We start from the raw sequence: 121,896 nt of genomic DNA on the forward strand, positions 1-121,896 counted from the left end.
CATTTCCATAATCAAGTCGACAGGTGTGGAGAGGGGTGAAAAAGCACGGTCCAATGAAGAGAAGAGGAAAGGTGGAAAGAGCTGTTGGGAGCAGAATTGATGGGAGTATGGGGGGCTACTCTAGTGAAGAATCTGAGGCTTTTGGGCATGAGGCTCTGATTGGAGCTGACAGTCCCACCTGCCACTATACTCTATCCATCAGCAATAACCATGCTGACCCATACTGGTCATATTTTAAAAGCCTGATCCAGCACTCGCTCTCTTCTGCATATGTATGTGCCACAGGCCAGGACCTGCGCTAATGCTCACATTAGCAGTCACATGCTAGTGCTTTTGAGCAGCCCCTTCATGCCCCCGGTTCACTAATTGAGGCCCTGTTTCCATTTCCTACAATGACCAATAATCAGGGGCAAGAGATTGGAAATGGGTGTATAAAGGTCAATGCAAAGAGCTTACCTTAAAATGGATTTTTTAAAGTTTGATTTTTGAATAATAAATGTCTTATTGTACATACTGATCTATGGAAGTCCTAAGAGGCCATGCATTCAAATATTTTTTCTAATAACAATAATTATAATAATGATAATAAATTTTCTCGCTATAACCAAAGATGTTTTCTCGTAATCTCGACAAGTTGTTTGCTAATTACCACAACCAAATTTATTGTGATCTCGACATAATAAAACATTGTTTCTTCAGGATTGGTACTTAATTTTTCTCTGTATTCGGCGTGTTCTAGAGTGAATAATCATGAATAATCACATTTGCTTTTACTTTGATCAGGGACTCGTTGAAAATAAAATAGCTCTGTGTCTCTCAGATACTGACACATATTGTAAGTGTCCGACACTTGAGAAGGAGACGCTTACAAGGTCCACCTTTTCCCACGAAACAATTGCGTCATGAGAAAACTGTTTTTTATGTTGAGATCTCAAGAAAACAGCTACTTGTTATGGCGAGTAAATTCAATCATGATCTTTGGAAAACAATTTGTTATATCAAGATCACAGGTAAATGAAATTGTGATCATGAAAATGCAAAAAAAGAAAAAATATTATAATGCATGGTCTCTTAGGACTTCCGTACTGCGCACTATACAGATTTTGATACACAGTTTTGTCTATGCTTCATCAAACTTCAATTTTGTGGGACTAATTGTTTCAAATGTTTTTGAGTATTAAAAATTTCCCTTCCCTTTCATTCATTTACAAAGACATGCTTTCCATTAATAGTTTTTGGAAGCGCTGGTGATTTGGAATTGGCCTGCACTCCATTAAACCCCTTTCGAAAGATTTCTCAAGAGCCGCATATTCGGCTTACTGGATGTTTTTGGATTTTCCTCCATTGCTCTACTGCAGCCGGTCATAAATTATATGAGTCTACGAGAAACTGGTCAATGACTTCATATTGATTCCTTTTGAGTCTGGCTCCTCTCGAGGTTTCCTTCCTTACAGTATGTCATCTCAGAGAGGTTTAACTCATCACTGCCATAGGGATCGAGGTCTTTCTGTAAATCTACTCTGGGTATGTGTGTTGTCGCATAAAAAATTAATTGAAACGAATATGAGGCGAAGGAATTTTTGAAACAGACAACAGTGCTTTTCATTTGTGCGCCGATCTATACGCTTAGCGGTCGAGGTATTAATCGGCAATGTGGTGCACTACAGGATCCTCGTCTTTGCATTTTGGTAATGCCGAGTGTCTTTGGGGAAAAAATTACACAATTTACCTCAATTACTCCAGTTTGCACAGTACCACCAAATTACATTATACCAAGCAGCACTGAGACAGAAAAGATCCCACCAAAGTGGCTATTTGTTAAAGCGCTGCCTCATTTCATGGCCCCTGGTGCGTGTCATGGCAGGGGTTCGATGGCAGAATGACCCTCTCTGCAGGACATTTTGAATGCATCTCGAAGCATCCTGATCCCACCATGTTCCTGAGGAAACTCAAAGGAACCTTTCCCAGAGGGACACATTAACAAACCCATCTAGTTAAATTGAGCTCCCGCATTATCTAATGTGCTCACCAACTCCTGAGGTAGGAAACAGCACATCCATAATTGATCACATGTACTGAGCGAGCAGCCTTATTCTGCGCAAGCTAAGCTAAACAGAAGAACTTGGCTTGAACTTTTTTTTTTCCGCGTTCCGAGTTTTTCACAAAAGACATGATTTTTACGGATCAATTACCGAGTTACAGTAGGTAGACGACTGGGTAGTGTTGCAGAAGAAGGAACATCAGTCTGCTTCATCTCCACCGTAGTTAGAGTGCATTTGCATTTTACACAGGCCACTGGAGATTTCATGAAGCACAATATTCGCTAGTGGCTACGCTAGCACCCTCATCGTTAGCTGTACTGAGCAGAAGTCTAGCGCTCTTACAGGTTAGGTTGGAAAAAAGATCTACATGTGGAACAGTTATCCAACACTGCTCGTTACGTTGAAAATCTCTTAGATAAAACATGATGGTGGTAGCACTGTTGTGAGGGTGCTTTACATTAGCAAGGGGTGGGAAAAGCCGAGGTCTGAGGGGAAAATGGGTGGAACCAAATACATCTCAATTCTATACGGAAACCTGTTCCAGTTTGAAGGTTTCGAAGATTCTAAAAAGTGGCTTTGAAAATTATCAGGACTATTGTTGGATATTTCATTTATGGCATTTGAAAGTACAAACAACTTACAACTTAGGGTTAAGGGCCTTGTGGAGCTGACATTTAAACTTACAACATTCTGATGTGAAGTCCAGCGTTTTTAACCACTGAGCTACCAGTTCCTTAGCATTTCAAATTGGGAAATAATCTGGAAAAAATTCTTGGTCAGTGGATAATTAAAAAAAAATTTATAGTAGAAATGTCATATTATTATTATTATAAAATATTATAAATAATTCAGGTGTAACTTATTAATGGTAAATACAAGTGGAATAATTTTAAAAAAGACAAGTCTGTAAGCAAAAGTAAGTACATTTGCACAGAAATTTTAAGTCGACTAAGAATCATTTCCTCCGCACACATTTTCCATGACACTCCATTGTTAGGAGTCATGAACCCTATGAAAGTTCAAAAACCTGAGTTATCCAGCAATCAGTCTACCCTAGCTGTCCAGAGCCTTAGTCTATAATTTACTGTACTGTATACACAACTACAAACAAAAGTCTGGTGTCGTGAGTCCTTCACTGAGCTCCAGATGCAGATTCTTGCCTGTGCCAGGTCTTATTGATTACTTCGTATATAGCCTTGTCTTGGCTGATCTCAGCTAAGTGGGAAATTAAAGCTAACTGTCACATTTTTGTGAAGAAAAACTCATCAATATTTCAATAGCTCCCCAGTTGTTCCCCGTATCGCTGGCAGCAGCCGCATTCCTTCCTCCTCCACTCGTCCCTTCTCATTACCGGCTGCTTTGAAAGTGACTCCAGTGTGTTGATCACGTACATAAACATCTACATAAAGTGGAACACTGTCTGCTTCTTCTTTTCAGACGGTAAAACAAGACGAACATCCAGGAAGCCCAGTTGTAGCTCTGGAACATTTTAGGATCATCGATAATGTAAACAAATCCCTCAAAAGGGCCTCATTTTGTTTTCGGTTTTATTTATCTCTTAGTAATTCGTCTCTAATGGCTTTTAGAACATTTAATTGGGCATGTTAATCAATGGCTAGGGTTCGATAGCACCTTGGCAGCAAAAAAGTGGAAAAAGAGATCAAATGATTTTTTTTTATTCAGGACAGAGTTTCTAAAAACATTTACTTACCCAAGTCCATCTTTAAATATACATTTAAATATACCAAACCTTAGTGCATTTATATACCTGATAAAGTCTGTACTTTCTTTTATCTTCCACATAATGATTAAATAAAAAATAAAAAACAGTAAATTGCAAGGCAATCTATGTTTATACCTCAAGAATTTACAAAGCAGAACTTTGCTATTCCCTGCACCCTAAAATCCGATGTACACCCTGGTTTTCCATACGGCACTCCACAAAACCTCCTGGCACTGAGCAGAAAGCTTAGATTTTTCACCACAATACACTAATGACCTGATAATGAGCTCTCTGTTCAGACAGAGGAGCTCTTTATTGACTGATCAATGCTGTGGAAAAGGCTCACGGTTTTTACGATCACTTTAAAAAAAAAAAACAAAAAAAAAAAACAGGGATTTGGAATAAATCTACAGGCAGATACATTTTTTTATTATTCCTTCAACCCAAACAGTAGGTTCATACTGATTTCCCTAATTGTTAAGTGCATTATTATTATTATTATTATTATTATTATTATTATTATTATTGTTGTTGTTGTTGTTGTTGATGTTGATGTTGTTTTTAGGGTTTATAGTTTAGTAATAATGGCAGGTTGTGAACGTTAAAAAAAACGCATCTCAACGATAAAGTTTAAGCTCAATGTTTACATCAGATTTCCCCAAAAGAAATCGCAGCAATTCTGAAGATGGAAACATCTTGATGAAAGAGGTCAGAGGAACATAGGCTCATTTGAGCTGACTGGAAGGCTCATATAACCTCCACTGGTTATATTGGTGGTTATATTATTCATATAATCACCACACTTTACAACCACGTAAAAACCACGGAAAAGTATCTCGGGATATTCAGCATTTCAAACGTAGATGGGCTACAACACCAGGGGACCATATTGGGGTCCAGGTTTTGGTCAGATGTCACTTTTGTCAGCTAATGTGAGCCTGATCAAAATAAAGCAGGTTCAATAAATATTTTATATTAATACACAATCACTTCTGGCTTTTTTGGAATTGCTGCCGTTTGACAAATTCCCAAACAAACATGAATTTAGGAACATACATAAAACATTTCAGCTGGTCAGTAATATAGTGTCTTTGCAGTGCACAAAGATCCTTGAAATGCAAACAAAACAGCTAATATTAATACGCCGTAGTGTTAAAATGTTATGATTTTGGCTTTAAAAGTAGTTCTTCTTTAGGACATTCATAATCCTGGGGAAGGACCGCCCAAACACAAGGTAAGCCCCAAAGGATTGAGGTTAAATATGTTCATGGAAGAGTGCTGGTGGCTTTGGAATTCTGCCTAATGGAGAAATCAAGATGCATCAGACTGAGGTAAAGAAGCAGCAGGCGAAGAGAGTGGCAGGACGGTGGGGGCAGCGGCCCAGCTGAATGGCCTCATAAAATAATAATCAGCTAATCATCACCAGAATGAGTCGCTTTCTTACAAAGCACGGTGATGGTCAGCAGACGTCTGCGAAGAGGGTGTGGAAGCAGAGCCGCCGTTTGCACTTCACTGCCCTCTGCACCGGGACACACACTGGCACAGGGCAGGAAGCTCTCTGGGTTAAAGGCAACTCAAAGCGAGAAAGCTTTTTCTGCCAGCAGGGAGGAACAACAGCCCAAAAGGATGAGGGCTCACCTGAAATATTAATGAAGCTGAACGTTTTTGCAGGAAGGTAATTGTTGTCTTTTTTTCATCATGGATGCCATCACCAAGACAAGGTCCCCATTGCACTAGCTCAACATTAGAGGGTCCCCACTAATGGTCCAGAAAAGAGACATGTCAGACTCAAGGCAGAGAGACAAATAAAGATGAGCACTTTGGGCTGCTTTTTTTTAGCTTTAAAAAAAAAGAAAATGCATGGCATGGACAGATAAAATCAGGGGCCCCTAAGACTAGGATTTTGTGTGTAACTATAAAGAAAAATATAAAAAAAAAAACAAATACACTAAACATTATAAACCAATCAGGCATAACATTATGACCACCTGCCTAACATTGTGTTGAACCACTTTTACTGCCCAAACAGTTCTGACCCATCGAGCATCAACAGCATGAACTTCTTCAGCAGTTTGAGCTACAGGAACTTGTCTGTTGGATCAGACCACACGGACCAGCCTTCGCTCCTCACGTGCACCCTGTCACCGGTTCACCACTGTTCCTTCCTTGGAGCACTTTCGATAGACACTGACCACTGCAGACCAGGAACATCCACAAGAGCTGGAGATGCTCTGACCCAGACGTCTAGACGTAACAATTTGTCAAACTCTCCCAAATCCTTACCCTCGCCCATTTTTCCTGCTTCTAACATACAAAATGTTCACTTGAAGTCTAATAGATATATCCACTCAGTTACAGGTGGTATGATGAAGAGATAAGTGTTATAATGTCATAATAATATGCCTGATCGGTGTATTACATAGAAACATTCAGCATTTGGGGCAACTATTCATAGATCTCTGTAGAACCCTACAACAGAGGTTTTTTCCCAGAGAGGGTCCAAATAAAATCACTAATGGTACTCGAAGAACATTTACCTCCAAAGACACTTTCAGAAAACCCAAGTTGGTCATTTGAGGTCATTGTTTGGTACTTGATTACTCAGATTTGACAGATATATTAACTTGCATTGTATTATTGTATGTGTTTTGGGGGGGTTTGTACTATTTAGGAGCTCAATAGTATGGTGTTATGGTGGTGCAGAAGATATAATTTACATTTAATTCATTCAGTTGATAATTTAAACCAAATCAACTCAGGATACAATTGAGGCCCTGATCAAGGAACCAATAGTGTCAGCTGGTGGTGCTGGGATTTGAACTCATGATTTTTATCAAGGGCAATAGCTACACTATTTTGACAAAAGTTTGGTCCTTACACCTGTTATGTGCTTTTTGAGCATTGCATTCCACATTTAGTCCCAATTTGCTCTTTTAATTAACTCCACTCTTCTGGGAAGATGTTCCACTAGATTTTGAAGGGGGCTTGTGGACATTTGTTTTTATCAGACACAAGGGTGTTAATAAAGTCAGGTACTGTTCACAGGGGCATTGCCATTCTGTAACAGGTTTGGGTTTCATAGTTCAAGTAATGCATTTTATTATACTGCATCCAAAGACGTCCTGTACAATTGTGTGGCTCCAGCTTTGTCTTAACAGTTTGTAGGAGAACCAAACATGGCTGGAAAGGCCATATATAAAAAAGTGCCAATACTTTTGTCCATATAGTGTATAACTACTTCTGAAACATCACAGTTCTAGGATGTTTGCTCTTGAGTTCAGGTTACTGTCTGTCTTCTATATAGTGCATTGTCTGAAAAGGTTTCCGCCAGGTTGTACGGTTTTCTTCACCTCCCGAATACATGACAGAACATGACTTGGTTGGCCTTACGTGAAGTCCCCTCAGGATAGACTCCTGCAATCATGATCAAGATGGACAAATGATATATGATTAGAATGAATGGTAGGAAAAATTTGTTCAACTTCCAACCCTCCAACATCCAACCCTCCAAAGTTCCTTCTGGGCTCTAACAAGGAGAAGGAAGAATACTTTAACCAAAAAGAACTTCCTGACTGCCACTTTGTTCCAGGGGCATGAAATCCACAACAACCTGCAAAGGGCAGAAATCAATGTTTAGCACTCAGCACAGGAGATTCTCCCTCAGCCACATCTCCATTCTTCTCATCTCACTTGAGTCAAAGTTCTAGTCGAGCAGCCAGTGCAAGAGCAAAGGGCAAGCTGAGCAGTTCTGGCAGAGTGAAAGCAGAGATAAGGAGGGAAGAAGGGAAGGAGTGATGGGTGGAGAGAGGCAAAAGGACAAGGCCCGCTACACTCAGCTACAGGAAAGCTGCGATCAATAATTCACATCATCTGTCACCACACGCTTCACTGAACCACTCAACAAATAGCTCAGACAAATTAAAGTAAAAACACACGCAAGAGGCAGGCAGCCCACCCCACTCGCCCCACTCGCCGCCTCAAACCCATAGCGCTGAAAGACAATACACAACCCGCGGCTACTCCAGAAAACGTCCCCACGCAAGGAATACGTGGAGAATGTGTGCAGAAGCAAGACACCAAGGCAAGAACACTTATTCCTAATGAATCAATAAGCACTTGTAGGGTTGAATAATGCTTCGTTAATGTTCTTATTTAGGTGAAGTAAATAAAAGGGTTTTTACATCAACTTTGGATTATGCAAACTGCTTGGTTTACGCAGCAACTTTCGATCCAGCCGCAAGTGAAAGTTTTTAATTAATTAGTTAGTAAAGAATTATAATTTCTGCTGTTTATAAACCGTTTAGGGAAGGAGTCTCCAGTATTTTATTTGCATTTAACAATGGACTATCAAAAAGCAGCTTTATACAAACCAACAGATTCAGAATACACGTTTGAATTAAAAAAATGTATCCCTATAATGTCCGGACTAAAGCTCGGTTTTTGTTATTATTACTATCAATAACAACGTAGGGTCCCTGGTCTAGTGGTTAGGAAGCGACGCTCTAACCACTGCGGCCCGGGTTCGATCCCCGGTCAGGGAACCAACCCCAGCCACTCTTAATGCCGGTCCCAAGCCTGGATAGGTCCCAAGCCTGGATAAATGGGATAGGTCCCAAGCCTGGATAAATGGGGAGGTTTGCGTTAGGAAGGGCATCCAGCATAAAAACATGTGCCAAATCAAACATGCGGATGATCCGCTGTGGCGCCCCCTAATGGGAGAAGCTGAAAGAAAGTTTTACTATCAATAAAAATGTAAAGAGATACTACTGTTTATAGCTGCTACGACGTAAGCGACAAACTCGTCACTTCGATGTTTTACATAGCATCTACAATTTGGCGCAGGAAAATAGGATGTTTTTAAACTAGGAGTTGGGACATCTGTGATTGTTTCGAACCCTTTTGCCGTTAGTTAGAATAAAGCAGTGAAAGAATTATAAAAGAATGGTAATAGTGTGAGTGCTGCGTAAAGGGATTTTCGGTGTTGTTACCAGGTAGGATGTCATGATCATGTCCCGTCTGCTCATGCAATTACAACAAGGGTTGTGTCATTTCGAAAAGAAATGGCTTGACACAAACAAAGCGATGTTGTGGAACAGAGCGGCAAGAGCTCCTCACGTTGGCAGCTCGAACAGCCTCCGTATGTGGTTTGTTCAATTCCACCTGGGGACTTTTTTTTTTAAGGCTGAACCTGTTCCCTTGAAATTAGCAGCCGAGACACAATCATGACGTCCTAACTGGAAATGACGCAAAAGAAATTCCCGTTGTGCAGCACTCACACTATTAACATTCGTATAATAGGTTTTACAGCGAGCACTCATTGCGCAACACTCCACCGCTCCATTCAAACTAACGGCAAGGGGTTTGAAAAGAGCTTTCACTGAATCCAAACAATCGCCAACATCCCATGTTTCAAGGGTTCCAAAATGTTTCCCTTTCCCTGCGCTACCCTAAATAGCTGACCACATCATGTCTGATCCTGCATGGCTAGCTTGCTAAGCAATCAGGACATTTTTTCTGCTAACCACCCTGGATTTTGATTTGCTTTTTCTTAACAAATGTGTAATGATGGAATGGAAGGCACATAAGGAACAAAAAGAAGTTTTATCATTACATCATTTGTACGTATAATCATGTGTGAATTGGTAACTTCAACAAAAGGTGTCTCAAAAAACAGAAAAAAAAGAAAAATCATGCCATTAAATGCCACTGCTGTATTTTAAAGGTCAAGAGGTAAATGTAAGACATAAAAAGAATGCCTTTTTTTTTTTTTAGAAAAAAAGCAATATAATTTGATAACATTTTCACAACTTAGTTACAATATAAAAAATGATAATAATAAAAAGCAATACAGCATGTTGCATGTCATTTTCGTTCTCAACCCTCCTCCATGACCCACAGCTGACCTTCAAATATCATCGGTGGCCTCGTGCTACAATGCGGATTGGATTCCGTCGGCGATATTAGGCTCATGCAGATGTGAGAGGGCATCTTTAATTTCACACCCTGCTGAGTGCTTGCCATATTTTTCGCTGATGGAAACCAACACAAAGGTCTGTCAATCAACATGCCTTCTGATGCTCGATGGAAATTGGTAATGAGGGGATACGAGGCTCACACACCCATTCGGATCTTTTCATCGTCCAACATCATTTCAATAGTGGCATCAACCCAACTTTCTGACGCAACAAGCTAAACCCTGTGACTAGGACTAATTTTAGACTGGGTTTAATTTTAGCCTGGAATTAATTTTGCATAAACCCAACTACTGTATCTGAGTTGATTCCATCAAGCTAAACCCTGTGCCTGGGACTTTTTTATTCTGGGATTAATTTTTGCATCAACCCAACTATCTGATGCAACAAGCTCAACCCTTTGACTGGGACTAATTTTAGACTGGGATTCATTTTAGCCTGGAATTAATTTAGCTTCAATTCAACTACGGTATCTGAGTTGATTCCAACAAGCTAAACCCTGTGCCTGGGACATTTTTAGCCTGGGATTAATTTTTGCATCAACCCAACTATCTGATGCAACAAGCTAAACCCTTTGACTGGGACTAATTTTAGACTGGGATTCATTTTAGCCTGGAATTAATTTAGCTTCAACCCAACTACAGTATCTGAGTTGATGCTAACAAGCTAAACCCTTTGAGTGAGACTTTTTTTAGCCTGGGATTTATTTTTGCATTACTCAAACTATCTGATGCAGCAAGCTAAACTCTGTGATTGGGACTAATTTTTGCCTGGGATAAATTTTAGACTGGAATTAATTTCAGCCTGGGATTCATTTTTGCATCAACCCAACTATGTCACAACAAGCTAAACCTTGCAAATGGGATTATTTTTTAGACTGGGATTAATTTTAAGATACTTTACAAAAGGATTTTCTAGTTTCTAATACTTTATATAGGTCCCAGTTTAAACAGACCGTTAGATCACAACAATAAATCAAAGGAATGTTTTTTTTTAAGGGTTTAGCATTCGGAACCACATGCTCTGCGTAGCCTCCTGCTAAAAATCAATCAGTGTAAATGTTACTTACTTACTTATTGCTTATTTTTGAGGTCAGTGAAACTACTATAATACTGAACAGATCTATTCTAGCTCTAGTTCAAAGCGAGTGTGCATTTGTTAGCATGGGCTCTTTTAACACAATATCTTTTTTAGATAATGATGATACTGTGTCTTTGATATGTGTCTTTTTTATGCTCATGAAAAAGTGTATATTTTAAGTGTTAGCCTTTATGCTGTTCATCTGTTTGCTAGCTTGTTTGTTTATTAGCTTGGCAAATTAATTGGTTTGTCTCAAGACAAAGTCAGTTGGGAAATTTCTAACATAATAATGGATAATAACTTTTAAAGAACACAATCGATCTAAAACTCACAATAAGGCAAAATCTGCATTTAGCCTTTTTGACTGTGTCATGCCTACATTTGCATTATCTACAGATATTGAACATCTCTCAATTGATGTTTTTCCAGTCTCAAACCAGGCCCGCCTTAGACCTGTGAAGATTTTGAGAACTTGAACCTCTTCAAGACCACAATCTCCTCTGAGCTTTACAGAAACTGAACATTTCATTCAACAACTGAGAGGCTCAAGGCTGGTGGCAAAATCCCACTGTTAAAAAGATAACGTCTAAGCCACACTAGCCCCTGAGCAACACCTCAGAGACTCATTAATATTTGAAGTAGCACTTAATGGACAAAACAGAGTGAGGACCACAACCAAGCCACCTGAAAGGACACAAAAAAGCTTTGGAAGAAAATTTTCTAGGGGTCATTCCAGCTACACGGACTACAACCTTACTGTCAGAGCAGCTGTTATCTGTTCCAGTCCTTATCCTTCAGTTCCAATTCTTGCTTGCTGAATTTTTTTTTTTTAAGCAGTAGGAATGTAATTTCTTACTGCAGGCAAAAAAGTTATCTGATTATTGGTCAATCCATCAAATATATCTTAGTGTAACCTCTGGTCATTGTTTGAGTAATGGAATGTTCACAAAAGGATATGAGTTAGAAGTGAGTGAAATGTTCTCTCTGTGGTAGTTTGAGCAACTCAACTATTTAAGAGAAAATCAACTGTATCTCCAAATTAAAAAGTACTAGCTGAGCTGGTCTGGATACCTTAAAAGGTTGGTTCCAACTAAAGCTGTTTTAGGTACAGGACTGAGAACCCTGGATAGATGTAGGACCTGCAGGAGAAGTGATATCGCACTGTTGGCCTAAGGAAATCTATCTAAGGTTCCACTGAGAGCAGCTGCAGTCTGTGGCCTTCACCAAACTTAATTAATTTCAAACAACCAGCATCGTGGATCAGTGGGTACCATCAATGTTTTTGAAATTTTTTTATGTTTATGAAGAATTGCTTTTTAGGGTGAATATATGAGCAAATGTGTTTGCACGGTCCATCATCCTGGTGTTCGTCATAGGGCATGGGGAAACTGTAGCTTAATGGATAAGATGTTGGACTTGTCATTGGAAGGTTATGGGTTTAAATTTCAGCACCACCAATAATACCACTGCTGGACTTTTGAGCAAGGCCCTTAACCAGGGGTGTCAAACTCAAATCTGGCGCATTTACCGCTAATACTACAAATCCCAGAATGCTTTGTTAGTGTGTGGGCGTGTCAGTCGAGGCCACTGAAAAACTCTGCGTACTCAGCGCTGAATTTACCCGGTGATTTACCGACTTTGAAACTCAGAAATGCAGATTTGAACTGCTCAGTAATACGTTTGTAGTTGACGTGGAAAGCGAACCAACCAACCTCCAAATGGAGCAACTCCAGTGTAGAGATAGTTTCCATGTTTCTTCCCTGACACACTGCTCCAACTTCGTGCCCAAGCTGCTCAAACGCTCTCTATGTTCACCAGCACATATCTGTGTGTAACTGTTCTCTTTAATGAAGATGAACAAAACACCACTCAGGAGTCTCACTGATGAACACCTTCACTCAATCCTGAGGATCTCCTCAGCTCAGAGCCTAAACCCAGACATGATGCACTTGCATCTAAAAAGAGATGTAGGAATCTGTCTTTAACAGTAAAAATGAATGTTGTCTTTATGCACTTTTTCTACTCTAAGGCATGAATGATTGCTTTTTTTAATTGAAGGAAATTATTATTATTTTTGGTTGTTTTGTTGCCCTGTGAAAAAAGGTTTACATTAAAAAGGAATTAGAAAGTCTAGAGAGAGAGAGAGAGAGAGAGAGAGAGAGAGACATAATAAGAAACGAATACCACTGATGTGTGTTTTATTTCAAATTAAATTTCTTATATGTTTATAATATTAAACTTTGGTTGTTCCAGATTCAATGTTTATGCAAAACTAAAAGGTTAAACATTACAGATCTACGAGTGCAGTCAATTTTTCAATAAATATTGAGTTTGGCACGCGACTTCGTCCCAGATTTTTATATTGGCCCACTGTGAATTTGGCTTTGACACCCCTGCCCTTAACCATTAATTGCTCAGCTGTATAGCTGAGATAAATATAAGTCATTTTGGATAAGGGCGTAAATATACGAGGTGGTATAAAAAAGTTTCAAGAATAGCACTGTTTACAAGAAAGTACTTTATTTCTCTATGTTTACACACTATCACCTTTAAAATAGTCCCCATGCACAGCAATACAGCGCCCCCTGTGTTGTCCTGAAATTCTTCTTTTCGAAGTGTGTCGAGCATTTATTCAATGCCTTATTCAATGCCACCTTAGTGATCAAAACAAAAGAAAAATTAGGGAAACTGGAAGATACTGGCAGAAATGAGAGTCGGAAAGTCACTCTCCTGCTTCTCCACACTTTATCACGATGGGCTCAGTTAACAAAATCAATACGGGTGTGCGTGTGAAACCAGGCTTGTTGCAGGTGAGGCTTCTTTCCCTTGCGTAAAGACACACAGACATCAATTATTGAAGTGCCCAGTGCTCCATCAGGTCAGAGGTTAGACACCAGCACTCAATGGCACTTAATATGCTCCTGTATAGAAGATCCTTGGGAAAACTAGACACAAAGAAAAAGAGTCATGACCCAAATCCCAATTATACAACTTTGCTGACTTATAGCTCAGTAGAAACTGGCAAGCAACAGAAGTCTTAAACAAAAAGGATCAAATAATACCAAACAACATTTTTGTAATACGATTTGAATATTTGGCAGGTACAATTATCCACAGCAACTATATCATACCGACATTTATTTAAAACAACTGAGTAGTTAAGGGGTTAAGGGCCTTGTTCTGGGGCCCAGCAGTGGAAGCTTGGCAGTGATGGAATTTGAACTCATGAGCAGTTTGGTCATGTGCAAGGGAGTATCTGTAGAAGAATGCTCAGGATGGATGCACCAGGCAGGAGGAAAAGAGGAAGGCCACGGAGGAAGTTCACGTACGTGGTGAGGGAAGACATGCAGATGGTTGATTTGAACAAGCCAGATGCAGAGGACAGTGATATATTGACAGATGATCCAATATGGAGACCCCTAACAGGAGAAGCCAAAAGAAGAAGAAGAAGATGAAGAAGACCATTTCACATTTATTGGGGGTATGTGTTTTTGGTCATCTGCCAATTCCCATTCACTATTTAGGTCTCAAATCTGCATTGTTCTTTACCCTGTTACCACCTGGTGCTTATGAAAATAACAAGACTGCTGTCTCTAAAATGTTGATCTTTTGCCATATCATTATGCTTTGGGCAAGAAGGCAAAAAATAGGATCATTCTGTCCATGTCCAGTTAGTGATTTTGGGGAACAAACTGCAGATTGGTTCCTGGAATTGCTATATTGCCAGTATGCAGCTTTACAGAAATCAATAAATTACAGATATAAATGTTTAAATTAGTCTCAAAGTTTATTCCTAATGAGCAAACTAGTGGCGACAGTGGCAAGGAAAACACCCTAAGATGGCATGACGAAGAAACTATGAGTTGACTCAAATAGAACCAGTCCTCATCTGGGTCTCAGGCATAACATTATGACCACCTGCCCAATATTGTGTTGGTCCCCCTTTTGCTGCCAAAAAAGTTCTGACCCATCAAGCATTAACAGCATTAACTTTTTCAGCAATTTGAACAACAGGAGCTCGTCTGTTAGATCTTAGACTTGGCCACCCATTCCTTGTGTTCCTTTGGTGGACCACTTTTGATAGACACTGATCATATAATGGCAGAATGTTATGCCTGGTCAGTTTATGACAGTTTATAAGTGTGGATGTGTGGAATTGTCCAATCAGCTACAGCCACAAGATGAGATTTAGCTCTGATGTTAGGATGTCTCTGAGTGCAGCTGGTGTTGCAGTTCATGTCAAATGTGTTTAATAAGGTTGAGGTCAGGGCTCTGAGCAGGACATACGAGTTCTTCTACTTCTACTCTAATTTAGAACACCTAGTGTTTAGTTTCAGTAAAGAAAAATTGCATAAAAAGTCTAAATAATTGTGTGCTTGAAATTTTGTGGTAACAGTTTGGGGATGAATGACATATAGGTTTGATCATCAGGTGTCCACATATCTCTGAAGGGTTTTCTGCAGTTTCCTACCAAGTCATTATGACTTGGTGCTTTCTAGCAGAAAGGATAAGTGAAGGGTAGACTTCCTTTTGCTTCTCGTTGCATTAATATTGGTTACAGGTCAGGGGTTATGCTGACAAAACAAACACATATCACACCCATGATTTGCTTACACTCATGACTCTCCTTCAACAATCACATTGGATTATTCATTATAAAGAAAGCCTGTTGTGAACCTGCTTTCCTCTACTAATGTTCCCCAACTGAAGAAATGCCGTTTCTGAGGGTGATGCACTGAAGGGAAACAAAGACATCCAGCTGTTTCTTAGGGCTTCCGTCTATGAGGCTTGGTTTAAGAGGACAAATTTAAGTCCCACTCCCCTCCTCCTTCTCCCATACCAATTCGTCTAACAGAGCTCTCTCCAGCCCAGCCGGGTCCCAAGCTCTGGGTCCATTAAAGGGACGGCTGATGCGTGTAGCGTTAAAGGGAAAGGCAGCCCAGTTGCAGGCCCCATGTCTGGGCCAGGACTGCTTCATGAAATATTGAATGCTCATGTCCCTTAGAGAAGCTGCCTCCCTCATTCTTGGTGCAGGGAGGCTGATTAATATTTTAAACTGCAATCTCCTGCTTGACAAACTCTCCCACATGATTGGGTAAGAGCTCCTCGCTTCCCTTCGCTCCACTCATCTACCCCACCATCACCCACTCCTGTATATTTTTTTTCTCCCCTATTTTAACCAAATTTCATTTATGGGGAAATTAATTACGCCCGGTGATTTTTGGATACCTTCAACCTCTCTGTTCCGAGGTCCTCCATGGGGGCCCCTGGTGCTCCCACTGAATGAAGTAGCATCCATTTTTTATGAAGAGCAGGTTATCCTATTTAGTCAGATTAAAACAGACGATGAAAGAATGGTAGCAAAGAAACAAGCCAGGCAGAAATTGCAGCCTCCCGGGTTGCTATTTTTTCTGCTCTCGTTCTTTTTTTGTTTCTGCGTTCTCAGAGACCCAGAAAACTCCAATATTCCCTAAAACGCACATTTTGCCCTCCGCAGAAGCGGTGATCTAGACTGGCATTCCCTTGCCGTCCTTTTGTTCCCTCGCTCAATATTTCATAAGAGTCCAATGACATTTATACACATGAAACAGACGAAACGATTTAATTACACTTCCACGATTCCATTAGTCATTCGCACAGGAGACAAGTGCAGTATTTACATCTTATTGACTAACATCCAGAATGTCTGTAATGTTCAAATAGGAAATTGTTAATAGAATTAAATCACCATTAACTGCTGTGTGCAGTATATAGACGTAGGATATAGACCCTGTGAGTGGATTAAATCAAATGCAATATTAACACTGATACACTTCTCTTTAAGGCTCAAAAACATTAAGCTAAGTTTTTAAATTTTGGAGAAACACTTTGCAGCGAACTCTAATCATACAACTCTGTGCTAGATCAGTAATTATAACCTCAATATAGTAATTCCTTCAAAGTCTATGAACGTTATAAGGCAGAACTCCAGTTATATTGACATGTAGTGTACTGTACAAGCTTTAAAACTAACAAACACCCAGCCCATGTACACAAAACTCTGTTTCTTGCCATGCATTTCACCCCCAGGACTTTAGTGGTGTCCTACCTGAATCAATCAACCTATTCATTAGGAATCTCATACAGTGAGAATGAATGCCATTAAGCAAGAAACCCAATGAACAGAATTCAACAAGTCTCCTTTCACTGTAGCCACAGCTGCACCACCTGCATATCATCTCTAGCCGAAGCATCGATATTCACCTCATCCCATCACCCCGGGGTTTTCAGGGCATTTTTGGGTTTTTTTTTTTCTCCAGTTTTCCTGGGGATTTGAAATGATGGCAAATTGTGTGTTTCTGTGAATATTCTACAGGAAAGTACACACAAAAGTAAAAACGGTTCATGAAAAAGTTTGACAATTGTTTAAAACTGTTTCGACCAACCTTTCCTCACAAGGTTCAGATTTTCTTGTAAAGACCATCTTGTAAATGTCCTTGTAAGTATCTGTGACCAAATCAGTTTCTTCTCCTCTGGTGAGAAATAAAAAAAAAAACAGCTATTAAATCCATATATTTGAGCATGTGCAGTTTGCTACAGATGCGGTTTGCGAGCCCTGACTAGTGCTGTCTCAGAACATCCAATCAAAGGATGTGAAAATAGCGATGGTCGCAATCAGATTGATTTAAGCAACAGCTTCAAGCAACATGGATTTGAATCTATTTCTTTTCGTACATCCTGTTCCACATTTAGTTCCAGTTGTTATACTTTTCTTGTCCACCCTTCTTGGTAGATGTTCCTCTAGATTTTTGAGTGTTTTTGAGAGATTTGTGCAATTGGATAACATAGGGTGAGGAGGCTTGGGGTTCAGATCAGAAATCTGAAAAAGGGGTCTGCCAAATACCTTTAATAAGATTATAGAATGAAATGTATTAAAGAAAAATATTTTATCCTTTGGACAAAACCAGTCCTGACATTATCATGAGTCAAAGATCTACGTAGAGTTCAAATGGCGACACGTCTCAGTTCTAGCAAGCCAGAACAGTAGGTAACTTCCTGTTGCAGGAAGTGTGACGAGGCGACAAAAAACTATTCGATATTTTCACACACATTTTAACACAGATGATGTTCCGCAGGGCCTCTGGAACACAAAGCCACGGCTCTGTGGAAAGCTGCAAGCTCTACATTACGGCGTACGATACAAGGCGAAGAGCAAACGCACACACACACACACACACACACACACACACACACGAAACGACGATCACGTGTTCCAAGCAGTTGAGTGCATCTAATAACATCCATGCTTTAAAGGACAAGGCCACAGGGAGAGTCAGTGAGCACAAATCGATGAGAAAGCTGTGTCTCTGTCAGGGAGGCGAGGTGCTTTGCTAAAGCAGCAGAAGAAACACTCACGAGCACTCAGGCAGAAAGACAGCAAGGTTCCCGCTGATCCTCTCAGCATGCTCTTCTGTTCTCCCACAACTGTGTTTCGCTCACCAAACACACACACACACACACACACACACACAGAGCATACACTTGATCTGGGATGGAAAACGAACCTTGGATTCAAACTTTAAAAACAAACACATACAAAACAAAACTAGCATCAGACTAGCATCTTTTCTCAACTGGAAAAATTACTTTTATATGATGGGATCAGACAGGCTTAAATCTGCTCTCAAAACTTCTTTTTTTCACGATAGCTTTCATGTAATTTATTTTATTTTTGTGATGTTTATTAATTTATTAACTTATTAATTTCATTATTTTATTATTATTAATATTATTATTATTATTATTTAATTTCTTCTATTGTGCTTAGTAAACACTTTGAGATCTTTGAGAACTTTCAAAGATGCTATATAAAATAGAGTATTATTATTATTATTATTATTATTATTATTATTTGTATTATTTGTATTATATTTTTAAGTCTAAAATATTTTTTTACTTCAAGCTAAATAAAAAATAAATGCTGAAAAGAAAATTTTTTCGCTGGAGTGAAATTAGCGTCTCAAATGTTTTTTTATTTTTTATTTTACCTTACAGTGTAAATGTAAATCGTCTTCACTTCATGACATTTTATTTAAAAATATATATTTTCCCCCCAAAATTTCCTTTCACTTAAAAAATTAATTATTTATGAATATTTCAAATCTTTTAGGATTCATATTTATTTTATACATTTTTTTTTATTCTAACCAAGCAGTCATTAAAAATGTCTTGCATGTCTCAGTGTTTGGGGGAATGTACAATGTACAGCCAAATGTTTTCGGACACCTAACCATAAGATTCGTATGTGCTTTTTTGATCATCTGGTTCCACATTTAATCCCTGTTTGCTCTGTTTAATAACCTCCACTCTTCTGGGAAGATGTTCCACTAGATTGTGTTTTATTTATCCAGAAGCATGTTATTAAAGTCAGGTAGTGATGTAGGTGAGAATGTAAGGAGGTCTGGGGTGCAGACAGGGTTGGAGCACAATAGCAGGAGATCTTTCACTTCAGCCCATGGAAAGCAGATGTTCATTGAGTTTTTGCACAGGATTGTCATGCTGGATCAGGTTTGGTACTTATAGTTAAGTTAAAATTTTATGCTACATCTAAAAGCATCCTACTTACTGTAGTTGTGTACCTCTAGTTTGGGGAAGAACTACATATGGCTAAAAAAGTCAAGTGTCCGAATACTTTTGACCATATAATGTATTTAAAATTGGATCCACTCATACAGCTATCAACATCAACAACAACAATATACCGAAAGTCATTCAAATGATTTATAGTAATATTTAAAAATGCATTGAGATTAGTGACGCTTTCATTTTTCAAATGTACATAAAAAAAAAACTTTGCTTATAGATAATTAAATGTATATTTTTTACAAAATAAATTGCATAATATAAACCAATAACCATGCCAACGTTTATGGTTTTATGGTTTATAGTCCGTATGTTAATTATAGCTTCATCGAAAATGATACAGATGTCGGGATTCCCTGCTATCGTGCTTTTTTTACGGTTTAATTATAAGTGATGCATTTGCATGTCACACACGTACGTGCTGTACGATCCTGCGAAACGAAGCGATTAATTAAGACTACACACGCCGGATTTGTTTGATTTGAGTCTTTCATTTGCTGTGTAATGTGTGCTAATTAGGCGTACGCTAATGAGAATCAAATGCGCTAATTATTTTTCAGCGTCACGACACAGGAGTACAAAGATACAGGTCTTTGCAAGCGCTAGATCATCATTGAAGGAAGGACAAATGTATTGAGATGCCAGAATTTCCATCCATACTGGATGTGGTTCTTCTGCAAACTGTAGATGTTGGAGACACACAATTGTATCGGATGTCTTTGGATGTTGTGGCATTAGGATTTCCTTTCCCTGTTACTTCCCTATTGCTAACACGCTCAGCCTTTATCTTCCGTCCCGTTATCACAGTCTAAATCATGTTCCTGTCCCCAGGGCTGTTTGCTCTGAAACACAGCGTCAAACAAAGCACCAAGCAATTCCCACTGAGGATTCTCGGGTGTTTGTGGCATCGGCTTCGTGCCGCACGCAATCAAGCCGTCCCTTTGCTAGCTGTTCTGTTCGGAGAAGAGCGTAGCCAGAGACGCAATTATCTCCATCAAAAGGACTTGGGAAGTGTTTAGATTAATGTAATTAGCAAGGAGATAAAGCTCTCCTTCCTCAAAGCCTCTACCCTCAACCCTACCCCTGCCCCCCAAGGTGCAGCTTCGGAGGGAAGCATTAGTGATTTTTAATGATAAAAAAAAAAAATACAATAAAATGTATAAGTGCTATAAAAAAAAAAGGATTTTTGTTGGATGGGTTCAAAAATAGATGAAAACGCCCGTTTTAAACGATAAAAGTAACAGTTTAATGTTATAGTCCATATGCGAAGGGGATCATCAAGGTTCAGTTTAGCGGCTTATTTCATTAAGGGCTCGGCTCACAAAGCCTCCCAGAAGCAGAAGATGGAAATTGACTCCAAACTAGTGTGTGTGTCTCTGGTGTTAGCATAGAAAGGGTTTAATACAACTCCAAAAATTCTCATATTCGAGCTAAGAGAATCAGAAAACTATATTTGCAGCACTAATGAGGAAGCATTAATAAGCACAGGAAGGCAGTAACAATTAACATACAAAGACTTGAAGACAAAAACATGACTGGCAATGATGACAAGAAAGCTCTTATGCTAGCAATTGAAGACACACACACACACACACACACACACACACACGGTTGGCTTGGGAATGTGTGTAGCACGTGCCATGCCGGAGTGGTAGATGGCAGGGGGGTCTGGGGAGTGGGGGTTTCTAAAGCCAGTGCATTCCACACCAGTCGACCGGCGGTGAGGGGGCCGAAGGCTTCATTAGAGGGAGCTGGAGACTGACCCCAACTGGGGTTCTAGGTGGAAAGGAGGGGTTAGGGTGTGGGGGCGTGGGGGTGTGGGGGTATGGGGTGGCCAAAAGTAGAGTAAGCTGCAGAGGAAAGATTCTCCCCCGGCCTCCCCCTCTACCCGACCTCCCAGATCTCTGGATGGAGGAGCAGAAAAAAAATCAACAGTGCTCCCCTTTGAAGCCGTCTTCTCCTCTGTTTCTCTTTCTCCACGCTCCCTTTTCTCGTGGACCTCATGAATCATGCATGAAACACATGCCCTCCAATACACACACCCCCTTCATATTTTACTTTCTTTCTCTCATTCTCTCTTTTTTCTCTCTCGACAGCCTGCCTTTCAGACAGGGCATGAAATAGGCAACAAAGGATGAGCACCCATTTGTGTCATGGCTTCTAAAGGCAGCCTATTATCAGGCGTGTTTGACAAATTACTTAACATTGCTGCTCTGCTGCTGCTGATTTCACACACACTCACACAGGAGTCACACACTCCACAATGGTATTGTTAATTAATTACTAAGACACTAATGACTGATCAATGCTGAGTACCACTCAGGACAAGTTTATTCATGGCACTAGAAGCTTTGGCATCAGTATTGTTTTAAATAAGATTCATCCAAATCACAAAATGCCAGGAATTCTTCGATTTTCCTGCTCAACAATGCAAGGTAGATCGGTTTTTAATCCGAAATAAGAAATAAGTGCACGGCTCCACCCAAACTCACACTGATAACGCTTTAGTGAAAATAATCCCTTTGTCAGCGATTTGATGGAACGAAGCGAGAAAATCCGCAAGAATCATTAAAGGCGTGCTGGAAATCAAGTCGACGTTGGTAACATGGCGTGGCAACAAAATGAAAATTAGAACTCCCGAACAACAGAAACGAGAAAGTTAGCTGGCTGGAAAACTTCTACAGGTGAAGAAAAGTTGATGCGTCCCCTGATAGCATGAGGTAGATCAAAGCAAAGATCCAAATTAAAAACTTATAAAGCCATACAAAGAAAACATGTCGGTGGTATAAGGGAGAAGCTGAGAGAGAAGCCAATTTAGTTCAAGCTGTGTGGTGATGTTGTGGCTCTGAGACACAGCAAAGCAAAAAAAAATCTTCTTACACGTTTGGTTTTGTTGAATTAATACACTTTTACATTCGCCAGGCTGCTCATCAGGGAAAAACACACATCATTCACTTTAATTCATCAATTCTGTAAAGCTGCTTTGAGACAATGTCTATTGTGAAAAAAGCGCTATAGAAAAAAAACTTGAACTTGAACTCTTGATAATGGAGCCTGCTAAATGCTGTAAATGTCAATGTTTATCCAATAGAACAAAGATCGTAACTAGGAACATACAACTTGCAAAAAAGACATTGGAAAGGAAAAAAACAACATAGATTGACAACAGAAGAAATCCCAAGAGTGCGATTAGTAGGTTGTGCATTTCACCCCCAGGCCTTCAGTGGTGTCCAACCCGAATCATTCCACCTCTTAAAATCCTCATTATGACGCCACGTCCATATAAACCATCAGTATTATAGAGAAGCGCAGTAGATCAGAGCGTTGCATCACACACAGGAATTTCATACAGTCAAAGTGAATGTATTTACTAAAACAAAGAAACACAATGAACACAATTGAACACGTCTCCTTTCACTGGAGCCACAACTGCACCACCCGCATACATCATCTCCAGCAGAAGCATCGATTTTCACCTCATAAAATGACTTTGGGTTTTTGTGCATTTTTTCCGCACTTTACGGTTTTCCTGCCGATTTAAACTGAAGGCAAATTGTGTATTTTTGTGCAAATTCTACAGGAAACAAACGCAAACGTATAAATAGTCCACGAAAAAGCTTAACAAGTGTTTTGAACCGTTTCTGTCGACCTTTTAATCACGACGTCCAGCTTTTCTTGAAAGGTCCATCTTGTAAATGTCTTTATAAGTGCGAACAAATCAGTTTCTTCTCCTCGATCAGACAATAAGAATAAAGAAAACAGCTATTCAATCCACACTAATATATTTGCGCTTATATATTTACCTTTGACACCAGGAACACATGATTTGATGGCGGATGTGCTGCTCCTGGCAGCCGAAATCAAGAGAATACACTATTGGTAATTGAATACATATTCATATACAAAAAATATATTAAAACGTAAGTCAGTGATTCTGATGACCCACCACTGATGGATGTTCCTGCTGCTTTTAGCTCATCAGGCAACTCTTTTCAAGTGAACACTTCATTATTTTATTTGAAGAAGATTTATAAAAGAAGGTAATAACAGTAATCAGTAAGAACAGTAGGAAGGTAAATACAGTGATCATCATCACTGCACCCCGCAACATTGTATATCTGCTACAAATGGACATTCGGTGCAACCCAGATGAGGATGGGTTCCCTCTTGAGTCTGGTGCCTTCCTTATGCCATCTCGGTGAGTTTTTCCTTGCCACAGTCGCCACCGGCTAGCTCATCAAACTTACTTATAAAGAACATATTCACTTTTAATCACCACATTATCTGTGTCAAGCTGCTTTGAGACAATATTTATTGTTAAAGGCGCTAAACAAATAAAAATGAATTGAATTGAATTAATAAAGAATTAAAGGTTCACGTGAAAGAGTTTGCAGGATAAACCGAAAGCAGCAGGAACAACAATCAGACAGAAAACAATCAGCGCTAAATTGCATCACACGCATCTTTCTTTTTTTTTTAGCCCAATCAATTTCACACCTGAGCATTTAGTCAAATCGAACTTTTGATGGACAAAACAAACATCAAACTCTCTGGAAATAAATGATCTAAAGCCACGTCCACACTAATACATTTTTGTTTGAAAACACACGTTTCTCTCCATTTTTTACTCCCACCCACACTGAGACGCCAATTTCAATCAACGAAAACATAGCTTTTTAAAGAAGGTGGATATGTTTGAAAACGATGACACGTTTTTAGTCGTTGCCGCAACAAGAGCTGGAAAGTAAATAAATGGGAGGCGGAAACGATGCAGGTTGAAGTTCAAGTTTTGCTCACGCGCCGTAGAGGGCCGTAAGCGTTTTCAGACTTTTAAGTGTGGATGAGCAAGTTCCCTGGTGGTCTAGTGTTTAGGATGCGGTGCTCTCACCGCTGCGGCCCGGGTTCGATCCCCGGTCAGGGAACCAACCCCAGCCATTAGGGTTGCACAAGCTGTATTCTCGTTATTATTGAAAACAGAAAGTCCAGACAATGTGGAGCATCATGATCAAAGGTATTACATACTATTAAACAACAAAATATTAAATATTCAAGATTGACCTGTTCTTAGATGTAGCGTGGGTAAGTTATCAGTGGTAAAACACATTTTCATTCGTGTGGTCTACAAGAAAGTACAGCATAAATTAAAAAAGAATCAGATCACATCCCCGAAGGTTTTTCCTCCCGAGCAGCTAAGACGAGTCACCATCTGTTTCTCAAACTTCTTTAGGAGACACACTTGTCTGGGCTCCGCGTTGGCCTTCTATAAAAGAACACAGCATACTAAAAGAATGAAAGAATCCCAGCGCTCTGCATGGGAGGCCAAAAAAAGGAAAAAAAAAAAAGAGTCTCCGCCTACAATAACGACGAGTCCAAGCATGTACAGTTTGATCCACCTTCCAAGACATGGGCAGGACTTAAGAATCCAACGCGATGACCAGCTTGTTAGCGGCTAATTATAAACTCAGCTATGGCTGTCGGTTCCACCTCTGGGGATCCAACCCAAGATCTTCTGCTATGTGAGTGATGAACACCATCTGTCTCAAACCTGCTCTTCAGAGATGTGTGTGTGTGTCCTGCTTTAGGTCTCAGGGTGTATTGACAGGCTGTCCAGTGTGATCTTTTCAACTCCAGCCAGCTCAAGGAAGCAGCCCACTTGGCACGTTGTTTACAAGAGGCGGCAAAACCGTCGCTGGCCAAGGGGAAATTTTAAAACCTTATAAAAACGATTCTTGATTGATGTGCTCTTATTTCACACTTCTGATCAGTGATTACCCAGAATGAATAATTTAAGGCAGTGAAAAGTTAATAACATTGAGAATATGAGAGATGGTGAAGGTATGAAGGTATGAAGTGGGTGAGAAAGGTGAATCCAGTGATGGACAGAGAGGAAGAGATAAAGGGAAGAAAGGAACAAAAGAAGGAATGAAGAAAGTTGAATGAATAAGGGGAGGAATAGAGGTGTGGCAGCATGGACCAAGGGAATCAGAGCCCTAATTGGTACTTAAACACTTGCGGCATGCTGAACTGTTGCTATCATAAGAAATTGATGAATTAACAGAGAGAGAGAGAGAGAGAGAGAGAGAGAGAGAGAGAGAGAGTGTGGGAGAAGCTTCTAAATCTTTTAAGAGGATAACTTACTTGGGCAAAACAGCTGTTTATGCATTATTTGTGCCGTGAGCCATTTACCACCATTTAGGAAGGAAGCAAGGCCTGAGTCTGAGGAGACACCCACAGGGAGCTGGTGCCTGGGAGGACAGAGTGAGAGGATAATTTACAGAAAAAAAAAGATGAAAAATTCATCCATTGGTAGTTTCTTTAAAGACTTAAAGACCAGACCTGTCAGTTTGTGGCTTGCAGCTTATTGACAAACAGGAGACGTGGGAAAAAGAAGAGAAGAAGGCTGCCCAGGAAGGAGCTACATGATTTATGGGCAGGATAGCACGCCCTCTTCATAAACTTGTTAGCACACAATATTAGTTTGATTGCTGCACATGTTGTCTCTTTTGGGGAAAAAGGCCTATAGAATTCTTGAACCATTAAACGTTAAAAGAATCCTTGAGGAACTCGATTTTCCTTATAAGAGCGTAGCATGAGGAATGCTGTACTAAATGTTTGCTGACCCTGTTACATTCTGAATAAAATATACTTTGTGTCAAACCGGGACATTTGAGTCTATAAAAAAAAGGAGGGAAACATTTATTTTTCGACATACTTCGACCCCCTTAGCTAGAGCCACTTACAACTGAGCAATTGAGTGTTAAGGGCCTTGCTCAAGGGCCCAGCAGTGGCAGTGTGGTGGTGCTGGGATTTGAACTTGACCTTCTCATCTGGAGTTCAATGCCTTGACCACTGAGCTACCATTTCTCTCCACCACACAATTTGGTGACCTGCAAATTCCCAAATTCCTGCCAGCAAACTCACCCTGACTCTTCAACAGCTGACATTTACATTTATGGCATTCGTCAGAATGACTTACACTTAGTTAATGTATACACTGAGAGGTTGAGGTTTAAGTGTCTTGATCAGGGGCCTTGCAATAGTAGCTTGGTGGTGTTAGGATTTGATCTCATGACGTTCCTCTGAAAACAAAAGCATTTTCTAAATAGGCTTTATATAGTAGCATAATAGAGTCCAAAGTGCTTTCTGCCCTCTTACGCATACTCGAGCAGAGATCCATGACTGGCTTGTAGATGGTTTAGACTTTAGTGGGAATATAACTCAACAGTTAATGGTCTGTGTTTCTGATAAGAACATTGGGAGGATATATCTTAGCACTGCCAAAAATGGGCCCTTGAGCTAGGCCCTTAATCCTATCTTCTCTAAGGGCCCTGTATCATATCTGACCACAAATTCCGAAGTTTGTTGATAGCCTTAACAAATAAATGTCTTTGTTGTGTGTGTCGATAACGTATGATTTCTTAATGTATTATGATCAACACCACCCCAGCATGACCAAGCTGCCACTGCTGGGCCCTTGAGCAAGGCCCTTAACATTCAGTATTACAGAGAAACCTCTAAATCACTCTGGATAAGGGAGTCTGCTAAATGCCATAAATGTAAATGTAATAATCAACACCCATTTTACACTTGAAAATGGTTTCCAGAGTTCCCCTGTCTACCAGAACAGGTTCTGAACTCTACCTGTACCTGTGATGGTCTAAAAGATGTGTGGAGGATAGAGAAGAGGTACAAATGCATTTCTGTGCAAAAGCGAACAGTGTCACCTGCTTCTCTTCATGTAGCTGCAGTCTACATGCTTTTCTTCCAGAGTGCCTCAGGGCGACAGACAGCTCCATTTCAGCAGCTGCTGATGCTAATCTGGCTTGAAAGATGAAAGTTTGCCCTCTGTTTGTTCTCTAACATCGCGTTTTGTCTGTCAAATGCCTGCGGGTGACCCAACCATGGGTGATCCAAGTACACTCAGGAGTCGTACACTCGTCTTCTTGCAAGCATAAAACTGACATATCAATCCTGATGAGGCAACATTTGCATTGCTCATAGGTTTATTATCATGCATGTGTAGGGGTTGAAAAAGTGTCCATGACTAAAAGTAAAGGTATCTAAATGTTGCTCAGGAAAAACTGAAATTCTGATCTCATTGTACTGTACATGTTCCTTGCCTTATACTTCAATCTTTTCCTTGAATCTATAAATGTCCAGATGTTTCACTTTATTTTCAATAAAAAACCTCCCTCAGTTTTACACACTCTTTCGCCAAACATTTAGTACTTGGCTGTGCCACTTGTAGAATTCACCATAGATGTTCTTCACTAGTTGGAGATCTTGTGATCCAGTTCATCCCAGAGCAGTGCTTTGGGTGCAGTGACTGGGCAAACCATTCCATGATACATGACACTCCAGACGACTCCAGACTGTACAGAACCCGGACGTATGCTTCGGCACACTGACTTGTGTGGTGAAGTCGATTCGAATGAGTCCCAGTCCAGACAGAATAGCATTGTGTATGTTAAAGTATGGAATAGTAGCCATGTTGGTTCAAAATTCCTTTCACAAAAATGTCTTATTTGGGCTCATTTGTCTACAGAACCTTCTTGCAAGTTCAAGTTCAAGTATTTATATAGCGCTTTAATATAGTATAATGTAATATAGAATGTATATAATATATAATATAATAAAAATATTTATATAAAAATAAATATATTTATCCCTGATGAGCAGTCTGGGGCGACTGTCTAAAGGATAAACTCCCTTAGATGTTATGAGGAAGAAACCTTGAGAGGAACCAGACTCAAAAGGTGAAGCCATCCTCGTTTAGGTAAAATAAAAAATGTGGTTATGAATCATAAAACAATACAAAACAGCAGAGAGAGAAAACTAGCATGAGTGTGTGATTATGAGTAATGTCCTTTATAGAGTCTTATACAGTCCAGATACATTCTTTCACTCATTCGCTGATGAATTCATAAAAACAAACAGAAAAGTGTATTAAAAAAATATAAAAGACTCCACATTTTTGACCATTTGCACTTCTGTTTAGATGCTAACTGCGATTCATTGGATTTGTATTTGTACAGTGACAATAAAAAATTTAATCTAAATAATGTTTTTTAAATATTTTTACCCAATTCGTTTATCATTCTGGATTCTGCATGACTAGCGAGTTTTGCTAAACAATCAATCGTAAAGAAAATGTGATGCTAACTCTGAGAAATTTCAAAATTATCTTGCTGGTTAGCAAATGTTTAATTATAATTGTTTTTGAAATTAAATACTAAGACTCATTATCTACCAAAAACAGAGTACAGCTCATTTTCAAAAGTTGTGGGAATGGGGATAAAGTACTTCACTATGGATGGTCCGAAATCCTGCTGTGAGAGGAGGAGGGTGGGTGTTGGGCTAGCAACCTGACCCTGTAACAGCAACGGAAACGGCAAGTAAGCCATCAGGCCGTTAAAAAAAAAACTTAAAAGCAAGAACAGCTATATTGCAAACTTGGACTTATTCAGGGAAAAATGATCATTGCACTGCCTCACTTTATATCCCCTGCACAAATTTTCTAGTTAATGTCTTTATCATTATTTATTATTTTATTTTCTGAATAAAAAACTAAATCATATTTTTATAGCACTAGTACATCAAGATCAATTCCATGATACTAAGCACTAAAGATGATTGATTCTAGATTAGATTGGGCTCATTAATTACACTGTAGTCTAATCTAATTTTAATGAATTGATAATTCAGTTTGGTGGAATCTGACAGTTCACTGCAAATACACTATAAATATTTCTCCTACTTTTCCCACTGGTCTGTCTGTCATGAAAAACCGCGAAACCAACGTGCCCAAGGGGTCTCATCACCCGAAACATCATCATTCAGGTCTCTGCTCTGCCCGGTAGCCCGAGCCATGATTAGCTGACAATTTATTCCCTGCCTGCAATTGAAAGGCAGGGTGCCCAAATGGTAATGTGTTTAAAATGTCATTCGAGAGGTAAGGATCTCATCAACCTTTGGTCACCCGGCCGCTTTGAATATTCTTATTGGCATCATGCATTAGTGATAAGCTTTTGAAAAGTAAGTCAAATTTAACCTTCACCGTACCTCGCCCACATCATGAATATTAACCAGGCCTATTATGTGTACATGATCTGAAAGAATTTAACCTCACAGCACCAGGATCCAGGCCCAGATTCTCTCCGGCTCTGGGAAAGGAGAAAAGAGGAGGCTGTTTATTGCATGGAAATGGTGTTTGCTCAGGTAAAGACAGTACGCCTGGCTAGATTAATGGGTTATCTCTGAACAGTTCCCCAGAGATGGATAAAGGATTTATAACAATCAGGATGGAAGTGTTTGCTCAGGCATGGAGATGAAAACATACAATTTAAGCAAAAAGCAAATTATGGACAGAAATTTGTGAAAGACCCACATGAATATTTATGCGTGCAATGTTTCCGTTTAATGATCTTAAGGCATTATCGTTGAAGAAAAATTTCAACCATTTAAATACAGGTTTGTACAGAGTCTGATTCATTCTAATGTATATCACAATAATGGCACTGACCAGGACTGACGAAGATTGAGACCAAGGGTCTAATTATAGCGAAAACAAATTGAGAATTGAAAGAACTGAATTCTTTACAAGGACATGACTTTCCTTCTTATTGGCTTCTCACATCAATCAGTCAGCTGTTTTCTAGAAGAAGAAATTCAACAATGGACATTGTCTCAAAATAGCTTTACAGATTTAAATCGGGTAAAAAGTTTTATAAAAGAGTGTATAAGTTGAGTGCCTATAAGTTGTTGCTTCTAATTGTAAAATTGTCCCTAATGAGCGAGCCAGTGGTGACTCTGGTGAGGAAAAAGTTCATGAGATGGCATGAGGAAGAAATCTTGAGAGAAACCAGACTCAAAAGGGAACCCATTCTCATCTGGATGGCACTGTTTCCCTCTCTCATGTCTTTATTCACTTTTCAAAGAAATGTATCTGGGAAAAAAAATGTTTCTATCAAAACCGTGTTTCATTTACTCAATTGCTGCTGTTACCAAAATATTTCGGTACAGGGCTTTTAGTTCGGTTCACATGTGTACCGAATGCAATCCGTTTTACATGCGGAACATAGTTAAATTCTGCGTTCCATCAGGAACGTATTAAGTGGCGGACCACAAGTTTGTTTAGTCTCTGCCTCGCACTTTGAGCGCATTGTTTTAATCATTATTATTAAACTTGTAAACATGCACAACAATGCCAAGGGTATAAAAATAGACTAGAGTTAGCACAGCATCACTGTGGCTAGTCAGTACCGGAAATACGATTTGTTTTGCTCGATATTTTGTGAAAGTATTAAAGATTCTTTAATGTTTAATGTCCAGCTTTAAGAATTTCTCAAAAGAAAGAAACACCACAAACATTATTTAACTGTCAAATCTGAGACCATACTGTGTTTAGTGAGACCAGTGCAACGAAATCGAGACAATCAATCATGAACATGAAGAATGAGATGTCTCAAAGAGTGAGACGACTCGGGTGAAATGTGAAATTGGGAGGGCATCCAGGGTAAAACATGCCAAATCAAATAAAATCAATTTCATTCCGGATCGGTTGATCCGTGTTACCAATGACCACCACAGGTATTGTTAGCCAACTGGGTACTGGTGGAAATTGGACAACTGTTGGCCGAAGGAGGAAAAGAAGAGGAGGAAGATGTCGAAACTGGAGGTTTAGGTTGGTACATTAAATGTTGGTACTATGACTGGTAAAGGGGGTGAGGGAGCTGATATGATGGCGAGAAGAAAGTTAGATATGTCTCTGTGGACTATGATGTTTGCGGATGATATTGTGATTTGTGGTGAGAGTAGGGAGCAGGTTGAGAAGAGCCTGGAGAGGTGGAGGTACACGCTGGAGAGAAGGGGAATGAAAGTCAGTAGGATTAAGACAGGGTACATGTGTGTAAATGAGAGGAAGGGCAGTGAAGGGATGCGGTTGCAGCGAGAGGAGGTGGAGAAGTTCAGGTACCTGGGGTCAACAGTGCAAAGAACTGTAAAGTGTAGAAAAGAGTGCAGGCAGGGTGGAGTGGGTGGAGAAGAGTGATAGCAGGAGTGATTTGTGATAGAAGAGTAACTGTGAAAGTAAAAGGGGAAAGTTTATAGGACTGTGGTGAGACTTGAGATGTTGTATGGATTAGAGACAGTGGCATTGAGTAAAAGACAGGAGGTGGAGCTGGAAGTAGCAGAGCTGAAGATGCTGAGATGTTCATTGGGAGTGATGTTTATTAGATGGACAGCGCATGTAGGAAGTTTTAGAGACAAGGTGAGGAGGCGTGAGATTGAGATGGTTTGGACATGTGCAGAGGAGGGACATGGGGTAGATCGGTAGAAGAATGCTGAGGATCGAGCCACCAGGAAGGAGAAAAAGAGGATGACCAAGGAGGAGGTTTATGGATGTGGTGAGGGAAGACATGCAGTTAATTTTGATGAATGATATTCAATGAACCAAGTCACTAAAATGATCAATCTTCCCATCACTAGTCAGCACAGCAATTGTCACAAGCCTGGACTCTGGTTGTGTGCCCCAAAGTCCTCAGCCCCACCCCCCAATCCTCAGCCCCACCCCCAAATTCAACAAATCACCCAAGCAATGATTTTATGTGCAAATGGACCACAATTCCCCAGAGCCTGCTCCATGTCCTCTTATTTGCTAACATTGAACAGCTTTGGACTGTCGTCATGAAAGCCACACTGATCTCATCCTTACGCTCTAAAAAGGCCCTGGCTTTATTGCATTTTGTTTATTGATTTATTTCTTTACAACGTAAGCCTAGGAACGTGGCCTCATTAGCAGCATGTAAAGCCGTAATCTGCCGGCAACCTTTACTCCAAAATGTAGCAGCTTTCCTGATTTCTTTTTAAGCCGAAAACGAAATCGAATCTGGACTCGATAATGAGCTAATGTTGCACGTTTCATAAATGTCTGAAACGTTATTGTACATGCCAGAACACACGAGCGCAATTTCTTTCCAAGGTACGATGCAAGATGTATGATGTGTGCCGACGCCTCTCAGAGCTCCACCAGCTCAAATCTGAATTGAGATCATCTATCAGTCCATCCGCCTGTCAATTGGCTTTCCTCTCGACGCCCCTGTTTTTTCCTCTGGTGTTTTATTTAGCTGCGCTTCATCTGACAAGGGAATTTCTTCCTCTCTTTCCCTCCCCTCTTCAGCGCACACTTCGAGCTGCCGATATCGATTTGGTCGAGGGGGTGCACTCACAATTCAGCAAGTGGGGCCTTGTTTCAGGCTTGCATCAGGCTTGCAAGATTGATCCTCTCTCTCTCTCTCTCTCTCTCTCTCTCTCTCTCTCTCTCTCTCTCTCTCTCTCTCTCTATATATATATATATATATATATATATATATATATATATATATATATATTTCCTCTCTTTCTTTCTCTCTGTTTCTCTCTCCTGCCCTTTTCTTACTCTTCAAAGGAACTTTATTGGACGAAACAAAAAGAAAAAGGATAACTTGCGAAAGAGGTGAGCAAAAAGAAAAAGAAAACAAGGAGGAGCGTCACAAGGCCCGGCATTCTGCCTTTTTGCCGCCGGGTCGAACCGAGAAATACAGGCTTGGAATATCGGATTAGGAATCAAAGAATTCCACGTGCCTGCTGGGTTTAGAGCAGCAGGAGATTCGAGAGTTTGGCACTTTGATGGTGCGAGTCAAGTCAATGGACCTCAGTGAGGGTCGCTGCAGCCGATCCTCCGACTGCACGTCTGCTGTTAGGAACACAGATCCATGCAAATGAGCTCAATTTGCTGGCAAATCCAATGCATTTCCTGCCTAAAATCCAGTTCGTTATCAACAAACGATCCACAGGAAGACATGTAGTACGAGTTTAACGCTTGAAGTTCCGAGACTTGGGGATGTGCACCGGCACACGAGGGCGTATTTGTAAAGTTAAAACCCGGCCATTAATAAAAGCGTGCAAACAAAGCACTAATTAACACATAAACACACTCCCATGAGCTCGTCTTCATTAGTACACCAGCATATGCATTGTGATCTCACCGTAAACAACGACTGCTCCAACAGCTGCTCTATCAACTGCCAAAACACTGTTAGGTCACAGACGTGGTGTCAGATTGAGATCTTGTTTTAATCGAGTATTGAAAATAAAAATATAAAAAAATTCAAGCCGTGCTTCTCTTCTGCATATATCTTAATTGAGGTTAATTAGACCATAAACAATAAAATTGTTGTAATCATTTCATCTTGTGTGTGTGTGTGTGTGTGTGTGTATGTGTGTGATTTAAGTAATTTGATGTTCCAGTGTGGGAGATTGTTGGCTTTAATACAAATCATGTTTGAATCGTTACTTTAAGACCTTAAGCCCTCCCTTGGCGTCTGGAGGATTCGGATAATGAGGCCTGCTGGGATTTCAATCATTTCTATATATCGGGTTGAAAAAAAAATTAAAAGAAGAAAAAGAAACAGAGGAAAAGAAGGAAAGAAATCAGCTCATCTCCTCGACTAATTTCTCAAGATTAATAATAAACAGAAACTCCTCTTCTTTAAAAGAAAAAACTCCCAGATTTCTGTGTTTCTTTAAATTTATCAGCCTTGAACTCCCCCCAGAACCTCGACGCTGGAACTCCCCAAACAATTTCTCACAAGCCTCCTCCTTCATCAGGAAATAAATAAATCCCTCAGATATCCCCTTTTAGACACCTCTTTATTACATTTTCCCCCCAAAGTCTGCTCTTTCTCCAAGGTTTTTGCATGTTGCCTGTAAACAGTCAATAAAAGCATTTTGGATCCCAGGCTGAGGCAAATTTGGGAGTGTTCAGGAAAGAGAAAAAAAAGAAAAGAAAACATCATGCACCTTGTTGTTGTGGGATAATCAAGTTCTGGGCAAGATGTAGAAAACAATAGTTGGAAAAATGTAAAGCATTTTGTGAATTTTTTTTTTCTCTCACTCTTTCTCTCTTTCTCATCCCAGCTCCAGCGTTCATTATTTAATGATTACATTCTAACTCAACATTTGCAGTAACTCATTTGCAGTTTTAAATTTTTTATTTTTTTACATTTACAGTATGTGCTACAAACGAAGGTAATAAGAAAAAAAAGTATATAAAAAAGTAAGACAAAGTATATAAAATCACTCATACTGTATGTACTTTAAGCATTACAGATAGATAGCAGATAGATAGATAGATAGATAGATAGATAGATAGATAGATAGATAGATAGATAGATAGATAGATAGATAGATAGATAGATAGATAGATAGATAGATAGATAGATAGATAGATAGATAGATAGATAGATAGATAGATAGATAGATAGATAGATAGATAGATGTTTCTCTTGTTTTAAATGCTAAATTTAACTGAATTTATATTTAAATTTTTTTCCATCCATATCTGGTTCTTCTCTCAACTGTAAGCACAGAGTTGGATGCACACAATTGAATCAGACGTCTTTAGATTTGGTTTGAACTTTTCCCTTCACTTGAATTACGAGACCCAAACCCCTGGGCACAAATCCAGCTCCATGAATATCTGCCCGTAAAGATCCAACTCTATGGAACACCTTTGGGATGGATGTGAACGCTGAGTGCACCCCAGACCTCCTCACCTTCTCATTTACATCAGAACCTGACTTTACTAACAATCTAAGCTGAATGAACACAAATGTCCACAAAATCTATTGAAACATCAGTGGAGTGGAGATTTTTGTACCCCACATGTGGAATGGGATAGGACAATATTTTTATTAGGCCGTCAAACGATTCAAATATTTAATTGCGATTAATCACACGGATTGCCATGAGTTATCTCATGATGATCCCAATTGAACTGCGCATATTTATTGGTTTTAAATGTACCTTAAATAAGTACTAAGTTTTTAATACACTAATCAACATGGGTATGGACAAATATTAATGCAAATGTATGTTTATTATTAGTAAATCTCAATGTAGGGCATGAAGACAAAATATTCTTGTAAATTCTAAGTAATTATGGTGTTTTAAATGCCAAAAATTATCAGGACAGCAAACGGAATTTTTGCTATGTTTCCACACGGACGGATTTAATTGCCGGATGTGTGCATCGTGGCGGATTTTGCTGCTCGATTTTTGACGCTTGGCGCATCAGTAAAACAAATGTTTAGTGATAGATAAAAAAAAAAAATGTGCGGTGGAGTAAATTTTTTACAAATATCCGAGTAAAGAAAGGACGTCGTGAATAAACGTGTGTCGCGTTGAAAGTTTTAATTTCACTTCTTTTATATTTGTTTATTTATATTTTTTTATAAAAAAAAGGGACAAACAGAAATGCGCGCTGCATTAATCACGTTAATCAAATTTGGGCCGTTAAAATGAATTTGCAATAACGTACAATAACGGCATATTTTTCCATAAAGTACAATGTTGGCTTTGATTTGATTGTAGGTTCCCGCTGAAGATGCATTTCTCAGATATCAGAACGCATCATGCTGAGTTTGACTTCAGCTTCTCACCGATCTAATTGGACGATAATCATCTGATTCTGTCTGAAGTGTGATTTAGAAAAGAACCCCGTCCTACTGAAACACAACACTGAAGCACAGGATACGTGTCATGAAACCTGATACACACTTGCTTACTGTTTATTAATTTGTCACACACACACACACACACACACACACACACACACACACACACACACATAGAATAGGAATATTACAACATATCCTTCACCCTTGAGGATGTTGTACACTCTATGAGTGACAGTTGGTGTCCCAGAGTGCACTTTATTGATCATTCTGAGTCTCAGATCGCACAGAGGGTCAGTGTAGCTCTGATATCCTGTCCTTTAGGGTAAAGACTTTCAGCACATTACATACAGACAGCCAGCATTTTACACACTCTTAATATATATATATATATATATATATATATATATATATATATATATATATATATATATATATATATATATATATATATATATATACACACACACACACCAATCAGGAATAACATTATGACCACCTGCCTAATATTGTGTTGGTCCCTTTTTGCTGCCAAAACATTTCTGACCCATCGATCATTAACAGAATGAACTTCTTCAGCAGTTTGAGCTACAGGAGCTCGTCTGTTGGATCGGACCACACGGACCAGCCTTCACTCCCCACCTGCATCAATGATCCACAACCCTGTCGCCAGTTCACCACTGTTTTTCTTCCTTTGACCTTCCTTTGATACAGATAGATATACTGTAGATACAGTGTGAAAACTGGATTGTGATTGGCTGAAAGTTCAGGTGTGAGTTGAACACACAGGTAGTTAGCGGTCAGTTGAATTATCGTTGTAAATGAATGTGCTGCTTATAAACACCTGTAATCATAGTAACATCCAGTTCCATCCAGAGTGGCAGCTATTTTAGACATTTCCTAATGACCTTAGTGAGCTCCATGGAGGGGTTTTGCATGTGGTGGGACTTCAGTGATGAATCTTTTAGCCACAAGATACACATTTTGAGAACTGGAGAAGAAAAGAAATTGTTCAAATGAGAAATATAACATCTTCAGTGATCACTTTTTAAGTGGATTCAGAGGCAATTGCAAAATCATCCAGGTGGGAGGATTCACTGCATATGAATTGGAGATGCATCGCAGGGCACCGAGAAAAGACACAAAGTTTAAACTGGAGAAAACCAGAGAACCCAGAGGAAACCCAGGGGATCTGGGTAAATGATTAAAACTCAATGGCAATGCCACCATTCTGTGGTCATTAAAAGCGACATAAAATATATAAAAAGGAACAAAACATCAAGTCGGAAAACAAAACAAAATAACATTTAAAGTCAATTAAACACCACTCTGTAAATCATAGAACAATAATCACCCTGTTCATCGCAAATCCCTAAAACACACACCGATTCCACAAACCGCTTTACTGATACATTTTCTGAATAAAGGGCAACACTGCCATCTGTAGGCCGCGGTGCAGAATGTCAACGGAAACGCATCGAGCGCTCGTCTTACTCAGCCTTCAGAAAAGTGGAGCAGCGTTGAATAATTGATTTCTCTGGCCTTTAGTGAATGAACGGAATGTCTTTGCGTCTTTGCACTTAAGCCTGATGTAGACTATTGTTCTCCAAGATGTTAGAACACATATGGACGACTACACAGTGTCCTCAACTGTCAAAAACTCTAATCTTATCCAATCAAATCAACCAGATTCATTCATTTAACAATTCTGTCTTAAGATAACTGTTTGTCTGAATTCTAGATTAGGAAACCTGACTACTGAAAGTGAAAATATCCCCCAGAGACTGGGGTCACTGTAACTCCATCAACACGATAGGTAGATTCCTCTACTTGCTAGCAAAAACTATAGCAGTTTGATCACAGGTTTAAAAAAACATCAAAAATAACATCCAATTTTGAGGCATGAGTGTAAAGCAATTTGGGAAAGACGTCTAGACATCTTACATAAAGCTGGTTTAGCTAGTACGTCAGATTTTTATATGAAGTGCAAGAGATCAGCTGTAAACACTTGGAGCAATATGAGCTTTTAAGATATTTAAAACACAAACTATTTTGAGTGATCATTTACGTTCAGTAACACTGTACAGCACACGGGTGAAGCACAAACACCCGAGGATATCAGGTTTTGTTTGTGTTATCGGCATACTTACGTGTCAGGTGGTGCCCAGTCTTTACACCCCATTGGGGAACATCATTGCCGTAACCCCATCATAGCCTCATTGACAAAGAAAGTGCATCATCTTCAACAGTAAACACCATTGGTGGAACAACACTGTGGTAACATCATTGGGGGAGCACTATGGGGGAACACCACTGGGGTAAAATCATTGAGGGAACACCATTGGCAAAGTGCTTTATCTTCAACAGTAAACACCATTGGGGGAACATTTTTGGGGTAACACCACTGGGATAACATTTTGATTAAATTTTTATCTATAAACATGAATTTTGTTTTATATGATTAGTTAAAGATACCTATTGGGATTTAAAACCTTTTAGACTATTTTACTTATACAATTTTTAATTATGGTGACCAGCAAAATGCTGAAACTGAATTTGACTTTCATATTTATTTCCTGTTTCAAACGTGTCAGTGTGTCAAAATCTTGTTTTTGAGTCAATAACGTCAATCTTTAACGTGGTGCCATTACCAGACTTATTAATTATCAAAGGTGCCATATGTACACATCGTTAACAAATTTACATGTGATATTAATCACAAAAACATCAATAAATGATACAAGTTTTTTTTTTTTTTTGAGTAAATGAAATTTTCTAGCAGGATTGAAACCTGTTGCTCCAATGATCCGTGTCAGTAATTGACAAAGAAATACTATACCTAATATTTAAAATGGCCACTTCACTCATGTACTCTTTTATTTATTAATTTTTTTAAATATAAGTTTTATGCTAGGAATAATCAAATTTAAAACAGGAAATAATAGAATATAATTACTTATTTTATAAACAAAAAAAAACAAATAATTGTTGTGCTAATTTGCATATTTGATAGTCTTTTTTTTTTTTTCAAGTGCAAAAATGGTTGGGGGTATAATAGCTGGTCACCGGGGCAGTCCCCTCAAAGGTACCCCATTGTACCCTTCACTATAGGTAAATTTTTAGATTGGGGAAGGTTCTAGACTTATTCCAGAAAGGGAAAGGAATCCTGAACCAACATGGCTCCCATTTAATACTTCAACACCATAACATTCCGTCTGGACTGCGGCTCATTGGAATCGACTTTACTGTCCAACAAGACGATGAGTCGATGCGTACGTCTGAGTTCTGTGGGTGTTATTTAGAGAGCAAACAGACGTCTGGAGTGATATCTATCATGATCTGCCCAGTCACCACACCTAAATCCCACTGAACTGCTCTGGGATAAAGTGGATCTCAAGAAAGAATCTCCAATTAGTAAATAGTATCTTTAGCGGGTTTTACAAAAATGCACAACAAAGGATTTCAGCTGAACGTTTGAAGAAACGAAGCGTCCGGATGCTGAGTGTGTAAATCTGTTCTTCATGCTAAGGGAGGATTTTTCAGTGAACATAAAGTGGAACATCTGGACATTTCTAGATTTGTTTGGGCAAAGTCAATGTTTAAACCATTCCAGTAAGTTTGTTGCCTAGAAACGAAAAGAACATGCATGTGTCTTCAAAAGCAATAAAAGACAATGTAGGGAAGGGAAGTACAGAACTGTTCTAGTTTCTCAGGGTAAAAGGCATTTAACCACATGATGGAGACAAAGCCTAGTGTGGAGCAGCAGCGGTTTGTCACGTCACCCTGATCAGGTGCAAGAAGGGAAAATGACAAAGCAACTTCATCTCTCATAAAGATGGAAAATATAACAGCCATTTGTATTATGCACTTTGCCCTCTGCAAATGCAGTTTGTTTATTTCTAATTCAATTTAATTTTTTCATATATTTATTATATTTAATATTTTATATATCTATATCCTTAAATGTATTAAAATAGTAAAAAATCTGAATCAGTAAGAGCTTTATTGCAAAGTATGTTTGCAAGGAATTTGTTTCGGTAACAGAAGCTTTCAGGTGCACATTTTTCAAAAGTAAGCTAGATATAAATAAATACAAAATAAAAGAAATAAATGAAAAAGAATAAAAAGTTATTGCACATTTTTTAAAGAAAAATAATTAAAGAGTATAGAAAGTGTAGACGTGTAGAAAAGTACAGATTTAGATTAGTTAAAAGTATCACACATATTTATATTAAACAATAAGAAGAGAATTTATGTGTTCCTGAGGTAAACTGCCTGGGGGAGGAACGTTTCTTGTGCCTGCTGTCCTGGCGCTTCGTGCACTGTAGCAACGGCCAGACGGCAAAAGTGCAAAAAGCATATGGCTTGGATCCAGAGTGATTTTGTGAGCTTTTTTCTCACTCTAGATGTGTGCAATTCTTGAAGAGTCGGCAAAGGAGCACCAATAATCCTTCTGAACCATTCTATGTAGTCTAATTTTGTAGCTGAGCCCAAACCAGACAGTTATTGAAGTGCACAGAACAGACGATGATGGCTGAGTAGATCTGTTTGAGCAGCTCCTGTGGCAGGTTGAACTTCCTCAGCTGGTTTCTCCAAAATCCACAATCATCTCCACTGTTTTGAGCGTGTTAAGCTCCAGGTTGTTATGACTGCACCAGACTGCCAGCTGCTGAACCTCGCTTCTGTATGCAGACTCTGTCGTTGATGAGGCAGATGACTGTAGTGTAGTTTCAAATTTTACAGCACTATATACAGTACATACCCTGTGCACAAAGCCAGCTCCATGAAGATCATTGTTTTCCATGGGTTGGACTAAAAGATCTCCTGCTATAGAGCTCTAAACCTTTTAAACACCTTTGGGGTGAATGCTGACTGCACCCCAGGCCTCCTCACTTCACATACATCGGTCCCTGACTTTACTAACACCGTTATAGCTGAATGAGCACAAATCTCCACAAGCAAACTCCAACATCTAGTGGAGCATCTTCCCGAAGAGTATATATATATATATATAAATGAACTGTTTCTGCATTTCCAAATAATCCTTCTTCAACATACTGATGATTACACTATTGCTTTCTCTAGAATCGAGAGGAACAATGCAGAGGAAATGCTTCAGGAGATGCACCATCGTCATCATCATCATCATCATGCCCAGACTTTCCTGAACGCAAGCTGCTCTAATGAAATAAATAAATGAAACTGCAACCTAATACTGACTATCCTGTTGCAGAGGAAATGTGTCTGGGAAAAAAAGCAATGCTGTTAGATAATGCTTGGGCTCGGTGCACAGGCTCAGGTCCAACAACATACAGTACGGAACGGTGATGGACTCTCTTTTAGAGCATCATGATTACAATAAATGTACAAAAGTGTGTGGACACCTGGCTATAAGATATGTATCGGTTTTTTAGCCCCTATTTGCTGTTATAATAAGCTTCACTTTTCTGGGAAGACGTTCCACTAGATAATGTTAGGATTCTGTGGAAATTCATTCAGCCACGGTATTATAAGTAAAATCAGGTACTGATGTAGGTGAGATAAGGAGGCCTGAGGTGCATTTAGCATGAACAGTTTATGCCAAAGGTTTTGAAAAGTGTTTAAAGCTCTATATTAGGAGATCTTCCACTCCGAACTCATGTAAAGCATGAACGTTGTGCACTTTGTCATGCTGGAGAGGGTTTGGGCACCCAATTTTGTGCTAAAAGTTTGTGGAAGAGCCACATATGGTTGGAAAAGTCAGGTGTCCCAATACTTTTGTCCATATTTTGTATCCTATATATATATATATATATATATATATATATATATATATATATATATATATATATATATATATATATATATATATATGTGTTTTCAAAAATATGGTATGAAAAATGCTGGAGGGAATGTGGAAGATTCTTGTAACCGCTCCAGACTTTGTAACTGGGATTCAGCTGAACTTTGGCCTTGGCCTTCATATCTTTAAAAAAACATTCCCACCGAGCCCTTTCTCCTCAGCATTGCTGCATCGCTGGGGAAATTCTCGGCGCTGCTCGCTCTCTGAGAAACGCGAGGATGTTGATCGGAGATGGGATGACTGTATAACCTTTTCCTTCCTCCGAGCTCCACGGTTCCCCTAACAGGTGACCCGGAGCCTCTTGATGACCAGCTGTCATGGCCCGTTTCTGTTAGGGGAGTGTGGGAAAGTCGGCGAGGACTCTGTCGAGTCCCCCAGCCCTCCTCTCAGCCTGCTTCCTGACCAACGCTAAATATACCGGCCTCTTTTGTTCCTTGCCGGACCCAAAAATACGCTGGCTCTGACATCAAACGTGTTCTTTCCGACTTCCTCCCAGTGGCTTTTTCTGCCACTGACGCTCTTCCCGCTTGGCTGCGGCCGCCGCTTTCCTGGACGACGTGGAGCATCAGGAAGCAAGGGACTTCACGGATTTGGCGCCGTGATGCAAAACATGAGCCGGAGATATAAGCTGCGAGTTCAGAGAACAGTCAATGTGCACATAAACCCGGCCATTATTTTACAACAGGCATAGAGCAGGTCTTGTATTATTGCTCTGTATTATTTTTGTCAGATTGGTTTCTATGTAAATGAAATGGTAGATAACCTTAAGAATATCAAACCCTAGCAAACAATAATGCATTTAGTATTTAGATCATTCTTACTACTTTCATTACTAACCATTTTTTTATATTCCAGACAATTCTGAAAGATTTCAGGATCATATTAACGTGGTAAACAATGTTCTAAAAAGATTGTGAAGCAAACGTTCATACCACCATCCCATGTTTTCGAGACATGGCACAAGCTTTATTTATCTCACATTATTAGAATTGTTAGTGTATGTCAGTCGGAGTTGAGTATTTGAGATATTGGACCCCTGATTGAAAGGTTGTTGGTTCAAATCCCACCATCCCAAAGATAAGTGCTTTTTCATACTACATATCAGTGAAATTCTTTCTCCACATATCCCAGCTGGGGTCAGGTCAGGTCACAGGTTCAGCCATGTTACAGCACCCCTTTAGTACTGAGGGTTAAGAGCCTTGCTCAGGGGCCCCAAGAGTGGCAGCTTGGCGAAACCAGGGCTTGAACCCCTGACCTTCTGATTATTAACCCAGAGCCTCAACCGCTGAGCTCTTGAGCAAGGTTGTTAACTTTCAGCTGCTTAATTGTAAGTCACATTGGATAAAAAGGTCTGCCAAATGGCATAAATGTAATAAACGTATTTGTTCGCAAACTACCCCAAGTGTAGATACGTGTATACATTCAGAAAAGAAGATAAGATCAGTATAGAACCCAATTGCAAAAGACATAATCCTTGCTTTGGCACACAGTTGTTGCAATCAGTGTCCCAAGACATGGTTTTAATATATATAACTGCCTTTAACTGCACTTCTTTTAGCAGCATTTATACAACTGAGAAGTTGAGGGTTAATGAACTTGCTCAGGGGACCAGCAGTAAGATCTAGGTGGATTTGAATTCACAACCTTCTGAGCAAATGTCTTAACCAATGAGCCACCACTCCCACTGGTATTATTCTGAAAATAGAATCATGTGAACTTCCTTTGGATTGACGCACAATGAATTTCTGTACTGTACATTCATAAGAAGCATTTATTAGGAATGCATGAGGAAATGATGAGAGCTTGAACAGGAATAGAACCAGGAAGCTTCTCTGTACCCTGCAATGCTTAATAAAAGCCCTGGTACATATAAACATATAACGCAAAATTTTCTGGTAATAAAATGTTTTTTGGATTACATTTAATTTTTTTTTTCATGTTTTTTTCTCCCAATTTCATTTAAGCTCCAATTCCCAAACACCTTTACCTGTTTATGCAAACATGTAGATCACCATGTGTTTTATCCTTTTGTCCTTCTCACCTCTAAAACATGAACTGAAACTCTTCTATAAAAAGAAAAGAAGGAATACAAAAACGTAAACAATCACGCTGAATTGTTCATGCGAAGTATCTTTCTATATTAAACACACACCACAGACACTACATCCCCATCCTTGTCACAAATCCAGGATGTTCTGCTGTGTAAGAACATCAACTACTCCAGACACTAAGTGTAGCCTGAACATGACAGCCTTCCTTCCTTTTTTTTGCCATCTGGAAATGACAAGATGTATTCTTTCCTTTCATCCCTTCAATGTGACTCACGCAGTCATCCTCATTCGTGCTGCGAGGCTGGAAGCGACAAGTGGTCTTGATATGACTAATTGTCCAGACTGCGTCTAATAAAACACTTGTGCGTCCGACCGATTTTAGTTTTAATAGTCAGAGAGTTTTAAAATGAAAGTCAAAGCCTGTCAGCATCCTCATCGTATCAATTATACATATGTTGTTCGTTTGTCACCAAACAGTCAGAACTACACTACCGCCTCCAGGTCAGAGAAACTAAAGTGCTAGCGTAATGTACATGTGCATATTTTCATGATTACGTCCCTTTTTTCCTTCTGCTTTACATAAGATTTATATTCTTCAGATTATTCACATATTACAACATTATCAAACATCCTAACAAACTCTCTCTCTCTCTCTCTCTCTCTCTCTCTCTCTCTCTCTCTCTCTCATGCTAATCGTGTAGCTATATTAGCTAGCTAGCAACATCACAGGACAAGTTTATCTCAGTTTTAAGTTACCAAAGTTAGAGCTCTTTATTCCTAAAGCCCTCAATTACAATTTTTTCTTTCACGTTTTCTTGTGTTCAGGATTTAATACAAATATTGCCATCAAATATAAAATTATAGTTAAACTTCACCTTTAACATGATTGGGGCAGGTTTTAAACATAAAAAACAATATTTAAGCTAGTTATTGTAGCTAGTTTTCGGTCCTCTTCATGACTAAGATGCCAGTTGATGTAATTTTCTTTGTTTATCTGTATATTATTAAGCATGAGGATCTCAACTGTATAACAGTGTAAATAACTAAAATAATACAAACTAAAAATAGACCCTCCTGCCTTTAATTAAATTTTTTGTTGAGCGTTTTTAACAACAAACATTGTCCTAAAACAGCAGATAAATAGAAATCGATAGATTACAATATAAAGTCCCTATAAGTTTAGCCCTAATGAGCGCATCAGTTGTGATGTTGGTGAGGGAAAAACTCGCTGAGATGTTATGAGGAAGAAACCTTAAGAGGAACCAGACTCAAAATTCTCAGCCTCAACACTGAATTCATCACATTTCCATCATTGGTGAGGTTATCAGCTGTTCACTGACAGACACTAGAGCCATTATTGCAAACTGTTTATATCAATTAAAATCCAAATTCAAGGTTCCTGAATTGAATTCTCCTCAGGAACCCAATACCAGTATGTTCACAGTATACATTTATATAATCATTTAGCCGGTTGCTATGAAAAATAAAAAGCATCCTGTGTCCTTTCGAAGCTAAAGTAGCTAACCTAAACTAATTCGAATACATTTCTATAGTAAATTAAGACAAAGCGAGATGTTGGTTTTTTTTTTTTTCACAGTCTGCACCCATGTGCAAAGAATATCTTTCTGGCCACAGCTCTAGCATTTCATTTATTCTTTTTTTTTACTGTTTCCTCTTTCGCTTGCTGTAAAATTTCAACCCAAGGAACCCTGGAGATTCTTTTATACCCCCCAACCCCCCCTTCCACCCACCCACAACAGCAATTTCCAAAAGAAATGCAGTTAAAATAAAGCCTCTGCACTGATTTACAACACTCTGTCAAATGTGGCTTTTCGTTTCATTTGCTTTGGTTTTGTTTTTTTGTTTTTCGAGTATACAGTATGAGGCCGTTAGGATATTTAATTGATAGCATCTGTCAGGGATTCGGTGCATATCTGAAGCATTGCTTATTGACTAGAAACTGAACTCTGTTGTACCTTTATGCCCCCCCCTCAACATTTTGCCCTCCCCCATAACCCCCTAATCACAAAACCCTACTTCCTCTCTTTGCCTCAACCAATCCCCCATCCCCCATCCAGCTGGATAGCTATGTCCGGCCAAATGGATGTGTTCAGCAATTTAGCAACGTTCAGAAAAATGCAGGGAATGCAAGTGCGTTTCCTGTTTCCAGCCTTTAACCTCATAGAGTTACACACACACACACACACACACACACACACACACACACACACACACACACACGGCAATTCAGAAAATCTATGAATTCTAGCGATAGATACATTAAACATGTGAAAGCATGATTATAGAACTGTGGTTTGTGTTACATAATGCACCTTATGTAATACTTGTACAGCTTGTATGTTGTATGTAATGTAGCAATATGTCACCTAATGTAGTCTCAGACATTTACAGAACACACTTTGCTCATTTAAATCGCTCCCTATTCTCCGATTACACATCTGGCCTGAATGACACTACCTGCTCCCAAAAAAAAGCCCCCAGAGCAAAATGCGCTCAGGCCAAAATAATGCCGGGTAAACCCTCGGAGGATTCAGAAATCATTCTATCTGTGAGAATCTCTCTGTCTGTAGCCCCGGGGGAGCTGTTAAACAACCCTCTCTCCCACTCTCTTTTTTTAAACAGAGGATATTGGATCACCACAATCGAGAACATCTGCAAGCTGATTTCTTCCTACTCTTGCTTCGTGTGTGTGTGTGTGTGTGTGTGTGTGTGTGAATCATTGGATGCACAAGCTTTGACATAGACATACAGACCAGCTCTAGCTCTCTCGCACACACACACACACACACACACACACACACACACACACACACACACACACACACACACACACACTAATGTCCTTTAATGGTAGTGAAGTGTGGGCCGCTGCTTTGACCGAGGCCAAATAACAGATATTATCCCCATCATAGTTTGGCCTCTTTGCATGGCTGCAGTCATCAGAGAAAAAAAGGGAAAATGCAGCCACTCGATACACAGGCAGCTGGGAGAGAGCCGAGGGCCTCAGTGTTTCCGCTGCTGAAATGACAGGCCTTCATGGATCGGACTCGGCCTGATCTATATTACAGCGCACGCCGTAAATCTGTGCTACCGACTCGACTGATTGACGTAGAGCGAGGAGCACTGGCAAAGCAACATGCTCAAGCTGCTGAGATGGAAGGGGGCGGGGGGGCGAAGTAAGGAAGACATGCGAAGGAGATGGATTATTAAAGTTCTACTTACAACAATCACACACACACACACACACACACACACACACACACACACACACACACACACAGGCTCAACTAGGTGGAATTCCAGAGTGCACAGGGCCATGGGGCCGCCAGCGGAAGTGTGCTAAAGCTCTCCGAGCTGACCCCTGACCCCCCAGATACCATTCCCATCAACTCCTCCTCCAGCTGTCTGCACTCAGCCACCCAACAGGCCTGCAAACAAACCTCCTCCTCCTCCTCCTCCTCACCTCCCTCTCATCCGACTCTCCTGCTATACACGCACCATTTAACCACCTCCCCGTCTTTCAGCGCATACCTCAGCACTAGGTAGTGACTTCTACAGAGTTCTGTAATTCTAGAACTTTAAACACACATACACCCTTTAAAACCTGTTTACTTGCTGTTTATGGTTTGCAAAAATATTTAATTTGTGATAAGAAAAATTATTTCGCCAGAGACTGCTACAGATTACAAGAAAAAAGTATATAAAATAAATATAAATAAAATATTGTATTCGTATATACAGCATGTATTTAAAGTACATAAAAGGTGCTATGGAACTATTGCACATAATATGATATTGCACACAGCACATGTATACACTGATCAGGTATAACATTTTGACATTATAAGATTACAAGCTGTGACATGAAGAACACTGATGATCTTCATCATGGCACCTGTTAGTGTGTGGATTTATTTATTAGGCAGCAGGTGAACATTTTGTCCTCAAAATTGATGTTTGAAGCAGGAAAAATGGGCGAGCGTAAGGATTTGAGTGAGTTTGACAAATTGTGACGTCTAGACGACTGGGTCAGAGCATCTCCAAAACTGCAGCTCTTGTGGGCTGTTCCCGGTCTGCAGTGGTCAGTATCTATCGACAGAGCTCCAAGGAAGGAACAGTGGTGAACCAGAGACGTTCAGGGTCATAGTCGGCTCAAGGCCGCCAGTGGTCTGGTCCAACAGACGAGCTCCTGTAGATCAAATTGCTGAAAAAGTTCATGCTGTTAATCCTCGATGGATCAGAACTGTTCTGGCAGTAAAAGGGAGACCAACACAATAATAGGCAGGTGGTCATAATGTTATGTCTGAGCAGTGGCCATCAAGTCATACCAGACATTCAATGACACCCAGGTGATAATAGGTTCTCTTCTGAGTCCTTTTACAATTTTGTTCTCATATTATCTCAGGGAGATTTTTCCTTGCCCATGTCACCACTGGCTCGCTCATCAAGGTTAGACTTAGAGACTAATTTATGAATGAATATCTGTAATTTATTCATTTCTGTACAGCTTCTTTGGGACAATATTAAGTGTTAATTGTAACAAGACTCTTGCTTAATCAGGTTTATGTGCAATGTGACTCTCAGCACACTGATCTATTAATAGAATTATATTAATGAGTCAAACACTGAGATTGATTTCTATTACAATGATCATGAACCCAAAACCTTCTTTTTAAAGAAAGTGTGTTGTGGTGGGTTCGAGTCTGGAGTTTCTTCATCATTTATTCTTCTCTTAATGTTCTGCTTGATGTTGAACTGATGCTGAATTGTATGTTGGTGATCAGTAGATACACCAAGCGCTGCGTGTTTGACCAGTTACATTTTTATCCTCATAAATAAGAAAGGAAAGACAGTTTTGAGTAAAAAGTACGATATTTAATTTTAAAATGTGTTGAAGTTAAAAGTCTCCGAAAATAGAAATACTTCAATAAAGTACAGACACATGGAAAAGCTACTTAAGTACAGTAACAAATTTAATTTATTTCGGTTCTTTCCACTGCTGCCCATCAGCAAATGTTCTATTTATTCCATAAAAAACACAATGCATAAAAAATAAAGTTACAATTGTGATACTGTTTCTTCATCTTCTGTTTGCTGATTCTGCTCCTGCCTGCCGGATTCGGTATAAATGTGTCCAAACCTGCGTTCCATCACTCGACCCTCCTTCAAAAATCAAACTTCAAAAAGTTAACTTTGACTTCCAAATTGTGCAAAAACCCCACACATTTCAGAGTAATTTAGTGGTAACGGTTTAAGAGAGGGAGGAAATCTGCTATTTTCCCCTACTTCCTCTTCTCCTGCTCGCATTGCCCACATGAGAGGAGCAGGATCCACAGATCCTCGTCGACCTCTCCCCACAGCCAATCCACCCCTCCTTAAAAACATAGTTTGCACGCTTTTAACACACAACCACCACCAGCTTCTAACCACTCACCACAACGCAGATGGGCCTTCTCTCAGAGCTCTGAGGACGAAGGGAAGGGAAGGGGGGGTTTAAAACATGTGCCACAGGGAACTTAACTCCCCAATTCCCTTCTTGTTCTCTCATGTCTCATTAATCCACAGTGAAGTTTTCAAGGTTTTACATTTCTGTTCTATAGGAATGGCTTTGTGCTGCATTTCAGAAATATGATAAATCAATACTCACTTTTTATGGTATACTGGTAATAAAAATGATTTCAATCAGGGAACCAGGGATCTGTTTCTAAGTGGCAGGTTATGCTGGAAATTCAAACCTTTGACTGGGGAAAAAATAATAAAAACAAGGAAAACTTTCTATAACCTGGAATTCCTACTTGTAACTTTACTAATTCGAGACTATAGCTGTTGGTGTCATGTGATCATGGCTGCTCACATGGTTAAGCAGTAAATACAATATGATGTATTCTATAACTCAACAGAAATGACCAGAAATCACAAGTACGAGTCGAGACAAAACACAGAGCATGTAGATGATAAAACTGGCCGTTCTCTTATGGTAAAACAGAAGAGTATTACAATTAATTGAGATTAGCCAATCGTAGGCATCTTAGGGTAATGTATGAAAAAGAGGGCAGATAGCATTTTTTTCTCAGTGGGTTACTCTGAGGTTGTATTAGTAGCATTTACTGTAACTCACTCAAGATACTGGGAAGTGGTGGCTCAGTGGTTAAGGTTCTGGGTTACTAACCACAAGGTTTGGGGTTCAAGCCCTGGTATTGCCCAGCTGCCACTCCTGGGCCCTTGAGCAAGGCCCTTAAACCTTTGTGCTTGAGGGGTGCTGTATTATCTCTGACCCCAGCTTCCAAACATTGCTGGGATATATGAAGAACGCATTTTACTGTTCTGTTGTGTACATGTGACAAGTTAAAACCAATATACATTTTTACCTCCGTCTTTAATAGATGCAGTTCAGGGTTCTCCAGATCCATGGTGTTACGCTTGTGCTCTCAGCATTCAAGTAACCTGTTTATGATTTCATTTCAAAGAAGAAGAGAGGAACGACATGTTTTTCTGACATGGAGTGGAGTAAAGAGTCACATATTACACATTCAAATGCAGTAAAGGAAAAGATGCAGGTAGTTCCCGAGTTATAATGGAGATGTGTTCTGATGACCCCATCGTAAATTGAAATTATTGTAAGTCAAAACATTGCCTAGCCTCTGTGTGAGTCTTAAAGAATGGTGATCAGTATGAGGTAGTATACTGGGTGGTATCAATATTTTTCCAGATTATCTCTGTTTACAAGCAAGTACTATATTTATCTACATTTACACACTATCACATTCAAAATCGTTCCCTTGCACAGCAGTACAGCACTCCCAGTGTTCCTGACACTTCTGGAGTGTGTCCTGAAAGTCTTCTTTTCAAAGTACCTTCTGCGATTCACGTCGGATCTTCGCAATGGTCTCAAAACTGCCACGCTTGAGCTGTGCTCCCTGTGACTGTGCGTGCAGCCTTGCACTACCATCTGTTGGCATGTAACAAAGCTAGTCTCAAATCTTTTTGATACCACCTTGTACTGTTATTTGTTTTAACATTAACATCATATTTTAACATCATTTAGCAAAACAGAGCAATTTACAGTACCATGCTGTATAACCGATACAGTGTAATAAATAGTGTTGGGTTGCGAGTGGAGGGCGTTGCTACTTTTGCCTGCCACACGAAATTTAAAATTTTGTCATAACATTACATTTTGCTCTTCTCTGTTCTGACACTGAGGTGATGGAATGAACTTCCCCTAGATGTCCGTACAGCGGAGTCCCTGGCTATCTTCAAGCGACGATTGAAGACCTACCTCTTCCTGAAACACTTAAATTAGCACTTTCCAAGTTTGCTTTGTAGAATTCAAGAGGTATATTTATATTAAGTTTGTTATCTAACGTACCAGTGTAGATTTATTCATTGCTAGAGACTCAAAGCACTTTTGTATGTCGATCTGGATAAGGGCGTCTGCAAAATGCAGCAAATGTAAATGTAAATATCGCTATTGACCGTCGTAACTTGAGGACCATCTGTACTTGCAAAATATGCAATAACGATGTAAAATACACTTTCACTAACCACTCCTGTTGCTCGCAAAACATACGCTTTCATTGTGAAAAAATAGCAAAGCAGCTTTTTCTTGAATGTTTCAACACTAAACATGATTTTATACACAACCATTTGTGTTCACTCCTGGGTGTTTTTTAAAATCCCTGTTAACAGGGCCTATGGGTCAGCTTCTCCTTCTCCCTCTCCACTTCGGCCCTCTCTGGCGCCTGAATCTCCATCACACCTACTTCTGTCATCAGATTTAGCTCCCTCCCTCTCTACCCCACTCTCTCTCTCTTTCTCTTTCTCTCTAGCCTCAGAGACTCCACTGACCCTCCAGGGAGGTGACATGCCGGACAACCAGCAGCCTTTGCCCTTTAGCCTCTTCTAAAGAGCAATTACAGACCTTCAGCATGGTGAACTGGTGACCATGCTAATCACACCAGCTAGAGGAGAAGCAAGAGAATAAGAACGAACTCGCTCAATGATTCCTGAGATGTCTGTTAAATTTCTAAATCCTTGTATGTTTATTCCTAACGAGCAAGCCAGAGGTAATATTGGTGAGGAAGAAAACTCCCTGAGACATCTGAAGAAGAAACCTTGAGAGGAACCATCCTCATCTGGGTTACTTCCAGATATTTGTTTATTATAGATCCATCAACATTAAGGTTATCAGACACTCGTGTTTATCAGACGCCCTTATCCAGAGCAACTTACAGTTATCTCACTTATACTGCTGAGCAATTGAGGGTTAATGGCCTTCTCTAAGGACCCAGGAGTGGTAGCTTGGTGGTGCTGAAATTTGAGCCCATGACGTTCCGTTCATAAGTCAAACATCTTATCCAATGGGCTTCCTTTTCCCCCACAACTGCAGCAACTTCAAGCCATTGTAGCAAACTGTTAAGTAATATTTGCATTCCAAATCCAACTTCATGAGTTTTACTGTATGTAGAACCATCCTTATCTGCAGTGAGTGGTGTGCAACTGATGAGAACTCCTTAAGGATGGGTCAGGGAGGTCGCAGAGCAGAAAGGGACCAGATCATGGGGATCTCAGAAGCATCTGTAGATCACCAGATAGAGAAAGTGAGAGAGCAAATGAGAGAAATTATGATCATCAGATCAACAGTATTGGTGTTTATGAAGGACCTTGTTAGTCACATTGATTTGCATTTACAGCATTTCGCAGACGCCCTTTTCCAGAGTGACTTACGTTTATTTTATTCATACAACTGAGGTGCTGCTACTGCTATGGGGTCAAGGGCCTTGCTCAGGGGCCAAGGAGTGGCAGCCTGGTGTTGCTGGGATTTGAACACAGATCCTTCGGATCCTAAGTCCAATGCCTTAAAAAATAAGATACCACATACCGGATTTGTTGACTTTTTCTGCAGCACGAAGATCCTTCTGGGCGGAGGACTGAACCCTTTGTGGTTTCTTGTTTGCATGACAAGTCGAGTGTCTTTCTTTTATCCGCTAAAGTTTGAGACTTTCAAGGAAATGATTTCTGTTTATGCTGCTTTAATGTCATGAATAACAGGAGCTAGCTTGTTTACAGACATTCCTAAGACATTGAATGCAACTATATACGGATAAAATGTACTTCCTTGTTTGTTATTTCCTACACACACACACACACACACACACACACACACACACACACACACACACACACACACACACAAATCCAACACTAACCATTAAGTCTTTGAAGTCTTTCCTTTGGGTTTTACTGATAATAATACAAATGACTTCAAATAAAAATCCAAATGTTGTATTTATATCTGAACCAGCACCAGCACCAGCTGTCAATGATTGATGATTGACACGTGCATGACTTTGAGTGACAGCTGCTATTGTAGCCATCACAGTCACTTGGGCTTTGAGACTGACTTCTACCGAGTTCTCTACACTGCCTGCTTCTGCACAACAAGGACCTCATGGGGCAGTTCACTGTCCAGTGGGAGCAAAAAGGTCGAGGTGGTAGAAGATCAACTGACCCTTTTGCTCCTCGCTCGTATTGGCCGGGTTAAAGGTTAAGTAAGCGATTCTGTAGAGTTTAGCTTTGCTAGTAGCGAAACAAAGGCTGATTGGCGAGGCATATTTATCTGGGAAGCTCATTAAGAATAAATCATTTCAAACAAGAAACTATTTAAATACTGCAGTTTCACTTTAAATATTTACAAGTCTACAAGGTACTACAAGCATTTCAAAGTTACTAGAACTTTATGAAAGTTAGTGCACATTTTTTTAAAGCTATGTGTGAAAAAATTTGAAAAAAACTCACATTTATTGAAATCCTGCAGGTTGACTACATGGTTACAACAAGTTACCATGAGCTTAATACAAGTTACTATGCATTAAATACAGGTTAATGCAACATTACTACAAGCTAGTACAGGTTTACAACAAATGAGTACAACGTTGTAACAAATTAGCACAAGTTTAAACCTGCAGGTTTAATACACGGTTACAAAAAAGCTTATTGTGAGCTTATTACAAGTTACTATGCATTTACAAGCTAAAGTAACTTAGTAAGTACAGGTTTATTACAAGTTACAAGTTTACTAGTAAACAACTATACGACAAATTACTACAACGTTATGATTATTTTCTATAACTGTACAAGATTATATTGCAAGTTTATTGCAAATTACTACAACTTGACTGTTTTATGTTTAATGAACAAGTTACTACAATGTTACCACAACATAGTACAAGTTTACATGGTTACAAGTTTCTACACCTTTAACACAAGCATGGTGTTTTAAGTTCAGATTCATAACAAGAAGAAAATGTATTATACAGGTTTACTACAGGGTTACAATAAGTTACCATGAGCTAATAACAAATAAATTACTATGCATTTATGAGTTAGTTACTTAGTGTAACTGTAACACCAGATAGCAACCCAAATCCCAAAATTTTCAATTGCAGAATCATACCTATTTTTAATGCAGTGTTGGCCGGGGGCCTGAACATCACTTCATCCAATACTGAGTTCTGAGAGTTTGTCGTGGATTGGTGAACTTCTGACCATCTTTACTTTCTGAGGACATTTTTTTTAACCAATCAGGTTATGGACCTGTTGCTAGTTAAGCTAATTAACTGCAAACTATTCCTCCTGCTGTTTCTTTTCAGCAACACTTACTTTTTTTGCCTTTTCTTGTCCTGTCACAACTTTTTAGAGATGTGACACAGCCATCAAATTTAAAATAATTCGTTTTTTTTCCTTAAAATGGTATATTTCCTCTTAAAATTGGGTTTATATGTGTATTATAAGTTACTACAAGTTAACTGGTACTGCAATTCTTTGGTACTACAAGTTATTATAACTTCTTGGCAATTTCTTTTGTACAACTGTACAAAAAGTCTGCAACAACTTGCTACAACCCTACAACACCTTTAACAGCTTTATTAATAATGTTGTTTTTACTACTTTACAGATATCATTGTATTCTTTTAAAAATCATGATTAAGTGTATTGTGTTCTAGTTAACATTTACCAAAAAAAAAAAAAAAAGAAAGTAAAATCTATATTTATTCCAATATTGCACAGGTTTATTACAAGCTGTCAATAAAAGTATTACTTATTATGGAAAAGTAACTGCAGTTTTAAAATATTTATACAATTCACTAGAACTGTAAGAGAAGTTAGAAGTTTGTTTATTACAAATTTACTATTACACGTTACTGGAAGTTACTACTCCTTTACATCTACAGATTTTATGTAAATGTTAAATTCATTGTATTTTTGATTGATTTTTAGTTCATTTTCAACTTCACTGTTATAAGTTGAGAACAACAAGAAGAAATTGTATTTAAATTCTGCAGGTTAATTACAAATCCATTACAAGTTATCAAAAGTTACTACAACTTTACGTAAAATACGTCAAGTTTACAAATTACTACAACTTTTAAAGTTTCATATACTTTTAAAGTAAACTAGTTTTATTACTGAACTGACTTACACTTTTTTTTTACACATTTAAAATCTTAGTTAAAATATTTTGTTAATGTAAGTAAACATTTATCAAACCAAAACTACAAGAATTTGAAGTTGGACTGATATAATTTTAAACCTTTGAGTGTACAGTGTTGTAGATTCTACTAGTCTACTGTATGTAGATTGATATTGTGAAGCAAATATACAGTACAGAATAATTTCACTAACGAATGTTAACAGGGCCATGTTGATTTGATGTCACCCCCCATTGACCTTGACTGATCTTTCTAAGTAGGAATTTCAGGTTACAATCTGTAAGTTTTAATCAAAAGCTTAATTCCACTCTGTTATTTGTTCCTCCGATCAACAGACTGTTTGTTAATGTTGATGCAGCAGGCAGATTTAGGAATGAACTTCCTCCTGTAACCACAATCTGAGAGTCTTGAGGATTGTAAGAACAGATAACAGCACACAGGGAGGGATGTAAAAGCTTCTTGTTACGTCTTTACGTGCATTATTTATACACTCATGAGAGAAAGAGAGAGAGAGAGAGAGAGAGAGAGAGAGAGAGAGAGAGAGAGAGAGAGAGAGAGAGAGAAATACAGAAATACAAAGAGAAAATACAAAGAAAAGAAAGAAAGAAAGAAAGAAAGAAAGAAAGAAAGAAAGAAAGAAAGAAAAATACAGAAATACAGAAAGAAAGAGAAAGAGAAATAGAGTAAAAGAAAAAGACAGAGAGCGAGAAATACAAAGAGAAAAATACAGATAGAGAAAGAAAAAAAGAAAGAAGGGAGCACGAGAGAGAGAGAGAGAGAGAGCGAGAGAGAGCGAGAGAGAGAGAGAGCGAGAGAGATTTAGTAAGTATTTTAGTGAAAGTCAAAATTGTTCTTTAATGTGTTGGTGAGCAGACATGATATTTCTGGCACATACATGTGTACACTGTGCATACATGTGAACACACACACACACACACACACACACACACACAAAGACATCTGTATTCACTCTTCTTAGAAGCCATTAGCAAAAGCTGGCCTTGATTACTTATTTATGAGACAAACAGGCCGAAGTGTGGGGAGTGAAGTAACAAGATGTGCACCACACACACACACACACACACACACACACACACACACACACACACACACACACACACATATATATATATATATATCTTACTAACCATGTGACCTTTTACTAAATTTATAATTATTATAATAATAATTAATTATAATAATTTATATTAATGCTTACACCTAATCTTAACCCAAACCTTGCCCTCATATTCAAACAGCAAACTTTTTAGTTGTTTTTTGATGTGTGTGTGTGTGTGTGTGTGTGTGTGTGTGTGTGTGTGTGTGTGTGTGTAAAAATTTCAGATTTTATAATTATAAATATATTTATATCCCACAATTCTATAAAAACTTGTATCCTATTAATAAATTTCAGCTCTCAGATACGCTGATAAAGATTCTGCTCTGCAAAAAATGTATATATACTGTATATATTTGAATATTACACAATAAACCAAATATTTGGTTATTAATCCTATTTTTAGACTTTTTATTTTTTATCATATTACTCAAACTTATATAGATTTAATATTTATACAAGAATAAATATAAAATCTCTCTATTTGTCTTTATATGTGTATTTATATTTATATTTAGGGAGACGCTCCGTTATCCAGGAAGTCTTATGAGCTGCTTTGAAGACTGATGTGCGTTATCTTCCGCTTTGCACCCGAAAGTTACATCCCTGGTTGATGTTTTCAACTAAAATGATTTGCAGCTGAAAGATTTATCCAAACATGGAGATGAGCAGTTAAGAGCATTCCTAAGTGATGACACCAATCAGCTTCAATCTGGAATAAAAGGTAGGATAGGTTGAGCCCATGGGCTTGAACAGAACATCAGCTTGGATGGTTAGAAACTGGCACACAAACTAAACAAAATAAAGGAAGTGATGATACATTAACACCACTGAATCGTGCACCTTATATCTTCTAACCTTTCTCTACTATATGGACAAAATGGTCAGGAGAGCTGATTTTCCACCCATATGTGGTTCTTCCACAAACTTGTATAAATTGTTTATAATTCTTTGGATATAGTAACTTTTCACTTGAACTAGGAGACCTGAACCTGTTCCAGTGCACAAAGCCAGCTTAATGAAGATCTCCTGCTATAGAGCTCTGATTCTGTTGAACACCTTTGGGATGAATTTTTTACTCTGACTGCACCCCAGGCCTCATCACCTCACCTCACCTCACCTCATCTACATCAGTACCTGATTGCACAAACACCTTTGTATCACAAATCTCCACAAAATCTCATGGAATATCTTCCCAGAATAGTGAAGGTTCTTCTGTTACCAAAAGCACAATCTTATGGTCATGTGTCCAAAATCTTTTGTCCATATACGGTGTAGAACATCAATGTTTCAGAAAGAAAATCACACGAAAGTGCATTTGAAAACTCCTTTTATTTATTATCCTCTGCCTTAAGGCCACGCCCACCACGCCACTCTGACCGGAAAAAAAAATAAGAAGAAAAACAAAAAAAAGAAAAAACAATTATTTGAAATCATTACAAAGGCGGTTTCTTTTCATCATTCGCCATAAATAAATATTTATCTTTCCTCAACGATTTGAACATTTGAAATAAATATCTGTGACTCGTCGATAATATGTCGGCAACAAAAGAAAACAAAAACGTGTAAAATGTATATAGATATATTTACTTTATATATATATATATATTTATATAATATATTCATTTATATAGATTTTTCTCTTTCTTTCTCTCTCTTTCTCCTTGAATTCTTTTACAACTTACAGGAAAACCAACTGTACCAAAGCAATGCTTACAAATACAACAAGGGCAACTTTTTAGTGGTTATAACTGAAAGACTGCGGTCAGCACCAGTTCCTGTGAAATGCTTGTACCTTTACACTGCACCTGTCCCTTTAATATCATCCCTGCTTCGAGAAATCATCTCTGAGGACTTAACCGTGGAGGAGAGATTACTTCGTGATTCCGCGCTGGCGAGAGCGTTTTCTGACTTTGATCTTTTAAACCTTGAAAAGCTTCCAAACGTTGCCTGATTAGTGTTAGACATCGGAAAAGATGTAATTGTTTGGCATTTGACGTGCAATTTTGAAATAAGAAAATGAGCTCGGCACCTCAATACTAACACCAGAGTTTAGTACCTCTTATTGTTTTTAATTTCTACAGGGTTACATACACTTTCATAATTGCTCCATATATCCAAGGTAATTTTCACTATACGAAAAAACACTTTTTTAGATGATCGTGTCTGAGTCGTTTCCGATTTGTGCTAAAAACCGCTCAGTTACACAGCATTTCTTATAGAACAGATCAGTGACCGTAATGTAAAACCAATTTTTTTTTTTATCTATGAAAGATCTCTCCTCCACATGATATATCCGCTTTCAAGTGAATTCCAAAGTGTCAGACAGGCCTGTGATTTGAAGAGAATTTTTCCCCCGATGGTGATCAGAAATGATGGTCAGGATAATACCCAGATAAAACCAAATAGAATAAAAATAGAAATACAATAAGAATCCTACGTAGATAGAAAAATAGAGCAAAGGAACTCTAACAACAAGGAGCAGTGTGCATATATGGGGGGGAAATACACACATATACACACACACTCACCCATGCGTACGTACACGCATATACGTGCTCACACACACACACACACACACACACACACACACACACACACACACACACACACACACACACATACTCTCTCTCGAAACAGATTTCTTGATTTAAATTCTCATCTCACTTTTGGATACCAGTGCATCTGTTTCACCTTGTTCACAAGTATGGTGTTCATTCAGGTAAGGCAATCGACTTCCAACCTCATCTCTAAGGAGTCCCCTCTTCCTGTGCGAGGACACAAAAGGCCTTTCGATGCTCTCACTTCCTGTCAATTGGGGTTCGACGTGATTGGCGCGGCCAAAGTGCCGATCCGAAGTGGAGTCCAAAGTGCTTAGGAATGTATGGCCTTGTGTGTATAGCATATTCCCGGCTAGCTTTCTTCACTGTTCAGGATCGAGTATGATCATAGACGACGCAGACGACGTCTCTCAATTGTGTTATGACCTCATAGGGTCCAGCACGTTTTCGCTTTAGAGTACTCTACGTAATGGCGTAACGTGTTATCTAGAAAGCAGCATTCAAAATAATTCAAGTCCATCATTGATTTAGTTTTTGGGAATGTTTGACTGATGATTGATTTGGTTTGGTCCCATAGCACAGCTGAAGATAGCACAGGAGGAGAATTCCCACTACAGGAATAAAAAAAAAAAGCAGCAGATGAGAGGGTGAGGTGGGGTGGGATGGGGTAGGAGTGGTGGTAGAAAGGGGTGGAGGTGGGGGTGGATATGGTGAGGACAAGAGAGAGACAGAGAGAGAGAGAGAGAGAGAGAGAGAGAGAGAGAGCGCTTGGGAGAGAGCTGGCGTCAGGCTGCCCTGCGCTGGAAACCTGACCAGACACTTTGTCTTTCAGAGCAGCTTCTCTAAAAATAAAAAAAGAGGAATGCTTCTGCTGAGAGCAGACCGAGGCCTGAGACTGCGCACGCATGCACGTACACCTACACGTCTTTTTTCACACGTATCCACATGCACACGCACCGATGCATACGTTCGTTTCTCTCGCTCTTGGGCTACACATATGCCCAGTGTCTTTTTTTTTTTCGTGTCTCACGAGCCGTTCCTGAAAGAGCTTTATCTGGTCCCTTTTTTCATTCAGTGTCCAAAACTGAATGTTTTTTTGAGCTCGGCTCTTACGTCCCCCATCAGGTCAGCCATTTTGCATCCAAACTGTCCATGCAGCATGGCTGAAGATGTTTTACTGGCCAAGATGCATTTTTACCCATCACAGCACCAGATTTTTCTTTTTTGTTCTGATAGCTTACTCCCTGTAGAAAGGTTATATATGAACAGCATTAACTGTCTTAGCCAGTAAAGTCAAATAAATAAATAAATAGACAACACTTTATTTGTTAATCAACAAGCTTCCATTCTTGCACGTAATGCAGCTAGGCCTGATGTTCTGGGTGCAGGTCAGTAAGTTTGGCGTTTTTTCAAGGTATCCTTGGGAATGCGAAAGGGGGAATGCCGTGATGGGGTCACGTGAGCAGTGGCGTCTCTGTGTCATACTGGTTTGTCCAGGGTCTTGCGGAAAGGTGCAGGGTTCGAAGCGGAGATCTTGCGGCACACAGTGTTAGTGTTGCTGCAGCGGCATCCTGGCCGCGTGGCACGGTCATAGCCACGCTGGCAAACATTGATGCAAAGCTTGGCAGGAGGATAGCAGCACAAGCAGGGCAGGCAGAGAGACAGGACAGCCATGGTGCTCCAGCGGGAGCAGGCGTGAGCCGGGGCACAGGAGCACGGCCGGTCAGCGCAGTTGTCCTCGTCGTCCGCCGAACAGTGGTAGAAGAGACCCTTCACGCAGCACAGGCAGGTGCCATACTCCACAACGTTCTCGGCTGAACACAGACATCGCTGGCCACAGGTCCAGCAAGAGGGCAAGCTTTGAGGGGCACAACATTTCTGGCACTTGCAGCGACTACAACGTTCGCAGATGAACAGATGCAAGCCTAAATCCTCCCCTTCAGCCAAGCCTTTACTTAATGAGTCTGGTTTCAGGTCACCCTTGGGTTGAGAGCGCACTACTGAAGCCAATCCAGAATGGGAACTTGTTAATCCTGAAAGAAGTCTCTGGTCTGAAGCGGCACTGCCACGGGACATGGAGCTGATAGTACTAGAGCGACTCAGATGAGCCAGGTGGGCGTGTTGGTGTTGACTCTGACTGCGAGGCATCTGAGGATGTCTTTCATCATGTGTATGGAAGACACCCACCTGCAAAGTGGGGTCCAGTACCACAGGTCGTTCCACATAGTCATTGTTGGCCCTTATCGAACGGATCTGATCGATGGACAGCACAGAAGCCTGCTGCAGGTCCAAGCCATCACGGTCCATCCTGAGAGAAGGCACAGAATCCATAATGCCAGCAGTGACACGAGGGAAGAGACTTGGATACAAGGTTCGCACCAATCAAGGCACATCAGATAAACCTGAAAGACAGCATGATACAAGAGTGTTATTAAATCCTAACCATGCAAATTCAATTCAGTGGAACTGGAGAGACATACATGGCCTTACATAGTCTACTACTTAGACAAGATCTATTATTAGTCACAGAGGATGGAGATAAAGCTATTGGCATCACACTGTAATTTAGCATCTGGTGAACACAGCTGTTGACACAAGGGAAGAGAATTTGAGCAGAAAAAATTGACAGCAATACGTTGTGGGAAACTGAGGAACTAGAAGACTTAGTGTCAATGTCCTGAGGCATCCTTTTTCCAGCTGCTCAGAGGAATCCAATATACCCCTCCCTGAAACTTTTCTTTTGTTAAGCCTTATCCTCCATAAACAGGAACAACATGGTTAGTGGAATGTACATGGAAAACATCAGCATCCTGGAATTGAGAAACAGACTGTTTGCATTATTCGATGTCATACCCTAACAGGAACTTGGATTGCATTTGAGTTTTGTGCATTCAAGACTCTAAATAAACTAAACGCACAAATTCGAACAAACCTAGCGAGCTGTCTGCGCTCATCTACCTACTCTGTTCGGATTGCACAACAACCCTGTGAGCATGCATAAAGGAGGTCAGTGTTCACAAAGACGGTTTGAGGATGAATGGAGAAGCATTTGCTCAATGAAGAGATTACACAGAAGAAGAGAGCCGTGTCTAACGTAACCAGGAACTAAAATCCATAGACAGGGCATCAATTAGAGGAAGCAATGTCTGCTCCCAGTCTGCCAAGTATCCGGGGCACAGGCAGCTGAATGCCTAGCAAAATTGGTGGATTCTCTTACAAAAAAAAGATAGCATCCAGCCTCTGCCCCAACCAGCCACCCATAAAGTCAAGATAAGAAGGCACAGGTTGGAAGTACAAAATGCATTTTTAAATTACACAGAGGAGGAAAAAGAAGTCCTGGAGAGTAATTACATCAAATCCAGCAGAGAGCTCCAGTCAGGGCCTATCAGTCCATCTAATTGTTTAGAGGGGCCTGCTGTTCATTTCCATGAGCTCATTATTTGGGGCCTGCTTCCACAAACAACACCGGACTTCCAGCCAACCACACATCTGTGGACAAGCCAGAAAGGAAGTTTTGGGTTTGCTCATCTGTGTCATGTCAGGAACTTTTAAATTGCATATTTGTGAGAGCATTTGCACATGTCCTTTCCATGTGGTTTGTCTTAAATGTGTCAGCACTTGGGAGCATTTATCACTTCAGGCTACACTTAAGTTTACTCGAAACTTTCCACTGACTTTTCTTAAAAACTGAGCTCTGAAAGTCTAAACTCCTGCACAAAAATGTCAAATGGAAGAAATTTAATAATAAATGTAAGATTTTAAAATTTGCAGTCTCAAATGTACAGGTTTTTTGGTGTGCAATGATTGGGGTGTCCTTGTATGAATGCCACAGGAGCAACTTTCTGCCTTGAATTTCCACTCTCTTAGAAAAGATTATTTTGGGGGGAAGTTAATGGTTCTATCTTTTGAGAAAGCGAGCCTTTTCTGTTATCCTTCATGGGTTATTCCCAGAAGCGCCAACCATAATAGGCAACAGATAGAGTTTATTTTTGTGTCCCAGCTTTTTCAGCCCTACCTTTCTCACCCTTTCTGTAAGATTTGTAGATCCTGAAGGAGACTCCAAAAGTAGTGGGATTTACACTCCCCACCCATCTACACATCCCAGACCATGTCTGATTTTCCAGGGTCCCAACGGATCAATACACCACACTCCAGCAGCACAGGAGGCAAGGTGCTGACATCAGGAAGCCCAATAAACTCCCTCCCCAACCCCCGCAAAGAGCACTTTACCACTCTCTGCCATGTCCCAGAGCACTTGTCAGCTCCAGATTACCCAGACCGCATGGCAGGGTGAGGCCAAATGGAGAAGCTTTGCTAATGTCTGAACATTGACTGAAGCAAAGATGAAAATGTGACACAATCCCCAATAAAGTTGAGTTCTGCTGACTTTGGGCATCATTGAGACAAAAAGGCTGGTTTACTGGTGGACACTGAAGCAACCTTTTCCTTCTTAAGAGTGTGCACTGGGCTATTGATCACTGAGCTCAGATTACATCTTCTCAATCTCTGACCACGACCTCTAAAAGAACTTCTATTCAATAAGGTGGCACATCACAGTAAATGGGCTCTGGGTGTACTAGAGATGCACGCTGCTTCAGTTCGTCATGTAAAAACAGGGTTCGTAGGAAGAATGTGGTTTGAGATGATCTCATCGGTCAGCCAGAAGAGCCGAGGTTAGCTATTTTCCAGGTAGTGTTTGAGATCTGTTTCTGCAATCCAGCATTCAGATAGTGCATACCTTTTTGCTTGGGTCGAGATTTTAAGGTATGTCCGATGGATTCGACAATTTGTCTGTTCATGAATTCAGAGGACAGCTCCACACCAAGCAAGCCGAAGGGCCAAATGGATCAAATTTGCATCACCCTTGATGGATGTGGGTATATCTTACCATGCTGAGTGTAGAGGCTCATGCTAACATTAGATTATAAAATCTTAGTCCATTACTTTACTTTTATTGAGCAAAGTGCTCCTTCACTTCACAAGTATGTACTGGGTGTGACCGGCAGATAGTCCGGGAAACATTTATCTGTGTTTGGAAAAAAGCAAACATTCAACACAACACCTGTCCCAGGTCAAGAAATCCAGGTCTGAGAGTGCATAGGGAAAAACAGGAAAGACAGCTGTGTGTAGAGGAATTGAGTGAAAGAAAAAGAGAAACAGAACGATGGCAGAGTGGCCCGTGTTTACTCAGTGCTGCCTGCCATGAGGGGTAACCTGAAGACAGGCCCCTGCGCGGTGGGAGTATCAGTGCTGAGTGAGCTGTGCCTTGTGGCTCTGCCTCAGGGCTCCTTGTGCCCGGTACCTTACACACATCCGTGGCCAGGGTAACCTGATCCTGGGCAGGAAGAGGATGAGGAGCGCATATTATTCATAACAATCACCACACACCACTGACTGGGAGTAACTCAAAACCCCAGAGCAGGGAGGAGACGGGAGGCAAGCGAACAAAAGGGAAAACAGACGTCCTGCAGAAGGTCACAGGACAAGTAAATGTATCTAAAAGCATCCGAGCTACTTTGTTATGGACTCTTAAAGGGTCTTTCATGGTCCCTGGGGTTTCTGCTAGACCTCACAACTTGCTGGCTTCATTTGTTATCTTTCAATTATCTTTTCTTTTCTTTTTTTTGTCGGGAGGGCGGGTGGGGTGGGGTGGGGGGGTGTCTGGTGCTGAATTGGCCAACAATTGTCCAGGACCTGTCAGCCAGCCCCTTCTGGACCCTCTGGGGACACAGCAGGATTGCATGACAACAAACTGTATGAGATTCCGGATGTGCTGAATCTGACCCCCAGGAAGGACTGAAATAGATACCAGCAAGTGGGAGAGAGAGAGAGAGAAAGAAAGCAAGAGAGAGAATGAGAGAGAGAGAGAGAGAGAGAGAGAGAGCGGGAAAGGGTGGGAGAGAGAGAGAGCGCAAGAGGGGGAAAATGAGAAGCAATATAAAGATATTTGTCAGAGGAATGAACGAAAATATCCAAAAACTAAAAATCCCCGGAAGAAAGTCTAGATTTATTTACTATTAAAAAAACTTTGACTTCTTTGCAATCATGATAAAGGTGTTTTTATAGGAACAATAGTATTTGCAGTAATTATGTACATCTGCATATGTATAATAACAATCAGTAGATGATTATGATGTATAGTTTTGAATAACCTCCACTTCTAGTGTAAATTAGTTGTAAGAGCTAGATATATTTTTCAAAACAGGTTCCACAAAAAACATTGAACTCTACAAGAGCTTTTTTCCAGTCCACTAAAATCCACTCCTATAATCTCTGCCAGCCCAAACTGGACGTATTGACAGCTCCGACCTTGAGGACAATCAATGGCACCCCTGCATGCCCCGAGTCCCATGAGCGCATGGGGCATGGGGTGTCTGAGCTGCTGTGTTCATTCAGTAACATGGTGAGTTACGTTCAAATAATATAAAGTGGAATATACATCAGAAACAAAAAGGAGAGGAAGTCTCAGACAGGGCACTCACCTCTAAATGGAGGGAGATCCATCGTACAAGATGAGAAAGTACTTTATATTGTTTAGCTTTTTTGCTTGTTCCTCTATCAGGCCACTTGGTCAGCTTTGGATTATTTTGCATAAGAGTCCTGCACCCATGCAGACGGGCAGGCAGGCTGACGAGCAGACTGGCAGGCTGACGAGCAGACAGGCAGGCAGGCAGGCAGGCAATCCTCTTCTTCCTCGGTCCTCAGTACTTAATCATTCCCCAAGGAGTGCACCGAGAGTCTCGGACAAAAGAAAAACATGCACAAACAACACTCCAAAAAAACCCAAACTAACAAAAAAGGATTTTTCTCCAACAGAAGAGAGCTACAGTATCCCAATTATTTAAAAAAAAGCTGGGGGCAAAGTGAGGAAAGGCAAGGAAAGCCTGGAATGTAACACTTCCACATGCAGCTGGAGAGCAGTGGATCTGCAGTTCATCTGTTCTCAGTACGAGCTGAAAGTGCGAGTGCTGGATCGTCTCACTTGCATGCTCTCTCTCTCTCTCTCTCTCTCTCTCTCTTAGTCTGTGCTTCCTGCTCTTGCACTCATCCATTCACTCTGTGTGCCTCTGTATATCAGTGAGTGAGGGTGACACAAACAGCGAGGGAGGGAGAGAGAATGGGTGGGAAACAGAGAAGGGTGGAGGGGGAGGGGTTGGCGGATATGAATAGTAGATAAAGGCAGGGCTGGTGTGGGGTAGGAGGGGTAAGAGGGGTTGGTGGGGAAGGAGAACTGGTGGTGGTGTGTGTGGAGGGGGGCACTGACTGGAGATAGTTAATGGCTAAGTGGCATCATCAGGCTGAAACTGAATCACCCCCCCCACCCCCAAAAAATAATTGTTCCACATGATTCCCTGAGCTTAGCCCACAGTGAGATGGAAAGAGAAAGAGAGAGAGAGAGAGAGAAAGAGAGAGAGGTTAAAAAAGAGATGGAGATGAAGAGATAAAGGCTGAACATAAAAGTGGCATGTGCATGACTCGACAAAATGTCAGGAGGCAAAGAATGAGAACGTAAGAACACCACGTTGAGATGTTTTTATAGCGTTCATGAATAAGTGCAGCTTTGTATGTATACTATATGGACAAAAGTTTGTGGACACCTGACCATAAGATTGGTATGCGCTTCATTTTGATCGTCCCGTTCCACGTCTGGTCCCTATTTGCTGTTATAATAAGCTCCACCCTTCTGGGAAGATGTTCCACTGATGGAAGTGGGAAAATGAGGAGGCCTGGGGGTGCAGTTAGCATTCAAATTCATCCCCATAGGTTTGAGGTCAGAGCTCTATACACGTTATGAGTTAAATGTGCTCCTGAGGTACGGGTGTGCAATGTTCCTATCCGGTTCTTCACTTCGGATCCACCTGATTCATCCTGACACTTTGTGAGGACAGTTCCACATCAACAGCCTAAAGATCCGTGATGTTACTGAGCAACTCAAGAACTTTGAGGATGAATTTGGACTGTAATTAATATCAGCAGTCTACTACAATAGTTCAGGACCACAGTTTGCATTTAAGTGCCTATCACTAAACACCTGAACACCTGAACAATGCTAGAACTGTAATAAATGGCGCTTTTGAGGATGAGGATGGATTCCCTTTTGAATCTGGTTCCTTTCAAGGTTTCTTTATTATGCCATCTCAGAGAGTTTGTCCTCACTACAGCTGCCACTGACTCACTCATTAGGGACAAACGGAACAAACTTATAAATTCTTTTATAACCACTTTATCTCTGTAAAGCTGCTTGAGACGCATTGTTAACGCTCTACACAAACAAAAATGAGTTGAACTATAGCAGGAGATCTTCCCCACCAACCCATTGTGCATTGTCTGCTGGAAAAGCACGGATTTGTCTCTATTATAAGACACTATTTTGCATGCATCACTTGTGGACAAGCCTTTTCATTAACCCCAATGCTACACCGCAGACAGACGTGGTACTTTTTTTTTGTTGGCGTGATAGAACCATCGGAGCGTTTGTCGGTGTTGTGCTAACACGTCGTAAACAAGGACAATGTGGGCGCATTGAATCGCCTCACAGTGTATTTGGATTGCTGTCGTACTTTTTATGTCCTTTTATTGACATTACAGGAAAGATATTACCTAGGTAACAGGACAAGTGTGTGTGTGTGTGTGTGTGTGTGTGTGTGTGTGTGTAAAATAGTGCAGGAAGAAGGGCACATCCTGGCTTCCTGTCGAGGGGAAATAGCTGAGATGACCAAACAGAGCAAGTAGCCGGAGAGTGAATCAGGTTTCTCCGTCCTGTGCAAACTCAGCCTGAAGTTCTGACTGCATGACACACGAGCTCCACTCCTCCAACACTCCCCATCCGGCTGATGAACGCAGCCAGCAATGCATTTTTTTTTTTTTACAAAAAGGAGATGGAATCCACGCATATTTATGAGTCTCAGAATGACCTGCGTTTAATGTAGCCACCTTTAGATACACGATCAGCAGAGAGCTCCTGGAGCTTATTCTTGTAACATCTACCATGATTAGACATTAATGGCATTGTTGGGCCCTTATGTAAGGCCTTTAACTCCTAACTGCTTGTTTGTAAGTCACTCTGGATAATGATGTCTGCCTTGTTTAAGGGCCCAGCAGGGGCAGCTTGGTGGTGCTGGGATGTGAAGTTCCTCATCCAGAGTTCAATGCCTTTCCCACTGAGCTTGTCCCTTAGGGATAGCTGTAGATGATCATGGGCCACTCCTTCATTCCAGAACCTCAATATTCTTAGAATTGCACATTTTGGCTGCCCTCCATCACTGAAGCTACAGGTTTAAGGCTGAGATTGATAAATAAGTTTGCTTATGGTTATTATTTTGAAGAAATATGAGACGCAGATTGACTTCATATGTGTGCAACTTCATATCGATGCCCCAAGGAAGCAGAATGCAGGCAAAACCGACAACCGGGTTCCTGGTGACTGAAAGCCAGTGGTGGACTGTAAGAAAGTGAATATAATTCATTACTGTTCTAAAGCAGCTTCTTTCTTTCTTTACTGAAGTATTTTTATTTGGGGAGACTGTAACTTTACTACATTTCAAAGTCGAAATTTTTTATTCAACTACATTTTGTAAAATCAGTCGTTCCTTTTAATTTAGAGGATAAAAACGTAACTGCTCGAACACCAATCAGGAACTCGTTTTGATGATGATTTGTGAACTTCGTCCACCACTGCTGAAAGCAATTAAATGAATATCAATAATAAAAGGTTCATTATTGGAAATATTGTTTAGGATTTGAATCATTTTTGCCACGTGTTTCATGTTACTGATTTATTTTTTATTTTTTGTATTTACTGAGGGAATTGTACTGCTTCTGGAGCTTTCATGATTATTTGTATCAGTATGTTCCATAAAATGTTTATTCCTTTATTTGGTACTTGAATGATGCAAATAAATGTGTGTCAAAATGTGAAATACTTCCTCTTGTATAAATCACGTCTTCCAGGTTTTTCTTCTTTTCCCCCCCTTGTTTTCCAGCACTACATCTCTTGGGTATTTATTTACTTATTTGTTATAGGTGGTCTCAGGAATTGTCTGAATGTTTTTTCCATTTCCTGAGCTCAGGATTCTGCTACAGGCCAAAGTAGAGAGTTTAATTCACTATTCTCTAAATAAATAAATAAATAAATAAATAAATAAGTCAGTCAGTCAGTCAGTCAGTCAGTCAGTCAGTCAGTCAGTCAGTCAGTCAGTCAGTCAGTCAGTCAGTCAGTCCGTCCGTCCGTCCGTCCGTCCGTCCGTCCGTCCGTCCGTCCGTCCGTCCGTCCGTCCGTCCGTCCGTCAGTCCGTCCGTCATAATAATCAAAGATTCAAAGGCTGTTCATTGGGTATGTGTGTGAATGTATTGGTGTTACTGCTCTGCATCTCAAGCCCTAGGCATTGTGCCCTTTAACACACACACACACACACACACACACACACACACACACACACACACACACACACACAGAGTTCCCGATCTCAGTGCCAGAGAGGAGGGTGGGAGCCGGACTAAGCCACGGCAGAATCAATGTTAAATGGCCTGGTTAATGACCGGCACACAGCTGACAAAGTCATTCATTTCTGCCGGCGCTGTTCAGCTTGTGCATGAGTGTTTTTTTTTTCGTGGGTAGGATTGACTGCGTTAGCTGAAACACGTCCTATCATGTCCTGAAAATAACTCTCAGATTTGAGCTTGGATAGAGCTTTAAAGGTTTGGAGAAAGTGATGTGTGTTCATGTCAAAGAGAGGAAGACTCTGTACTACCAAGTTCCACAAAACACCCCTTCCGTCCTCCCCCTGCCTCCTTTTTCCTTTCGTCTTGCTCGTCCAGATTCCTAGAAGGAATGGGAGAGAACCGGCCCAAAAATCCCACACACTCACGCTGGCTTCGTCTTCCAAACAAGCAGTCAAGCTCTCCCTCATCCTCTCTCTCTGTACCACTGAGCTACATAAACACCGCCATCTGTATCTGATCAAAATTAACGCTGCACTCCCCACTACCACTTCCACCCCTCCTTCTGCCTTTTTTTTGCCTTTCTCTCTCGCTTTCTTTCTCTCGTTTTGTCCCTCATTCATCCTACAAGGGCTGATCCTGAACACACCACCCATCATCACAAATCATGACAAATCATGCATCATCGGGACCCACGTACAAATACGCAGACATAAAGAACTATTCAGAGAAACACACACACACACACACACACACACACACACACACACACACACACAACAAACAAACAAACAAACAAACCGACCGAACCAAACAGCGTCACGCCTTGCCGTAATTGTTGCTGATACTTTAGGGCTGAAGTATGCGTGTTCCATTAAGTGAATGGGGAAAGCTGATTGGCCGAGCTTGTGGCCCCTCGGAATAGCCAGCCTGGCCGCCAGCCAGCAGCTCATTTCCTGCCGGCCTGAGAGCCTCCAGCCGCTCCCACTGCAAATGCACTTCCTGACTATGTATAAAATTTTTATTAATGGCCAGGAGTGCATCAGCAAGGAAGAGAGAGAGAGAGAGAGAGAGAGAGAGAGAGAGAGAGAGAGAGAGAGAGATGAAGTTAGGGGACAGACAGCATTAAGTACGATCGAGACTCAGAACGAGAGAAAAACCATGGCCTTTTCGAGCGCATTTTTAATCCAGTGCAGACCTTCTCACCCGTCACTTTGCCTTATCGTACAATCAGATAAGGTGAAAATGATGGAAGAGACTCCGAAATGAAGGAGCGCAGGAAGTAGTTCGAGACACCAAGCATTTCCTCAGACATGCAACGCACCGTGGAGCAACTTCACGGCTGGGAAGTGTACGGTGATAAGATTATCCACCTCGACCACTCGATAAAAGACATGCAGCAGCAAAAAACGGGCATGTGGGAAACGTCAGCATGAGTCTCGGGCCCCTGTCAGGCCGCAGATTGACAATCCTTTTAAAAAACAGAGGGAAAGGGTGGGAAACGTGGGGCCACGTATAAAGAAGAACTACTGATTGTATACATTGAGCTCAACTGCCTCAACTGTGCACTCGTGATGTGTGTAGATCCAGGAGGAGTTTCACTGACCCTCAACAGAGGCCCTGGTTTTAAAGGTAAAGGGGTCGACAGGGGCCACCACAAAGAGGCCCCAAGACTCTGAATTCCTTTCTAAGAGATAGAGAATTCCAACTTTACATTCCTTTCCCATTTTTTTCTCACAGCCCAGAAAATCTTCCTTCCTTCATCCCTTACTTCCTTTTCAAGTCCAAACTTCTACCGCGAGACAGAACTGGGCTTTCTGTGCAATACAGGAACGATGTGATCTAATGAGATGAATAAATGCTGATGTGACAGTGGGGTCTGATGTAGGTGATCCAATCAGGCCTCTCTAAGAGGAAGCCATAGGTGTTCTGCCGACTTGATACGCGATTATAAATATTAATTTTTGAAGTGCGTGGGCAGCGGAGAAACATGAACCTGGAGGGAGCACTTCTCTCAGACCACTCGCACTCTCACACCATTCCTGCTTCTCATTTACTTCTGAAGTGCAGTTTAGATCAAACTCTCCAACAAACCTCCGAACAGCTCCAAGACCCCAGAAACAATATAAACTAGATCTCCACCCACTGGACCACTTCTTCAGAGACTTGTCCAAAGTTGAGAATGACCATCAAAACAAAGCTTATTGTTAATGTTTTTCATTATCCTCAATCAAGTCCTGAAGATTCCACAATGAAGAGAAAAACTGCTCATGATCCACTGAAATCTTCTCCCACTCTCAATCAATTTAAGTGAGCTTCATCATAAAGCCAATCATAGGCATCTGTGAGATCGGATACACGTGAAAAAGGGCCGATAGCACCAGTGTGTTACGCCACCCAGTGACACTGCAGAAAGTTGTTTTGCCTGGAAAAGAAAGCAGCAGGAATTTAATCCTTCTTCCTCTCTGGATGGAAGCAGGCTGATGAGGACGGCGAGCTGGTGGGAGGAAACCGCTTAAATTATAGAGATAAAAAAAGTCTGAGCAGATTATTCAGTGAATCGTCCAAATCATCACCTCATTATTACTTTCCTGATACATCCACAGACTTCCTGTACGTTTAAGGGATGAAATATACAATAATATCAATAAAAACAAGTCCAACCTGTAGCCAATAAGAGAGGGGTTTTCTCATGAGCGGTAAATCTCAGTACTTACCGAGCTTATTTAAAGAGAGATCTGCGTCCCTCTGTCTGTCTGTCTGTCTGTCTGTCTGTCTGTCTGTCTGTCTGTCTGTCTGCCTGTCTGCCTGTCTGTCTGTCTGTCTTTTACTCTTTGGACTGTGCCATGAGTAGGATTTCATCGTGGCCAAAATCACACACATTTTGAACGACACAGTTTGTCTTGATTCTCCAGTCAACATGTGACTTGATTCGACTTTAATACTTATAAAGAAATAAAAGAAACATAGCTCATCTCCACAAGAAGGTATAGAGGTTGCTGTTGTTCATTTGAAATCGTCTCCTGGTGCATAGTCTCTGTTTTTATCAGGTTCATAAACAATATTAAATCTTCCAAATGCACTCGACCCCCCCTTTTTTTTTTCTTTTTTTTTGTGCAAATTCCCCAAATGTTTGACACCTCATCATTGTTCATGCCACATTGTTTGTGGTTGATGTAGAACACCACGGTCGTATTGTCTGTGTGTGCTGTTGGCACTTTTAAGGGTTCCTGAAAAACACTGGTTCATTTGTTTCAAGGACATGTGCCGATAACAAGCCTTGTTTTTCTTTCCTTGAAATTTTTTCACATGCCGTCTTCCTCTTTGATAAGGCAGTTCGGTTTTAGAACACAAAACCACAGGATGGACAAAGCAGGAAATTGTATGGGGCCCCTGAGCACTCAGAGAGGCCCTGAAGCCTGATTAATCACGGAGTTCACTGAAATGTCAAAATGCAGCTGAAAATCCGGGAAAACGTCCGATGGATAAATGTACCACAAGATTGCAAAATAAATCCTCAAAAAAAATTTAATAAATAACTGCATCTTAAAAGCATGACTGTAACTTGAGAGCGTTTTATAGAGACTGCGTTAACATTAAAACAACAGTAAATTAAACTCTATGCCGAAATGTTTTGTGACCCTGTTGCAGTTCCCATTTCTGACCACTAGATGCAGTAAATAACTTGTAAAACTAAGTTGAAAAAAGTGACATTCATACAGAGATCGTCAAATGTCTGGAGTCTTTTATGGTGTTTGAGAAACACATGCATGTTCTTTTTGGTTCGGTGCAACAAACTGTAATGTAACAGTATAACGATTTACTTTGACCAAACAAATCCAGACATTATTTTTGTTATCCAGACAGAAATGTAGCTGAAATACTTTGCCATGTGTCTTGTAAAATTTGCCAAAGATATAATTCACTTACAGAGCTCGGACGTGCGTGCGCTTCGGCTCATCGTCTTGTTGTACGGTGAAGTCGGTTCCAATGAGCCGCAGTCCAGATGGTACTGCATGGTGTTGAAGTTTGGAATGGGAGCCATGTTGGTTCACTTTCACTTCCCGGAATAAGTCTCCAACCTTCTCTGCTCCAAAACAACCCCAAACCATTAAGCTTCCACCTCCATGTGTGACTGTGGGGGTAACCGTATGAAGTGCTGCATGTCCTTATCATTAAAAACTACTGTCAGTTGTTTCTATGCGACTATGTGTGTGTGTGTGTGTGTGTGTGTGTGTGTGTGTGTGTGTGTGTGTGTGTGTGTGTGAGAGAGAGAGAGCATTTCTATAATATCGAAATACACAAAATATATTTATATAAACTTTTTAAAAAATTCAGATTTTATGATGATCAATAAGATGGAGGTGGATCCAGAGTCAATCCTCAGAACTATAGGTGTAAATTTAGAATACACACACACACACACACACACACACACACACACACACACACACACACACCGAGGCATTTTAGAGTTGTCAATTCACCTAATACCTGGTGACATGAATAAATATTAGTGGTAAAAGAAGGGGAAAACCTGCCCAAGAGGAGAACAATTCCTGACACACACATATACACACGTACACACACGTGTACACACACACACACACACGGCAAACAGAGATACAGCAAGAGGAGGTTGAGGTTGAGAACTAAAGCAGCTTTATGACTTCCTATGGAGGCCGTATATTCATGAGAAGTAGTGCAGCGCTAGAGTCAAATGACAGAACGATAATGTGAGCGAGCGAGCAAATGAGGGAATTAGGGAATGAGAGAGAGAGAGAGAGAGAGAGAGAGAGAGAGAGAGAGAGAGTGTCTGTAAACCCAATATCCTCTGTGGTCCCAGGGGCAGTGAGTGCATGGCCAGTGCAGGAAGAGAGAGGCTGCATTATCCACATCAAAGCCCTGAATTATCAGCCATAATCAATGCCTTCCCATTACTAAGCCTGCTCGCCTCTCAACTCTACTCATACACTCCTCTCCCACACACACACACACACACACACACACACACACACACACACACACACACACAGGAAGAGAGCGAGCTTGACTAAGCAAACTCGACCTCAGCACGAGGCGAGAGGAACGCACTGATGGGTGGTGCAGCCGTCCAGATTTCACAGCTTTGCTGAACAAACATCTCAAACATACAATCAGAACATTTCGTACGACCCGGACGTCTCCATCTCCGCCCACTCCTGGTCCACTCACTCAGGACAACTTCAAGTCATCTGTCTGATCACCTTTACAATTATTACATGTCTATGAAGATTCACAGCTCAAGATAAAGTACATGGATAGACCTTAATGTGTAAAAAAAAAAAAAAAAAAAAAAAAACTACATGAAAGTGGTGGAACTGGCAGGCGTTCTGTGAATGAAGCAAAATGGTGGCCATCTATAAAGTGCCCTTCCTGTCTATAATGACCTCATTCATGCGGAATAGGAAAGCTGGTGCTGGATTAGCAAAAAGAGGAATTTATCGCCCCCTGGTGGACAAGAGGCGGAACTGTGTAAATTAACCGGGACAGACAGACAGACAGACAGACAGACAGACAGACAGACAGACAGACAGACAGACAGATAGATAGATAGATAGATAGATAGATAGATAGATAGATAGATAGAAATGCAGCCCAGAAATGCTGCATTTGAGGAAGCGATGAATTTCTAGATCTAAAATAATAGCTGTATAATGCAGTTATATGACATGACAGTACACAAATTATTATTATTATTATCAAGTAACATGTTAAAATAAATATAACGATCAAAATTTGTGATGTGTAATTTTTCCATTTAATTAATTTGCATATTTTTTTTTAAACGTGAGTTTTATTTGTTGAAAAATAACCCTGCCCCGCCCCTTTTTCCCTTAGAAGGCAACTCATGACGCGTGTAAACGATTAAAATAAGTGCGACGAAGTTAAAGTTGTTAAAGTTTTTTATTGTTATTGGAATTCACCTTGCAGGCAGCAGAGGGCAGTGTAACAACCCGAAGCAGAATCAAATCATATACAAAAGAAAATTAATTAAAAACAGAGGCAATGGAACAAAGTTTGATGTTACACGTGCAACATTCAGAAAGACGGCGTACAGCAGATGTCGTCAGTAGTATACGAGGTCACGCATCTTCACACACCGCTGCGAGTTAAACTAAAGATGTCCATGTGTTGGTCTCGTATTCTTCAGTGAACTGTGCTAGATCACGTGCGCTATGAAAACAAATGGCAACTTCAACAGAAACATCTGTAAAATCTGATCTGATCTCCTAACATTTCAATCACAACCACCTGGACACAGGAAAACCGTCCAGTTCTGTGGACGGAAACGCAAAACTCAGAAAACACAAGGCAAGATTGAACTTTGAGGCAGGAGAACACATCAGGTTCCTCCTCCTCAAGTCTTCTTCTGGTTCAGGCTTCATCCATGTCATGCATTCTGACGTGTTTCTTTATTTTTTGTTCTGAATTGAATTTAGTGTCGAATCAAACTGTTCTCAGCTGTTTTTTTTCCCCCCTCAAACTGTGAAAATGTCAGAAGATCAGCAGTTTTTGAAATACTGAGACTTCCTAAAACTGGTCTGAGCTGACAGGAAGGCTATGGTACCTCAAATTAGCACTCTTTATGGTGTCTTTAGAACCTGCTGAACGGTCAGATCCATGGACTACAAGAGCAGACGATCACTTCTACTCATACTACTCAATGATGCTCCTCGTTCTGATGTTCCATGTAAACATCACACCACCTGAAGCTCCTGAAGCAACTAAATCTTCATTATCTCCTGCATCATATTGCTGCTGCTGCTACATGATTGGCTGACTGGAGAACCAAAAAGCTGAATAAGCAGATTTTCTTATCAAAGTAGCCATTAGATGTACATTAGATAATTATACACTATATGGACAAATGTTTGCAGACATCTAACCATAAGATCTGTATGTGCTTTTTTTTGAACATCCCATTCCACACTGAGTCCCCACTTACCCTCCACTGTTCTGGGAAGATGTTCAATGATATTTTGGAGTGTGCTTGTGGAGATTCAGCTGACAAGAGCGTTAGTAAAGTCAGGTAGTGATGTAGGAGGCCTGAGGTGCAGTCAGCGTTTAAATTCATCCCAACAGTGTTTAAAGCACTACAGCAGGAGATCTTCCACTCCAACCCATGGAATGCAGATCTTCATGAGCTGGCTTTGTGCTGAAACGGGTTTGGGTCTCAAACAGAGGGGAAATTTCATGCTCCCACATCCACAGACGTCCAGTGAAATTGTGTGCCTCCAACTTTCTTTGTGGAAGAACACCTGTGAAAAGTTGGGTGTCCCAATACTTTTGCCATATTGTGTGTGTGTGTGTGTGTGTGTGTGTGTGTGTGTGTGTGTGTGTGTGTATTTGGTACTTCGAAAATTGCAGCTTTTTAAGCTACATTCTATCATCGCACCATTTAAACGATTATGAAGTGTTATATTGTCAGTACCATTAGAAGTCGTGGGTTTGGACGGTAAAATGCGGATTAGTTAAAAAAGCGTGTTAGCTGCCACGTTCGGTTTGTGTTAAAAGTAACTCTGAGACGTTAGGATTTAAAACAAAACAAAAAAAACAAAACAAATACCAAATAAACCCCAATCATGCTATATTACTGCTCGATACACTAACGTTCTCCTCAACCCAAATCCTCGTCTCTTTTATTTCCAATAATCCATAATTCATTCTTCGCCACATGCAACCGAAACAAACTAAATAAACCTCATCTGCTGATAGAAAGCCTCGAATCCCATCACCGCTTCGCGTTCGTGCCGTACGTGTGCCGCAACCCCATGCTACAAAGTTCTCCAGGATACAGAAAGTGTAAAGTACAAAACATCGTAAACAGAAATGGTAAATGTTGTAAATGCTGAAGGAAAACTACATCCTGGTGCCAGACGTGAGCCACTAGATCATCACAAGGTGCCCTCAGAAGCAGGTGGAGCTGCGGAGGAGATCGCAACTGAGCTGCGGCGTGAATCTCACGTCCGTTTACTCCGAGACTCGAAACCACAGAGGCTCTACACAGGAGTACGAGGAGAAAGATAGACAGAGGGATGGACTGTAGGATAGAGGGATGAACAAAGAAATGGGCAAAGGGATGGGCAGAGAGATATAGAGATAGAGGGATGTATTAAGTAATGGAGGGATGGATAGAGGGATGGGCAGTGAGATGGAGGGGTGAAAGAGGGATGGGCAAAGGGATGGACCGAGAGATGGACAAAAAAAAATAGAGGAATAGACTGAGAGATGATGAATGGATAGACAGAGAGATGGACAGATTGATGGAAATAGAGACGGACAGAGAGATTAAAAGAGGGATGAACAGAGAGGTGGAGAAAGGGATGGACAAAAGAATGACCAGAGGGATGGAGAGGGAGATGGAAAGTAAAATGGATGGTGCGATGACCAGAGGGATGGACAGGGAAATGGAGAGGGGGACAGAGGGGTCAGAAACGAAAGAGCGGTGATCTAGCAGGAACTGGCGGAAATATTCTGGATGGCCATTGAGCTCATCATGTCGGAGAGACACCTGGTCTTTAGGATGTAGTGAATTCCTGTCCAAAAAAAAGGGAAAAAGAAGAGAAAAAAAAAAGCCGCAGTGATTAACACAGTCCTAACTGAACAGGGAGAGAAAGTTCTGGAAGATGTTTTGAGGTTTCCTGCTGTACCTTCTTGCACGACTCCCCCGTCCTCTTAATGACGATGGTCTTGGATTCCCTAAAAGGTGCTGGTGTGTACTGATAGTCATCACTTAGCAGACCCAGGATCGGGTACTGGTTCTGGTACCTACACCAGTGAAGAAAAGCACGTGGTTCAGATACACACGTCAACACATACAAGCAACAACTTCTACTGAAACACAGCCAATCACATTATATTCTATTTGCAGACAAGAAAAAAAAGTGATGATAATAATAATAAAATGTGTTTTTGCAAAACTGAACCAGATCCTGCATCATAAAGAAGATCTTAAGTGGTCTTCAAGTCCAGTAGTCCTTATACATATAATGAAATAATCCCCATATATGAGAGGTGGTGAATCTGGTTGTGGACACCTGACCATATTATTGGTTTGTGCTTATTGTTTTTAACATCTTATTCCATGTTTAAATCCCTTAGTTCCACTCTTCTGGGAAGATGTTTCACCAGATTCCTTCAGCCATGAGGGTGTTAGTGAACAAGTACTGAAAGAGGTGAGCAGGTGAGGAGACCTGGGGTGCACTTCTCGGCCACCGTACATTTAGAGCTCTATAGCAGGAGATCTTCCAATCCAACTGATGTAAAGCAGATCTTCATGGAGCTGTCTTTGTGCACAGGAGCATTGTCATGCTGAAACAGGTTTGGGTCTGCTAGTTCAATTAGTTCAGGAAGGACAAAATTTCATGCTTTTGCATCCAATGACCTCCTGTACTGTGTGCCTTCAACAATTTGTGAGAGAAAAAAAAAAACTTATATTTAATGTTGTAGAACATGTGAGAAACCTCCAAAAGCTAGATACACCAGTGTTTGCATTGTTTATCTTTTTTTTTAAGTTTATTATATTATTTATATATCATTTATATATATTATTTATGGGAGAGAACCAAATACGTCTGGGAAAGTTGGGTGTCCCAATACTTTTGCTTATATCTACAACTGTATTGTACAGTTTGTAGAAGACGTATATTGAATACGTCATTTGAAAAAACGTTGTTGCAGCTGCTTTCAGGTGATCCTGCAACTCGTTACCTGGCTTCCCTTTGACCTTCCCTATCATTAACCAGAGAGGGCGCTGTGGATACTTTTTTTACTCCATCACCGAGTTTTCATTTTGACCCCGATCATATCAGCGTACAGGATGCACCAAACCAAGCGTCCAAGAAGCTCCAAACATTCCAGAGTGTTTGTTGAGATGATATCAGCGATTTCAAGGTTTTCTCTATAAATCCATGCGCGAGTTGTTTCCGTTCACGTCTCATCTCCAGCCCTCGTCTAGTCAGTGTTTTGTCTTCCCACAGTGTCAGGAATGTTCTCTGCTGTTTTACTTCCTGATGTTTCATCATGTCAGTGTGAAGTTTCATTCTGATTCTCTCTAAACTGTATTTTCTGTGTTTCAAAGCAGATGTCTCTTTTTTTAAGAAAGAAGAATCAAAATATGCAACAGGAATGTAATAAGTCTCAGTGTCACACTCTGGATACACACACACACACACACACACACACACACACACACACACACACACACACACACACACACACACACACACACACACACACACACACACACACACACACACACACACCTTTTAGTAACGATGGTCTGAGTGGTGCTGCCGGAGCTGCTGCTGCTCTTCTCCAGCTTCAGCCGTCTGATCTCCTAAAGCAAACAGCACGAGTCAGAGAGTCAACAGAAGAATTCAGGGACAGTAAGAGCTGTCAATCAAACATAATATATAAATATATACATACACACATTCACACACACACTTTAAATTGAATAATTTTTCCAGTGTGTGAGAGCTGCAGGGTTTAAGTCCTGTTTCAACCGATTATTTTTTCTGTATTTTTATTTATCGTTTAAAATTTAAGCAGGTAATTAAATATTTATTAGACGAGGATCAGTCGGACTTCAGTATCAGAACCGGGATTAGAAAATAAAACATGATGGCAAGTGATCACATGGGTGTATGTGGGTGTCCATGTCCTTGTGTGTGCATGTGAAGGTGTGTGTGTGTGTGTGTGTGTGTGTGTGTGTGTGTGTGTGTACATATGGATGCATGCATGGATGTACGTATGTGTGCGAGCGCGTGTTCAAACCTCCTCTTGGCGTTTGATGGTGGTTTCGCGCTGCTCCATTGTGGTCAGGAGCTCTTTGATCCTCAGCTGTAGGCTCTTATCACCAGAGTGTTCTGTAGTGTATTCTGTCTGGATCTTCACCAGCTGAGACTGTCTCACACACACACACACACACACACACACACACACACACACACAGAGTTATACAGTGTGTTTAACAAGCAAGTTCCCTGTAACATAGCCATAAATTGGGAAAATAAAAGATCAAACTCGTCTGCTGTTAATCACCGTTATGTATCAAATGTATGAAAAGTGTCTACTGAAGACTGAGGTGAAGCAAAGAACTGACTACTGACTGCTGCGTTGTGAGTAACACATCATTCTCACCCGCATACTCGACAACTCCTTGTCTTTCTCCTCTCGCAGTTCTTTCAGCAACTGTTCGTAATGTCTGGACAAATCCTGCGTCTTAGTCTGCAGAGTGGAGCTGCTGCACTGGCCTTCGAGCTGAAACACACACACACACACACACACACACACACACACACACACACACACACACATATACATATATACATATAAGCTTCTTGCTGCAGTTTTCACTTGTTTTCACAAAACTACTTTGACACACATCTCCACACTTGCACATAAAAAAACCTCCCAGGGCAGCGTTATGTCCATGAGAACCGAGGAATTCCGGATTTTCCCAAACTAGGAACCCTCTGGCATTAAAGAGTTCACACAGACCCTGCAACCCTGCACTTATATGGGAAATATGATCATTTGCACTGCCCTGATTGTATTTTTATGAAAGTGTCTGATGATTTGTGACCAATATCAGATCGATGGCGTGTCCTGAGAGTCACATAGAATACAGATTAACATGGCAGAGGTAGAGCTGTAACTTCCCGTAGACACAACAGGAAAAGACCGTTGTTTTTTTAATTTATCTGCACACGTTTTTCAAGTATTTGCAGTATCGTGGACATCCTTGACATACAGGAAGTCATTTGGACCAAACTTGGTGGTGTTAAAGATTGAAATAAGAAATCAAAAGGAAGAAAAAAACAATTTACTCTTCAAAAACCATATAAAGTGATGATCTCTGTTCTGTTTCTGGAAGTTTAAAATCATGGCATCGTTCAGAATTTAACTTCGGATATGAGCTCTGTGAAGCTCCTCCCACCTTCTTGCGCAGCAGCTCGTTCTCCTGCTCCAGCGCGCGTTTGCTGCCTTCCAGGTCCTTGATGCGGAAATCCTTGCTGGAGTCCGAGCTGTGGTTGGTCATGAGCTGGGACTCCAGTTTGCGCTGGGACATGGTGCTCTCTTTCAGGGAAATCTGCGTACAACGTGCAAACACATCAAATCATTCGAGGTTCTTCAAACTCCTGTATTCTCTGAGGACATGTTGCATGGCTAAGAGCTTACACTGTTTTAATATTATATTTATAGAGATATTGGGCATTTCTGCCCCTCAGAAGCTCAGAGCTAGCTCCAGTGAAACTCTGGATCTCATCTTCTGCCTCACAAACCTGTAAGAGAACTGAATTTCCGGAACTTCTTGGAAAACCCACAGATTTGTTCATACAAAATCTAAATGAATTTATTTCTGAACACTTTTCTCTATCGTGTTTTAAAAAGTGAAAATGCTTCAAAATCTTTACATTCATGACATGTGCAATTCTCCACATTTGGAATACAGTCACTACAGTATCTCCAAAAACATTTTTGTGATTTTTTTAAAATAATGATAATAATAATTTATGATTTCTGGGTGGTCCTATTTCTCAGCCGTAGCATCACATGACATCAGATGTCGAAACTGGAGCGTTTTTTACCTCCTTACGATTTGGGATACCAGAAACCAGTTCATACCTACTTCTTACCTGTCTATACACTATATGGTCAAAGATTTGTAGACACCTGAGCATGCTTTTTGTTAGTATCCCATTTAGTCCCCGTTTGCTCTCTTATATCAACCTCCACTCTTATGGGAAGATGTTCCACTAGAATTTAGTGTGTTTGTGGAGATTTGTGTGGGATTCTGCCATAAGGGTGTTAGTAAAGGAGGCCTGAGGTACAGCAGGTGTGAAGAATTTATCACACAGGTGTTTACTAAGGGTGAGGGTCAGAGCTCCAATCCAACCCACGTAGAGCATATCTTCATGGAACTGGCATTGTGTATAGGGGCACTGTCATGCTGGAACCGTGTTTGGGTAGTTAAAGTGAAAGACAAAAACATCCAAAGGCGTCCTATACAATTGTGTGCCTCCAACTTGTGCTACCAGTTTGTAAAGGAACAATACATGGCTGTCGGGTGTCCGAATACTTTTGACCACAGAGTGTTCCGTTTGATGTCGTAGAGCTGTCAGTTTCGTTTCTCAAAGTGTATAAGATTAAAAAGAAAAAATCCTGGGTGTCATGAGACTGATAAAAGCATGTCCCTATCTAAACCGTTACTATGGAAACGCGAACATGTTTTTGTTTCAGGAGTGTTAAGGTGGATACTGGAAATTATCACCAGAGATAGCGTACACTCGAAAACCTCAGTACCTGCAGCTGCCGGTTGTTCTCGCGTACAGTTTCCATCAGTCTGTCGTACTGCTGGGCCTGGTCAGCCTTGAAGCTCAGGTCTCTCTCCAGCTGCTCTTTCTCACTCTCCAGACGCTGCACATGCAAGACACGATTAACACTTTAAGAGCAATCATAGCAGAACAGCAAGAATTACTTCTTTTATTTTTTTAATCGGCAGTGATATTTGATGCTATAACTGTCGGCTATCAACAAAAATTCATACTGATAGTTTTTCCGGGTTGAGTTATACAGCAAGACAGCGGCCTCTAGAGGCGAATCACTGATGCCACATGCTTTTTATTTGACTTGTCAGTTATTGATTTTGAATGTAAGTGTTTTTATTTATTTGGAGTGGGTTTTTTTTGTTGTGGTTCGAATGCATTTCTCATTTTCCTCAATATTTATTAATATAATTAATATATTTATATTTATTTCATTTGGCACATTTTGATGATTGAGTAAAGTTTTTTTGTAATAAAGTTACAGAACTATCGGTTGATTAATCGGGTATCGGCCAGTACTATCCAACCTAGCTATCAATAAAATCGGTCGACCTCTACCAGCGACCATGCCAAAGCCCAGTATGTCTCATATTACCTCCTGATCTGATGCTGACCAAGCGTTACACTGCCTACATGTTAGAAGCGAAGTTCATGAAAGGCCCTGTTACATTTATGAAGTTTGGCAGATCCCTCATCCAGGTTTACATTTATACAACTGAGCAGTTGAGAGGTAAGGGCCTTGCTCAAGGGCCCAGCAGTGCCATACTGTTGGTGCTGAGCATTGACCCCACAACGTTCTGGTCTGAATTTCAACATCATACCCACTGTGATACCATGGCTACATAATGTATGCGAACATGTTCTATATGATTCACCATTAATCCTACCTGCTGCCTTCAATATCTCCTGAAACACAACAGCAGTAACTGTAACCGGGCGTTCCCAAACACGTCCATGCCAAGTTCGCTCATTTGTAGCTCACACCCACGTTTATAACGCCTAACCTGCTGGATGTTTCCAAGAAACTTTGTGATCTTTGCCTTTAATTAACCTCTTCAGCCACAAAGCAAGTCCCAACTGCTCACACCTGAGATCACTGATTTTAGGAAATTAGATCTTCCAGGGAGCTTCCTGTGACATGAATCACTCTGGTGTTGTCACAGAGCTGATTCTAGAGGACTGAGTCTAAGGCTGTGGTTAAACCGGTCACGTCCAACATGAATAACGGTTACTAATATAACAGCACACGTTTATTACAGTAGAATGGCTTTTAGCCAACATCTAAATTCCAAACGTGATAACTCCAATCAGCATCTAATCAGAAATGTTCTGTTGTGATTAACAACAATGTCTGACAGGTTCCTCTGACCTGAGGAATGAGGACAAAAAGGTGCTGTTATAGGGGAAATCTAAGGGCGGTTGTAGGGGCAGTTGTTTTGGAGGCTCTTGGAAAACCTGTAGGGGCAGTTGTTGGGGAAGTAATTGTAATACTTGTAGGTGTTGGGGCAGTAGTTGGAAAAATTAGAGGTAAAGTAGATGGAAAACATTTTGGGAAAGTAGTTGGAAAATGTTGGGGACAGTTGTTAGGTAAGTAGTTGGAGAAATCAGAGGGGAAGTAGACGGAAAACGTGGGGCAGTTGTTGCAAAGGTAGTTGGAGAACTTGAGGGTACATCTGGAGGAAATTGGAGGGGTTGTACATGGAAAACATGGTGGGGCAGTTATTAAGAAGGATTTGGAAAACGTTTTGGGGGCAGTTGGGAAAATTGGAGGAGAAGTATTTGGAAAATTTGGTGTAGTTGGGGAAGTAATTAAGTCAGCTTGTAGGGGCAATTACTGGGGCAGTTGTTGTGGAAGTTGTTGGAGACAAACCCTTATGGCAACTAATTTTGTTTAACATCTTAATAGGATCAGAAGGTGCACCTGGACACCTGATGTGATCTTCACATCGAGATTAAATGTGCAGCACATTTCTGTCTGCAAACATAAATATTTATTGTTTTTCGTATAATTCTTTTTTACACCCCCCTCCCCCCAGGAGATGTGCAGTGTGGCACGTTCTTGCCCTGCTGAACATTAAACTTTTTTTTAATGAATGAGATTGGGTGCAGCTGATCTTCACAAACGTGCATGATGGAGAAAGGAGAAACGGTGTGTGTATGTGTTTGTTCTTTGTGTATGTGTGTGTGTGTGTATACAGTAATCTGAGGAGGGCGCTCTCACCCTCAGATCGTCCTGCAGGTGCACCAGATCTTCTCTCAGGCTGCTGAAGGTGCTCAGGAGCATGCGCATGGTCTTGTCAGCTGTCATGCGCGTCTGGAACCAGGGAGAGAAAAGAAAAAAGAAAAATCTCGCGTCACTCTGCAAACAGCAACAAAGACTAAACATGCTGCTATTGTTGTTAGACAGGAATGTAAGGGTGGGGCTGTTGGGAATTGGGTGGGGCAGTGAAGGAGTGTTGATTACTTCATACACACACACACACACACACACACACACACACACACACACACCTGTAGGAGGTAGCGTATCTGCTGCTTCGTCAGTTCAGACACTCCTTTCGGAATGAGGAGTTCGATGTCTTCTTTCTCCTAGCACAATGACACACACACACACACACACACACACACACACACACACACACATGTTTATTTTACAACATTTCCATTCTACAAAAGTGTTTGTCCTACTAAGTATTTCAGTGTTTCTGTATTTATGTCAGTGCAGCGTTGGGTGCTCAAAAGTAAGTGCTGCTTCAGCTGCCACTCCCTACCTTATAATCGAGGTCCAGTAAGTGTTTTCTGTGAAGAGAACATGACAGGACATGAACACAAGCTTTCTAAGCAGTACAAAGACTTAGTCAAGCAGTCAGGTATCATATAATAAACTGATTACAGTTTTTCTCAGTTGCTTTGGAGCGTTTCTCAAAACAATCCTAACATTCGCATATCAGTGCATTTCTCTAAACAATTTGTACAAGCAGCAGCACATAATAGATTTCTTGCAAAAAGCCTGTACTTTTCTGAGAATCCTTATTTCTTCTGGAGAAAGTAAGCATTTGTGGGAACGAAAATCTCGTTACCGTCAGAATAATGAGTCCTTTTGTTATTGTTCACAAACAAAACTGTTTCGTCGTGTTCCTGTGTTGTAGTGTTTCCTGATGTAAACTACGGTTTGGACTCCAATGATTGAAAATGCACAAGTTTAAATTTCTTCTGTATGGCAACTTTAAAATTCAACAGCACAAATGCACACATGACTGTATGTGGGATGTTGATTGTAAGAGACCAGACAGGATTCACACTTTACTGTACCGGTGTACGTTCATTTCCTGTTTGTTTTTTTGCAATTTTAATTCTGTGTTTCGCTCTGACGGCAATTGAAAGTTTACGAGATTCACCTTCGACCTGTTTTAGAGAACCAGTTGATGATTGGTTGATCTGATGCCCCACACGCCTTCATTACTGACATTTAAAAACTTATCTGCACAATTCATCAATTTAAGACACATTTACAAAAAAAAAGAAAGAAGAAGTTGAAAAGAAAGACGGAATTGATCCGAACTGAGAATCGCTGCAAAGCAACTGAGAAAAACTGTAAAGAAAAAATCCCCTCAAAATCATTATGTTTGGTCTACGATACATTCATGACTCACAGCATGCGGGCGAACGGGAAGGGAAGGGTTTGACAAATGATTAATACGTGACTATTTTCCCTTTTTTTCATAGGGAAGGTGTGTTCGCTTGCAGACAGAACAGCAAGTATTTCTGAGATAAGGCTGTTTTATACCCCTCCTTTCCCCAGAACTTTCTGAATGAAATTCTGAAAACTGTTGCTCGCACCGTCCGCGCATCTTCACCACGTGCTCCGAGATGCAGGTGTGGATGTCGCAGTTTTTCCGGTAGACCTCTGCGAGAAGCTCTCCGAAGAAGCGCGTGTCGAGTTTGGCTACCGGTTCGTACTCGAAATCCGTCTTCAATTCACTCGTTAGGTTCGTCTTCACGTCAATATTGATGGCTTCGTGGATGCTGCTGCTGCTGCTCTCCAACATCACCTTCATGAAGACACAAAAACATGCAGAAAACACGTGTCACATTTTTTTATAAATAATACCGGAGATATCTACAGCAGAGGAAGGCGGATAACGTGTACCGTCATGAAACTCCGTGATAATCCCTCTGACAGAAAAATAAATATATGGATGAAATGGGGAAAACTGTAGAGGAACATCATTCATCCAGATAATTCCAACATTTGCCAATTAAATTCAATTAAACCCTATGGACAAAACCATGTAGACATCTGACCAAGAGATTTGTAACTGATTTTGGAGTGTGCCATTCCACATTTAATCTCCATTTGCTCTTATAATAACCTCCACTCTTCTGGGAAGATGTTCCACTAGACTTTATTGAGATTTATGAATATTCATTAAGCTACAAGGGTGTTAGTAAAGTCAGGTACTGATGTTGGTCAGAAGGTGAGGAGGACTGGGATGCCGTTCACATTCATCCCAAAAGGTGTTCAATACGGTTTAGAGCTCTATAGCAGGAGATCTTCCACTCCAACAGATGTAAAGCAGATTTTCATGGAACTGGCATCATCATGCTGGAACAGGTTTAAGATTCATGCTACTGCATCCAAAGATTCTATACAATTGTGTGCATCCAATTTAGTTTGACAAAGTTTGAAGAAGAACCACATATATAACTGTATGGAAAGGTCAGGCATCCCAATACTTTTGTCCAACTCTTTCAGTCGCTCCCCTCCATTAGGTCCAGGACCTCATGCCACAATAACAGTTTCTTCCCCAAAGCATTCAGTCAACTTACGGACAGTCACTTTCACTTTTATATTCTAAACTGCTCTACTGGGTAAGACGGAGGGAAGGCGGCAAGGCTTCCAAGTTCCAGATTCACGCTCCGATCCGCCAACAAACCATTCCATAACAACCACCAGTACAGTGCAGTGTTCGACCTCACCACAGCTTGCACCTGAATAAATACTCAGCGCAGAAGCAGATGGTCGGTTGTTGTCCACACACACCGCTGCCTTTTATCTCAGCGGAACAGTTCTTTTATACGTGTGGGATGATTCCAGGCTCAGGGATGAGTGATATGAGGAAAACATCATACGATACATGACGAATCAGGATTTATGTGTTTGCGAAAAAAAAGTGCCAGTAAAACAGAAAGTAGTTGTGAATTTGAAACTATGGAAACGGGGGCAGGGGTCGAGGAGCCCATTTGTGAATTGGTGGTAATAATCAAATGGTGAAAAAAAATTTACTGAATGCAAATAAATTACAGCTGAAAGTGAAGAAATGAAAGAATGTAAATCCCTGAAAACTATTTTATTTATTGTATACAGCAAACTATATATTAACTATAATAAAAATAAAAATATTATCAGCTGCTTGCTAATAATATCTCAGCATGACCATAAAGAAATAACTAAACCACAAACTGCATTTATTTCCCCAGCATGGCTTCATAGTGGAAGAGTCTGTGTAAATACAACAAAGAAGACCCAGGACTGTTAAGCAGCTAGAATCCTGTATCAGACAACATTCCTCACCCAAAACTCCTGACCAGAACAGCTGGTCTCCAGAGTAACAGTCAGGGCCGAGCTTACAGCCATCCATGTACATGATCTTACGGATGCATACGATTGGCTAGCATTTGATTTGATTGACAAGTAGGGGTGACACCAGACACCGTCCACATACTCAGGCAGCTCGGAGGTATTGCCGGGATTCGATCTAATGATTTTCTGTTGTGCAACTCAGAGCTGGGGGGAATGGGGGGATGGGGGGTGGTAGAGATGTGTCTAATTGTGCAATTCTAATCCCTTTGAATTACTCGACACACTGGTAACTGTTCTAACCGCCACCTTTTTTTTCATTATAAAATAGTTCTGCCCAGAAAACTAAACACTGTGGTTTCTATTGGCATCCAAAACAGAGGTGTGGCAAAGCAGCCAGACCGGATTCCAGGGAGCAGTGAGAGTGAAATGAGAGCGACGTGAGATCCATACAGACGTGAAAGCATCACGAATGGTCAATCTGCAAGAAAAAAAGCGTCTACTCAGGCTAGCGCTGACTCGCTTCACGACTACACCTCGCCTCTGTCATCACAGGATCAGAACAAAGCCGAGATCACGGTTTTGTCCTGGAGAAGCCCAAACATGATACAAGACACAACAAGGATAATGATTTACACACTCTAGCAACCAGTACAAGTCTGAAAAGATTTACAACTTGCTACAAAAGTTTGTGGACACCTGAACATAATGCGGAATGGGATCTTCAAAAAGAAGCGCATACCAGTCTTAAGTCCACATTTGCTCTAATAATAACCTCCATTCTTCTGGGAAGGTGTTCCTCTAGATTTCGTGGGGATTTGTGCCCACTCAGGCACAGATGTAGGGAGAAGGTGAGGAGGCCTGAGGTGCAGTCAGCGTTCACATTCATCCCAAAAGGTGTTCAATAGGTTTTAGAGCTCTGTAGAAGATCTGCCACTCCAACCCATGTGAAGCAGATCTTCATGAAGCTGGAACAGGTTTGGGTGTCAAATTTCGAGTGAAGGGAAAATTTCATGCTACAGCAATCAAAAAACAAGTTGGAGGAACGAACGTCATTAGATGCGATCGCATGAAATTTTCCCTTCACTTGAAAAAACTCAGAGACCCAAACCTGTTCCAGCGTGACAATGCTTCTTTGCACAAATCCAGCTCCATAAAGATATGCTTTCCAGAGGTCTGAGAGGAAGATCTCCTGCCATCGAGCTCCAAAACCAATTGAACTCCTTTGGGATGAGTGTGAACGCTGACTGCACCCCAGGACTCCTCAAACCATCATCTCCATAATCATCTCATCTCAGTGTCTTTGCTAACACATGTCCACAAAATCTAGAGGAACATCTTCCCAGAAGAATGGATCTTATTTAAACAGCAAATAGGCCTCAACGTGGGATGGGATTTTTTTTATTCCTTTTATCTTTTTATTTATAAAGAAGTGCATAGCAATCTTGTGGTGTCCATGGAGCAGATTTTTTGGTGTTTTTTTTGGTGGGAAGAAAAATGCTGAAAGGTGTAAAACACGGCTCTAATAAACACGAGCAGATGTTTGAGCTCTGATGACAGTTTTATGGGTTCAGAGGAACAGGAGTTACACGCACATAAAGAATTCGTGTCATTTCACACAGGTGTGTAAACTCGAAACGCTCGCAATGAAGTCAGAAAAAAAACAGAGCTTTTTTTTTTTTCTATCTCCGTGCCAAACCACGGCTCTTCACCGAATCTCAAGTGGTTCAGGTGGCAGCCAAAAGACCTCGTCTGGAAGTGTAACGTTTCCCACCGTCACAATGTGGCGTTGTGTGCGTCAGGGTGTCGAGACGGACCTCTTCGACGTGGGCGTGTCAGCAGAACATTCCCTGCGTTCTCCAGAGGACAGGGAACGTACTTGACTTCAGGTGCTGGAGATCTGCTCCTGAACACACGTTAACGAATCCAGTGTTTTTTTCTCACATTTGAACACCGTCATTGTTTTTTTTATTCAAGTCCTGACACCAAGAAATATAAAAATAAACAACGGGAGAGGGGGAGTAAAAAGACATAGATCAGAGCCGGTTCTCCAGCCCTCGATCCGATAAATCTGATTCATTACCTGCACTTTGGACACTTTTTGCTCCTCCTATAGCCTTCAGGACATTTCAGAGGTTTATTGCTCGGTTTGAAAAAAAAAGAAATATATGGTTCAAAAGCATGTACTGTATACGTGTGTAAACCAAAACTATTTCCATAGCGAACATACCACACGGGATTACGCTCATTACCTTCACAAAAGCAGAGACACTGAAATGCTCCAGTACTCTGCCAAAACAGGACTAGTCCGTAAGACAGTACAGTTTACTACACTGAAATGTTCCACAAACTCGTGCCCTCATTAGGTTTATTTTCTTGCACAAAATGTTTAAAACATGCCTCATTCAGATTAGATTTAGCATTTAGCATCTAACCAGAAATGCACATTAAATAGGGTATGAAATCCATATATACAGGGATGAGGATGATCCATATACAGAACTTCTTCTATAACATTTGGAAGACGACCTTTTCCTTTTACTTGCTTAGTTTGAATATCCAAAATGATGCATCGTGATGCAAATGCCAACTTTTATCCAATCCACTTTAAAAAAAATTCTAATTAAAAAGTTTCATGCCAACAGGTGGCAGCACAGAGCTGCACGCACAGTCACAGGGAGCGCCGACGGTTATAAGTCAATGTGGGAAAAGACATCATCCTGTGTACAGTTCTGACCGCGTGATTTACCACGTCTGCTATTCCGAGCACACGTGCACCCTGCGACCGAGCCCTCGTCACACGTGAAACGGCACGATCTCATCCCTGTGTGACTTTGACCTCTTTGACTTTGACTTTTAAACGTGATAGTGTGTAAACATAAACACATATTTGCATCTGTAAAAAACTATTTATTTATATCTAATTATCAGTGGATGCGCTCTACCTATTATTTAGAAAGTGACCAGTAATCTCTCAGCGATGCCGCTGCTACATGAATATGACCCGTCACAACACTAGAGACCGAGGCGTGTCCTGAGAGTCACGCAGAATACAGATCAACATGGCAGAGGCAGAGCTGTGACTTCCTGCAGACACAACAGGAGAAGAACATCTGGATTTAGTAAATGTTTATTTTGCACTACAAAGGCGTGCTTGTGAAAAGGACATGCGTCTGATTCGGAAAGCACTGAAGTAAATGAATTATTTGCAGTCTGTCTGAACCAAAGAAATAAAAGTAATCTATCAGTACCATATTGAAATGCATCATGTTGAATCGGATCGCACGGCATTGCAATAGGGGGAAATCGTATCGCATGAGTAGCTGCTTTATGTGTATCTTTAACATATCGTATTGTTGACTATGCTTTTTTATAAAAGATGCACATCCCATTATCTTATTTATACGCTGCACAATCTTAGGGTTAAGGGCCTCACATAGGGGCCCAGCAGGGCAGCATGGCACGGCTGGGATTTGAGCTCAAGACAGTCAGATGTTAGTCAGAAGTTTAACACCTTAACTACTGAGCTACCGGTGTGACCTTTTCTGCTTTTATTCATGAAGTGTTAAAAGAGCAGTTTTGCTTCCACAGTATCAAGTAGAGGATTAGCACTTTTACTCCAGTGCAGGAACAGTAGCTAGAACATGGTGTTACACAGGCGAAGGTAAAAGAGTCACTGTGGTGTGTGAACAATCAGAGGAAAGAATTTACTGGCTTGTCTGATATATTGTGCTGGAGTTTGGGGCAGGCAGAAGTAGGTTGCAGTGTGAGGCCAAGGTTTCGAGGTTACGCGCTGAGAATAAAGTCGTTCCCGTCACCCAGAGTGAACTGAGAGAAAAGCGGAGAATCGCGGCGGCTCGTTTTTCACCCGGAGCCAATGCCAGGCCTCACCATGCCACAGGAGACACGAACACAGAGAATTCTATTCGCAGCTCAAAGAATCCACTCTTACAAAACAAGACTTGAGAGCTCTGAAAAGACTTTTAGAAAAGCAGGCGATCTGCTCACGGCCCAGAGAGAACGCTCAGAGGAGCTTTAATTATTGATTTCATTCTTTCAAACAAATTATCTTTCTTTTAAAGTTGATTTACTGCACCAGAACTCCGGCGAGAATGTAAATGAAATGCCGTGGGTTTGACCGGAGGCTTCGCTGCAGCACTGAGAAAGATCTGGAACGACATTCCTTCGGTTCGAGATGAATTTGTCAACAATGATTTTAATGACAGGCTTCGTTTCCAAATAACATCACGTCATGAGCGTGTTTACTTTTATCACGTTGTAACTCTTAAAATAACACGCGGCCAAGCGTGAACACTCGCGACTCCGCGTGAAATAGCTTTGGGATTAGCTTTTTGTAATTTGTAGTTAAAAATGGAGACGTTCGAAAGCTAATTACGCTCGGACGTGTGAACACGGATCATGATACAAACACGGCCACAAATATTAAAGACTTTTCGATTTTTTTATATGAAAAGAACTTGGCTCATAGATACCATTAGCTATGCTAACATTGTTTTAAGTTGTGAATGTGCGAGAGGTCAAAAATTAACCAGAGATGTTCACTTTATTGAAGGTGCAATATATGCAAAGCCATAACCATCACTATCACATAAACCAACACATGAAACTTAACCTGAACCATCATGTGAACCATTACCCAAACCATAAATTGAACCATCACGTAATCCATTGTGCAACCAAAGCCTGAACCAAAGCCTGGACCATCCATGGCATGGACCATCACCTGAACCATCGCCTAAACCATGACCTGAACCATCGCCTAAACCATGACCTGAACCATCACCTGAACCATGGCCTATACCATCACCTGAACCATGGCCTGTACCATGAGGTGAACTTTCACCTGTACCATAACCTGAACCATGGCCTGAACCATTACCAAAACCCTCACCTGAACATCACTTGGACAATGACCTAAATGGACATGGGTGCACATTCTTTTGACTACAATGACTTTCTAAAACAGTTGCCATTTTTTGCTGCCATTTTTTGCTGCCATTTATTATAAGTCATTTTAGTAGAAATAAAACACCAACACAAACTACACACACGTCTAAAAACCCGTTCAGCAGTAAAAGGCTACACACTGCACATCACCTACACCGCCTCGTCACTGTGTTGTGATCAAAAACACTGAACAAAACTGGCTGCAGGCCAAAAGTGTGCGATTGTGGAATGTCACTAAACCAAACGCTGCCTAATTACACACACACGTGATTTGTGTACTCGATGTACCAGAGGTTTCTTCAGAAGCTTCAGGGGACACGGCGCTTTCAACTTAACGCATATACAGTGTACATAGTGTGCATTAGTGCACCATGTGGAGGAGAACAGTCCGAGGTGAAGCATTAGAGAATTAAAATTGTGTAAGACCTCACACCTGGCTGTGGATTATCACCTTCTACCATGGTCACTTCTCAGCATCGAGGAGTTCAATCAGTCAAAACTGACTAAATAAAGTATTGCCATAAAGTATTGCCAAGATTACATTTATTCAAATTTAGCATTAAAACTATTTATTAGAGACAGAAAAAGTGAATTCCGTGTGTCTCTTCTAATGATGCAGCTGTTGGAGTTAACTCCTGGTGCCGTTTCTCGTTCAGTTTCTCATTCGGTTTCACGATTTCTTCTCAAGCATGTCAAATTTATCTCATCAAAAACCCCGGATTCGCCATATAAGTTCCTCCGTACCTAAAGCTCCTCCACCTGCACTTCCAGCCAATCACAATCCACTATTTTCACCTGCACTTCCAGCCAATCACAATCCACTGTTCCCACCCAAACGCCTTAAAAAACAAATCACAATCCAGTATTCACACCTGCACGCCTTCTATCCAATCACAATGCACTGTAATATCCAGAAAGTCCAGCTGTAAAGGCAGTTTACTTTCCGTTCCTCATTAAACCTCGCATAGTTTGTGTTACTCTTAAAACAATTAGAATTCGCAGGAAACACACGCCTCCTCCTCGGCCGAGCTGCCAAGTGCTCCTGTTTTCTCATGCCAGCAGTGAATCCGGAAACACGGCAATGTTTGACACGACACATCTGGAGTGAATCGGAGAGAGAAACTGATATCAGAGATATTATACAGAGTTACTGAGCTCATAGTGAACCAGCTGGAGCATTACAAAAGCACTGATATAAAGATAGATATATATATATATGAGAGAGAGAGAGAGAGAGAGAGAGAGAGAGAGAGAGAGAGAGAGACACTAAAGCAGACAGACGCCTAGAGACAGAAACAGGTTGTGAGACAGACACCGAAAGACAGTAATGGAATGAGAGAGAAATGAGTGTGTACAACACTATAAATATATCAGGTGTGTTCGGATAAATAAAAAACAGGAAGTCGGTATCAGGGTCTGACTGACTTCCTGTAGTGCGTCACACTTCAATCTGGTCAGATCATCATGCAACTGCAGAAACTCCTCACATTCCTGTTTTCTCCACGGGGATCATTACTCTCAGGATATGAGAGCACGAGGTGGAATCTCTGTGACCTTGTTCATCTCCATACAATGTGGAGAACCTTTCATTATTCCACTTTTCCCAATTATTCCGCTTCCCTGTTAATTCCATTTTTCCCCATCATTCCACTTTCCCATCATATCACTTTCCAGCTCATGTGAGAAAACCTGCTGTAACACAATCCACATTCCCTGTGTGACACCTGACACTCGGGAACTCGGTGTTCATCTTTCATGTTTTGTGCCTCCGTACCGTTTGTGCACAAAAACAAGATTTACAGCCAAAATTCCACAAACAGGGCACGGAGGCTCCACCCTGAGGGCACGGAGGCTCCACCCTGAGGGCACGGAGGCTCCACCCTGAGGCCAAACATGTCCCTAAAACATCAATGTCCAGGGGGGGTTCGCCATCAGCACGCACAAGGTGAGTGTCTGAAAAGCGGCAGGAAAGTAGTTCCGGCTGGAAAATATAATACAGGAGCCATGCTGAAGGGCCCAGCAATGGCTGCTCGGGAGTGCTGGGATTTGAACCCATGACCTTCCGATCAGAAGTCCAACATCTTTTTTGTATACATATGTACACTTCCTCAGACATTAGTGCTTCCATAGTAACAGACGCATGAGACGCGAGTTACGGAGGAAATGGGGCGGAGCTTCATTGACCAGAGAAGGTCATTGAATATCATTGAATATCAGACAGTTATTTGTAGGCAGAAACTCTCTCAATCTGTAAAAACATCTGCAAAACATCTGCCAGCCAACAGTCCGCCCTCTGTATTCTTCACTTGGCTTCAGGAGTTCAGAAGAATAAAATTATTCAAATCAGCTTATATAAAAACAGCTGAAAGCGTTTTGTGCTTCTCGCAGCTTCCCAGTGTTTTGAAGTCGATAACAGATAAACATAAAAACATTTTCAAATAGATCACACGCAACAGGCAAAAGTATTAGGACACCTGAACTTTCCTGCTATATGTGGTTCTTCTCCAGGACGTCTTTAGATGGCGCTATAATAAAATGTCGCATTCACTTGAACTTGGAAACCCAAATCTGTTCCAGCATGGCGATGCCCCTGTGCACAAAGTGAGCTCCTTGAAGATCTGGTTTACATGCTTTGGAGAGGAAGATCTTGCTGCTATAGAGCTCTGATCTCATCCCTACTGAACACCTTTGGGATGAATGTAAACACTGACTGCACTCCAGGTCTCCTCACCTACATCAGTACCTGCTTTTCATAATACACTTGTGGCTGATGAACACTTCAAACTCTAGAGGAACATCTCAGAAGGGTGGAGGGAATTAAAAGAACAAATTGGGACTAAATGGAATGAGATGCTCCAAAAAGCACATACTGTACTTAGGGTTTTCGCAAGGGTTTTTGTGTGTGTGTGTGTGTGTGTGTGTGTGTGAGAATATATAAATGAATGTAGAACACTACAGACTCCAGTGTGAGGAGGAAAACAGCTTCTGAAAAAAAATCCATCCACAACGTTCCCATTATCACGTCTGGAAATCAGCAGGAATAATACGAATATAGTGAAAGTTTCAGGAACTTTGCATTTACTGAAAAAGTAAATTTAATAAATATAAAAAATCTGTTTATTATTATTAATAATGTGCATTAAAAGCAGATGAATCAAATCAGCCAGTAGAGAAGTGTGTCAGCAGCAGCGGCGGTTTTATTGCTGCTGACTTTTTATTACTAGCGCAGGGTGAAGGACGTGGGAACCAACAGATTCATTCCTTCATCTGACACACCTCCATACACTCCACACACACACACACACACACACACACACACACACACACACACACACACACACACACACGCCATACTGCCTCTACACCGCCTCCAGCAACAACACTGTTACACAAACCCATAAACCCTGCAAGCGCAAAATGTACACGTAGACACTTTCATACACACACACACACACACACACTGCACTGAACACTCATGCACATGTGCACACTGCACACACACACACAAACTTATCCACCTATTACACACACTCTCAAATCACACTCTTACACACACTGCAATTATGCACTCACGCAATGAACATCCACACACACACACACACACACACACACACACACACACACACACACAGCACTGAACATACACACACAGACACACACTCCACACACACTGCACTGAACACTCATGCACATGTGCACACTGCACACACACACACACACAAACTTATCCACCTATTACACACACTCTCAAATCACACTCTTACACAAACTGCAATTATGCACTAATGAACATCCACACACACACACACACACACACACACACACACACACACACACACACACACACAATCTGTGCACAAACTCATCCACCTACTGCACAGACACACACACACACACACACACACACTGCACTGAACATACACACACACAGACACACACACTCACACACACACACACACACACACACACACACTAATGTATTGAACATGCACACATACACATTCTACACACACTCACCTACTGAACATGTGCGTACACACACACACACACACACACACACACACTCACACTCACACTCACACACACACAGACACACACACACACACTCACACTCACACACACACACACACTCACACACACACACACACACACACACACACACACACACACACACACACACACACTCAGAGTGACCTGCAGCTGCACAGAGAAATTAAATCTGAGACACGGCACCTACAGACAGCAGGTTGGCGTTTGAACTTTGAAGCTGAAGGTTCTTACCTCTGGAGGCTCAGGGCTCTTGACGGGGCTCGATGGATTACTGAAGACCGAGGAGGACTGGCCGTTGATGCTCTAAACAAGAGAAGAACACACACGGTGTAATAACAGCTTGTAATGCGACACATGATGCCACTGATCTAAACACTGCCTGAGTTTCAGTTGTGCTTTTCTTTATCTCCTAAATTTGCCCACAGTGAGTCCAACACACACTCACACACTCGTCACACACACCACCACATACACTATATATCCAAAAGTTTGTGGACACCTCATCTCATTCCACATTTAGTGCCTATTTACTGTTAGAATAAGCTTCACTGTTCTGGGAAGATGTTCCACTAGATTTTGTGGAGATGGAGATGAGAAGGTGAGAAGGTCTGGGATGCAGTCAGCGTTCACATTCATCCCAAAGGTGTTCAGTACGTTTTGGAGCTCTATATCAGGAGACCTTCCACTCCAACCCATATCTTCAGGAACAGGTTTGGGTCTCCTAGTTCAAGTGGAGGGAATATGTCATGCTGGTAAGAGCTTGGTGAAACATCAGAACATCTGGCTGGAAAAGTCTGGGGTCCCAATACTTTTGGTCACACAGTCTGGAGCTTATCTGCTTATGAAGTAAACCTTTTTTTTTTTGTATATTATGCTCAGATCTTGGTGTAAGTTTGGGTTTGTTGGTACTGACAGGGTTTTGTGAAGCCCTCAGGGAGATCAAGAGCCAACATGCAAACATCCATCAAAACTACAGTCCTGAATTCCTTCTTTTTATTAGCGAGACTCGCAGAATCGACGCTTTTCATGTGAAAAGCTTCAGGGAGAACGTCGAGAATGTGTCGAGCTCCGTAGCAAAAGGTTTTAGCAAAAACATGAGACTTCATGAGCTCCTCGAGCGTGAGAACACCGAACCTGAAATATTGCTATATGACGTTTTCAGCCATATGTAGTTCTTCATCAAACTTTTGGAGGCACACAATTTGTATCTTTGGATGGAGTAGTATGAAATTCTCAAATAGCATGTCCTCAGCCTCCAGGACCTCCAGATAACACATGACGTCATTATAACGTTATTAGGAACAAAATTGTGGATATTTTGTTGCATCATTTACCAAAGGGTTTTGATTTTGTAGACAAAAAAAAAAAAAAAACACCTGCAGGGTGGCACGAGGCAGGTTGAAAAGAAAACACCCTTATAGCCACGCCCACAATAAACCATTAACTCATTAATGTGGTTAACCCATTAGGGCCATGCTGACAAGTTGTGACGTCACTAAGACCTGTCTAACCATTAGAAGTGTTATTTAATTCCCAGAAAGTGACCATCTGGATAAACATCTGGAGCTGTGGATGGATTAATGCAGGTGCTTATTAGGAACACCTCCATCATCAATTATCCCGAGGGGGTTATTTAGGTGTAACCGGTTTAAACCAGCTGATACTTAAAAAAAAAAAAAGAAGAAGAACTCACGATTTGCTGGACGCTGTCGGATTCGTCCAGGCTGATGCGCTGGACGTTTTGGATGTTCTGGACGCTTTGGAGGTTCTGGACGCTCTGGAGGTTCTGGACGCTCTGGAGATTCTGCAGGTAGACCGGGGTTAACATCTGGGGCGCCTGGTTGACCACGACGTAGGATTCGTTGGCGCGCTGCATGGGCATGGGCATGAGGTATCGCACGTTCCCGTGGAGCGCGGTTCCGTCCACGGCGCCGTTGACGTACTGCACGGAGGAGAAGCCGCCCGGCGCGACGCCGACAGCGCGCAGGGTCGCGGTGCCACCGCCGATACCGCTGATACCGCCGAGCTGGCCCGCCGACAGCAGCGTCGCCGAGCCCGGTTCCGAAGAAACGCTCATGGTCCGGTAGGTACAGTGCGCCGACGGAAGCGTCATTTCGTTTGTTTTTTCCTTTTTTGTTTGTTTGCGGTTTAAAATGTCACGAGCGCGTCACGGACTCGAAGCTCGCGAAAATGAAAGCGACCGCCACGACTTCCAGAAGTCCAAAAGCAACTCGGAAGTTCCCTTTCAGGAGCGACGTAGTTACCAAGGGGCGGAGTCACCTGTATGGAACAGAGTTTCTTTTCCCCGCCCACCATCATTAACTCCGCCCAATGTGACACCTGATCGGGGGAGGAGCTCACAGGTGCGAGTCATTTCCTGATCCGAGACCTTTTGAACCATTCAAACCCAAACACACACACACACACACACACACAGTGGCCACATCACCACCGAACACCTGCTCATTCATGCGCTCCTCCAGCCATGTTGAAAACACCTGGTCCTATTTTTCTTCAATACAAATCCTCACCTGTCTATTTTTAGTGATTTCTTATCTTCTGGGCAGACGAACTATATTTCAAAGTGGTCTTCTGTTTATGAAGCCCATCCTAATCATGTCCTGAGACGCTTTTCTGCTCAACATGGTTGTATTGAGTTCCAATGACGTTCCTTAAAACTCGGAACATTCTGACTCTGACACACTGTCCTACACGAGATCTTCTGTAAGATTGGACCAGACCAGAAGCCTGTTCCTACCAGTTCTCCTTTTTGTGGAGAAACTTTGATACCCGATGCAGACCAGAAGACCTGTTGGATTAAAGATGCTCAGACCAAAACTTCTCCACATCACAGCCCTGGGTTTAGTCTGAGTAGATGTTTCATTGCTTGCCCATTTTTCCTGCTTTCAACACCTCAAGTTCAAGAATTGACTGTTTATTCAAATCCTATTCGCTCACTGTAATCATTTATTCACTAATTACTCGTTTATTCAGTTTCTCAAGTTCTCACATTTATTTCTAATTGAATTCAGGTTTTATGTTTTATATTTATTATATATTTACTTTTAACCTTAAACAGCTTCTTCCCCAAAGCAATCCACCTCATGAACATTGAGAGGGAGAGAGAGAGAGAGAGAGAGAGAGACAGCACAAAAGAAAAACAGATCATCAGGATTCAGGTTTTATTGTCAGGTGCACATTTATATCATACAAAGCAAAACCAGCCACAGAACTCGAGCTAAATGTTCACAGCGAAGTCAACAAAACAGAAAAGGGAAGATGATGGCGTGTTCACCGTGAGGAAGCGAACAATGAAATCAGTACGTGCTGGAGATCTCACCAGGACATGTGAGAAGACGTGGTGTTCTAAAGCAGCACGCTCTCCATGCAGGTTGAAATGATGGCTATCGTCCAGGATCCGATTAACATGCTCCCAAAAAAAAAAAAAAGGGGAAAATAATCCCTGAATATAACACACTAATCACAGGCTGAGCGATAAACTATAGTGTCAAAAGTATTGGGACACCCGACATTCCCCAGACATATGCGGTTCTTCCTCAAACGTTTGGAGTCGACACAATTGTATCGGACGTCTTTGGATGCTGTAACACGAAATCTTGTCTTCAACTTGAACTAGTAGACCCAAACGTGCTCCAGCATAGCACAAATCCAACACCATGGACATATGCTCTGCACGGGTTGGAGTGGAAGATCTAGTAGAGCACTCCAACCCTATTGAAAACCTTTGGGATGAATGTGAGTGCTTATTAGTACCTGATTTTACTTTGTACTTTGAGATTTCATTATAGAATGAATGAATCTCGCACGAATCGCCACAAAAATGTAGTGGAACATCTTCCCAGAAGAGTGGAGGTTATTATAAAGTAAATGTGGAATGGGACGTACAAAAACACCATACGACTCTAAGTCAGGTGTCCACTTGAGCAACTTTTGGCCGCATAGTATATCAATACATGGCAACAGAAATAAGTTCAAGTTTGCATCAACATAATCTTTTTTTTTTTTTTACAGATTTATCAAACACACCATGATGCTAGATTAAAAGCAAACTGTTCAGAAAATAAAACATTTTAAAAGAAAAACAAAGAACAAATAAAAAATAAATAAGAAGCTGCCTAGTAAACTAGTGAAAAGATTACTGGCACGCGAGTCTTGGTCTTTTGCCGTTTATGTAAGTGACCAGGTTTTACATCAGGTGACCTTTTCGAGGACAAACTGAACATCATTGAGGGAAACAGAACCAGATAACTGGAGCTGAGATCAAGTTTGTCTCCTGTCGGATTTACACTCGTACGTGGAACGCTGCTCACGCTGCAGTCATCCCATCAGCCAATCACGACGCAGCAGCAAAAATGAATAGAACTCGACTCTCTATTGAGATTAAAGCCAAGAATTCAGTAGAGAACCACCAGACAAAAATGTATACCATTGTGTTGGATTTTTACTGCTGGATTTTACATTTACGGCATTTGGTAGACGCCCTTTTACTGGGCGACATACGTTTATCTCATTTATACAACTGAACAGCTATAGGGTTAAGGGCCTTGCTTTAGGGGCCCAAGAGTGGCAGCTTGGTGTGGCTGGAATTTGAACTTGCCACCTTCGGATCCAATGCGGATCCCATAACATTTCATCCAAGCACAACACTGTAGGCAAAATGGTGCAGAAAACAAAAAACATCCAGTTCTATGAATAAGAGAGAGGACAGAGATGTACTGCTTCAGATGGCTTCAAAATGACATGAAGGTGATCTCCACACTTTATAACTGTGGAAAGCATCTCCAATTGGAGCCATCTAAAGCAGTACAACATTTCTGTCTGTTCTCTGGCTTCTCTCTCATTCTAATGTAACTGGATGTTTTTTGTTTTCTGCACCACTTCGCCTGCAGTGTTGCACTGGAATAAAAATCCAATTAAATAATTTTTTTAATTATTATCATTATTCTAAGCACCGTGCTGCTCTCACATGACTTCCTGATCTATACAACAGCGTAGATGTGCACGTGTAGAGGTGTTCAAATGGCCCGGGGATTTGATTACGACGTTTGCGAACAGGCGTGAGGAGAAATTAGTACCAAAAAGCTCTCATGCAATTCTTTTTTTTTTTTTTTTTAAACAAACAAACGAACGAATATGTGCGTGTTTCTTATGAATGACAGGCAGGCAAAACAAAGCATGAGAAAGATTGTACAGGCATACAAACGCAAAAAAAAAAATAATAATAATAAAAAAATAACAAATAAAACAGCTTATATCCTCAATAATAATAATAATAATAATAATAATAATAATAATAATAATATTGACTGTCTGGGTCAAATTTAAAACATTTCAGATAAAAAAATTTTTTTAAATGAAACTCAAGAAAACAAAAATAAAGCTGTTGATGTAACAGTACCAAAGTGTCACATTTCTTTCTGGTTTAAAAGAAAGAAAAACTGAAAAGAGAAAGAAAGAAGCTGATCTAATACTTACTAATGTACAGCAGCATAATGTACAGTTCATCACACCTACACCAAATATGATACAATTCCATACGTGCTTGTATACAAACAGCTGTACACACACACACACACACACACACACACACACACACACACACACACACACACACACACACAGAGCATAAAGGACAGAAGTGCTTGCGGTTCTGTGTGTGTTCTAGACCTCGTCTTACTGCGGTTCGGGCCGAGGGAGCGCTATTTGGCAACAAACAAGAAAAGAAACAACAACAAAAAACGAGTGCTGGGTCTATTTTTTTTTTTCCTTAAACAAAAAAATTCACGCTCGACATTGAGAGTAAGGTTGAGAGCAGGCTCGGCCGCTGAGCCGCGATCCGAACGCCACGTGAAGGTGCTCCGAGAACGCTCGTCCACATGCTCTGACGTCTACAGCGTCCCTCACAGGCGAGCTGAAGCACGGAACGATGTTCCCGTCAGTTGTGCTGACCGAAAGGATTAGCTGCCAGGATCGATAAAGCAAGGCTTCATGGTTTAAAAAAAACTCAGACGATTTAAAGAAATAACAATAATAATAATGGGACACACACACACACACACACACACACACACACACACACACACACACACACACCTTTAAATATCAGTGAGAACATTACATGGAGCGATTGTGAATAAAAGGATGAAGGCAGAAAGGGATGCTCGCTCACTTCCTGCGCCGCCCGCACACGTACGCGCACACACACACACACACACACACACACACACACACACTTTCAGCCAGTGGAGTGTTGTGCTGTCGGTGGTTCAGTTATAACGGAAACTTCTTCAGCTGCTCGTAGGTGATGAAGAACTGGAGAGTCTCAGTCAAGGATTTGATACAATTCATTATTTACTCCTGTTACAGATTCAATATTCACACACACACACACACACACACACACACACACACACGTGTCAGACACACATACAGACAGAGAAACACACACAGACAGACAGACACATGCATGCACTCAGACAGACACACATACAGATGGAGACACTCAGTGTGCAAACAGACAGACACACACTCAAAGACATGCATACACACTCCCAAAGGCACGTGCACACACAAAGCACGTAAATCACACGACTGAAACCAGTGAGTGCGCTAACTGCTGACTAACGGTGACTACACAATCATGATCTCTGTGCTCCTGTAAAACATTGTAATTATCTCTACACCCTTCTGTCCTGCACATTCTAACCCAATCTCCTCCAAGTTCCAACAAAGCCGGCCATCCTGAGCACACCCACACGCACACGCACACACACGCACACGCACACACACACAAGCTTCTGATTTAACAAACCCAACTTTACATAGTGTTTCTATTTATAAACCACGTCAACTGCTGCTTCCTGCCAAGTTAAAGCGCTAATGCAAATACTGCTGCAGGGGTCATTAAGCAGCAACAACACACACACACACACACACACACACACACACACACACACGTTCAGCACAGAACACCACATTTACTGTATACTGACCTCTAGTGGACAGTCCAGGTAAAAACTAAACCAAATCACAAAATTAATTAATTAATTAATGTTTAATTAATTAATCAATTAATCAATTAATTAAATAAAGAAAATCTCAATAATATAACTGCATGCATCTGTTTAGCCAAAAGTATTGGGACACGCCATGTGTGGTTATTTCTCAAACTGTTCCCACAAATTTGAAAACTCGCAATTGCATATGACGCCTCAGGGTGCGAGAGCATGAAATTGTATTATATTTATAACGAAAAATTGGGTCTTAATATAAAAAGCGATGCTCAAAAAGAAGCACTTAATATAAGTTACGATCAGGTGTCTGTCCTGTCTAAGTAAACTTGTGCCCACACGTTATACTTTTGGATGTAAGTACAGAATTTACTATTAGCAGTTTAAAGGATACAATGATGTTCCAGGGTCCGAGACGCAGCCAGTTGGGCCAGAATCCCTTGTACAGAGCGAAGAATCCTTCGTTCCTCCACGTCTGCATCAGTCCGTCCAGCGTGCCTTTATAGAGCAGGTTCCCAGACAGTACGCGCTGGTTCATCATCCGCGTCCTCACCACATCCACGGGGTTGGAAGCAAGCGCTCCGGCCAGACCACAAGCAAAGCTGGAACTGCAGACATTAAAACCAGGAGGAAATCACCAGCAAAATCAGAACACGCCAAGCTCTGAGCTTTCTGACTGTAGAGGGTGACGGCCAATAGGGGGCGATAAATATATTTGTTTATGTATAAAATACACTGTGCAGATTGTACACAGTCATATAAATCTTTCAATGATAGATAATGTTTATTTTTATATTTAATACAATATTGTTGTCAGCTGAAATTCAAAACCAAAATGTGAACATGGCAAAAATAAAAACTTTTTTCTCTGGAAACCTGACACCTGCTACTGATTTCCTCTTTCTTGAACCACAGTGTTCTCTAAAATGGCCAAAATCTTCCTGCTCAGGAAATAATCTGAGAGAATCATGTGACTGTGATGTAATGATGATGTGATGTGAGAGAGATTGTGAGTATAATGGTGAGGGTGATTATGAAGGTGAGGGTTGATAATAATGAGGATGGTGATGGTGAGGTAATGGTGAGGCTGAAGGTGAGGATAATGGTAAGGGTGAGTATAAAGGTGAGGGTTGATGATGAGGAGGATGGTGATGGTGAGGCTGAAGGCGAGGATTATAGTGAGGGTGAGTATGAAATTGAGGGTTGATGATAATGAGGATGTGATGGTGAGGTAATGGTGAGGCTGCAGGTGAGGATAATGGTGAGTGTGATTATGAAGGTGAGGGTTGATAATGAGGATGGTGAGGTTATGGTCAGGCTGAAGGCGAGGATAATAGTGAGGGTGATTATGAAGGTGAGGGTTGATAATGAGGATGTGATGGTGAGGTAATGGTGAGGCTGAAGGTGAGGATAATGTTGAGTGTGATTATGAAGGTGAGGGTTGATGATAAGGAGGATGGTGAGGTAATGGTGAGGCTGATGGTGAGTATAATGGTGAAGGTAATTATGAAGGTGAGTGTTGATGATAATGAGGATGTGATGGTGAGGTAATGGTGAGGCTGAAGGTGAGGATAATGGTGAGTGTGATTATGAAGGTGAGGTTGATGATAAGGAGGATGGTGAGGCTTAAGGTGAGGATAATGGTGAGTGTGATTATGAAGGTGAGGGTTGATGATAAGGAGGATGGTGAGGTAATGGTGAGGCTGCAGGTGAGGATAATGGTAAGGGTGAGTATAAAGGTGAGGGTTGATAATGAGGATGTGATGGTGAGGCTGATGGTGAGGATAATGGTGAGGTGATTATGAAGGTGAGGGTTGATGAGGATGGTGAGGCTGAAGGCGAGGATAATAGTGAGGGTGATTATGAAGGTGAGGGTTGATAATGAGGATGTGATGGTGAGGTAATGGTGAGGCTGAAGGTGAGGATAATGTTGAGTGTGATTATGAAGGTGAGGGTTGATGATAAGGAGGATGGTGAGGTAATGGTGAGGCTGATGGTGAGTATAATGGTGAAGGTAATTATGAAGGTGAGTGTTGATGATAATGAGGATGTGATGGTGAGGTAATGGTGAGGCTGAAGGTGAGGATAATGGTGAGTGTGATTATGAAGGTGAGGTTGATGATAAGGAGGATGGTGAGGCTTAAGGTGAGGATAATGGTGAGTGTGATTATGAAGGTGAGGGTTGATGATAAGGAGGATGGTGAGGTAATGGTGAGGCTGATGGTGAGGATAATGGTAAGGGTGAGTATAAAGGTGAGGGTTGATAATGAGGATGTGATGGTGAGGCTGATGGTGAGGATAATGGTGAGGTGATTATGAAGGTGAGGGTTGATGAGGATGGTGAGGCTTAAGGTGAGGATAATAGTGAGGGTGATTATGAAGGTGAGGGTTGATAATGAGGATGTGATGGTGAGGTAATGGTGAGGCTGAAGGTGAGGATAATGTTGAGTGTGATTATGAAGGTGAGGGTTGATGATAAGGAGGATGGTGAGGTAATGGTGAGGCTGATGGTGAGTATAATGGTGAAGGTGATTATGAAGGTGAGTGTTGATGATAATGAGGATGTGATGGTGAGGCTGAAGGTGAGTATAATGGTGAGTGTGATTATGAAGGTGAGGGTTGATGATAATGAGGATGTGATGGTGAGGTAATGGTGAGGCTGAAGGTGAGTATAATGGTGAGTGTGATTATGAAGGTGAGGGTTGATGATAATGAGGATGTGATGGTGAGGTAATGGTGAGGGTGATTATGAAGGTGAGGGTTTATTAAGGCGGTTTAAACGCTACTCACATGAAATGAGTCAGAACCGTGTCTCCCATCAGGCCAGAAGTAATCAGGTGTTTCTTGGTGATGTCGTAGACCGGCAGCTCGACACCCACCACAATAGCGGCTCTCTGCGCTGTAGGAATGACGCCCTGAAACACACCAATCAGCAGAGACATCAGGACTTACACTGCTACAACGCCACACACGGCACCGCTCTGAGATCAGGATCTGATCCTGTATTGTCTCCACTTCCTGTTTTCGCTTCCTCACCCTCCAGAGTCCTCGTGTGCCCTCAGTCTGGTAGATGTTGATGAAGTTGGCCATCATGCTGCCCTGCAGCAGACTGCCCTGAGCCTGCATGCGAATCTGCACACGGAGAAAATACAGAGTCAATCTTCTACATAAAATCTCCATAATGTCTAATATTCACAAATGGACATAACCTAGAGCTCATACACTAAAAGCACAAAAGTATTGGGACACCTGACTTTTCCAGACATAGGTGTTCTTCTCCAAACTGCTCTCACAAAGTCAGAGGAACACGATCATATAGGAAGCTGGATGTGAGAGCATGAAATTTTTCCAAACCTGTTCCAGCATGACAATGCCAATAAGCACAAAGCCAGCTCCATGAAGTTCTGCTTTCCTTGGGTTGGAGTGGAAGATCTCCAGCTATAAAGCTACTGAACAAGTTTGGGATGTTTGTAAACGATGATGCACCCCAGGCCTCAACACCTCTCCTTCAACACCTGACTTTACTAAGACACAGTCTTGTGGCTGAATGAATCTCCACAAATCTTTACAAAATTTAGTAGAACATCTTCCCTTTTTAAAATAAACCGATAAGATCTCTCTCCACGTCTTACCTTCAGCACGTCCGTGGGGTTTGCTAAAGACGAGGACAGCACTCCCGAGACAACGCCGCAGAACACGTTGATGACCATCGTCTCATCTGTGAGCAGAAACAAACGCTTCAGATGTACGAATACAACAAACGCTTCAGATGTACGAATACAACAAACGCTTCAGATGTACGAAGAAAAAAAAAAAAAACGTTGTCTGATTGAATACAGGTCGCTCCAATAATATTGGCACCCTTGGTCAAGATTATATCAGTGATGATTATGAGATCATAATAATGTGATCAAGTAGCTGGTCCCTTCACATGGCGTAATTATTGGCGCCCCTGCACTTTGTGCATGCAACTTTTCTTTATATATAATTATCAGTAAATGCGCTATACTTACTTTACATTTAAAAAGTGACCATAATTTGTGAGCGATATTTGATACGTAGATCAATTTCTCGTCGCTAAACTGTTTCTCGAGCGCGTTCTCTCAGCACCGATGCTGCTACGTGAATATGACGCGTCGCAACACTACGGAGACCGAGGCGTGTCCTGAGAGTCCCATAGAATACAGATTAACATGGCAGAGGCAGAGCTGCATCTTTCTGCACACACAACAGGAAAAGAATAAATTGAATCACATTGTGATAAATCGAATTGAAATTGGATAATAGGGGTGAATCGTATCGGTAGCTGCTTCATGTGTATCATTAATGTATCGTAGGCTGTGCATCGAGATGCAAATCGCATCGGCCTCAGTTATGGAGATGCAACCGTACCACTCCACTGCCCTCCCTCTCATTCCTCTGAAAAATAACTCAACATACAGTCATTATTGTCTAAATAACTGCCATCTAAATTGAGTATAACTAAAGTACCGAAGTAACACAATTAAATGGTTTAACAGTAATTTGGGAAGCACTGCCACCTACAGGTGAATTTTTAAACAGCAGCAAATGAAATACCGAATTCAACAAAATTTTAATCGATTACCATTTAAAATAACACATACCAGTATTTTTCTAGTACCGGTATACTACACATCCCTAAATCCATACATTTTATTTTATATATATTCCTGTGTGGACCAGGACGTCACTACCGACCCACTCAGGGCTCCTGATCCCTCAGCTGGAATTCCCCATTGTAAAAAAGAAACAGGAACATGCTCATCAGCCCTGAATCTGATCTTGTTTGCCAAGTTAAGCAGAAGCAGATCTAAAAGGCGCCTGGCTGCAGACGTTCTGAAAGCAGAAAGCTCTTGTTTGTATGGCGTGTTAGTGACGGCGGGCGCACAGGGTCGTGACGTCAGACTTAAAGGGCGAGGATGTGACAGTTATGATGAAGATGTTGAGAAGCAATACGGTTTGAGGTTCAAACTAAATATTGACTCCATGCTAACTTTGTATTTAAATCCATGTGTTAGGAACATCTGCACGGGGGCAGATGTGGTCTAATCAGGGAAAAAAAAGAAAATTATTGTCAGCCATAGTTTTTTTTTTTTTTAGTTTGATCTTCAAAATGCATTATTTCTGCTTAATTATTATTTAATGTATTATAATATTATTATTACCACCACTATTTTTTTCCCCACGTATTTTCAATCCGCACTTTTTTTGTTTAAGGAAAAGAGCACTGTTCTACCACTAGAGGGCAAAAGAGAGCAACAAACTCAAAGACAAGCTCTAGCTACTGTATTTTTATTTTTTTATTTTTTTATCTATGGTATACGCCAATATCCAGAGCGACTTACAATCATGTCATTCATACAACTGAGCAGTTCAGGGTTGAGTCCCCTGTATGATAACCATTAGAAGTGTTATCCTGTTTTGCTGATTGAATGAGCCGCAGAGACGCACGTTTCCGGACTCACCTTCTGGACGGCTCACGAATAACTTCTTCAGCGTGTTGTACGTCCCGATCTTTATCGTCCCATACGAGGCTTGCCGTAGAAGCGCAGGCGAAATCCTTCGACACAGAAAACCCACATTAAATGACTCGACTACATTTCAAAGTCAAATATTTGACTTTTTACTCAACTACATTTTGTGAAATCGGTCGTTCCTTTTTATTAACGAGGATTAAAACGTAACTGGTGAAACACGCAGCGAGTCACCAATCAGGACCGAGCTCACGCTCTGTTTTAAACTCGTTCTGATCGGCGCTTGGTGCATCTACTGATCACCAACATACAGTTCAGCATCAGTTCAACATCAAGCAGAACATTTCGAGAGGAATAAATAATGAAGAAACTCCAGACTCGAACTCGTCCTACCGCAAGTGACATTTTAAAATTCTGTTCCCTTTAACAGAGTGAAATCCGAGAGCAGGGTTCGAATTCAGCACAAAGGCTGCGGGTCATGAGTGGGAGGGGCTTACTTTCTTTCTGCTGTCAATCAAAGAGCCGCTAGCCAATCATGCGCACCGGGTGAGCTCAAATGTCGGCAGAAGGTAATGCGCTTTCCTTCGGCATTTGGATTGAAAATGATTTCATCCTACTCGGGGTCTAAAGATAAAGTCCGTATCCTGGGACTTCATTAATCGCTGCAGCTTGACTGTGAAAGTGAGACGTGAAAGCGATACCTGCTCCGTGTGCTTTAAGGAGCTGAATAAGAGTCTGGACCAGTTGGAACTCAGACACTCGACATCAGCAAATCATTTCAGAAAAAATCCCGACACGCGAGCCGGCTTGTACGACGTCGTCTGGCAACATGGCCGCCGTGTTCCTGTACTGTAAGCACGCTGTTCTTGCCAGATCTGAACACCATGTGGTTTTAGCATCATCTATTTTTAAATAATTGCAGCTTGGGTGATTGATATGATACGTGGCTCGGGGCATAGCAGCGGAGGAACCGGGAACATGATAAATATATTTATAATGAATCACAGCTTGCGCAATGCAGGCGTACGTTTGGTGCTGGATTTTCTCTGAAAAGTTTGTCACAGCCGTCAAACTCGAAATCCCAGAATTCAAAGCAGCTGCAACCACACTGTTTTGCATTCAAGACGAGATACAAGACCATAGAAATGAACTGAAGCGTTCGAGGGCGGATCTGTTGAAACATACAGCAGGACCGAATTACAGGTAACGCAAAAAACCGGTCTCCCCCCCCAGGGCACAATGAAAAAAAAACAACACAATAAACCCCAAACAGGTTCATACGTCTTTCTTCATTTCTATTATCTGAAACAATTTAAAAGCATCTGGAAACTAAAACCTGCTCGAGCCTCATACAAGATCTTGTTCTCACCCAGAATACAAAGCTCGGACTCCTTCTTCTTGCCCGATCCTGAGCAAAGCGTGGAACATGCCTCTGTAGCGGACCTCCATGCACTGAGACTGGCCTTGGACCTGCAGACGCGTTTTGGTCAAATCGATAGGGAAGGTACCTGGAATACAAAATGTCGAGATTTCAGATATAATTATAGGTCACTTACAATGACAGACATTCCTGCAGTGAGGAGTCGTTCATGAACGAGTCGCTCTTTTCGAACGAGTCTTTAATGTGACTCAGAAGAACGAGTCGTCTATAATAGCGTTTCATCTGTCGACTCTTCTAGTCTGAATCGTTCGTCGATTTATCACGTGACGATACGCAATGTCTGAATCTTGACATTATTCTTACAATAATTATGGGAGATCACGTGAGAAAAAAAACTAACAATCAGACCAGAAGATATGAGAGGTGAAGCTTCACATTTTGTTAATCATAATTTGTCCTTAGCTGCATTGAAAATGAAGCTGCTTATTAAAAATCTAAAATTTTCTATTATTTCTGATCAAAGGAAACGAAATTAACTCAAACATTCCTTCACATTCTGATGAACGAGATTCAAAGAACCAATTCACTAAAATAATCCGATTTTTCCATCATTACATTCCAGTACAAGCATTTAGGAATCAGGAACACTGGGATCACAAAGTGGGAGGGGCCTAATCTTTCTCCAGCCAATCATTGAGGTATTTGCACTTGTGTATGTAGAAGAGGGCTGACACTACAAAATGAATAAAGAAGAACCCTTGGAACTATGACGGTTCAAGCAATCAGAAAGACAAGGTGTGAACCGAGTCTTGCGTCATCTCAAAATCACATCAACATCTCCAAGCACTTGGGAGAGCCTGGAAGATCTGACGTTATCGAGGTGACGCTTGTGCATTTCAAAGGACAGAATGTCCTGAGCACACGTGCAATAGAAAACACGCAGAAGCAGAAGCTGGGTTGAAACCTGAGCATCGCTTTTGCATGACATTTGCACACATGAGACATCCAGATGTTCTAAATGGATTTCAAAGCTGATTTGGCACGACGGCATTAATCATGAAGTCATCACAATTATCATCATCATCCTCATCAGAATGGGAGAAAGGAGGCTGGAAATGATCGAGCTCACCGAATTCTGCGACGATCGATGCCATTCCTCCGTACACAAACGGCTTCCAGTTCAGGTTGGCCATTTCCGTGGAGGTTCCTTCAGCTTGGTGGAGGCCCACTAAAAACAAGAAGAAGCCAAAGGAGTTCAGAACAAGCTGCTTAAATGGTACATCGTGAAACATCCTAGCACCGGTGAGAAATCCGTGCAGTGCAGTGTGGTGTGGTGCAGATCCGAGGAAACGTGCACCGGGAAAAAAAAAAACCGCATTACATATTCTTGACAGCGACATGGCAAACCCGCTGCACGCTGATTGGCTGATTAAACTGTCAATCACCAATTGCGGACACCTGATTCGTCGGAATAACCTCGGCTCCCACCCACATCTCTTATATACCATGCTCTGATTGACAGCGCTCAGTTAACGCCGCTTCCTCAAAAAAAAAAATATATATAATAATTATATCACACCGAAATACAAAACTAACCAAAAAAAATCGTAATTACTTTGAATTTTGGGTCACTTTTAAACCAAAACAACCCAACTAGCATGCTAGCAACCATACCGGTGCATGGATGTGACCGCCTAGCTTTGCCACGCTAAACCGCCTCGCGCCATTAAAGTGCATTTTTTGCATAAATTTTTTTTTTTTACCTTATATGAAGTTATAAATAACTCTCGGTTCTTTTACACCGGACTTCCATTGCATATAAAAACGTGAAATAAAAGTAACAGGGGCGGAAAAAAAAAACTTCGCGAGATCAACACTTAGTTTTCATTTTCCAACAAATCAGAAGAGAACCGGAAGTGCGGTTTAGCGGAAGTCCAGCCCACTTTTCTAGAGTGACGTAACATCAAAGTCACCCTGACCCCTTTGATACAGAATCCCAAAACAGGGCCCTGGGGGTCAAAGAGGAAACATGGAGACCAGAGAAGGCAAAAAATACACACATCCTTCACTCATGTAGAAGTTCAGACACTGTTTTAAAAGACTCTGGTAAAAGTTCTGCACTTTTTTACTCAAGTTAAAGTAAAAAAGTTTGGGCTCTGACATGTTCTTTAGTAAAAAGTAGTGATTATTACTACCTGTTTTAGTGTCACGCTGGTAACTGAACCTCACATCATATTAATATATTAATACAAACACATTTCAATTGTTCTCTAATGAATGTATTCAGGCTGAAGATCCACCATATAGAACACAAGCAGAGAGACGATGATGGTGATCAGGAACGTCTCTGTTCTCAGTCATGTTCTCATCACTGACTCCCTCTGTCTCATCCACATTAACCCCAGATTAAAGACCCCATAAACCCCAATTAAAGACGCACAAAATAAACTCGATATGCTAGGGCAAAAAAATGTATTAACACACACACACACACACACACACACACACACACACACACACACACACACATATATATATATATATATATATATATATATATATATATATATATATATATATATATATATATATATTTATTAATAATATATATTAAATATTTAATTGTTTTTGTCATATAATACTACTAATAATAATGTGATTTCCTTTATTATTAGCTAATTTTATTAATTTTATTTAATTAAATGATTCCATTTCTCAGCTCAGTGTAAAATCTGACAGCTATTAAAATAATTAATGATGGAAACTAAGCTCAGATTACTGTGTATGTGTGTAGGTGTGTTCTCCGGTTCTCTGGTTTCCTCCAGTTAAAATATGAACCACTCCCAGTTTGAGGTTAAATGTGTGTGTGTGTGTGTGTGTGTGTGTGTGTGTGTTCATGGTGCTCTGAGTTAGACAAGCATCTCACCCAGTGTGTATCCTGTATCCTGGGATAGACTCCGGATTCTCTGTGACCCTGCCCTGAACAGTGCAATGATTCAAGGACTCCAAAAATGGGAAAAGTACCGAATTTGGGTATAAAAAGCAATGTGTTGCTTCGATATAAATATAGGTATAGTTATAGATCTTCATGCGACACTTATCTGACATCTGTTTTACTCCTGCTTGACATTTCGTACAGTGGATTTCAATACGATTGGAAATTAATTGATTGTACATCATCATTACTTCATATATAACTTTGATTTCTGATAATTGTATTGTGAGTAATCGCAACCCAACAATTCCCCAGTGAGATCAATCAAGATTCTAATTCCGATTATTTTCCACAAATAGATTTCTTTTGTATTATATGAGATCATCATCAGATTGAGAATCAAAAATAGCTTCCAGAACAAATCGTGTTTTTGTATAATACAGAATAGGAAGAAAAAAAACGCATTTCATAGCAAATTTATTCCAATCAGACCATCAGATAGAATGTAAGAACAAAATACTTACACATGCGTTGTGTTTGCTTTTCATTAATTTCTCTTTAAACCTGATTTCACATCAGCCCAATAAATTATTAATATATTTCTTATTCAAAATATGGAAATATCTTCTGTTGTCTATGGGAAATGTCCTTTTCCTTCTTGAAGATTATTCTTAACCATTCTTGAAGTTGTTATGGTTATGAGAAATTTAAGATTTATAAGAGTCTGATTTTATATAATGAACTTTGAGTAATAGTTTGGGCACTGGTGGCTCCAAGGTTAAAGCTCTAGGTTACTAATCAGAAGGTTGGTGGATGTCACGCTCCATAACCGCCAAACTGAGACTTGAGCAAGGCATTTTACCACCTTTTGTCTCCAGGGGGCGCTGTACCATGGCTAACTCTGCAGTATGAGCCTTCATTTATAGAAAAATAAAAAAAAGCTGGGATATATGAAGAAAGAAATCTCTGTAGTGAAGGTGTATGTAAATAATTTCTACTTATAACATTTTTATTTTTTGGAAAATCAGGAGTCTTCATCCTGTTGAGTGGAACGTTGTGGAATAGAAAGGTCTGATAATGTACATCAGTACATCAGATTTGACTTGTGTGTTTGTTTTTTTACAGTAAGTCCATGCAGTAAGTGTTTAGTAAACCCCTCTTTATCAGCATGTGCAAAAAAAGTACACAATGCAAAAAATAAATGCAATCCAACTTGCACAAGGTCTGCAGCCTCACATCAGATAATGCTGGAAAACAGCAGCAACAGATGCCTTTAATCTCACAGCGCTGTACGGAGGAGCCTCAGGATTCGCTGGTAAACCTGCTGGACCACCGTCACCAGACTCCTTGTGCAAAGGAGAGAGAAAATACCAGATATTATTTCACGACCAAGAGAATCTATCTATCTATCTATCTATCTATCTATCTATCTATCTATCTATCTATCTATCTATCTATCTATCTATCTATCTATCTATCTATCTATCTATCTATATGCATATCTATCTATCTATCTATCTATCTATCTATCTATCTATCTATCTATCTATCTATCTATCTATCTATCTATATGCATATCTATCTATCTATCTATCTATCTATCTATCTATCTATCTATCTATCTATCTATCTATATGTATGCATATCTATCTATCTATCTATCTATCTATCTATCTATCTATCTATCTATCTATCTATCTATCTATCTATCTATCTATCTATCTGTATGCATATCTATCTATCTATCTATCTATCTATCTATCTATCTATCTATCTATCTATCTATCTGTATGCATATCTATCTATCTATCTATCTATCTATCTATCTATCTATCTATCTATCTATCTATCTATCTATCTATCTATCTATCTATCTATCTATCTATCTATATCATAGGGCTGTCAATCAATTAAAACATTTTTAAATCCACTAATCCACCAATCAACATGGACAAATATTGACGCTTTAAACCGAACTCAACACAGAGCATAAATATCCTTCTTAATGTTTTTAAATTATGATGTTGTTTTAAATGATGTAAATCATCAGGACCCCAAACCGAACTTTTGCTATGTTTCCACACGGACGGTTTTAATTGCCGGATGTGCGCATCATGGCGTGTTTCAGTGCTCGATTTGAGACTTCAACTTCAGAAAACAAATGTTTAGCGATTAAAAATGATTTTCGGTGGAGTTTTTGAAGGTTTTAATTCCAACTCTTTTATATTTAGTTTATTTATATTTATTTATAAAGATGGTCACAGAAACGCGCGCTGCGTTAATCTCACGTTAATGTAATAAGTGGCGTTGAAATGAATTTGCATCAATGCTTCAATTTTGACAGCCCAAATATATATATATATGTATATATACACACTTGTCTTTGGATGCTGTAGCATGAAATTATTGATTCACATAAACTAGGAGACCCAAACCTGTTCCAGCATGACAATCCCCCAGTACACAAAGAAAGCTCCATGAAGATCTGCTTTTCATGAGTTGGAGTGGAAGATCTACTGCTCAAGAGCTCTTAACTCTAATAAACTCTATTATTTTGGGATGGATTTTTCACACTAATGCACCCCAGGTCTCCTCACCTCACCTACATCAGTACATGACTCTACTCACACTCTTGTGGCCAAATGAATCTCTACAAATCTTCCCCAAAATCCTATGGAACATCTTCCCAGAAGAGTACCAGGTTTGATTTGTCACTTCCTCACAATCACAAATTGATCCCCAAAAATCAAACGGACACAAATAAAATCACGAACTTACCTCGTGCCCTGAGAAAGGCAAATATTCCTGTTCGATTGAAGGCAAAAGATGGAGGCTACACAATACACACAACACAGAATCATGGACAGAAGTCTCCTCTTTAAAGACATGTTCAGCTCAGCAGCCTGGAGAACCTCTTTATAATTAAGCAGTAAATCAAGACGTTTGAGAAGATTCCTGTTTTCAGAGCAGTTATAGATGTTCAGTGTACTGGTGCAGCTCATGGGGGAACACTGTGGCGTGTAAACAACTGTTTGGCAACGAGCAAAGAAGAAATAACTGCTGAGTAAGCGTCATTTTCAATAGCAATGAACAGTCTAGCAGAGATGGATTGTCCTCTGCCACATTGTCTGCTGGTGCAAGCCGAGCTTTATTGTCTACAAAACCCCTGTGGGATTTCACATTTCTGATCTGCACCGATTCCTGACTGGAGATTTTAGTGGGCGTGGCCTCAAACTAAATGAAGTCGATTTATCACACTATCCCTCTACTAATGCTACAGGCTGCTATCTAATGGACCCTGTAATGGAAAAGAGTCAAAAAGAAATCCATGGTTTGAGATCAGATCTACTTTTGATACAGTAAGAAAAGCAAACATCTATAATCAGTGTTGCTATCTAATTCATACATTATATTTCCAAAAGTATTGGGACACCCGACCTTTCCTGCCAGATTTGGTTCTTCTGCAAACTGTTACCACAAAACCGGAGACACACAATTGTACATGACGTCTTTAGACGGCGCTATAATAAAATTTTGCGTTCACTTGAAAACCCAAACCTGTTCCAGCATGGAATGGACAGCAGCAAAAAGTGAGTTCCTTGAAGATCTGCTTTACTGCTTTGGAGAAGAAGATCTTGAATGGCCTGCTTTATAGCTCTGATCTCATCCCTAATGAACACCTTTGGGATGAATGTGAACGCTGACTGCACCCCAGACCTCCTCACCTCACATTGTCTCAAAGCAGCTTTACAGAACTTTAGAATATATGATGGATATGTGCTTCTTTTTGAACATCCCATTCCACCCTTCCATTTACTGTTCTAATAATCTCCACTCTTCTGGTACGATGTTGGTGAGATTCCTTCAGATATAAGGGTGTTAGTAAGACTTTAGGTAGTGATGTAGGTGAGAAGGTGAGGAGGTCTGGGGGTGCAGTCAGCATTCACATCCATCCAAAAAAGTGTTTAATAGGGTTTAGAGCTCTATAGCTGGAGATTTTCCACTCCACCTCATGGAAAGCAGATCTTCATGGAGCTGGTTTTGTGCATGTGAACATTTCACGGTGCGTACAAAACGTCTGACACAACCGTGGTACGTGTTTGGGGAAGAATCACATATGGCTGGAAATTTCAGAATACTTTTGTGTATATAATGTATGTTTAAGAGGAAAATTCATGAGACACCTGACTCTAAAATCATTTAAAAATCAGTGAATTGTATTCATCCTACAGGCCTGGATGCAATGAATAGTTTTGGGCTGATTACATCTTAACCTCTTACAGATAATGACGCTGTTCAGCTGGAAATCTGTCCCCAAGTGCTTCCAACAACCTTTTCCCTCTTCCCCAGGACTCTGGATCCGTTTAAGATGCTTTTTTTTACACGCATTAATTACAGCTGAATCGATTATTTTTATAATCAGTGGTACTGATTAGATTACAGACCTGAGAGTTTTGTAGTGTTTGCAAATCAAACGATATAAAATGATATGTACAGAGTTGAAAATCGATTCATTGGGTTTGAGGGAATGTATTCTGTAATGTATTATTGTTAGTAACGCGATATTATGTTGAGTTTTGAAGTGAGATTTGAAATGGAAAAATAACAGCGTCGTTTGATTTCATCAGCTTTTTGCTTTTATTTCAAAACAGGGCATAGTTGATGGGAAAAAAAGCATCTTCAAGCAGGAAGTATGCACCAAAGAGATGGGACTTGGATGACAGCCAGACTGGACAAGGGTCGAACCAGTTAAACCGTGATAAAGAGGCGTCTACAAATCACATTCCAGCTCCTGACATATGACACTGTTTTTCCTGCTTCTGCCTGATCCGAGGCATCACTGTGGACCATGAGTGATGCGAAGTGAACGTGGAGCTTTCTGAGAAAAATACGACAAAGGCAATGATGGTCACAGAGACTGGGATTCTTTCACTGAGGGACGATTACATCGTGGAAGTGACTTCGCCTACTCTGGTCTTCACGACCCCTGCTCAGGAATCTGGAGATGGAGTCATAATCGGCTGGATCCTCAGTGTAGAATCCACTCTGATCATCTTTACCAACCTCCTGGTGGCCATCGCTTTGGTCTTGCTGATCCGTAAAGGAGGTAATCATAGCTGGAGCTTTGTCCTGAACCTGGCCATCGCTGATATCCTGGTGGGTCTGGCTATTACGGCCATCGCGAGCGATGCGGTTAAGGGAAGTGTGGTTTCGACACGTAAGGAAGTATGCTTGCTGCGCATGTCTTTCGTGATCACTCCCAGCGCCGCATCCATCTTTACCATGTTCTTCATCTCGCTGGATCGATATGTGGCCATTAAGGTACCACTACGCTACTCGCAACTCATGGGCACCAAGATGATCGCCGGCGTTTTGGCGAGTCTGTGGCTGCTGTCGGTGGTCGTAGGATTCCTGCCCAACGTGGTAAAGAACATGCAGGAGAATCACTATGACAGCGTGTGTACCTTCTTTTCCGTCATCAGCCCTAAGTGCATCATTATAGTCTTTTGTGCAACCTTCTTCCCCATCATGCTGGTCTTCATCTACTTCTATATGGACATCCTTAAAATTGCCTGGAGCCACCAGCGGCGCATCGAGCAAGCCATGCAAGTGAGGTCCCGCTGCGTCCTGCCGAGTCGTTACTGGGGACACGTTAAGGCGTTCAGGACAGTCACTGTCCTTGTGGGTTGCTTCACCCTCTGCTGGTGCCCTTTCTTCGTGGTCAGCGTGATACAGGTGCTCTGTCCACCATGCAAGCTGTACTGGTTTTTAGAAAACCACCTCTGGATGCTAGGACTCGCCAATTCCCTTATCAACCCCCTGGTTTACGCTTTCTGGCAGAGGGAGGTACGACAGCAACTTTGTGACATGTTCGCTTGCATTAAAGTCGGTCAGTGCTGCGTTAGAGGCAACACCGACCAGACGATGATCACTCAAACCAGAAACTCTTTGGACCCTGCGCTACCTGCTCAGGTCATTCTTAGGAAGCCTGCTCCGGTACCTCCTGCTGTGTCAACATGTCCAAACTAAGCTGTGTAACAAACAACTTTCAGTCCACCGCTCATAGGAAACGCTTAAGTGTTTTGAAATCGGCGACCGGAAAAGACCCGTATCTCGTAATGGATGTGGAGTCTTGAGAGTCTGCCTGTTTTACTCCTGCAGTGGAACAGATGGCTTTATTGACTCTTTGGCTCACTTTTTTTTATTAACTGAAATCAGAAGACCATAAGCGGTTATGTCTCAATTCCTGTTGTTTGCACTACCAATGTAAATCTGTTCGAGACGCCCATGTCGATTGATTCAAATGTTTGTATGTGGAGTTTTTATAAATACAGACATGTAAACCTTGTTTGTTTTTTTCTGATTCGTTGGGGAAATTGTTCCATATACAGAACGCGAGACCCAATTCGTTTTTTTTACTGCATTTACATTTTTATTCTAGTATCTTGGTAGATTCTGAAAAACAGAATAAAAGACCTTACCTGGTTCCTGTGGCACTTTTGGAATGTATCTTGCGAAGGTGCATGTGGTCCACCGTCAATTAATTAGCGTTTAGGTTTATTTTTATCACCAGAGAACTTCAGGTCCAATTATGTCCCTTTAAATCAGGGATCTAAAGTACGAAAATATTAAAAAGTCAAAATGGGATTTTTAAATTTATAAAATTAAAGAACAAATTTTTGGGGACTCCAGGTTTTTTTTTTTTTTACATTTCGACATTTTGTATAAATACCGACATGTAAACCTTGTTTTTTTGGGGGGTTATAGGGGAGATTTTCTATACACAGTACAATACACAAGACCCTTTTTTTCTTTCCTGTATACTTTTTATTTTAAGAATTTTTAGTACCTTGGTAGACTCTTGGTAGACTTTTCCTCGTGCACGTGGCAGCTTTGAATTGTATCTCGTAAAGGCGTATCTTTAGGTCCAATCACGTACCTTTAAATCAGGGGAATCCAACCTTTTATACAAATGTTATGAGAATACAGTGACTTTTAAGTTCATAAAATAAAAAAATAAAAAATAATAAACTTCATTACCACACACTGTTCCATGCAACACTGTTTGTCTGGCATCTTGATTATAATTTCACTGTTGTCTGCCATCACCAATATAATTATATATTTCATAATTTATAAATAATAAATATAATTGAGTGATTTGCCTTTGCTTTGATCTCTATTAATAAGAGAAATTTTAGTTTGAATGCCACCCTTTCTAATCAAATACAGATATATACAAAATATATAAAATAAAATTTCTAGATACATCTCTGGCGTTGTTTTAGAGGGCCGTTCCAAAATGTGAGAGGGCCCATGGGCTATAGATTGAGGACCCCTGTGCTAGACCCTTAATAAGACTTTTGTCTATTTCCTGTCAAAGAATATAAACAAACATTCACACTTTGTTTCATATATAGACAATTTAGAGTCACCAAAACACCTTCTGAAGCGTTTTGTGAGGAAAGAAGATCAGAAACGGGGGATCACAGCGCAAACCCACACGAACACTGGAGGTTATCATCAGGATGGAACTGGGGAACAAGGAATAGTTTAATCTGAAAATAAATCCGAATTCAGTTGCAAGCTAACAATAATATTTTCATCTTAGATTTTGTTAAA

The 121,896-nt window shown here is 40.8% G+C and overlaps 4 protein-coding genes across 7 annotated transcripts; 1 reads left to right on the top strand and 3 right to left on the bottom strand.

Moving 5' to 3' along the window:
- Window positions 1–57,768: 57,768 nt before the first annotated feature.
- LOC124398225 (protein sprouty homolog 3) lies at window positions 57,769–66,099 on the bottom strand. Its single transcript, XM_046868310.1, has 2 exons — window positions 65,499–66,099; window positions 57,769–61,418 (listed from the first exon to the last, which is right to left on the bottom strand). Exon 2 carries the CDS (start codon window positions 61,345–61,347, stop codon window positions 60,496–60,498), a length of 852 nt encoding a protein of 283 aa, XP_046724266.1. The 5' UTR covers window positions 61,348–61,418; window positions 65,499–66,099; the 3' UTR covers window positions 57,769–60,495.
- A 9,284-nt stretch (window positions 66,100–75,383) lies between these two features.
- pof1b (POF1B actin binding protein) lies at window positions 75,384–99,712 on the bottom strand. Its single transcript, XM_046867324.1, has 13 exons — window positions 99,125–99,712; window positions 97,663–97,734; window positions 86,673–86,884; window positions 85,604–85,631; window positions 85,344–85,421; window positions 85,054–85,146; window positions 82,810–82,923; window positions 81,443–81,595; window positions 80,644–80,763; window positions 80,278–80,406; window positions 79,764–79,837; window positions 78,150–78,267; window positions 75,384–78,035 (listed from the first exon to the last, which is right to left on the bottom strand). The coding sequence occupies exons 1-13, from the start codon at window positions 99,542–99,544 to the stop codon at window positions 78,018–78,020; spliced, it is 1,629 nt and encodes a 542-aa protein (XP_046723280.1). The 5' UTR covers window positions 99,545–99,712; the 3' UTR covers window positions 75,384–78,017.
- Window positions 85,315–113,260, bottom strand: slc25a14 (solute carrier family 25 member 14). 4 transcript variants are annotated; one of them, XR_006927950.1, is made up of 9 exons: window positions 112,468–112,715; window positions 111,327–111,465; window positions 109,949–110,043; window positions 108,095–108,180; window positions 107,499–107,594; window positions 107,253–107,377; window positions 104,857–105,070; window positions 103,496–103,764; window positions 85,315–85,343 (listed from the first exon to the last, which is right to left on the bottom strand). XR_006927950.1 is itself a non-coding variant. In XM_046867326.1 (9 exons), the coding sequence occupies exons 2-9, from the start codon at window positions 112,529–112,531 to the stop codon at window positions 103,723–103,725; spliced, it is 861 nt and encodes a 286-aa protein (XP_046723282.1). In that variant the 5' UTR covers window positions 112,532–112,566; window positions 113,102–113,260; the 3' UTR covers window positions 100,600–103,722. The 4 variants fall into 4 exon arrangements, 2 of the variants coding, with proteins under 2 accessions (XP_046723282.1, XP_046723281.1); XR_006927951.1 differs by lacking the exon at window positions 85,315–85,343 and having other exon boundaries at window positions 100,600–103,545; window positions 103,652–103,764; XM_046867326.1 differs by lacking the exon at window positions 85,315–85,343 and adding an exon at window positions 113,102–113,260 and having other exon boundaries at window positions 100,600–103,764; window positions 112,468–112,566.
- Window positions 113,261–118,944: 5,684 nt separating this feature from the next.
- LOC124398141 (glucose-dependent insulinotropic receptor) lies at window positions 118,945–121,216 on the top strand. Its single transcript, XM_046868190.1, has one exon. The coding sequence runs from the start codon at window positions 119,176–119,178 to the stop codon at window positions 120,301–120,303; it is 1,128 nt and encodes a 375-aa protein (XP_046724146.1). The 5' UTR covers window positions 118,945–119,175; the 3' UTR covers window positions 120,304–121,216.
- The last annotated feature ends 680 nt before the right edge of the window (window positions 121,217–121,896 follow it).

The sequence above is a fragment of the Silurus meridionalis genome, chromosome 15 (genome assembly GCF_014805685.1).
Source record: "Silurus meridionalis isolate SWU-2019-XX chromosome 15, ASM1480568v1, whole genome shotgun sequence".
Taxonomy (NCBI): Eukaryota; Metazoa; Chordata; class Actinopteri; order Siluriformes; family Siluridae; genus Silurus; species Silurus meridionalis.

Excerpts from the sequence above, each read along its gene's own strand:
- slc25a14 (XM_046867325.1), bottom strand. The coding sequence starts at position 112,630 with ATGTTTCACGATGTACCATTTAAGCAGCTTGTTCTGAACTCCTTTGGC. Across the intron at positions 111,466-112,467 it reads ATCGATCGTCGCAGAATTCG|GTACCTTCCCTATCGATTTG; the intron begins GTGAGCTCGATC and ends TTTGTATTCCAG. Across the intron at positions 108,181-109,948 it reads ATTCGTGAGCCGTCCAGAAG|ATGAGACGATGGTCATCAAC; the intron begins GTGAGTCCGGAA and ends TTCTGCTCACAG.
- LOC124398225 (XM_046868310.1), bottom strand. The coding sequence starts at position 61,347 with ATGGATTCTGTGCCTTCTCTCAGGATGGACCGTGATGGCTTGGACCTG.
- LOC124398141 (XM_046868190.1), top strand. The coding sequence starts at position 119,176 with ATGATGGTCACAGAGACTGGGATTCTTTCACTGAGGGACGATTACATC.
- pof1b (XM_046867324.1), bottom strand. The coding sequence starts at position 99,544 with ATGACGCTTCCGTCGGCGCACTGTACCTACCGGACCATGAGCGTTTCT. Across the intron at positions 85,632-86,672 it reads GTGGTGAAGATGCGCGGACG|AAAACACTTACTGGACCTCG; the intron begins GTGCGAGCAACA and ends TTCTCTTCACAG. Across the intron at positions 80,407-80,643 it reads AGGAGTTGTCGAGTATGCGG|TCTCAGCTGGTGAAGATCCA; the intron begins GTGAGAATGATG and ends TGTGTGAGACAG.